The sequence below is a fragment of the Mytilus edulis genome, chromosome 4 (assembly GCF_963676685.1).
Source record: "Mytilus edulis chromosome 4, xbMytEdul2.2, whole genome shotgun sequence".
Lineage (NCBI taxonomy): Eukaryota > Metazoa > Mollusca > Bivalvia > Mytilida > Mytilidae > Mytilus > Mytilus edulis.
In genome coordinates, this window is record NC_092347.1 from 66,747,289 (window position 1) to 66,890,268 (window position 142,980).

A 142,980-nucleotide genomic window follows, 5' to 3' on the forward strand; every position below is an offset into this window, starting at 1 on the left:
TTCCATATTAAAATCAGTTAAAATACCTTCAACAAAAAGTTATTTCACCTCTCTTCTTTCATTTCCACCCCATAAAAACTAACAAATGAATGAAAAAGGCAAAGAAAAAAAATAAAGAAAAAATACACTATAATTAAGGGGAACTATATTCGTGAACAACGAAAAGCGGGGTCATTAATTGTGGTCTTGGGCCTATTAGGGGCCAAAAACTTGACCAATTCCAATAAAACTTGGCATGATTTAAGCTTAGTGTATTATAAGTCAGTTTACAAAGTTTAAAAGCCATATGATATATATTATAGAAAATGTGGCATTTTTTATATCTCAACTTTAGTTGCTGAATTGAGACGTTGAAATAGAAAAACTTCAACTTTCAAATTTTGGCTTCAAAAATTTCCCCAAAACACCAAATTGCACTTTTTTATGTCTCAATGTGTAAGATATTATATATTCAAAGTAAATGATAGCATACTTAATGTATGAGACTTATAAAAATTTGACAAAAAGTAATTTTATATGTGCCTATGCCAAAAAATAGAGGTTTTCAAATGAAGCGAGGCCTTATATGAAATGCAATATTTTCCACTAACAACAATTTTTTGAAGTTGTTAAGTTAAAACAAAACATTTAACATATCATAAATGTTCTTTTCATGTAAATATAAGTTTCAAAAAGCATAACACATGAGTTTTACATGGTATTAAGCAATGTCAAGCTTAAAATAACAAGTTGTCAATTTAGGCCGTTCCCTATATTTCCATATTTAATTGCATATAAATGATATTGGAGATGGAAATATGCTTCTTTTTGCCAAAATCCTTGCTGAGATATGATCAAATTTGAAGCCTGGATGTAACAAGACTGTTGCTTTTAATTGTATATGTAGAAAGTATGGTCTGATGCAAAGTTTTTTCAATTTACTGTTTAAAACCTGCATGGAATTTCAGTCTTAAAATGCCAATATTTTAACCACCAGCCATCCAGCAGAAGAAAATAAAGGTATTCTGTGAAACAGACAAGTTTAAACAACCTGCAATAAGTGCTTTTCATATAGATTCAGTGCAATCTGTTTAAAGAAATACAATTTTAAAGTGCATAGAACTTCATATTTCCCTTGCTTCGTACGGACCGCTAGACCTAGACTATTAAAACAGCACATTTTATACTCTTTTTATGCTTTTATCCACTTTTCCTTGTGTTCAGAGTTCACAAATGAGTAAAACACATGAAATAAATACCACAAACACAAATAGGTATCAGAAAAAAATTGTCAGAGAAAAAATAAGGATGCTGATTTTGCAAAAATGTGGAAAAAAGTGAAAAAGCTACTTTTTGGGCATATTAGCAGAAAAGTGACTTTTTTTTACAAATTTCTATCAAATAAAAGTGGAAATCATTTCTTCTCATATAGTTTGACAAATCAATACCAATAGATCATTCAGAGAAGTTGTCAAAGTATAAATTCAAAATTTGCTGAAATGCACCTCTTAGGCCACAGACCACAATTAATTCCTCTATTAGTTCTTTATAACTTTTTGTCTCATTAAAAAAAATGGACCTAATCTTTTTGTCAAATTTTTTGTGTGTGTAATGTATATTACTAGTCCAAAAACATATCCAAAATTCAGAAAGATTGCTCTGATGTAACTTACAATTTTAGCCAATACACATCCATACCCCTATGGACAAGTCAAGAGATGTTCCGAAAACTGAAAATATTACCTTTTTGCACTTGACCTAATCACTCTTTCCATATTAAAATCAGTTAAAATACCTTCAACAAAAAGTTATTTCACCTCTCTTCTTTCATTTCCACCCCATAAAAACTAACAAATGAATGAAAAAGGCAAAGAAAAAAAATAAAGAAAAAATACACTATAATTAAGGGGAACTATATTCGTGAACAACGAAAAGCGGGGTCATTAATTGTGGTCTTGGGCCTATTAGGGGCCAAAAACTTGACCAATTCCAATAAAACTTGGCATGATTTAAGCTTAGTGTATTATAAGTCAGTTTACAAAGTTTAAAAGCCATATGATATATATTATAGAAAATGTGGCATTTTTTATATCTCAACTTTAGTTGCTGAATTGAGACGTTGAAATAGAAAAACTTCAACTTTCAAATTTTGGCTTCAAAAATTTCCCCAAAACACCAAATTGCACTTTTTTATGTCTCAATGTGTAAGATATTATATATTCAAAGTAAATGATAGCATACTTAATGTATGAGACTTATAAAAATTTGACAAAAAGTAATTTTATATGTGCCTATGCCAAAAAATAGAGGTTTTCAAATGAAGCGAGGCCTTATATGAAATGCAATATTTTCCACTAACAACAATTTTTTGAAGTTGTTAAGTTAAAACAAAACATTTAACATATCATAAATGTTCTTTTCATGTAAATATAAGTTTCAAAAAGCATAACACATGAGTTTTACATGGTATTAAGCAATGTCAAGCTTAAAATAACAAGTTGTCAATTTAGGCCGTTCCCTATATTTCCATATTTAATTGCATATAAATGATATTGGAGATGGAAATATGCTTCTTTTTGCCAAAATCCTTGCTGAGATATGATCAAATTTGAAGCCTGGATGTAACAAGACTGTTGCTTTTAATTGTATATGTAGAAAGTATGGTCTGATGCAAAGTTTTTTCAATTTACTGTTTAAAACCTGCATGGAATTTCAGTCTTAAAATGCCAATATTTTAACCACCAGCCATCCAGCAGAAGAAAATAAAGGTATTCTGTGAAACAGACAAGTTTAAACAACCTGCAATAAGTGCTTTTCATATAGATTCAGTGCAATCTGTTTAAAGAAATACAATTTTAAAGTGCATAGAACTTCATATTTCCCTTGCTTCGTACGGACCGCTAGACCTAGACTATTAAAACAGCACATTTTATACTCTTTTTATGCTTTTATCCACTTTTCCTTGTGTTCAGAGTTCACAAATGAGTAAAACACATGAAATAAATACCACAAACACAAATAGGTATCAGAAAAAAATTGTCAGAGAAAAAATAAGGATGCTGATTTTGCAAAAATGTGGAAAAAAGTGAAAAAGCTACTTTTTGGGCATATTAGCAGAAAAGTGACTTTTTTTTACAAATTTCTATCAAATAAAAGTGGAAATCATTTCTTCTCATATAGTTTGACAAATCAATACCAATAGATCATTCAGAGAAGTTGTCAAAGTATAAATTCAAAATTTGCTGAAATGCACCTCTTAGGCCACAGACCACAATTAATTCCTCTATTAGTTCTTTATAACTTTTTGTCTCATTAAAAAAAATGGACCTAATCTTTTTGTCAAATTTTTTGTGTGTGTAATGTATATTACTAGTCCAAAAACATATCCAAAATTCAGAAAGATTGCTCTGATGTAACTTACAATTTTAGCCAATACACATCCATACCCCTATGGACAAGTCAAGAGATGTTCCGAAAACTGAAAATATTACCTTTTTGCACTTGACCTAATCACTCTTTCCATATTAAAATCAGTTAAAATACCTTCAACAAAAAGTTATTTCACCTCTCTTCTTTCATTTCCACCCCATAAAAACTAACAAATGAATGAAAAAGGCAAAGAAAAAAAATAAAGAAAAAATACACTATAATTAAGGGGAACTATATTCGTGAACAACGAAAAGCGGGGTCATTAATTGTGGTCTTGGGCCTATTAGGGGCCAAAAACTTGACCAATTCCAATAAAACTTGGCATGATTTAAGCTTAGTGTATTATAAGTCAGTTTACAAAGTTTAAAAGCCATATGATATATATTATAGAAAATGTGGCATTTTTTATATCTCAACTTTAGTTGCTGAATTGAGACGTTGAAATAGAAAAACTTCAACTTTCAAATTTTGGCTTCAAAAATTTCCCCAAAACACCAAATTGCACTTTTTTATGTCTCAATGTGTAAGATATTATATATTCAAAGTAAATGATAGCATACTTAATGTATGAGACTTATAAAAATTTGACAAAAAGTAATTTTATATGTGCCTATGCCAAAAAATAGAGGTTTTCAAATGAAGCGAGGCCTTATATGAAATGCAATATTTTCCACTAACAACAATTTTTTGAAGTTGTTAAGTTAAAACAAAACATTTAACATATCATAAATGTTCTTTTCATGTAAATATAAGTTTCAAAAAGCATAACACATGAGTTTTACATGGTATTAAGCAATGTCAAGCTTAAAATAACAAGTTGTCAATTTAGGCCGTTCCCTATATTTCCATATTTAATTGCATATAAATGATATTGGAGATGGAAATATGCTTCTTTTTGCCAAAATCCTTGCTGAGATATGATCAAATTTGAAGCCTGGATGTAACAAGACTGTTGCTTTTAATTGTATATGTAGAAAGTATGGTCTGATGCAAAGTTTTTTCAATTTACTGTTTAAAACCTGCATGGAATTTCAGTCTTAAAATGCCAATATTTTAACCACCAGCCATCCAGCAGAAGAAAATAAAGGTATTCTGTGAAACAGACAAGTTTAAACAACCTGCAATAAGTGCTTTTCATATAGATTCAGTGCAATCTGTTTAAAGAAATACAATTTTAAAGTGCATAGAACTTCATATTTCCCTTGCTTCGTACGGACCGCTAGACCTAGACTATTAAAACAGCACATTTTATACTCTTTTTATGCTTTTATCCACTTTTCCTTGTGTTCAGAGTTCACAAATGAGTAAAACACATGAAATAAATACCACAAACACAAATAGGTATCAGAAAAAAATTGTCAGAGAAAAAATAAGGATGCTGATTTTGCAAAAATGTGGAAAAAAGTGAAAAAGCTACTTTTTGGGCATATTAGCAGAAAAGTGACTTTTTTTTACAAATTTCTATCAAATAAAAGTGGAAATCATTTCTTCTCATATAGTTTGACAAATCAATACCAATAGATCATTCAGAGAAGTTGTCAAAGTATAAATTCAAAATTTGCTGAAATGCACCTCTTAGGCCACAGACCACAATTAATTCCTCTATTAGTTCTTTATAACTTTTTGTCTCATTAAAAAAAATGGACCTAATCTTTTTGTCAAATTTTTTGTGTGTGTAATGTATATTACTAGTCCAAAAACATATCCAAAATTCAGAAAGATTGCTCTGATGTAACTTACAATTTTAGCCAATACACATCCATACCCCTATGGACAAGTCAAGAGATGTTCCGAAAACTGAAAATATTACCTTTTTGCACTTGACCTAATCACTCTTTCCATATTAAAATCAGTTAAAATACCTTCAACAAAAAGTTATTTCACCTCTCTTCTTTCATTTCCACCCCATAAAAACTAACAAATGAATGAAAAAGGCAAAGAAAAAAAATAAAGAAAAAATACACTATAATTAAGGGGAACTATATTCGTGAACAACGAAAAGCGGGGTCATTAATTGTGGTCTTGGGCCTATTAGGGGCCAAAAACTTGACCAATTCCAATAAAACTTGGCATGATTTAAGCTTAGTGTATTATAAGTCAGTTTACAAAGTTTAAAAGCCATATGATATATATTATAGAAAATGTGGCATTTTTTATATCTCAACTTTAGTTGCTGAATTGAGACGTTGAAATAGAAAAACTTCAACTTTCAAATTTTGGCTTCAAAAATTTCCCCAAAACACCAAATTGCACTTTTTTATGTCTCAATGTGTAAGATATTATATATTCAAAGTAAATGATAGCATACTTAATGTATGAGACTTATAAAAATTTGACAAAAAGTAATTTTATATGTGCCTATGCCAAAAAATAGAGGTTTTCAAATGAAGCGAGGCCTTATATGAAATGCAATATTTTCCACTAACAACAATTTTTTGAAGTTGTTAAGTTAAAACAAAACATTTAACATATCATAAATGTTCTTTTCATGTAAATATAAGTTTCAAAAAGCATAACACATGAGTTTTACATGGTATTAAGCAATGTCAAGCTTAAAATAACAAGTTGTCAATTTAGGCCGTTCCCTATATTTCCATATTTAATTGCATATAAATGATATTGGAGATGGAAATATGCTTCTTTTTGCCAAAATCCTTGCTGAGATATGATCAAATTTGAAGCCTGGATGTAACAAGACTGTTGCTTTTAATTGTATATGTAGAAAGTATGGTCTGATGCAAAGTTTTTTCAATTTACTGTTTAAAACCTGCATGGAATTTCAGTCTTAAAATGCCAATATTTTAACCACCAGCCATCCAGCAGAAGAAAATAAAGGTATTCTGTGAAACAGACAAGTTTAAACAACCTGCAATAAGTGCTTTTCATATAGATTCAGTGCAATCTGTTTAAAGAAATACAATTTTAAAGTGCATAGAACTTCATATTTCCCTTGCTTCGTACGGACCGCTAGACCTAGACTATTAAAACAGCACATTTTATACTCTTTTTATGCTTTTATCCACTTTTCCTTGTGTTCAGAGTTCACAAATGAGTAAAACACATGAAATAAATACCACAAACACAAATAGGTATCAGAAAAAAATTGTCAGAGAAAAAATAAGGATGCTGATTTTGCAAAAATGTGGAAAAAAGTGAAAAAGCTACTTTTTGGGCATATTAGCAGAAAAGTGACTTTTTTTTACAAATTTCTATCAAATAAAAGTGGAAATCATTTCTTCTCATATAGTTTGACAAATCAATACCAATAGATCATTCAGAGAAGTTGTCAAAGTATAAATTCAAAATTTGCTGAAATGCACCTATTAGGGGCCAAAAACTTGACCAATTCCAATAAAACTTGGCATGATTTAAGCTTAGTGTATTATAAGTCAGTTTACAAAGTTTAAAAGCCATATGATATATATTATAGAAAATGTGGCATTTTTTATATCTCAACTTTAGTTGCTGAATTGAGACGTTGAAATAGAAAAACTTCAACTTTCAAATTTTGGCTTCAAAAATTTCCCCAAAACACCAAATTGCACTTTTTTATGTCTCAATGTGTAAGATATTATATATTCAAAGTAAATGATAGCATACTTAATGTATGAGACTTATAAAAATTTGACAAAAAGTAATTTTATATGTGCCTATGCCAAAAAATAGAGGTTTTCAAATGAAGCGAGGCCTTATATGAAATGCAATATTTTCCACTAACAACAATTTTTTGAAGTTGTTAAGTTAAAACAAAACATTTAACATATCATAAATGTTCTTTTCATGTAAATATAAGTTTCAAAAAGCATAACACATGAGTTTTACATGGTATTAAGCAATGTCAAGCTTAAAATAACAAGTTGTCAATTTAGGCCGTTCCCTATATTTCCATATTTAATTGCATATAAATGATATTGGAGATGGAAATATGCTTCTTTTTGCCAAAATCCTTGCTGAGATATGATCAAATTTGAAGCCTGGATGTAACAAGACTGTTGCTTTTAATTGTATATGTAGAAAGTATGGTCTGATGCAAAGTTTTTTCAATTTACTGTTTAAAACCTGCATGGAATTTCAGTCTTAAAATGCCAATATTTTAACCACCAGCCATCCAGCAGAAGAAAATAAAGGTATTCTGTGAAACAGACAAGTTTAAACAACCTGCAATAAGTGCTTTTCATATAGATTCAGTGCAATCTGTTTAAAGAAATACAATTTTAAAGTGCATAGAACTTCATATTTCCCTTGCTTCGTACGGACCGCTAGACCTAGACTATTAAAACAGCACATTTTATACTCTTTTTATGCTTTTATCCACTTTTCCTTGTGTTCAGAGTTCACAAATGAGTAAAACACATGAAATAAATACCACAAACACAAATAGGTATCAGAAAAAAATTGTCAGAGAAAAAATAAGGATGCTGATTTTGCAAAAATGTGGAAAAAAGTGAAAAAGCTACTTTTTGGGCATATTAGCAGAAAAGTGACTTTTTTTTACAAATTTCTATCAAATAAAAGTGGAAATCATTTCTTCTCATATAGTTTGACAAATCAATACCAATAGATCATTCAGAGAAGTTGTCAAAGTATAAATTCAAAATTTGCTGAAATGCACCTATTAGGGGCCAAAAACTTGACCAATTCCAATAAAACTTGGCATGATTTAAGCTTAGTGTATTATAAGTCAGTTTACAAAGTTTAAAAGCCATATGATATATATTATAGAAAATGTGGCATTTTTTATATCTCAACTTTAGTTGCTGAATTGAGACGTTGAAATAGAAAAACTTCAACTTTCAAATTTTGGCTTCAAAAATTTCCCCAAAACACCAAATTGCACTTTTTTATGTCTCAATGTGTAAGATATTATATATTCAAAGTAAATGATAGCATACTTAATGTATGAGACTTATAAAAATTTGACAAAAAGTAATTTTATATGTGCCTATGCCAAAAAATAGAGGTTTTCAAATGAAGCGAGGCCTTATATGAAATGCAATATTTTCCACTAACAACAATTTTTTGAAGTTGTTAAGTTAAAACAAAACATTTAACATATCATAAATGTTCTTTTCATGTAAATATAAGTTTCAAAAAGCATAACACATGAGTTTTACATGGTATTAAGCAATGTCAAGCTTAAAATAACAAGTTGTCAATTTAGGCCGTTCCCTATATTTCCATATTTAATTGCATATAAATGATATTGGAGATGGAAATATGCTTCTTTTTGCCAAAATCCTTGCTGAGATATGATCAAATTTGAAGCCTGGATGTAACAAGACTGTTGCTTTTAATTGTATATGTAGAAAGTATGGTCTGATGCAAAGTTTTTTCAATTTACTGTTTAAAACCTGCATGGAATTTCAGTCTTAAAATGCCAATATTTTAACCACCAGCCATCCAGCAGAAGAAAATAAAGGTATTCTGTGAAACAGACAAGTTTAAACAACCTGCAATAAGTGCTTTTCATATAGATTCAGTGCAATCTGTTTAAAGAAATACAATTTTAAAGTGCATAGAACTTCATATTTCCCTTGCTTCGTACGGACCGCTAGACCTAGACTATTAAAACAGCACATTTTATACTCTTTTTATGCTTTTATCCACTTTTCCTTGTGTTCAGAGTTCACAAATGAGTAAAACACATGAAATAAATACCACAAACACAAATAGGTATCAGAAAAAAATTGTCAGAGAAAAAATAAGGATGCTGATTTTGCAAAAATGTGGAAAAAAGTGAAAAAGCTACTTTTTGGGCATATTAGCAGAAAAGTGACTTTTTTTTACAAATTTCTATCAAATAAAAGTGGAAATCATTTCTTCTCATATAGTTTGACAAATCAATACCAATAGATCATTCAGAGAAGTTGTCAAAGTATAAATTCAAAATTTGCTGAAATGCACCTCTTAGGCCACAGACCACAATTAATTCCTCTATTAGTTCTTTATAACTTTTTGTCTCATTAAAAAAAATGGACCTAATCTTTTTGTCAAATTTTTTGTGTGTGTAATGTATATTACTAGTCCAAAAACATATCCAAAATTCAGAAAGATTGCTCTGATGTAACTTACAATTTTAGCCAATACACATCCATACCCCTATGGACAAGTCAAGAGATGTTCCGAAAACTGAAAATATTACCTTTTTGCACTTGACCTAATCACTCTTTCCATATTAAAATCAGTTAAAATACCTTCAACAAAAAGTTATTTCACCTCTCTTCTTTCATTTCCACCCCATAAAAACTAACAAATGAATGAAAAAGGCAAAGAAAAAAAATAAAGAAAAAATACACTATAATTAAGGGGAACTATATTCGTGAACAACGAAAAGCGGGGTCATTAATTGTGGTCTTGGGCCTATTAGGGGCCAAAAACTTGACCAATTCCAATAAAACTTGGCATGATTTAAGCTTAGTGTATTATAAGTCAGTTTACAAAGTTTAAAAGCCATATGATATATATTATAGAAAATGTGGCATTTTTTATATCTCAACTTTAGTTGCTGAATTGAGACGTTGAAATAGAAAAACTTCAACTTTCAAATTTTGGCTTCAAAAATTTCCCCAAAACACCAAATTGCACTTTTTTATGTCTCAATGTGTAAGATATTATATATTCAAAGTAAATGATAGCATACTTAATGTATGAGACTTATAAAAATTTGACAAAAAGTAATTTTATATGTGCCTATGCCAAAAAATAGAGGTTTTCAAATGAAGCGAGGCCTTATATGAAATGCAATATTTTCCACTAACAACAATTTTTTGAAGTTGTTAAGTTAAAACAAAACATTTAACATATCATAAATGTTCTTTTCATGTAAATATAAGTTTCAAAAAGCATAACACATGAGTTTTACATGGTATTAAGCAATGTCAAGCTTAAAATAACAAGTTGTCAATTTAGGCCGTTCCCTATATTTCCATATTTAATTGCATATAAATGATATTGGAGATGGAAATATGCTTCTTTTTGCCAAAATCCTTGCTGAGATATGATCAAATTTGAAGCCTGGATGTAACAAGACTGTTGCTTTTAATTGTATATGTAGAAAGTATGGTCTGATGCAAAGTTTTTTCAATTTACTGTTTAAAACCTGCATGGAATTTCAGTCTTAAAATGCCAATATTTTAACCACCAGCCATCCAGCAGAAGAAAATAAAGGTATTCTGTGAAACAGACAAGTTTAAACAACCTGCAATAAGTGCTTTTCATATAGATTCAGTGCAATCTGTTTAAAGAAATACAATTTTAAAGTGCATAGAACTTCATATTTCCCTTGCTTCGTACGGACCGCTAGACCTAGACTATTAAAACAGCACATTTTATACTCTTTTTATGCTTTTATCCACTTTTCCTTGTGTTCAGAGTTCACAAATGAGTAAAACACATGAAATAAATACCACAAACACAAATAGGTATCAGAAAAAAATTGTCAGAGAAAAAATAAGGATGCTGATTTTGCAAAAATGTGGAAAAAAGTGAAAAAGCTACTTTTTGGGCATATTAGCAGAAAAGTGACTTTTTTTTTACAAATTTCTATCAAATAAAAGTGGAAATCATTTCTTCTCATATAGTTTGACAAATCAATACCAATAGATCATTCAGAGAAGTTGTCAAAGTATAAATTCAAAATTTGCTGAAATGCACCTCTTAGGCCACAGACCACAATTAATTCCTCTATTAGTTCTTTATAACTTTTTGTCTCATTAAAAAAAATGGACCTAATCTTTTTGTCAAATTTTTTGTGTGTGTAATGTATATTACTAGTCCAAAAACATATCCAAAATTCAGAAAGATTGCTCTGATGTAACTTACAATTTTAGCCAATACACATCCATACCCCTATGGACAAGTCAAGAGATGTTCCGAAAACTGAAAATATTACCTTTTTGCACTTGACCTAATCACTCTTTCCATATTAAAATCAGTTAAAATACCTTCAACAAAAAGTTATTTCACCTCTCTTCTTTCATTTCCACCCCATAAAAACTAACAAATGAATGAAAAAGGCAAAGAAAAAAAATAAAGAAAAAATACACTATAATTAAGGGGAACTATATTCGTGAACAACGAAAAGCGGGGTCATTAATTGTGGTCTTGGGCCTATTAGGGGCCAAAAACTTGACCAATTCCAATAAAACTTGGCATGATTTAAGCTTAGTGTATTATAAGTCAGTTTACAAAGTTTAAAAGCCATATGATATATATTATAGAAAATGTGGCATTTTTTATATCTCAACTTTAGTTGCTGAATTGAGACGTTGAAATAGAAAAACTTCAACTTTCAAATTTTGGCTTCAAAAATTTCCCCAAAACACCAAATTGCACTTTTTTATGTCTCAATGTGTAAGATATTATATATTCAAAGTAAATGATAGCATACTTAATGTATGAGACTTATAAAAATTTGACAAAAAGTAATTTTATATGTGCCTATGCCAAAAAATAGAGGTTTTCAAATGAAGCGAGGCCTTATATGAAATGCAATATTTTCCACTAACAACAATTTTTTGAAGTTGTTAAGTTAAAACAAAACATTTAACATATCATAAATGTTCTTTTCATGTAAATATAAGTTTCAAAAAGCATAACACATGAGTTTTACATGGTATTAAGCAATGTCAAGCTTAAAATAACAAGTTGTCAATTTAGGCCGTTCCCTATATTTCCATATTTAATTGCATATAAATGATATTGGAGATGGAAATATGCTTCTTTTTGCCAAAATCCTTGCTGAGATATGATCAAATTTGAAGCCTGGATGTAACAAGACTGTTGCTTTTAATTGTATATGTAGAAAGTATGGTCTGATGCAAAGTTTTTTCAATTTACTGTTTAAAACCTGCATGGAATTTCAGTCTTAAAATGCCAATATTTTAACCACCAGCCATCCAGCAGAAGAAAATAAAGGTATTCTGTGAAACAGACAAGTTTAAACAACCTGCAATAAGTGCTTTTCATATAGATTCAGTGCAATCTGTTTAAAGAAATACAATTTTAAAGTGCATAGAACTTCATATTTCCCTTGCTTCGTACGGACCGCTAGACCTAGACTATTAAAACAGCACATTTTATACTCTTTTTATGCTTTTATCCACTTTTCCTTGTGTTCAGAGTTCACAAATGAGTAAAACACATGAAATAAATACCACAAACACAAATAGGTATCAGAAAAAAATTGTCAGAGAAAAAATAAGGATGCTGATTTTGCAAAAATGTGGAAAAAAGTGAAAAAGCTACTTTTTGGGCATATTAGCAGAAAAGTGACTTTTTTTTACAAATTTCTATCAAATAAAAGTGGAAATCATTTCTTCTCATATAGTTTGACAAATCAATACCAATAGATCATTCAGAGAAGTTGTCAAAGTATAAATTCAAAATTTGCTGAAATGCACCTCTTAGGCCACAGACCACAATTAATTCCTCTATTAGTTCTTTATAACTTTTTGTCTCATTAAAAAAAATGGACCTAATCTTTTTGTCAAATTTTTTGTGTGTGTAATGTATATTACTAGTCCAAAAACATATCCAAAATTCAGAAAGATTGCTCTGATGTAACTTACAATTTTAGCCAATACACATCCATACCCCTATGGACAAGTCAAGAGATGTTCCGAAAACTGAAAATATTACCTTTTTGCACTTGACCTAATCACTCTTTCCATATTAAAATCAGTTAAAATACCTTCAACAAAAAGTTATTTCACCTCTCTTCTTTCATTTCCACCCCATAAAAACTAACAAATGAATGAAAAAGGCAAAGAAAAAAAATAAAGAAAAAATACACTATAATTAAGGGGAACTATATTCGTGAACAACGAAAAGCGGGGTCATTAATTGTGGTCTTGGGCCTATTAGGGGCCAAAAACTTGACCAATTCCAATAAAACTTGGCATGATTTAAGCTTAGTGTATTATAAGTCAGTTTACAAAGTTTAAAAGCCATATGATATATATTATAGAAAATGTGGCATTTTTTATATCTCAACTTTAGTTGCTGAATTGAGACGTTGAAATAGAAAAACTTCAACTTTCAAATTTTGGCTTCAAAAATTTCCCCAAAACACCAAATTGCACTTTTTTATGTCTCAATGTGTAAGATATTATATATTCAAAGTAAATGATAGCATACTTAATGTATGAGACTTATAAAAATTTGACAAAAAGTAATTTTATATGTGCCTATGCCAAAAAATAGAGGTTTTCAAATGAAGCGAGGCCTTATATGAAATGCAATATTTTCCACTAACAACAATTTTTTGAAGTTGTTAAGTTAAAACAAAACATTTAACATATCATAAATGTTCTTTTCATGTAAATATAAGTTTCAAAAAGCATAACACATGAGTTTTACATGGTATTAAGCAATGTCAAGCTTAAAATAACAAGTTGTCAATTTAGGCCGTTCCCTATATTTCCATATTTAATTGCATATAAATGATATTGGAGATGGAAATATGCTTCTTTTTGCCAAAATCCTTGCTGAGATATGATCAAATTTGAAGCCTGGATGTAACAAGACTGTTGCTTTTAATTGTATATGTAGAAAGTATGGTCTGATGCAAAGTTTTTTCAATTTACTGTTTAAAACCTGCATGGAATTTCAGTCTTAAAATGCCAATATTTTAACCACCAGCCATCCAGCAGAAGAAAATAAAGGTATTCTGTGAAACAGACAAGTTTAAACAACCTGCAATAAGTGCTTTTCATATAGATTCAGTGCAATCTGTTTAAAGAAATACAATTTTAAAGTGCATAGAACTTCATATTTCCCTTGCTTCGTACGGACCGCTAGACCTAGACTATTAAAACAGCACATTTTATACTCTTTTTATGCTTTTATCCACTTTTCCTTGTGTTCAGAGTTCACAAATGAGTAAAACACATGAAATAAATACCACAAACACAAATAGGTATCAGAAAAAAATTGTCAGAGAAAAAATAAGGATGCTGATTTTGCAAAAATGTGGAAAAAAGTGAAAAAGCTACTTTTTGGGCATATTAGCAGAAAAGTGACTTTTTTTTTACAAATTTCTATCAAATAAAAGTGGAAATCATTTCTTCTCATATAGTTTGACAAATCAATACCAATAGATCATTCAGAGAAGTTGTCAAAGTATAAATTCAAAATTTGCTGAAATGCACCTCTTAGGCCACAGACCACAATTAATTCCTCTATTAGTTCTTTATAACTTTTTGTCTCATTAAAAAAAATGGACCTAATCTTTTTGTCAAATTTTTTGTGTGTGTAATGTATATTACTAGTCCAAAAACATATCCAAAATTCAGAAAGATTGCTCTGATGTAACTTACAATTTTAGCCAATACACATCCATACCCCTATGGACAAGTCAAGAGATGTTCCGAAAACTGAAAATATTACCTTTTTGCACTTGACCTAATCACTCTTTCCATATTAAAATCAGTTAAAATACCTTCAACAAAAAGTTATTTCACCTCTCTTCTTTCATTTCCACCCCATAAAAACTAACAAATGAATGAAAAAGGCAAAGAAAAAAAATAAAGAAAAAATACACTATAATTAAGGGGAACTATATTCGTGAACAACGAAAAGCGGGGTCATTAATTGTGGTCTTGGGCCTATTAGGGGCCAAAAACTTGACCAATTCCAATAAAACTTGGCATGATTTAAGCTTAGTGTATTATAAGTCAGTTTACAAAGTTTAAAAGCCATATGATATATATTATAGAAAATGTGGCATTTTTTATATCTCAACTTTAGTTGCTGAATTGAGACGTTGAAATAGAAAAACTTCAACTTTCAAATTTTGGCTTCAAAAATTTCCCCAAAACACCAAATTGCACTTTTTTATGTCTCAATGTGTAAGATATTATATATTCAAAGTAAATGATAGCATACTTAATGTATGAGACTTATAAAAATTTGACAAAAAGTAATTTTATATGTGCCTATGCCAAAAAATAGAGGTTTTCAAATGAAGCGAGGCCTTATATGAAATGCAATATTTTCCACTAACAACAATTTTTTGAAGTTGTTAAGTTAAAACAAAACATTTAACATATCATAAATGTTCTTTTCATGTAAATATAAGTTTCAAAAAGCATAACACATGAGTTTTACATGGTATTAAGCAATGTCAAGCTTAAAATAACAAGTTGTCAATTTAGGCCGTTCCCTATATTTCCATATTTAATTGCATATAAATGATATTGGAGATGGAAATATGCTTCTTTTTGCCAAAATCCTTGCTGAGATATGATCAAATTTGAAGCCTGGATGTAACAAGACTGTTGCTTTTAATTGTATATGTAGAAAGTATGGTCTGATGCAAAGTTTTTTCAATTTACTGTTTAAAACCTGCATGGAATTTCAGTCTTAAAATGCCAATATTTTAACCACCAGCCATCCAGCAGAAGAAAATAAAGGTATTCTGTGAAACAGACAAGTTTAAACAACCTGCAATAAGTGCTTTTCATATAGATTCAGTGCAATCTGTTTAAAGAAATACAATTTTAAAGTGCATAGAACTTCATATTTCCCTTGCTTCGTACGGACCGCTAGACCTAGACTATTAAAACAGCACATTTTATACTCTTTTTATGCTTTTATCCACTTTTCCTTGTGTTCAGAGTTCACAAATGAGTAAAACACATGAAATAAATACCACAAACACAAATAGGTATCAGAAAAAAATTGTCAGAGAAAAAATAAGGATGCTGATTTTGCAAAAATGTGGAAAAAAGTGAAAAAGCTACTTTTTGGGCATATTAGCAGAAAAGTGACTTTTTTTTACAAATTTCTATCAAATAAAAGTGGAAATCATTTCTTCTCATATAGTTTGACAAATCAATACCAATAGATCATTCAGAGAAGTTGTCAAAGTATAAATTCAAAATTTGCTGAAATGCACCTCTTAGGCCACAGACCACAATTAATTCCTCTATTAGTTCTTTATAACTTTTTGTCTCATTAAAAAAAATGGACCTAATCTTTTTGTCAAATTTTTTGTGTGTGTAATGTATATTACTAGTCCAAAAACATATCCAAAATTCAGAAAGATTGCTCTGATGTAACTTACAATTTTAGCCAATACACATCCATACCCCTATGGACAAGTCAAGAGATGTTCCGAAAACTGAAAATATTACCTTTTTGCACTTGACCTAATCACTCTTTCCATATTAAAATCAGTTAAAATACCTTCAACAAAAAGTTATTTCACCTCTCTTCTTTCATTTCCACCCCATAAAAACTAACAAATGAATGAAAAAGGCAAAGAAAAAAAATAAAGAAAAAATACACTATAATTAAGGGGAACTATATTCGTGAACAACGAAAAGCGGGGTCATTAATTGTGGTCTTGGGCCTATTAGGGGCCAAAAACTTGACCAATTCCAATAAAACTTGGCATGATTTAAGCTTAGTGTATTATAAGTCAGTTTACAAAGTTTAAAAGCCATATGATATATATTATAGAAAATGTGGCATTTTTTATATCTCAACTTTAGTTGCTGAATTGAGACGTTGAAATAGAAAAACTTCAACTTTCAAATTTTGGCTTCAAAAATTTCCCCAAAACACCAAATTGCACTTTTTTATGTCTCAATGTGTAAGATATTATATATTCAAAGTAAATGATAGCATACTTAATGTATGAGACTTATAAAAATTTGACAAAAAGTAATTTTATATGTGCCTATGCCAAAAAATAGAGGTTTTCAAATGAAGCGAGGCCTTATATGAAATGCAATATTTTCCACTAACAACAATTTTTTGAAGTTGTTAAGTTAAAACAAAACATTTAACATATCATAAATGTTCTTTTCATGTAAATATAAGTTTCAAAAAGCATAACACATGAGTTTTACATGGTATTAAGCAATGTCAAGCTTAAAATAACAAGTTGTCAATTTAGGCCGTTCCCTATATTTCCATATTTAATTGCATATAAATGATATTGGAGATGGAAATATGCTTCTTTTTGCCAAAATCCTTGCTGAGATATGATCAAATTTGAAGCCTGGATGTAACAAGACTGTTGCTTTTAATTGTATATGTAGAAAGTATGGTCTGATGCAAAGTTTTTTCAATTTACTGTTTAAAACCTGCATGGAATTTCAGTCTTAAAATGCCAATATTTTAACCACCAGCCATCCAGCAGAAGAAAATAAAGGTATTCTGTGAAACAGACAAGTTTAAACAACCTGCAATAAGTGCTTTTCATATAGATTCAGTGCAATCTGTTTAAAGAAATACAATTTTAAAGTGCATAGAACTTCATATTTCCCTTGCTTCGTACGGACCGCTAGACCTAGACTATTAAAACAGCACATTTTATACTCTTTTTATGCTTTTATCCACTTTTCCTTGTGTTCAGAGTTCACAAATGAGTAAAACACATGAAATAAATACCACAAACACAAATAGGTATCAGAAAAAAATTGTCAGAGAAAAAATAAGGATGCTGATTTTGCAAAAATGTGGAAAAAAGTGAAAAAGCTACTTTTTGGGCATATTAGCAGAAAAGTGACTTTTTTTTACAAATTTCTATCAAATAAAAGTGGAAATCATTTCTTCTCATATAGTTTGACAAATCAATACCAATAGATCATTCAGAGAAGTTGTCAAAGTATAAATTCAAAATTTGCTGAAATGCACCTCTTAGGCCACAGACCACAATTAATTCCTCTATTAGTTCTTTATAACTTTTTGTCTCATTAAAAAAAATGGACCTAATCTTTTTGTCAAATTTTTTGTGTGTGTAATGTATATTACTAGTCCAAAAACATATCCAAAATTCAGAAAGATTGCTCTGATGTAACTTACAATTTTAGCCAATACACATCCATACCCCTATGGACAAGTCAAGAGATGTTCCGAAAACTGAAAATATTACCTTTTTGCACTTGACCTAATCACTCTTTCCATATTAAAATCAGTTAAAATACCTTCAACAAAAAGTTATTTCACCTCTCTTCTTTCATTTCCACCCCATAAAAACTAACAAATGAATGAAAAAGGCAAAGAAAAAAAATAAAGAAAAAATACACTATAATTAAGGGGAACTATATTCGTGAACAACGAAAAGCGGGGTCATTAATTGTGGTCTTGGGCCTATTAGGGGCCAAAAACTTGACCAATTCCAATAAAACTTGGCATGATTTAAGCTTAGTGTATTATAAGTCAGTTTACAAAGTTTAAAAGCCATATGATATATATTATAGAAAATGTGGCATTTTTTATATCTCAACTTTAGTTGCTGAATTGAGACGTTGAAATAGAAAAACTTCAACTTTCAAATTTTGGCTTCAAAAATTTCCCCAAAACACCAAATTGCACTTTTTTATGTCTCAATGTGTAAGATATTATATATTCAAAGTAAATGATAGCATACTTAATGTATGAGACTTATAAAAATTTGACAAAAAGTAATTTTATATGTGCCTATGCCAAAAAATAGAGGTTTTCAAATGAAGCGAGGCCTTATATGAAATGCAATATTTTCCACTAACAACAATTTTTTGAAGTTGTTAAGTTAAAACAAAACATTTAACATATCATAAATGTTCTTTTCATGTAAATATAAGTTTCAAAAAGCATAACACATGAGTTTTACATGGTATTAAGCAATGTCAAGCTTAAAATAACAAGTTGTCAATTTAGGCCGTTCCCTATATTTCCATATTTAATTGCATATAAATGATATTGGAGATGGAAATATGCTTCTTTTTGCCAAAATCCTTGCTGAGATATGATCAAATTTGAAGCCTGGATGTAACAAGACTGTTGCTTTTAATTGTATATGTAGAAAGTATGGTCTGATGCAAAGTTTTTTCAATTTACTGTTTAAAACCTGCATGGAATTTCAGTCTTAAAATGCCAATATTTTAACCACCAGCCATCCAGCAGAAGAAAATAAAGGTATTCTGTGAAACAGACAAGTTTAAACAACCTGCAATAAGTGCTTTTCATATAGATTCAGTGCAATCTGTTTAAAGAAATACAATTTTAAAGTGCATAGAACTTCATATTTCCCTTGCTTCGTACGGACCGCTAGACCTAGACTATTAAAACAGCACATTTTATACTCTTTTTATGCTTTTATCCACTTTTCCTTGTGTTCAGAGTTCACAAATGAGTAAAACACATGAAATAAATACCACAAACACAAATAGGTATCAGAAAAAAATTGTCAGAGAAAAAATAAGGATGCTGATTTTGCAAAAATGTGGAAAAAAGTGAAAAAGCTACTTTTTGGGCATATTAGCAGAAAAGTGACTTTTTTTTACAAATTTCTATCAAATAAAAGTGGAAATCATTTCTTCTCATATAGTTTGACAAATCAATACCAATAGATCATTCAGAGAAGTTGTCAAAGTATAAATTCAAAATTTGCTGAAATGCACCTATTAGGGGCCAAAAACTTGACCAATTCCAATAAAACTTGGCATGATTTAAGCTTAGTGTATTATAAGTCAGTTTACAAAGTTTAAAAGCCATATGATATATATTATAGAAAATGTGGCATTTTTTATATCTCAACTTTAGTTGCTGAATTGAGACGTTGAAATAGAAAAACTTCAACTTTCAAATTTTGGCTTCAAAAATTTCCCCAAAACACCAAATTGCACTTTTTTATGTCTCAATGTGTAAGATATTATATATTCAAAGTAAATGATAGCATACTTAATGTATGAGACTTATAAAAATTTGACAAAAAGTAATTTTATATGTGCCTATGCCAAAAAATAGAGGTTTTCAAATGAAGCGAGGCCTTATATGAAATGCAATATTTTCCACTAACAACAATTTTTTGAAGTTGTTAAGTTAAAACAAAACATTTAACATATCATAAATGTTCTTTTCATGTAAATATAAGTTTCAAAAAGCATAACACATGAGTTTTACATGGTATTAAGCAATGTCAAGCTTAAAATAACAAGTTGTCAATTTAGGCCGTTCCCTATATTTCCATATTTAATTGCATATAAATGATATTGGAGATGGAAATATGCTTCTTTTTGCCAAAATCCTTGCTGAGATATGATCAAATTTGAAGCCTGGATGTAACAAGACTGTTGCTTTTAATTGTATATGTAGAAAGTATGGTCTGATGCAAAGTTTTTTCAATTTACTGTTTAAAACCTGCATGGAATTTCAGTCTTAAAATGCCAATATTTTAACCACCAGCCATCCAGCAGAAGAAAATAAAGGTATTCTGTGAAACAGACAAGTTTAAACAACCTGCAATAAGTGCTTTTCATATAGATTCAGTGCAATCTGTTTAAAGAAATACAATTTTAAAGTGCATAGAACTTCATATTTCCCTTGCTTCGTACGGACCGCTAGACCTAGACTATTAAAACAGCACATTTTATACTCTTTTTATGCTTTTATCCACTTTTCCTTGTGTTCAGAGTTCACAAATGAGTAAAACACATGAAATAAATACCACAAACACAAATAGGTATCAGAAAAAAATTGTCAGAGAAAAAATAAGGATGCTGATTTTGCAAAAATGTGGAAAAAAGTGAAAAAGCTACTTTTTGGGCATATTAGCAGAAAAGTGACTTTTTTTTACAAATTTCTATCAAATAAAAGTGGAAATCATTTCTTCTCATATAGTTTGACAAATCAATACCAATAGATCATTCAGAGAAGTTGTCAAAGTATAAATTCAAAATTTGCTGAAATGCACCTCTTAGGCCACAGACCACAATTAATTCCTCTATTAGTTCTTTATAACTTTTTGTCTCATTAAAAAAAATGGACCTAATCTTTTTGTCAAATTTTTTGTGTGTGTAATGTATATTACTAGTCCAAAAACATATCCAAAATTCAGAAAGATTGCTCTGATGTAACTTACAATTTTAGCCAATACACATCCATACCCCTATGGACAAGTCAAGAGATGTTCCGAAAACTGAAAATATTACCTTTTTGCACTTGACCTAATCACTCTTTCCATATTAAAATCAGTTAAAATACCTTCAACAAAAAGTTATTTCACCTCTCTTCTTTCATTTCCACCCCATAAAAACTAACAAATGAATGAAAAAGGCAAAGAAAAAAAATAAAGAAAAAATACACTATAATTAAGGGGAACTATATTCGTGAACAACGAAAAGCGGGGTCATTAATTGTGGTCTTGGGCCTATTAGGGGCCAAAAACTTGACCAATTCCAATAAAACTTGGCATGATTTAAGCTTAGTGTATTATAAGTCAGTTTACAAAGTTTAAAAGCCATATGATATATATTATAGAAAATGTGGCATTTTTTATATCTCAACTTTAGTTGCTGAATTGAGACGTTGAAATAGAAAAACTTCAACTTTCAAATTTTGGCTTCAAAAATTTCCCCAAAACACCAAATTGCACTTTTTTATGTCTCAATGTGTAAGATATTATATATTCAAAGTAAATGATAGCATACTTAATGTATGAGACTTATAAAAATTTGACAAAAAGTAATTTTATATGTGCCTATGCCAAAAAATAGAGGTTTTCAAATGAAGCGAGGCCTTATATGAAATGCAATATTTTCCACTAACAACAATTTTTTGAAGTTGTTAAGTTAAAACAAAACATTTAACATATCATAAATGTTCTTTTCATGTAAATATAAGTTTCAAAAAGCATAACACATGAGTTTTACATGGTATTAAGCAATGTCAAGCTTAAAATAACAAGTTGTCAATTTAGGCCGTTCCCTATATTTCCATATTTAATTGCATATAAATGATATTGGAGATGGAAATATGCTTCTTTTTGCCAAAATCCTTGCTGAGATATGATCAAATTTGAAGCCTGGATGTAACAAGACTGTTGCTTTTAATTGTATATGTAGAAAGTATGGTCTGATGCAAAGTTTTTTCAATTTACTGTTTAAAACCTGCATGGAATTTCAGTCTTAAAATGCCAATATTTTAACCACCAGCCATCCAGCAGAAGAAAATAAAGGTATTCTGTGAAACAGACAAGTTTAAACAACCTGCAATAAGTGCTTTTCATATAGATTCAGTGCAATCTGTTTAAAGAAATACAATTTTAAAGTGCATAGAACTTCATATTTCCCTTGCTTCGTACGGACCGCTAGACCTAGACTATTAAAACAGCACATTTTATACTCTTTTTATGCTTTTATCCACTTTTCCTTGTGTTCAGAGTTCACAAATGAGTAAAACACATGAAATAAATACCACAAACACAAATAGGTATCAGAAAAAAATTGTCAGAGAAAAAATAAGGATGCTGATTTTGCAAAAATGTGGAAAAAAGTGAAAAAGCTACTTTTTGGGCATATTAGCAGAAAAGTGACTTTTTTTTACAAATTTCTATCAAATAAAAGTGGAAATCATTTCTTCTCATATAGTTTGACAAATCAATACCAATAGATCATTCAGAGAAGTTGTCAAAGTATAAATTCAAAATTTGCTGAAATGCACCTCTTAGGCCACAGACCACAATTAATTCCTCTATTAGTTCTTTATAACTTTTTGTCTCATTAAAAAAAATGGACCTAATCTTTTTGTCAAATTTTTTGTGTGTGTAATGTATATTACTAGTCCAAAAACATATCCAAAATTCAGAAAGATTGCTCTGATGTAACTTACAATTTTAGCCAATACACATCCATACCCCTATGGACAAGTCAAGAGATGTTCCGAAAACTGAAAATATTACCTTTTTGCACTTGACCTAATCACTCTTTCCATATTAAAATCAGTTAAAATACCTTCAACAAAAAGTTATTTCACCTCTCTTCTTTCATTTCCACCCCATAAAAACTAACAAATGAATGAAAAAGGCAAAGAAAAAAAATAAAGAAAAAATACACTATAATTAAGGGGAACTATATTCGTGAACAACGAAAAGCGGGGTCATTAATTGTGGTCTTGGGCCTATTAGGGGCCAAAAACTTGACCAATTCCAATAAAACTTGGCATGATTTAAGCTTAGTGTATTATAAGTCAGTTTACAAAGTTTAAAAGCCATATGATATATATTATAGAAAATGTGGCATTTTTTATATCTCAACTTTAGTTGCTGAATTGAGACGTTGAAATAGAAAAACTTCAACTTTCAAATTTTGGCTTCAAAAATTTCCCCAAAACACCAAATTGCACTTTTTTATGTCTCAATGTGTAAGATATTATATATTCAAAGTAAATGATAGCATACTTAATGTATGAGACTTATAAAAATTTGACAAAAAGTAATTTTATATGTGCCTATGCCAAAAAATAGAGGTTTTCAAATGAAGCGAGGCCTTATATGAAATGCAATATTTTCCACTAACAACAATTTTTTGAAGTTGTTAAGTTAAAACAAAACATTTAACATATCATAAATGTTCTTTTCATGTAAATATAAGTTTCAAAAAGCATAACACATGAGTTTTACATGGTATTAAGCAATGTCAAGCTTAAAATAACAAGTTGTCAATTTAGGCCGTTCCCTATATTTCCATATTTAATTGCATATAAATGATATTGGAGATGGAAATATGCTTCTTTTTGCCAAAATCCTTGCTGAGATATGATCAAATTTGAAGCCTGGATGTAACAAGACTGTTGCTTTTAATTGTATATGTAGAAAGTATGGTCTGATGCAAAGTTTTTTCAATTTACTGTTTAAAACCTGCATGGAATTTCAGTCTTAAAATGCCAATATTTTAACCACCAGCCATCCAGCAGAAGAAAATAAAGGTATTCTGTGAAACAGACAAGTTTAAACAACCTGCAATAAGTGCTTTTCATATAGATTCAGTGCAATCTGTTTAAAGAAATACAATTTTAAAGTGCATAGAACTTCATATTTCCCTTGCTTCGTACGGACCGCTAGACCTAGACTATTAAAACAGCACATTTTATACTCTTTTTATGCTTTTATCCACTTTTCCTTGTGTTCAGAGTTCACAAATGAGTAAAACACATGAAATAAATACCACAAACACAAATAGGTATCAGAAAAAAATTGTCAGAGAAAAAATAAGGATGCTGATTTTGCAAAAATGTGGAAAAAAGTGAAAAAGCTACTTTTTGGGCATATTAGCAGAAAAGTGACTTTTTTTTACAAATTTCTATCAAATAAAAGTGGAAATCATTTCTTCTCATATAGTTTGACAAATCAATACCAATAGATCATTCAGAGAAGTTGTCAAAGTATAAATTCAAAATTTGCTGAAATGCACCTCTTAGGCCACAGACCACAATTAATTCCTCTATTAGTTCTTTATAACTTTTTGTCTCATTAAAAAAAATGGACCTAATCTTTTTGTCAAATTTTTTGTGTGTGTAATGTATATTACTAGTCCAAAAACATATCCAAAATTCAGAAAGATTGCTCTGATGTAACTTACAATTTTAGCCAATACACATCCATACCCCTATGGACAAGTCAAGAGATGTTCCGAAAACTGAAAATATTACCTTTTTGCACTTGACCTAATCACTCTTTCCATATTAAAATCAGTTAAAATACCTTCAACAAAAAGTTATTTCACCTCTCTTCTTTCATTTCCACCCCATAAAAACTAACAAATGAATGAAAAAGGCAAAGAAAAAAAATAAAGAAAAAATACACTATAATTAAGGGGAACTATATTCGTGAACAACGAAAAGCGGGGTCATTAATTGTGGTCTTGGGCCTATTAGGGGCCAAAAACTTGACCAATTCCAATAAAACTTGGCATGATTTAAGCTTAGTGTATTATAAGTCAGTTTACAAAGTTTAAAAGCCATATGATATATATTATAGAAAATGTGGCATTTTTTATATCTCAACTTTAGTTGCTGAATTGAGACGTTGAAATAGAAAAACTTCAACTTTCAAATTTTGGCTTCAAAAATTTCCCCAAAACACCAAATTGCACTTTTTTATGTCTCAATGTGTAAGATATTATATATTCAAAGTAAATGATAGCATACTTAATGTATGAGACTTATAAAAATTTGACAAAAAGTAATTTTATATGTGCCTATGCCAAAAAATAGAGGTTTTCAAATGAAGCGAGGCCTTATATGAAATGCAATATTTTCCACTAACAACAATTTTTTGAAGTTGTTAAGTTAAAACAAAACATTTAACATATCATAAATGTTCTTTTCATGTAAATATAAGTTTCAAAAAGCATAACACATGAGTTTTACATGGTATTAAGCAATGTCAAGCTTAAAATAACAAGTTGTCAATTTAGGCCGTTCCCTATATTTCCATATTTAATTGCATATAAATGATATTGGAGATGGAAATATGCTTCTTTTTGCCAAAATCCTTGCTGAGATATGATCAAATTTGAAGCCTGGATGTAACAAGACTGTTGCTTTTAATTGTATATGTAGAAAGTATGGTCTGATGCAAAGTTTTTTCAATTTACTGTTTAAAACCTGCATGGAATTTCAGTCTTAAAATGCCAATATTTTAACCACCAGCCATCCAGCAGAAGAAAATAAAGGTATTCTGTGAAACAGACAAGTTTAAACAACCTGCAATAAGTGCTTTTCATATAGATTCAGTGCAATCTGTTTAAAGAAATACAATTTTAAAGTGCATAGAACTTCATATTTCCCTTGCTTCGTACGGACCGCTAGACCTAGACTATTAAAACAGCACATTTTATACTCTTTTTATGCTTTTATCCACTTTTCCTTGTGTTCAGAGTTCACAAATGAGTAAAACACATGAAATAAATACCACAAACACAAATAGGTATCAGAAAAAAATTGTCAGAGAAAAAATAAGGATGCTGATTTTGCAAAAATGTGGAAAAAAGTGAAAAAGCTACTTTTTGGGCATATTAGCAGAAAAGTGACTTTTTTTTACAAATTTCTATCAAATAAAAGTGGAAATCATTTCTTCTCATATAGTTTGACAAATCAATACCAATAGATCATTCAGAGAAGTTGTCAAAGTATAAATTCAAAATTTGCTGAAATGCACCTCTTAGGCCACAGACCACAATTAATTCCTCTATTAGTTCTTTATAACTTTTTGTCTCATTAAAAAAAATGGACCTAATCTTTTTGTCAAATTTTTTGTGTGTGTAATGTATATTACTAGTCCAAAAACATATCCAAAATTCAGAAAGATTGCTCTGATGTAACTTACAATTTTAGCCAATACACATCCATACCCCTATGGACAAGTCAAGAGATGTTCCGAAAACTGAAAATATTACCTTTTTGCACTTGACCTAATCACTCTTTCCATATTAAAATCAGTTAAAATACCTTCAACAAAAAGTTATTTCACCTCTCTTCTTTCATTTCCACCCCATAAAAACTAACAAATGAATGAAAAAGGCAAAGAAAAAAAATAAAGAAAAAATACACTATAATTAAGGGGAACTATATTCGTGAACAACGAAAAGCGGGGTCATTAATTGTGGTCTTGGGCCTATTAGGGGCCAAAAACTTGACCAATTCCAATAAAACTTGGCATGATTTAAGCTTAGTGTATTATAAGTCAGTTTACAAAGTTTAAAAGCCATATGATATATATTATAGAAAATGTGGCATTTTTTATATCTCAACTTTAGTTGCTGAATTGAGACGTTGAAATAGAAAAACTTCAACTTTCAAATTTTGGCTTCAAAAATTTCCCCAAAACACCAAATTGCACTTTTTTATGTCTCAATGTGTAAGATATTATATATTCAAAGTAAATGATAGCATACTTAATGTATGAGACTTATAAAAATTTGACAAAAAGTAATTTTATATGTGCCTATGCCAAAAAATAGAGGTTTTCAAATGAAGCGAGGCCTTATATGAAATGCAATATTTTCCACTAACAACAATTTTTTGAAGTTGTTAAGTTAAAACAAAACATTTAACATATCATAAATGTTCTTTTCATGTAAATATAAGTTTCAAAAAGCATAACACATGAGTTTTACATGGTATTAAGCAATGTCAAGCTTAAAATAACAAGTTGTCAATTTAGGCCGTTCCCTATATTTCCATATTTAATTGCATATAAATGATATTGGAGATGGAAATATGCTTCTTTTTGCCAAAATCCTTGCTGAGATATGATCAAATTTGAAGCCTGGATGTAACAAGACTGTTGCTTTTAATTGTATATGTAGAAAGTATGGTCTGATGCAAAGTTTTTTCAATTTACTGTTTAAAACCTGCATGGAATTTCAGTCTTAAAATGCCAATATTTTAACCACCAGCCATCCAGCAGAAGAAAATAAAGGTATTCTGTGAAACAGACAAGTTTAAACAACCTGCAATAAGTGCTTTTCATATAGATTCAGTGCAATCTGTTTAAAGAAATACAATTTTAAAGTGCATAGAACTTCATATTTCCCTTGCTTCGTACGGACCGCTAGACCTAGACTATTAAAACAGCACATTTTATACTCTTTTTATGCTTTTATCCACTTTTCCTTGTGTTCAGAGTTCACAAATGAGTAAAACACATGAAATAAATACCACAAACACAAATAGGTATCAGAAAAAAATTGTCAGAGAAAAAATAAGGATGCTGATTTTGCAAAAATGTGGAAAAAAGTGAAAAAGCTACTTTTTGGGCATATTAGCAGAAAAGTGACTTTTTTTTACAAATTTCTATCAAATAAAAGTGGAAATCATTTCTTCTCATATAGTTTGACAAATCAATACCAATAGATCATTCAGAGAAGTTGTCAAAGTATAAATTCAAAATTTGCTGAAATGCACCTCTTAGGCCACAGACCACAATTAATTCCTCTATTAGTTCTTTATAACTTTTTGTCTCATTAAAAAAAATGGACCTAATCTTTTTGTCAAATTTTTTGTGTGTGTAATGTATATTACTAGTCCAAAAACATATCCAAAATTCAGAAAGATTGCTCTGATGTAACTTACAATTTTAGCCAATACACATCCATACCCCTATGGACAAGTCAAGAGATGTTCCGAAAACTGAAAATATTACCTTTTTGCACTTGACCTAATCACTCTTTCCATATTAAAATCAGTTAAAATACCTTCAACAAAAAGTTATTTCACCTCTCTTCTTTCATTTCCACCCCATAAAAACTAACAAATGAATGAAAAAGGCAAAGAAAAAAAATAAAGAAAAAATACACTATAATTAAGGGGAACTATATTCGTGAACAACGAAAAGCGGGGTCATTAATTGTGGTCTTGGGCCTATTAGGGGCCAAAAACTTGACCAATTCCAATAAAACTTGGCATGATTTAAGCTTAGTGTATTATAAGTCAGTTTACAAAGTTTAAAAGCCATATGATATATATTATAGAAAATGTGGCATTTTTTATATCTCAACTTTAGTTGCTGAATTGAGACGTTGAAATAGAAAAACTTCAACTTTCAAATTTTGGCTTCAAAAATTTCCCCAAAACACCAAATTGCACTTTTTTATGTCTCAATGTGTAAGATATTATATATTCAAAGTAAATGATAGCATACTTAATGTATGAGACTTATAAAAATTTGACAAAAAGTAATTTTATATGTGCCTATGCCAAAAAATAGAGGTTTTCAAATGAAGCGAGGCCTTATATGAAATGCAATATTTTCCACTAACAACAATTTTTTGAAGTTGTTAAGTTAAAACAAAACATTTAACATATCATAAATGTTCTTTTCATGTAAATATAAGTTTCAAAAAGCATAACACATGAGTTTTACATGGTATTAAGCAATGTCAAGCTTAAAATAACAAGTTGTCAATTTAGGCCGTTCCCTATATTTCCATATTTAATTGCATATAAATGATATTGGAGATGGAAATATGCTTCTTTTTGCCAAAATCCTTGCTGAGATATGATCAAATTTGAAGCCTGGATGTAACAAGACTGTTGCTTTTAATTGTATATGTAGAAAGTATGGTCTGATGCAAAGTTTTTTCAATTTACTGTTTAAAACCTGCATGGAATTTCAGTCTTAAAATGCCAATATTTTAACCACCAGCCATCCAGCAGAAGAAAATAAAGGTATTCTGTGAAACAGACAAGTTTAAACAACCTGCAATAAGTGCTTTTCATATAGATTCAGTGCAATCTGTTTAAAGAAATACAATTTTAAAGTGCATAGAACTTCATATTTCCCTTGCTTCGTACGGACCGCTAGACCTAGACTATTAAAACAGCACATTTTATACTCTTTTTATGCTTTTATCCACTTTTCCTTGTGTTCAGAGTTCACAAATGAGTAAAACACATGAAATAAATACCACAAACACAAATAGGTATCAGAAAAAAATTGTCAGAGAAAAAATAAGGATGCTGATTTTGCAAAAATGTGGAAAAAAGTGAAAAAGCTACTTTTTGGGCATATTAGCAGAAAAGTGACTTTTTTTTACAAATTTCTATCAAATAAAAGTGGAAATCATTTCTTCTCATATAGTTTGACAAATCAATACCAATAGATCATTCAGAGAAGTTGTCAAAGTATAAATTCAAAATTTGCTGAAATGCACCTCTTAGGCCACAGACCACAATTAATTCCTCTATTAGTTCTTTATAACTTTTTGTCTCATTAAAAAAAATGGACCTAATCTTTTTGTCAAATTTTTTGTGTGTGTAATGTATATTACTAGTCCAAAAACATATCCAAAATTCAGAAAGATTGCTCTGATGTAACTTACAATTTTAGCCAATACACATCCATACCCCTATGGACAAGTCAAGAGATGTTCCGAAAACTGAAAATATTACCTTTTTGCACTTGACCTAATCACTCTTTCCATATTAAAATCAGTTAAAATACCTTCAACAAAAAGTTATTTCACCTCTCTTCTTTCATTTCCACCCCATAAAAACTAACAAATGAATGAAAAAGGCAAAGAAAAAAAATAAAGAAAAAATACACTATAATTAAGGGGAACTATATTCGTGAACAACGAAAAGCGGGGTCATTAATTGTGGTCTTGGGCCTATTAGGGGCCAAAAACTTGACCAATTCCAATAAAACTTGGCATGATTTAAGCTTAGTGTATTATAAGTCAGTTTACAAAGTTTAAAAGCCATATGATATATATTATAGAAAATGTGGCATTTTTTATATCTCAACTTTAGTTGCTGAATTGAGACGTTGAAATAGAAAAACTTCAACTTTCAAATTTTGGCTTCAAAAATTTCCCCAAAACACCAAATTGCACTTTTTTATGTCTCAATGTGTAAGATATTATATATTCAAAGTAAATGATAGCATACTTAATGTATGAGACTTATAAAAATTTGACAAAAAGTAATTTTATATGTGCCTATGCCAAAAAATAGAGGTTTTCAAATGAAGCGAGGCCTTATATGAAATGCAATATTTTCCACTAACAACAATTTTTTGAAGTTGTTAAGTTAAAACAAAACATTTAACATATCATAAATGTTCTTTTCATGTAAATATAAGTTTCAAAAAGCATAACACATGAGTTTTACATGGTATTAAGCAATGTCAAGCTTAAAATAACAAGTTGTCAATTTAGGCCGTTCCCTATATTTCCATATTTAATTGCATATAAATGATATTGGAGATGGAAATATGCTTCTTTTTGCCAAAATCCTTGCTGAGATATGATCAAATTTGAAGCCTGGATGTAACAAGACTGTTGCTTTTAATTGTATATGTAGAAAGTATGGTCTGATGCAAAGTTTTTTCAATTTACTGTTTAAAACCTGCATGGAATTTCAGTCTTAAAATGCCAATATTTTAACCACCAGCCATCCAGCAGAAGAAAATAAAGGTATTCTGTGAAACAGACAAGTTTAAACAACCTGCAATAAGTGCTTTTCATATAGATTCAGTGCAATCTGTTTAAAGAAATACAATTTTAAAGTGCATAGAACTTCATATTTCCCTTGCTTCGTACGGACCGCTAGACCTAGACTATTAAAACAGCACATTTTATACTCTTTTTATGCTTTTATCCACTTTTCCTTGTGTTCAGAGTTCACAAATGAGTAAAACACATGAAATAAATACCACAAACACAAATAGGTATCAGAAAAAAATTGTCAGAGAAAAAATAAGGATGCTGATTTTGCAAAAATGTGGAAAAAAGTGAAAAAGCTACTTTTTGGGCATATTAGCAGAAAAGTGACTTTTTTTTACAAATTTCTATCAAATAAAAGTGGAAATCATTTCTTCTCATATAGTTTGACAAATCAATACCAATAGATCATTCAGAGAAGTTGTCAAAGTATAAATTCAAAATTTGCTGAAATGCACCTCTTAGGCCACAGACCACAATTAATTCCTCTATTAGTTCTTTATAACTTTTTGTCTCATTAAAAAAAATGGACCTAATCTTTTTGTCAAATTTTTTGTGTGTGTAATGTATATTACTAGTCCAAAAACATATCCAAAATTCAGAAAGATTGCTCTGATGTAACTTACAATTTTAGCCAATACACATCCATACCCCTATGGACAAGTCAAGAGATGTTCCGAAAACTGAAAATATTACCTTTTTGCACTTGACCTAATCACTCTTTCCATATTAAAATCAGTTAAAATACCTTCAACAAAAAGTTATTTCACCTCTCTTCTTTCATTTCCACCCCATAAAAACTAACAAATGAATGAAAAAGGCAAAGAAAAAAAATAAAGAAAAAATACACTATAATTAAGGGGAACTATATTCGTGAACAACGAAAAGCGGGGTCATTAATTGTGGTCTTGGGCCTATTAGGGGCCAAAAACTTGACCAATTCCAATAAAACTTGGCATGATTTAAGCTTAGTGTATTATAAGTCAGTTTACAAAGTTTAAAAGCCATATGATATATATTATAGAAAATGTGGCATTTTTTATATCTCAACTTTAGTTGCTGAATTGAGACGTTGAAATAGAAAAACTTCAACTTTCAAATTTTGGCTTCAAAAATTTCCCCAAAACACCAAATTGCACTTTTTTATGTCTCAATGTGTAAGATATTATATATTCAAAGTAAATGATAGCATACTTAATGTATGAGACTTATAAAAATTTGACAAAAAGTAATTTTATATGTGCCTATGCCAAAAAATAGAGGTTTTCAAATGAAGCGAGGCCTTATATGAAATGCAATATTTTCCACTAACAACAATTTTTTGAAGTTGTTAAGTTAAAACAAAACATTTAACATATCATAAATGTTCTTTTCATGTAAATATAAGTTTCAAAAAGCATAACACATGAGTTTTACATGGTATTAAGCAATGTCAAGCTTAAAATAACAAGTTGTCAATTTAGGCCGTTCCCTATATTTCCATATTTAATTGCATATAAATGATATTGGAGATGGAAATATGCTTCTTTTTGCCAAAATCCTTGCTGAGATATGATCAAATTTGAAGCCTGGATGTAACAAGACTGTTGCTTTTAATTGTATATGTAGAAAGTATGGTCTGATGCAAAGTTTTTTCAATTTACTGTTTAAAACCTGCATGGAATTTCAGTCTTAAAATGCCAATATTTTAACCACCAGCCATCCAGCAGAAGAAAATAAAGGTATTCTGTGAAACAGACAAGTTTAAACAACCTGCAATAAGTGCTTTTCATATAGATTCAGTGCAATCTGTTTAAAGAAATACAATTTTAAAGTGCATAGAACTTCATATTTCCCTTGCTTCGTACGGACCGCTAGACCTAGACTATTAAAACAGCACATTTTATACTCTTTTTATGCTTTTATCCACTTTTCCTTGTGTTCAGAGTTCACAAATGAGTAAAACACATGAAATAAATACCACAAACACAAATAGGTATCAGAAAAAAATTGTCAGAGAAAAAATAAGGATGCTGATTTTGCAAAAATGTGGAAAAAAGTGAAAAAGCTACTTTTTGGGCATATTAGCAGAAAAGTGACTTTTTTTTACAAATTTCTATCAAATAAAAGTGGAAATCATTTCTTCTCATATAGTTTGACAAATCAATACCAATAGATCATTCAGAGAAGTTGTCAAAGTATAAATTCAAAATTTGCTGAAATGCACCTCTTAGGCCACAGACCACAATTAATTCCTCTATTAGTTCTTTATAACTTTTTGTCTCATTAAAAAAAATGGACCTAATCTTTTTGTCAAATTTTTTGTGTGTGTAATGTATATTACTAGTCCAAAAACATATCCAAAATTCAGAAAGATTGCTCTGATGTAACTTACAATTTTAGCCAATACACATCCATACCCCTATGGACAAGTCAAGAGATGTTCCGAAAACTGAAAATATTACCTTTTTGCACTTGACCTAATCACTCTTTCCATATTAAAATCAGTTAAAATACCTTCAACAAAAAGTTATTTCACCTCTCTTCTTTCATTTCCACCCCATAAAAACTAACAAATGAATGAAAAAGGCAAAGAAAAAAAATAAAGAAAAAATACACTATAATTAAGGGGAACTATATTCGTGAACAACGAAAAGCGGGGTCATTAATTGTGGTCTTGGGCCTATTAGGGGCCAAAAACTTGACCAATTCCAATAAAACTTGGCATGATTTAAGCTTAGTGTATTATAAGTCAGTTTACAAAGTTTAAAAGCCATATGATATATATTATAGAAAATGTGGCATTTTTTATATCTCAACTTTAGTTGCTGAATTGAGACGTTGAAATAGAAAAACTTCAACTTTCAAATTTTGGCTTCAAAAATTTCCCCAAAACACCAAATTGCACTTTTTTATGTCTCAATGTGTAAGATATTATATATTCAAAGTAAATGATAGCATACTTAATGTATGAGACTTATAAAAATTTGACAAAAAGTAATTTTATATGTGCCTATGCCAAAAAATAGAGGTTTTCAAATGAAGCGAGGCCTTATATGAAATGCAATATTTTCCACTAACAACAATTTTTTGAAGTTGTTAAGTTAAAACAAAACATTTAACATATCATAAATGTTCTTTTCATGTAAATATAAGTTTCAAAAAGCATAACACATGAGTTTTACATGGTATTAAGCAATGTCAAGCTTAAAATAACAAGTTGTCAATTTAGGCCGTTCCCTATATTTCCATATTTAATTGCATATAAATGATATTGGAGATGGAAATATGCTTCTTTTTGCCAAAATCCTTGCTGAGATATGATCAAATTTGAAGCCTGGATGTAACAAGACTGTTGCTTTTAATTGTATATGTAGAAAGTATGGTCTGATGCAAAGTTTTTTCAATTTACTGTTTAAAACCTGCATGGAATTTCAGTCTTAAAATGCCAATATTTTAACCACCAGCCATCCAGCAGAAGAAAATAAAGGTATTCTGTGAAACAGACAAGTTTAAACAACCTGCAATAAGTGCTTTTCATATAGATTCAGTGCAATCCGTTTAAAGAAATACAATTTTAAAGTGCATAGAACTTCATATTTCCCTTGCTTCGTACGGACCGCTAGACCTAGACTATTAAAACAGCACATTTTATACTCTTTTTATGCTTTTATCCACTTTTCCTTGTGTTCAGAGTTCACAAATGAGTAAAACACATGAAATAAATACCACAAACACAAATAGGTATCAGAAAAAAATTGTCAGAGAAAAAATAAGGATGCTGATTTTGCAAAAATGTGGAAAAAAGTGAAAAAGCTACTTTTTGGGCATATTAGCAGAAAAGTGACTTTTTTTTACAAATTTCTATCAAATAAAAGTGGAAATCATTTCTTCTCATATAGTTTGACAAATCAATACCAATAGATCATTCAGAGAAGTTGTCAAAGTATAAATTCAAAATTTGCTGAAATGCACCTCTTAGGCCACAGACCACAATTAATTCCTCTATTAGTTCTTTATAACTTTTTGTCTCATTAAAAAAAATGGACCTAATCTTTTTGTCAAATTTTTTGTGTGTGTAATGTATATTACTAGTCCAAAAACATATCCAAAATTCAGAAAGATTGCTCTGATGTAACTTACAATTTTAGCCAATACACATCCATACCCCTATGGACAAGTCAAGAGATGTTCCGAAAACTGAAAATATTACCTTTTTGCACTTGACCTAATCACTCTTTCCATATTAAAATCAGTTAAAATACCTTCAACAAAAAGTTATTTCACCTCTCTTCTTTCATTTCCACCCCATAAAAACTAACAAATGAATGAAAAAGGCAAAGAAAAAAAATAAAGAAAAAATACACTATAATTAAGGGGAACTATATTCGTGAACAACGAAAAGCGGGGTCATTAATTGTGGTCTTGGGCCTATTAGGGGCCAAAAACTTGACCAATTCCAATAAAACTTGGCATGATTTAAGCTTAGTGTATTATAAGTCAGTTTACAAAGTTTAAAAGCCATATGATATATATTATAGAAAATGTGGCATTTTTTATATCTCAACTTTAGTTGCTGAATTGAGACGTTGAAATAGAAAAACTTCAACTTTCAAATTTTGGCTTCAAAAATTTCCCCAAAACACCAAATTGCACTTTTTTATGTCTCAATGTGTAAGATATTATATATTCAAAGTAAATGATAGCATACTTAATGTATGAGACTTATAAAAATTTGACAAAAAGTAATTTTATATGTGCCTATGCCAAAAAATAGAGGTTTTCAAATGAAGCGAGGCCTTATATGAAATGCAATATTTTCCACTAACAACAATTTTTTGAAGTTGTTAAGTTAAAACAAAACATTTAACATATCATAAATGTTCTTTTCATGTAAATATAAGTTTCAAAAAGCATAACACATGAGTTTTACATGGTATTAAGCAATGTCAAGCTTAAAATAACAAGTTGTCAATTTAGGCCGTTCCCTATATTTCCATATTTAATTGCATATAAATGATATTGGAGATGGAAATATGCTTCTTTTTGCCAAAATCCTTGCTGAGATATGATCAAATTTGAAGCCTGGATGTAACAAGACTGTTGCTTTTAATTGTATATGTAGAAAGTATGGTCTGATGCAAAGTTTTTTCAATTTACTGTTTAAAACCTGCATGGAATTTCAGTCTTAAAATGCCAATATTTTAACCACCAGCCATCCAGCAGAAGAAAATAAAGGTATTCTGTGAAACAGACAAGTTTAAACAACCTGCAATAAGTGCTTTTCATATAGATTCAGTGCAATCCGTTTAAAGAAATACAATTTTAAAGTGCATAGAACTTCATATTTCCCTTGCTTCGTACGGACCGCTAGACCTAGACTATTAAAACAGCACATTTTATACTCTTTTTATGCTTTTATCCACTTTTCCTTGTGTTCAGAGTTCACAAATGAGTAAAACACATGAAATAAATACCACAAACACAAATAGGTATCAGAAAAAAATTGTCAGAGAAAAAATAAGGATGCTGATTTTGCAAAAATGTGGAAAAAAGTGAAAAAGCTACTTTTTGGGCATATTAGCAGAAAAGTGACTTTTTTTTACAAATTTCTATCAAATAAAAGTGGAAATCATTTCTTCTCATATAGTTTGACAAATCAATACCAATAGATCATTCAGAGAAGTTGTCAAAGTATAAATTCAAAATTTGCTGAAATGCACCTCTTAGGCCACAGACCACAATTAATTCCTCTATTAGTTCTTTATAACTTTTTGTCTCATTAAAAAAAATGGACCTAATCTTTTTGTCAAATTTTTTGTGTGTGTAATGTATATTACTAGTCCAAAAACATATCCAAAATTCAGAAAGATTGCTCTGATGTAACTTACAATTTTAGCCAATACACATCCATACCCCTATGGACAAGTCAAGAGATGTTCCGAAAACTGAAAATATTACCTTTTTGCACTTGACCTAATCACTCTTTCCATATTAAAATCAGTTAAAATACCTTCAACAAAAAGTTATTTCACCTCTCTTCTTTCATTTCCACCCCATAAAAACTAACAAATGAATGAAAAAGGCAAAGAAAAAAAATAAAGAAAAAATACACTATAATTAAGGGGAACTATATTCGTGAACAACGAAAAGCGGGGTCATTAATTGTGGTCTTGGGCCTATTAGGGGCCAAAAACTTGACCAATTCCAATAAAACTTGGCATGATTTAAGCTTAGTGTATTATAAGTCAGTTTACAAAGTTTAAAAGCCATATGATATATATTATAGAAAATGTGGCATTTTTTATATCTCAACTTTAGTTGCTGAATTGAGACGTTGAAATAGAAAAACTTCAACTTTCAAATTTTGGCTTCAAAAATTTCCCCAAAACACCAAATTGCACTTTTTTATGTCTCAATGTGTAAGATATTATATATTCAAAGTAAATGATAGCATACTTAATGTATGAGACTTATAAAAATTTGACAAAAAGTAATTTTATATGTGCCTATGCCAAAAAATAGAGGTTTTCAAATGAAGCGAGGCCTTATATGAAATGCAATATTTTCCACTAACAACAATTTTTTGAAGTTGTTAAGTTAAAACAAAACATTTAACATATCATAAATGTTCTTTTCATGTAAATATAAGTTTCAAAAAGCATAACACATGAGTTTTACATGGTATTAAGCAATGTCAAGCTTAAAATAACAAGTTGTCAATTTAGGCCGTTCCCTATATTTCCATATTTAATTGCATATAAATGATATTGGAGATGGAAATATGCTTCTTTTTGCCAAAATCCTTGCTGAGATATGATCAAATTTGAAGCCTGGATGTAACAAGACTGTTGCTTTTAATTGTATATGTAGAAAGTATGGTCTGATGCAAAGTTTTTTCAATTTACTGTTTAAAACCTGCATGGAATTTCAGTCTTAAAATGCCAATATTTTAACCACCAGCCATCCAGCAGAAGAAAATAAAGGTATTCTGTGAAACAGACAAGTTTAAACAACCTGCAATAAGTGCTTTTCATATAGATTCAGTGCAATCTGTTTAAAGAAATACAATTTTAAAGTGCATAGAACTTCATATTTCCCTTGCTTCGTACGGACCGCTAGACCTAGACTATTAAAACAGCACATTTTATACTCTTTTTATGCTTTTATCCACTTTTCCTTGTGTTCAGAGTTCACAAATGAGTAAAACACATGAAATAAATACCACAAACACAAATAGGTATCAGAAAAAAATTGTCAGAGAAAAAATAAGGATGCTGATTTTGCAAAAATGTGGAAAAAAGTGAAAAAGCTACTTTTTGGGCATATTAGCAGAAAAGTGACTTTTTTTTACAAATTTCTATCAAATAAAAGTGGAAATCATTTCTTCTCATATAGTTTGACAAATCAATACCAATAGATCATTCAGAGAAGTTGTCAAAGTATAAATTCAAAATTTGCTGAAATGCACCTCTTAGGCCACAGACCACAATTAATTCCTCTATTAGTTCTTTATAACTTTTTGTCTCATTAAAAAAAATGGACCTAATCTTTTTGTCAAATTTTTTGTGTGTGTAATGTATATTACTAGTCCAAAAACATATCCAAAATTCAGAAAGATTGCTCTGATGTAACTTACAATTTTAGCCAATACACATCCATACCCCTATGGACAAGTCAAGAGATGTTCCGAAAACTGAAAATATTACCTTTTTGCACTTGACCTAATCACTCTTTCCATATTAAAATCAGTTAAAATACCTTCAACAAAAAGTTATTTCACCTCTCTTCTTTCATTTCCACCCCATAAAAACTAACAAATGAATGAAAAAGGCAAAGAAAAAAAATAAAGAAAAAATACACTATAATTAAGGGGAACTATATTCGTGAACAACGAAAAGCGGGGTCATTAATTGTGGTCTTGGGCCTATTAGGGGCCAAAAACTTGACCAATTCCAATAAAACTTGGCATGATTTAAGCTTAGTGTATTATAAGTCAGTTTACAAAGTTTAAAAGCCATATGATATATATTATAGAAAATGTGGCATTTTTTATATCTCAACTTTAGTTGCTGAATTGAGACGTTGAAATAGAAAAACTTCAACTTTCAAATTTTGGCTTCAAAAATTTCCCCAAAACACCAAATTGCACTTTTTTATGTCTCAATGTGTAAGATATTATATATTCAAAGTAAATGATAGCATACTTAATGTATGAGACTTATAAAAATTTGACAAAAAGTAATTTTATATGTGCCTATGCCAAAAAATAGAGGTTTTCAAATGAAGCGAGGCCTTATATGAAATGCAATATTTTCCACTAACAACAATTTTTTGAAGTTGTTAAGTTAAAACAAAACATTTAACATATCATAAATGTTCTTTTCATGTAAATATAAGTTTCAAAAAGCATAACACATGAGTTTTACATGGTATTAAGCAATGTCAAGCTTAAAATAACAAGTTGTCAATTTAGGCCGTTCCCTATATTTCCATATTTAATTGCATATAAATGATATTGGAGATGGAAATATGCTTCTTTTTGCCAAAATCCTTGCTGAGATATGATCAAATTTGAAGCCTGGATGTAACAAGACTGTTGCTTTTAATTGTATATGTAGAAAGTATGGTCTGATGCAAAGTTTTTTCAATTTACTGTTTAAAACCTGCATGGAATTTCAGTCTTAAAATGCCAATATTTTAACCACCAGCCATCCAGCAGAAGAAAATAAAGGTATTCTGTGAAACAGACAAGTTTAAACAACCTGCAATAAGTGCTTTTCATATAGATTCAGTGCAATCTGTTTAAAGAAATACAATTTTAAAGTGCATAGAACTTCATATTTCCCTTGCTTCGTACGGACCGCTAGACCTAGACTATTAAAACAGCACATTTTATACTCTTTTTATGCTTTTATCCACTTTTCCTTGTGTTCAGAGTTCACAAATGAGTAAAACACATGAAATAAATACCACAAACACAAATAGGTATCAGAAAAAAATTGTCAGAGAAAAAATAAGGATGCTGATTTTGCAAAAATGTGGAAAAAAGTGAAAAAGCTACTTTTTGGGCATATTAGCAGAAAAGTGACTTTTTTTTACAAATTTCTATCAAATAAAAGTGGAAATCATTTCTTCTCATATAGTTTGACAAATCAATACCAATAGATCATTCAGAGAAGTTGTCAAAGTATAAATTCAAAATTTGCTGAAATGCACCTCTTAGGCCACAGACCACAATTAATTCCTCTATTAGTTCTTTATAACTTTTTGTCTCATTAAAAAAAATGGACCTAATCTTTTTGTCAAATTTTTTGTGTGTGTAATGTATATTACTAGTCCAAAAACATATCCAAAATTCAGAAAGATTGCTCTGATGTAACTTACAATTTTAGCCAATACACATCCATACCCCTATGGACAAGTCAAGAGATGTTCCGAAAACTGAAAATATTACCTTTTTGCACTTGACCTAATCACTCTTTCCATATTAAAATCAGTTAAAATACCTTCAACAAAAAGTTATTTCACCTCTCTTCTTTCATTTCCACCCCATAAAAACTAACAAATGAATGAAAAAGGCAAAGAAAAAAAATAAAGAAAAAATACACTATAATTAAGGGGAACTATATTCGTGAACAACGAAAAGCGGGGTCATTAATTGTGGTCTTGGGCCTATTAGGGGCCAAAAACTTGACCAATTCCAATAAAACTTGGCATGATTTAAGCTTAGTGTATTATAAGTCAGTTTACAAAGTTTAAAAGCCATATGATATATATTATAGAAAATGTGGCATTTTTTATATCTCAACTTTAGTTGCTGAATTGAGACGTTGAAATAGAAAAACTTCAACTTTCAAATTTTGGCTTCAAAAATTTCCCCAAAACACCAAATTGCACTTTTTTATGTCTCAATGTGTAAGATATTATATATTCAAAGTAAATGATAGCATACTTAATGTATGAGACTTATAAAAATTTGACAAAAAGTAATTTTATATGTGCCTATGCCAAAAAATAGAGGTTTTCAAATGAAGCGAGGCCTTATATGAAATGCAATATTTTCCACTAACAACAATTTTTTGAAGTTGTTAAGTTAAAACAAAACATTTAACATATCATAAATGTTCTTTTCATGTAAATATAAGTTTCAAAAAGCATAACACATGAGTTTTACATGGTATTAAGCAATGTCAAGCTTAAAATAACAAGTTGTCAATTTAGGCCGTTCCCTATATTTCCATATTTAATTGCATATAAATGATATTGGAGATGGAAATATGCTTCTTTTTGCCAAAATCCTTGCTGAGATATGATCAAATTTGAAGCCTGGATGTAACAAGACTGTTGCTTTTAATTGTATATGTAGAAAGTATGGTCTGATGCAAAGTTTTTTCAATTTACTGTTTAAAACCTGCATGGAATTTCAGTCTTAAAATGCCAATATTTTAACCACCAGCCATCCAGCAGAAGAAAATAAAGGTATTCTGTGAAACAGACAAGTTTAAACAACCTGCAATAAGTGCTTTTCATATAGATTCAGTGCAATCTGTTTAAAGAAATACAATTTTAAAGTGCATAGAACTTCATATTTCCCTTGCTTCGTACGGACCGCTAGACCTAGACTATTAAAACAGCACATTTTATACTCTTTTTATGCTTTTATCCACTTTTCCTTGTGTTCAGAGTTCACAAATGAGTAAAACACATGAAATAAATACCACAAACACAAATAGGTATCAGAAAAAAATTGTCAGAGAAAAAATAAGGATGCTGATTTTGCAAAAATGTGGAAAAAAGTGAAAAAGCTACTTTTTGGGCATATTAGCAGAAAAGTGACTTTTTTTTACAAATTTCTATCAAATAAAAGTGGAAATCATTTCTTCTCATATAGTTTGACAAATCAATACCAATAGATCATTCAGAGAAGTTGTCAAAGTATAAATTCAAAATTTGCTGAAATGCACCTCTTAGGCCACAGACCACAATTAATTCCTCTATTAGTTCTTTATAACTTTTTGTCTCATTAAAAAAAATGGACCTAATCTTTTTGTCAAATTTTTTGTGTGTGTAATGTATATTACTAGTCCAAAAACATATCCAAAATTCAGAAAGATTGCTCTGATGTAACTTACAATTTTAGCCAATACACATCCATACCCCTATGGACAAGTCAAGAGATGTTCCGAAAACTGAAAATATTACCTTTTTGCACTTGACCTAATCACTCTTTCCATATTAAAATCAGTTAAAATACCTTCAACAAAAAGTTATTTCACCTCTCTTCTTTCATTTCCACCCCATAAAAACTAACAAATGAATGAAAAAGGCAAAGAAAAAAAATAAAGAAAAAATACACTATAATTAAGGGGAACTATATTCGTGAACAACGAAAAGCGGGGTCATTAATTGTGGTCTTGGGCCTATTAGGGGCCAAAAACTTGACCAATTCCAATAAAACTTGGCATGATTTAAGCTTAGTGTATTATAAGTCAGTTTACAAAGTTTAAAAGCCATATGATATATATTATAGAAAATGTGGCATTTTTTATATCTCAACTTTAGTTGCTGAATTGAGACGTTGAAATAGAAAAACTTCAACTTTCAAATTTTGGCTTCAAAAATTTCCCCAAAACACCAAATTGCACTTTTTTATGTCTCAATGTGTAAGATATTATATATTCAAAGTAAATGATAGCATACTTAATGTATGAGACTTATAAAAATTTGACAAAAAGTAATTTTATATGTGCCTATGCCAAAAAATAGAGGTTTTCAAATGAAGCGAGGCCTTATATGAAATGCAATATTTTCCACTAACAACAATTTTTTGAAGTTGTTAAGTTAAAACAAAACATTTAACATATCATAAATGTTCTTTTCATGTAAATATAAGTTTCAAAAAGCATAACACATGAGTTTTACATGGTATTAAGCAATGTCAAGCTTAAAATAACAAGTTGTCAATTTAGGCCGTTCCCTATATTTCCATATTTAATTGCATATAAATGATATTGGAGATGGAAATATGCTTCTTTTTGCCAAAATCCTTGCTGAGATATGATCAAATTTGAAGCCTGGATGTAACAAGACTGTTGCTTTTAATTGTATATGTAGAAAGTATGGTCTGATGCAAAGTTTTTTCAATTTACTGTTTAAAACCTGCATGGAATTTCAGTCTTAAAATGCCAATATTTTAACCACCAGCCATCCAGCAGAAGAAAATAAAGGTATTCTGTGAAACAGACAAGTTTAAACAACCTGCAATAAGTGCTTTTCATATAGATTCAGTGCAATCTGTTTAAAGAAATACAATTTTAAAGTGCATAGAACTTCATATTTCCCTTGCTTCGTACGGACCGCTAGACCTAGACTATTAAAACAGCACATTTTATACTCTTTTTATGCTTTTATCCACTTTTCCTTGTGTTCAGAGTTCACAAATGAGTAAAACACATGAAATAAATACCACAAACACAAATAGGTATCAGAAAAAAATTGTCAGAGAAAAAATAAGGATGCTGATTTTGCAAAAATGTGGAAAAAAGTGAAAAAGCTACTTTTTGGGCATATTAGCAGAAAAGTGACTTTTTTTTACAAATTTCTATCAAATAAAAGTGGAAATCATTTCTTCTCATATAGTTTGACAAATCAATACCAATAGATCATTCAGAGAAGTTGTCAAAGTATAAATTCAAAATTTGCTGAAATGCACCTATTAGGGGCCAAAAACTTGACCAATTCCAATAAAACTTGGCATGATTTAAGCTTAGTACAAAAGCATCTTCTTGGTAACAAAATTAAGTAGTTTAAACAAATAACCACACTATTAGGTCAAAAAGAGGTGTTGTATATACATCAGCTACTGTACATTTAAAAAGTGCAACCTATATGTATAATATATATATCTATAAATGGTCAAGTTGAAGATTTCGAATTGCAGCGAAATAAAGATAGTATTAAATGGTGTAGCTATAAGACATCCCAATAAAATTGAAAAATAAAACTTTGCGGACTTGAATTGTTATCATCAGAAAAAGTAATTCCGAGAAGATATAATACCCGAAAGCGCTTTTCTGGAGTTTGATTATTTCTATATGGTCTAAAGTTATAGATGTGGAAGTACAAATTTTGAATACTTTTAAAAGCAAGATGATTTTATTATTGATTTTTTTTTTTACCACTCAGAATGCGTTTCCTTCCTCCAACTTGACACTTAAGAGGGAGAGGAACGGTCATCAATGACCGAAGACCGTGTCTCACCAAGCTAGAGACAGTCTCGGTCAGCTTCACGCTCAGAAGAAAACGCTATTTCTCTTCATCGTGGGTTTAGGTCCAGTCAGAGTTATCTGACGTCCCGGCGATACATACTATAGAAATGATCCCTAAAAGTATGATCTTACCCGCGCAGGATCGTTACATGAGTTTTACAAATAAGATATGTTCAGTAAAATAAGGTTAATAGTATTTTTTCTTATTACATGATTACGTGTAAAAACGCACACAATACCAAGTTGCAATTGTAATTTTGAAACGTAATAAAATACAGAAGAAGAAAAGATAGCAGGATTTTCATTCAGCTTTTGAGTTTTAAACGTTACGGTATATATGTAAAACACGCACGTTCAAGGGGAAATAACCAAATTATTACTATGACTATGACAATCCTAAGTCTAGTACAAAAGCATCTTCTTGGTAACAAAATTAAGTAGTTTAAACAAATAACCACACTATTAGGTCAAAAAGAGGTGTTGTATATACATCAGCTACTGTACATTTAAAAAGTGCAACCTACATGTATAATATATATCTATAAATGGTCAAGTTGAAGATTTCGAATTGCAGCGAAATAAAGATAGTATTAAATGGTGTAGCTATAAGACATCCCAATAAAATTGAAAAATAAAACTTTGCGGACTTGAATTGTTATCATCAGAAAAAGTAATTCCGAGAAGATATAATACCCGAAAGCGCTTTTCTGGAGTTTGATTATTTCTATATGGTCTAAAGTTATAGATGTGGAAGTACAAATTTTGAATACTTTTAAAAGCAAGATGATTTTATTATTGATTTTTTTTTTTACCACTCAGAATGCGTTTCCTTCCTCCAACTCCCCACTTAAGAGGGAGAGGAACGGTCATCAATGACCGAAGACCGTGTCTCACCAAGCTAGAGACAGTCTCGGTCAGCTTCACGCTCAGAAGAAAACGCTATTTCTCTTCATCGTGGGTTTAGGTCCAGTCAGAGTTATCTGACGTCCCGGCGATACATACTATAGAAATGATCCCTAAAAGTATGATCTTACCCGCGCAGGATCGTTACATGAGTTTTACAAATAAGATATGTTCAGTAAAATAAGGTTAATAGTATTTTTTCTTATTACATGATTACGTGTAAAAACGCACACAATACCAAGTTGCAATTGTAATTTTGAAACGTAATAAAATACAGAAGAAGAAAAGATAGCAGGATTTTCATTCAGCTTTTGAGTTTTAAACGTTACGGTATATATGTAAAACACGCACGTTCAAGGGGAAATAACCAAATTATTACTATGACTATGACAATCCTAAGTCTAGTACAAAAGCATCTTCTTGGTAACAAAATTAAGTAGTTTAAACAAATAACCACACTATTAGGTCAAAAAGAGGTGTTGTATATACATCAGCTACTGTACATTTAAAAAGTGCAACCTACATGTATAATATATATATCTATAAATGGTCAAGTTGAAGATTTCGAATTGCAGCGAAATAAAGATAGTATTAAATGGTGTAGCTATAAGACATCCCAATAAAATTGAAAAATAAAACTTTGCGGACTTGAATTGTTATCATCAGAAAAAGTAATTCCGAGAAGATATAATACCCGAAAGCGCTTTTCTGGAGTTTGATTATTTCTATATGGTCTAAAGTTATAGATGTGGAAGTACAAATTTTGAATACTTTTAAAAGCAAGATGATTTTATTATTGATTTTTTTTTTTACCACTCAGAATGCGTTTCCTTCCTCCAACTCCCCACTTAAGAGGGAGAGGAACGGTCATCAATGACCGAAGACCGTGTCTCACCAAGCTAGAGACAGTCTCGGTCAGCTTCACGCTCAGAAGAAAACGCTATTTCTCTTCATCGTGGGTTTAGGTCCAGTCAGAGTTATCTGACGTCCCGGCGATACATACTATAGAAATGATCCCTAAAAGTATGATCTTACCCGCGCAGGATCGTTACATGAGTTTTACAAATAAGATATGTTCAGTAAAATAAGGTTAATAGTATTTTTTCTTATTACATGATTACGTGTAAAAACGCACACAATACCAAGTTGCAATTGTAATTTTGAAACGTAATAAAATACAGAAGAAGAAAAGATAGCAGGATTTTCATTCAGCTTTTGAGTTTTAAACGTTACGGTATATATGTAAAACACGCACGTTCAAGGGGAAATAACCAAATTATTACTATGACTATGACAATCCTAAGTCTAGTACAAAAGCATCTTCTTGGTAACAAAATTAAGTAGTTTAAACAAATAACCACACTATTAGGTCAAAAAGAGGTGTTGTATATACATCAGCTACTGTACATTTAAAAAGTGCAACCTACATGTATAATATATATATCTATAAATGGTCAAGTTGAAGATTTCGAATTGCAGCGAAATAAAGATAGTATTAAATGGTGTAGCTATAAGACATCCCAATAAAATTGAAAAATAAAACTTTGCGGACTTGAATTGTTATCATCAGAAAAAGTAATTCCGAGAAGATATAATACCCGAAAGCGCTTTTCTGGAGTTTGATTATTTCTATATGGTCTAAAGTTATAGATGTGGAAGTACAAATTTTGAATACTTTTAAAAGCAAGATGATTTTATTATTGATTTTTTTTTTTACCACTCAGAATGCGTTTCCTTCTTCAACTTCCCACTTAAGAGGGAGAGGAACGGTCATCAATGACCGAAGACCGTGTCTCACCAAGCTAGAGACAGTCTCGGTCAGCTTCACGCTCAGAAGAAAACGCTATTTCTCTTCATCGTGGGTTTAGGTCCAGTCAGAGTTATCTGACGTCCCGGCGATACATACTATAGAAATGATCCCTAAAAGTATGATCTTACCCGCGCAGGATCGTTACATGAGTTTTACAAATAAGATATGTTCAGTAAAATAAGGTTAATAGTATTTTTTCTTATTACATGATTACGTGTAAAAACGCACACAATACCAAGTTGCAATTGTAATTTTGAAACGTAATAAAATACAGAAGAAGAAAAGATAGCAGGATTTTCATTCAGCTTTTGAGTTTTAAACGTTACGGTATATATGTAAAACACGCACGTTCAAGGGGAAATAACCAAATTATTACTATGACTATGACAATCCTAAGTCTAGTACAAAAGCATCTTCTTGGTAACAAAATTAAGTAGTTTAAACAAATAACCACACTATTAGGTCAAAAAGAGGTGTTGTATATACATCAGCTACTGTACATTTAAAAAGTGCAACCTACATGTATAATATATATATCTATAAATGGTCAAGTTGAAGATTTCGAATTGCAGCGAAATAAAGATAGTATTAAATGGTGTAGCTATAAGACATCCCAATAAAATTGAAAAATAAAACTTTGCGGACTTGAATTGTTATCATCAGAAAAAGTAATTCCGAGAAGATATAATACCCGAAAGCGCTTTTCTGGAGTTTGATTATTTCTATATGGTCTAAAGTTATAGATGTGGAAGTACAAATTTTGAATACTTTTAAAAGCAAGATGATTTTATTATTGATTTTTTTTTTTACCACTCAGAATGCGTTTCCTTCTTCAACTTCCCACTTAAGAGGGAGAGGAACGGTCATCAATGACCGAAGACCGTGTCTCACCAAGCTAGAGACAGTCTCGGTCAGCTTCACGCTCAGAAGAAAACGCTATTTCTCTTCATCGTGGGTTTAGGTCCAGTCAGAGTTATCTGACGTCCCGGCGATACATACTATAGAAATGATCCCTAAAAGTATGATCTTACCCGCGCAGGATCGTTACATGAGTTTTACAAATAAGATATGTTCAGTAAAATAAGGTTAATAGTATTTTTTCTTATTACATGATTACGTGTAAAAACGCACACAATACCAAGTTGCAATTGTAATTTTGAAACGTAATAAAATACAGAAGAAGAAAAGATAGCAGGATTTTCATTCAGCTTTTGAGTTTTAAACGTTACGGTATATATGTAAAACACGCACGTTCAAGGGGAAATAACCAAATTATTACTATGACTATGACAATCCTAAGTCTAGTACAAAAGCATCTTCTTGGTAACAAAATTAAGTAGTTTAAACAAATAACCACACTATTAGGTCAAAAAGAGGTGTTGTATATACATCAGCTACTGTACATTTAAAAAGTGCAACCTACATGTATAATATATATCTATAAATGGTCAAGTTGAAGATTTCGAATTGCAGCGAAATAAAGATAGTATTAAATGGTGTAGCTATAAGACATCCCAATAAAATTGAAAAATAAAACTTTGCGGACTTGAATTGTTATCATCAGAAAAAGTAATTCCGAGAAGATATAATACCCGAAAGCGCTTTTCTGGAGTTTGATTATTTCTATATGGTCTAAAGTTATAGATGTGGAAGTACAAATTTTGAATACTTTTAAAAGCAAGATGATTTTATTATTGATTTTTTTTTTTACCACTCAGAATGCGTTTCCTTCCTCCAACTCCCCACTTAAGAGGGAGAGGAACGGTCATCAATGACCGAAGACCGTGTCTCACCAAGCTAGAGACAGTCTCGGTCAGCTTCACGCTCAGAAGAAAACGCTATTTCTCTTCATCGTGGGTTTAGGTCCAGTCAGAGTTATCTGACGTCCCGGCGATACATACTATAGAAATGATCCCTAAAAGTATGATCTTACCCGCGCAGGATCGTTACATGAGTTTTACAAATAAGATATGTTCAGTAAAATAAGGTTAATAGTATTTTTTCTTATTACATGATTACGTGTAAAAACGCACACAATACCAAGTTGCAATTGTAATTTTGAAACGTAATAAAATACAGAAGAAGAAAAGATAGCAGGATTTTCATTCAGCTTTTGAGTTTTAAACGTTACGGTATATATGTAAAACACGCACGTTCAAGGGGAAATAACCAAATTATTACTATGACTATGACAATCCTAAGTCTAGTACAAAAGCATCTTCTTGGTAACAAAATTAAGTAGTTTAAACAAATAACCACACTATTAGGTCAAAAAGAGGTGTTGTATATACATCAGCTACTGTACATTTAAAAAGTGCAACCTACATGTATAATATATATATCTATAAATGGTCAAGTTGAAGATTTCGAATTGCAGCGAAATAAAGATAGTATTAAATGGTGTAGCTATAAGACATCCCAATAAAATTGAAAAATAAAACTTTGCGGACTTGAATTGTTATCATCAGAAAAAGTAATTCCGAGAAGATATAATACCCGAAAGCGCTTTTCTGGAGTTTGATTATTTCTATATGGTCTAAAGTTATAGATGTGGAAGTACAAATTTTGAATACTTTTAAAAGCAAGATGATTTTATTATTGATTTTTTTTTTTACCACTCAGAATGCGTTTCCTTCCTCCAACTCCCCACTTAAGAGGGAGAGGAACGGTCATCAATGACCGAAGACCGTGTCTCACCAAGCTAGAGACAGTCTCGGTCAGCTTCACGCTCAGAAGAAAACGCTATTTCTCTTCATCGTGGGTTTAGGTCCAGTCAGAGTTATCTGACGTCCCGGCGATACATACTATAGAAATGATCCCTAAAAGTATGATCTTACCCGCGCAGGATCGTTACATGAGTTTTACAAATAAGATATGTTCAGTAAAATAAGGTTAATAGTATTTTTTCTTATTACATGATTACGTGTAAAAACGCACACAATACCAAGTTGCAATTGTAATTTTGAAACGTAATAAAATACAGAAGAAGAAAAGATAGCAGGATTTTCATTCAGCTTTTGAGTTTTAAACGTTACGGTATATATGTAAAACACGCACGTTCAAGGGGAAATAACCAAATTATTACTATGACTATGACAATCCTAAGTCTAGTACAAAAGCATCTTCTTGGTAACAAAATTAAGTAGTTTAAACAAATAACCACACTATTAGGTCAAAAAGAGGTGTTGTATATACATCAGCTACTGTACATTTAAAAAGTGCAACCTACATGTATAATATATATATCTATAAATGGTCAAGTTGAAGATTTCGAATTGCAGCGAAATAAAGATAGTATTAAATGGTGTAGCTATAAGACATCCCAATAAAATTGAAAAATAAAACTTTGCGGACTTGAATTGTTATCATCAGAAAAAGTAATTCCGAGAAGATATAATACCCGAAAGCGCTTTTCTGGAGTTTGATTATTTCTATATGGTCTAAAGTTATAGATGTGGAAGTACAAATTTTGAATACTTTTAAAAGCAAGATGATTTTATTATTGATTTTTTTTTTTACCACTCAGAATGCGTTTCCTTCCTCCAACTCCCCACTTAAGAGGGAGAGGAACGGTCATCAATGACCGAAGACCGTGTCTCACCAAGCTAGAGACAGTCTCGGTCAGCTTCACGCTCAGAAGAAAACGCTATTTCTCTTCATCGTGGGTTTAGGTCCAGTCAGAGTTATCTGACGTCCCGGCGATACATACTATAGAAATGATCCCTAAAAGTATGATCTTACCCGCGCAGGATCGTTACATGAGTTTTACAAATAAGATATGTTCAGTAAAATAAGGTTAATAGTATTTTTTCTTATTACATGATTACGTGTAAAAACGCACACAATACCAAGTTGCAATTGTAATTTTGAAACGTAATAAAATACAGAAGAAGAAAAGATAGCAGGATTTTCATTCAGCTTTTGAGTTTTAAACGTTACGGTATATATGTAAAACACGCACGTTCAAGGGGAAATAACCAAATTATTACTATGACTATGACAATCCTAAGTCTAGTACAAAAGCATCTTCTTGGTAACAAAATTAAGTAGTTTAAACAAATAACCACACTATTAGGTCAAAAAGAGGTGTTGTATATACATCAGCTACTGTACATTTAAAAAGTGCAACCTACATGTATAATATATATATCTATAAATGGTCAAGTTGAAGATTTCGAATTGCAGCGAAATAAAGATAGTATTAAATGGTGTAGCTATAAGACATCCCAATAAAATTGAAAAATAAAACTTTGCGGACTTGAATTGTTATCATCAGAAAAAGTAATTCCGAGAAGATATAATACCCGAAAGCGCTTTTCTGGAGTTTGATTATTTCTATATGGTCTAAAGTTATAGATGTGGAAGTACAAATTTTGAATACTTTTAAAAGCAAGATGATTTTATTATTGATTTTTTTTTTTACCACTCAGAATGCGTTTCCTTCCTCCAACTCCCCACTTAAGAGGGAGAGGAACGGTCATCAATGACCGAAGACCGTGTCTCACCAAGCTAGAGACAGTCTCGGTCAGCTTCACGCTCAGAAGAAAACGCTATTTCTCTTCATCGTGGGTTTAGGTCCAGTCAGAGTTATCTGACGTCCCGGCGATACATACTATAGAAATGATCCCTAAAAGTATGATCTTACCCGCGCAGGATCGTTACATGAGTTTTACAAATAAGATATGTTCAGTAAAATAAGGTTAATAGTATTTTTTCTTATTACATGATTACGTGTAAAAACGCACACAATACCAAGTTGCAATTGTAATTTTGAAACGTAATAAAATACAGAAGAAGAAAAGATAGCAGGATTTTCATTCAGCTTTTGAGTTTTAAACGTTACGGTATATATGTAAAACACGCACGTTCAAGGGGAAATAACCAAATTATTACTATGACTATGACAATCCTAAGTCTAGTACAAAAGCATCTTCTTGGTAACAAAATTAAGTAGTTTAAACAAATAACCACACTATTAGGTCAAAAAGAGGTGTTGTATATACATCAGCTACTGTACATTTAAAAAGTGCAACCTACATGTATAATATATATATCTATAAATGGTCAAGTTGAAGATTTCGAATTGCAGCGAAATAAAGATAGTATTAAATGGTGTAGCTATAAGACATCCCAATAAAATTGAAAAATAAAACTTTGCGGACTTGAATTGTTATCATCAGAAAAAGTAATTCCGAGAAGATATAATACCCGAAAGCGCTTTTCTGGAGTTTGATTATTTCTATATGGTCTAAAGTTATAGATGTGGAAGTACAAATTTTGAATACTTTTAAAAGCAAGATGATTTTATTATTGATTTTTTTTTTTACCACTCAGAATGCGTTTCCTTCCTCCAACTCCCCACTTAAGAGGGAGAGGAACGGTCATCAATGACCGAAGACCGTGTCTCACCAAGCTAGAGACAGTCTCGGTCAGCTTCACGCTCAGAAGAAAACGCTATTTCTCTTCATCGTGGGTTTAGGTCCAGTCAGAGTTATCTGACGTCCCGGCGATACATACTATAGAAATGATCCCTAAAAGTATGATCTTACCCGCGCAGGATCGTTACATGAGTTTTACAAATAAGATATGTTCAGTAAAATAAGGTTAATAGTATTTTTTCTTATTACATGATTACGTGTAAAAACGCACACAATACCAAGTTGCAATTGTAATTTTGAAACGTAATAAAATACAGAAGAAGAAAAGATAGCAGGATTTTCATTCAGCTTTTGAGTTTTAAACGTTACGGTATATATGTAAAACACGCACGTTCAAGGGGAAATAACCAAATTATTACTATGACTATGACAATCCTAAGTCTAGTACAAAAGCATCTTCTTGGTAACAAAATTAAGTAGTTTAAACAAATAACCACACTATTAGGTCAAAAAGAGGTGTTGTATATACATCAGCTACTGTACATTTAAAAAGTGCAACCTACATGTATAATATATATATCTATAAATGGTCAAGTTGAAGATTTCGAATTGCAGCGAAATAAAGATAGTATTAAATGGTGTAGCTATAAGACATCCCAATAAAATTGAAAAATAAAACTTTGCGGACTTGAATTGTTATCATCAGAAAAAGTAATTCCGAGAAGATATAATACCCGAAAGCGCTTTTCTGGAGTTTGATTATTTCTATATGGTCTAAAGTTATAGATGTGGAAGTACAAATTTTGAATACTTTTAAAAGCAAGATGATTTTATTATTGATTTTTTTTTTACCACTCAGAATGCGTTTCCTTCCTCCAACTCCCCACTTAAGAGGGAGAGGAACGGTCATCAATGACCGAAGACCGTGTCTCACCAAGCTAGAGACAGTCTCGGTCAGCTTCACGCTCAGAAGAAAACGCTATTTCTCTTCATCGTGGGTTTAGGTCCAGTCAGAGTTATCTGACGTCCCGGCGATACATACTATAGAAATGATCCCTAAAAGTATGATCTTACCCGCGCAGGATCGTTACATGAGTTTTACAAATAAGATATGTTCAGTAAAATAAGGTTAATAGTATTTTTTCTTATTACATGATTACGTGTAAAAACGCACACAATACCAAGTTGCAATTGTAATTTTGAAACGTAATAAAATACAGAAGAAGAAAAGATAGCAGGATTTTCATTCAGCTTTTGAGTTTTAAACGTTACGGTATATATGTAAAACACGCACGTTCAAGGGGAAATAACCAAATTATTACTATGACTATGACAATCCTAAGTCTAGTACAAAAGCATCTTCTTGGTAACAAAATTAAGTAGTTTAAACAAATAACCACACTATTAGGTCAAAAAGAGGTGTTGTATATACATCAGCTACTGTACATTTAAAAAGTGCAACCTACATGTATAATATATATATCTATAAATGGTCAAGTTGAAGATTTCGAATTGCAGCGAAATAAAGATAGTATTAAATGGTGTAGCTATAAGACATCCCAATAAAATTGAAAAATAAAACTTTGCGGACTTGAATTGTTATCATCAGAAAAAGTAATTCCGAGAAGATATAATACCCGAAAGCGCTTTTCTGGAGTTTGATTATTTCTATATGGTCTAAAGTTATAGATGTGGAAGTACAAATTTTGAATACTTTTAAAAGCAAGATGATTTTATTATTGATTTTTTTTTTTACCACTCAGAATGCGTTTCCTTCCTCCAACTCCCCACTTAAGAGGGAGAGGAACGGTCATCAATGACCGAAGACCGTGTCTCACCAAGCTAGAGACAGTCTCGGTCAGCTTCACGCTCAGAAGAAAACGCTATTTCTCTTCATCGTGGGTTTAGGTCCAGTCAGAGTTATCTGACGTCCCGGCGATACATACTATAGAAATGATCCCTAAAAGTATGATCTTACCCGCGCAGGATCGTTACATGAGTTTTACAAATAAGATATGTTCAGTAAAATAAGGTTAATAGTATTTTTTCTTATTACATGATTACGTGTAAAAACGCACACAATACCAAGTTGCAATTGTAATTTTGAAACGTAATAAAATACAGAAGAAGAAAAGATAGCAGGATTTTCATTCAGCTTTTGAGTTTTAAACGTTACGGTATATATGTAAAACACGCACGTTCAAGGGGAAATAACCAAATTATTACTATGACTATGACAATCCTAAGTCTAGTACAAAAGCATCTTCTTGGTAACAAAATTAAGTAGTTTAAACAAATAACCACACTATTAGGTCAAAAAGAGGTGTTGTATATACATCAGCTACTGTACATTTAAAAAGTGCAACCTACATGTATAATATATATATCTATAAATGGTCAAGTTGAAGATTTCGAATTGCAGCGAAATAAAGATAGTATTAAATGGTGTAGCTATAAGACATCCCAATAAAATTGAAAAATAAAACTTTGCGGACTTGAATTGTTATCATCAGAAAAAGTAATTCCGAGAAGATATAATACCCGAAAGCGCTTTTCTGGAGTTTGATTATTTCTATATGGTCTAAAGTTATAGATGTGGAAGTACAAATTTTGAATACTTTTAAAAGCAAGATGATTTTATTATTGATTTTTTTTTTTACCACTCAGAATGCGTTTCCTTCCTCCAACTCCCCACTTAAGAGGGAGAGGAACGGTCATCAATGACCGAAGACCGTGTCTCACCAAGCTAGAGACAGTCTCGGTCAGCTTCACGCTCAGAAGAAAACGCTATTTCTCTTCATCGTGGGTTTAGGTCCAGTCAGAGTTATCTGACGTCCCGGCGATACATACTATAGAAATGATCCCTAAAAGTATGATCTTACCCGCGCAGGATCGTTACATGAGTTTTACAAATAAGATATGTTCAGTAAAATAAGGTTAATAGTATTTTTTCTTATTACATGATTACGTGTAAAAACGCACACAATACCAAGTTGCAATTGTAATTTTGAAACGTAATAAAATACAGAAGAAGAAAAGATAGCAGGATTTTCATTCAGCTTTTGAGTTTTAAACGTTACGGTATATATGTAAAACACGCACGTTCAAGGGGAAATAACCAAATTATTACTATGACTATGACAATCCTAAGTCTAGTACAAAAGCATCTTCTTGGTAACAAAATTAAGTAGTTTAAACAAATAACCACACTATTAGGTCAAAAAGAGGTGTTGTATATACATCAGCTACTGTACATTTAAAAAGTGCAACCTACATGTATAATATATATATCTATAAATGGTCAAGTTGAAGATTTCGAATTGCAGCGAAATAAAGATAGTATTAAATGGTGTAGCTATAAGACATCCCAATAAAATTGAAAAATAAAACTTTGCGGACTTGAATTGTTATCATCAGAAAAAGTAATTCCGAGAAGATATAATACCCGAAAGCGCTTTTCTGGAGTTTGATTATTTCTATATGGTCTAAAGTTATAGATGTGGAAGTACAAATTTTGAATACTTTTAAAAGCAAGATGATTTTATTATTGATTTTTTTTTTTACCACTCAGAATGCGTTTCCTTCCTCCAACTCCCCACTTAAGAGGGAGAGGAACGGTCATCAATGACCGAAGACCGTGTCTCACCAAGCTAGAGACAGTCTCGGTCAGCTTCACGCTCAGAAGAAAACGCTATTTCTCTTCATCGTGGGTTTAGGTCCAGTCAGAGTTATCTGACGTCCCGGCGATACATACTATAGAAATGATCCCTAAAAGTATGATCTTACCCGCGCAGGATCGTTACATGAGTTTTACAAATAAGATATGTTCAGTAAAATAAGGTTAATAGTATTTTTTCTTATTACATGATTACGTGTAAAAACGCACACAATACCAAGTTGCAATTGTAATTTTGAAACGTAATAAAATACAGAAGAAGAAAAGATAGCAGGATTTTCATTCAGCTTTTGAGTTTTAAACGTTACGGTATATATGTAAAACACGCACGTTCAAGGGGAAATAACCAAATTATTACTATGACTATGACAATCCTAAGTCTAGTACAAAAGCATCTTCTTGGTAACAAAATTAAGTAGTTTAAACAAATAACCACACTATTAGGTCAAAAAGAGGTGTTGTATATACATCAGCTACTGTACATTTAAAAAGTGCAACCTACATGTATAATATATATATCTATAAATGGTCAAGTTGAAGATTTCGAATTGCAGCGAAATAAAGATAGTATTAAATGGTGTAGCTATAAGACATCCCAATAAAATTGAAAAATAAAACTTTGCGGACTTGAATTGTTATCATCAGAAAAAGTAATTCCGAGAAGATATAATACCCGAAAGCGCTTTTCTGGAGTTTGATTATTTCTATATGGTCTAAAGTTATAGATGTGGAAGTACAAATTTTGAATACTTTTAAAAGCAAGATGATTTTATTATTGATTTTTTTTTTTACCACTCAGAATGCGTTTCCTTCCTCCAACTCCCCACTTAAGAGGGAGAGGAACGGTCATCAATGACCGAAGACCGTGTCTCACCAAGCTAGAGACAGTCTCGGTCAGCTTCACGCTCAGAAGAAAACGCTATTTCTCTTCATCGTGGGTTTAGGTCCAGTCAGAGTTATCTGACGTCCCGGCGATACATACTATAGAAATGATCCCTAAAAGTATGATCTTACCCGCGCAGGATCGTTACATGAGTTTTACAAATAAGATATGTTCAGTAAAATAAGGTTAATAGTATTTTTTCTTATTACATGATTACGTGTAAAAACGCACACAATACCAAGTTGCAATTGTAATTTTGAAACGTAATAAAATACAGAAGAAGAAAAGATAGCAGGATTTTCATTCAGCTTTTGAGTTTTAAACGTTACGGTATATATGTAAAACACGCACGTTCAAGGGGAAATAACCAAATTATTACTATGACTATGACAATCCTAAGTCTAGTACAAAAGCATCTTCTTGGTAACAAAATTAAGTAGTTTAAACAAATAACCACACTATTAGGTCAAAAAGAGGTGTTGTATATACATCAGCTACTGTACATTTAAAAAGTGCAACCTACATGTATAATATATATATCTATAAATGGTCAAGTTGAAGATTTCGAATTGCAGCGAAATAAAGATAGTATTAAATGGTGTAGCTATAAGACATCCCAATAAAATTGAAAAATAAAACTTTGCGGACTTGAATTGTTATCATCAGAAAAAGTAATTCCGAGAAGATATAATACCCGAAAGCGCTTTTCTGGAGTTTGATTATTTCTATATGGTCTAAAGTTATAGATGTGGAAGTACAAATTTTGAATACTTTTAAAAGCAAGATGATTTTATTATTGATTTTTTTTTTTACCACTCAGAATGCGTTTCCTTCCTCCAACTCCCCACTTAAGAGGGAGAGGAACGGTCATCAATGACCGAAGACCGTGTCTCACCAAGCTAGAGACAGTCTCGGTCAGCTTCACGCTCAGAAGAAAACGCTATTTCTCTTCATCGTGGGTTTAGGTCCAGTCAGAGTTATCTGACGTCCCGGCGATACATACTATAGAAATGATCCCTAAAAGTATGATCTTACCCGCGCAGGATCGTTACATGAGTTTTACAAATAAGATATGTTCAGTAAAATAAGGTTAATAGTATTTTTTCTTATTACATGATTACGTGTAAAAACGCACACAATACCAAGTTGCAATTGTAATTTTGAAACGTAATAAAATACAGAAGAAGAAAAGATAGCAGGATTTTCATTCAGCTTTTGAGTTTTAAACGTTACGGTATATATGTAAAACACGCACGTTCAAGGGGAAATAACCAAATTATTACTATGACTATGACAATCCTAAGTCTAGTACAAAAGCATCTTCTTGGTAACAAAATTAAGTAGTTTAAACAAATAACCACACTATTAGGTCAAAAAGAGGTGTTGTATATACATCAGCTACTGTACATTTAAAAAGTGCAACCTACATGTATAATATATATATCTATAAATGGTCAAGTTGAAGATTTCGAATTGCAGCGAAATAAAGATAGTATTAAATGGTGTAGCTATAAGACATCCCAATAAAATTGAAAAATAAAACTTTGCGGACTTGAATTGTTATCATCAGAAAAAGTAATTCCGAGAAGATATAATACCCGAAAGCGCTTTTCTGGAGTTTGATTATTTCTATATGGTCTAAAGTTATAGATGTGGAAGTACAAATTTTGAATACTTTTAAAAGCAAGATGATTTTATTATTGATTTTTTTTTTTACCACTCAGAATGCGTTTCCTTCCTCCAACTCCCCACTTAAGAGGGAGAGGAACGGTCATCAATGACCGAAGACCGTGTCTCACCAAGCTAGAGACAGTCTCGGTCAGCTTCACGCTCAGAAGAAAACGCTATTTCTCTTCATCGTGGGTTTAGGTCCAGTCAGAGTTATCTGACGTCCCGGCGATACATACTATAGAAATGATCCCTAAAAGTATGATCTTACCCGCGCAGGATCGTTACATGAGTTTTACAAATAAGATATGTTCAGTAAAATAAGGTTAATAGTATTTTTTCTTATTACATGATTACGTGTAAAAACGCACACAATACCAAGTTGCAATTGTAATTTTGAAACGTAATAAAATACAGAAGAAGAAAAGATAGCAGGATTTTCATTCAGCTTTTGAGTTTTAAACGTTACGGTATATATGTAAAACACGCACGTTCAAGGGGAAATAACCAAATTATTACTATGACTATGACAATCCTAAGTCTAGTACAAAAGCATCTTCTTGGTAACAAAATTAAGTAGTTTAAACAAATAACCACACTATTAGGTCAAAAAGAGGTGTTGTATATACATCAGCTACTGTACATTTAAAAAGTGCAACCTACATGTATAATATATATATCTATAAATGGTCAAGTTGAAGATTTCGAATTGCAGCGAAATAAAGATAGTATTAAATGGTGTAGCTATAAGACATCCCAATAAAATTGAAAAATAAAACTTTGCGGACTTGAATTGTTATCATCAGAAAAAGTAATTCCGAGAAGATATAATACCCGAAAGCGCTTTTCTGGAGTTTGATTATTTCTATATGGTCTAAAGTTATAGATGTGGAAGTACAAATTTTGAATACTTTTAAAAGCAAGATGATTTTATTATTGATTTTTTTTTTTACCACTCAGAATGCGTTTCCTTCCTCCAACTCCCCACTTAAGAGGGAGAGGAACGGTCATCAATGACCGAAGACCGTGTCTCACCAAGCTAGAGACAGTCTCGGTCAGCTTCACGCTCAGAAGAAAACGCTATTTCTCTTCATCGTGGGTTTAGGTCCAGTCAGAGTTATCTGACGTCCCGGCGATACATACTATAGAAATGATCCCTAAAAGTATGATCTTACCCGCGCAGGATCGTTACATGAGTTTTACAAATAAGATATGTTCAGTAAAATAAGGTTAATAGTATTTTTTCTTATTACATGATTACGTGTAAAAACGCACACAATACCAAGTTGCAATTGTAATTTTGAAACGTAATAAAATACAGAAGAAGAAAAGATAGCAGGATTTTCATTCAGCTTTTGAGTTTTAAACGTTACGGTATATATGTAAAACACGCACGTTCAAGGGGAAATAACCAAATTATTACTATGACTATGACAATCCTAAGTCTAGTACAAAAGCATCTTCTTGGTAACAAAATTAAGTAGTTTAAACAAATAACCACACTATTAGGTCAAAAGAGGTGTTGTATATACATCAGCTACTGTACATTTAAAAAGTGCAACCTACATGTATAATATATATATCTATAAATGGTCAAGTTGAAGATTTCGAATTGCAGCGAAATAAAGATAGTATTAAATGGTGTAGCTATAAGACATCCCAATAAAATTGAAAAATAAAACTTTGCGGACTTGAATTGTTATCATCAGAAAAAGTAATTCCGAGAAGATATAATACCCGAAAGCGCTTTTCTGGAGTTTGATTATTTCTATATGGTCTAAAGTTATAGATGTGGAAGTACAAATTTTGAATACTTTTAAAAGCAAGATGATTTTATTATTGATTTTTTTTTTTACCACTCAGAATGCGTTTCCTTCCTCCAACTCCCCACTTAAGAGGGAGAGGAACGGTCATCAATGACCGAAGACCGTGTCTCACCAAGCTAGAGACAGTCTCGGTCAGCTTCACGCTCAGAAGAAAACGCTATTTCTCTTCATCGTGGGTTTAGGTCCAGTCAGAGTTATCTGACGTCCCGGCGATACATACTATAGAAATGATCCCTAAAAGTATGATCTTACCCGCGCAGGATCGTTACATGAGTTTTACAAATAAGATATGTTCAGTAAAATAAGGTTAATAGTATTTTTTCTTATTACATGATTACGTGTAAAAACGCACACAATACCAAGTTGCAATTGTAATTTTGAAACGTAATAAAATACAGAAGAAGAAAAGATAGCAGGATTTTCATTCAGCTTTTGAGTTTTAAACGTTACGGTATATATGTAAAACACGCACGTTCAAGGGGAAATAACCAAATTATTACTATGACTATGACAATCCTAAGTCTAGTACAAAAGCATCTTCTTGGTAACAAAATTAAGTAGTTTAAACAAATAACCACACTATTAGGTCAAAAAGAGGTGTTGTATATACATCAGCTACTGTACATTTAAAAAGTGCAACCTACATGTATAATATATATATCTATAAATGGTCAAGTTGAAGATTTCGAATTGCAGCGAAATAAAGATAGTATTAAATGGTGTAGCTATAAGACATCCCAATAAAATTGAAAAATAAAACTTTGCGGACTTGAATTGTTATCATCAGAAAAAGTAATTCCGAGAAGATATAATACCCGAAAGCGCTTTTCTGGAGTTTGATTATTTCTATATGGTCTAAAGTTATAGATGTGGAAGTACAAATTTTGAATACTTTTAAAAGCAAGATGATTTTATTATTGATTTTTTTTTTTACCACTCAGAATGCGTTTCCTTCCTCCAACTCCCCACTTAAGAGGGAGAGGAACGGTCATCAATGACCGAAGACCGTGTCTCACCAAGCTAGAGACAGTCTCGGTCAGCTTCACGCTCAGAAGAAAACGCTATTTCTCTTCATCGTGGGTTTAGGTCCAGTCAGAGTTATCTGACGTCCCGGCGATACATACTATAGAAATGATCCCTAAAAGTATGATCTTACCCGCGCAGGATCGTTACATGAGTTTTACAAATAAGATATGTTCAGTAAAATAAGGTTAATAGTATTTTTTCTTATTACATGATTACGTGTAAAAACGCACACAATACCAAGTTGCAATTGTAATTTTGAAACGTAATAAAATACAGAAGAAGAAAAGATAGCAGGATTTTCATTCAGCTTTTGAGTTTTAAACGTTACGGTATATATGTAAAACACGCACGTTCAAGGGGAAATAACCAAATTATTACTATGACTATGACAATCCTAAGTCTAGTACAAAAGCATCTTCTTGGTAACAAAATTAAGTAGTTTAAACAAATAACCACACTATTAGGTCAAAAAGAGGTGTTGTATATACATCAGCTACTGTACATTTAAAAAGTGCAACCTACATGTATAATATATATATCTATAAATGGTCAAGTTGAAGATTTCGAATTGCAGCGAAATAAAGATAGTATTAAATGGTGTAGCTATAAGACATCCCAATAAAATTGAAAAATAAAACTTTGCGGACTTGAATTGTTATCATCAGAAAAAGTAATTCCGAGAAGATATAATACCCGAAAGCGCTTTTCTGGAGTTTGATTATTTCTATATGGTCTAAAGTTATAGATGTGGAAGTACAAATTTTGAATACTTTTAAAAGCAAGATGATTTTATTATTGATTTTTTTTTTTACCACTCAGAATGCGTTTCCTTCCTCCAACTCCCCACTTAAGAGGGAGAGGAACGGTCATCAATGACCGAAGACCGTGTCTCACCAAGCTAGAGACAGTCTCGGTCAGCTTCACGCTCAGAAGAAAACGCTATTTCTCTTCATCGTGGGTTTAGGTCCAGTCAGAGTTATCTGACGTCCCGGCGATACATACTATAGAAATGATCCCTAAAAGTATGATCTTACCCGCGCAGGATCGTTACATGAGTTTTACAAATAAGATATGTTCAGTAAAATAAGGTTAATAGTATTTTTTCTTATTACATGATTACGTGTAAAAACGCACACAATACCAAGTTGCAATTGTAATTTTGAAACGTAATAAAATACAGAAGAAGAAAAGATAGCAGGATTTTCATTCAGCTTTTGAGTTTTAAACGTTACGGTATATATGTAAAACACGCACGTTCAAGGGGAAATAACCAAATTATTACTATGACTATGACAATCCTAAGTCTAGTACAAAAGCATCTTCTTGGTAACAAAATTAAGTAGTTTTAAACAAATAACCACACTATTAGGTCAAAAAGAGGTGTTGTATATACATCAGCTACTGTACATTTAAAAAGTGCAACCTACATGTATAATATATATATCTATAAATGGTCAAGTTGAAGATTTCGAATTGCAGCGAAATAAAGATAGTATTAAATGGTGTAGCTATAAGACATCCCAATAAAATTGAAAAATAAAACTTTGCGGACTTGAATTGTTATCATCAGAAAAAGTAATTCCGAGAAGATATAATACCCGAAAGCGCTTTTCTGGAGTTTGATTATTTCTATATGGTCTAAAGTTATAGATGTGGAAGTACAAATTTTGAATACTTTTAAAAGCAAGATGATTTTATTATTGATTTTTTTTTTTACCACTCAGAATGCGTTTCCTTCCTCCAACTCCCCACTTAAGAGGGAGAGGAACGGTCATCAATGACCGAAGACCGTGTCTCACCAAGCTAGAGACAGTCTCGGTCAGCTTCACGCTCAGAAGAAAACGCTATTTCTCTTCATCGTGGGTTTAGGTCCAGTCAGAGTTATCTGACGTCCCGGCGATACATACTATAGAAATGATCCCTAAAAGTATGATCTTACCCGCGCAGGATCGTTACATGAGTTTTACAAATAAGATATGTTCAGTAAAATAAGGTTAATAGTATTTTTTCTTATTACATGATTACGTGTAAAAACGCACACAATACCAAGTTGCAATTGTAATTTTGAAACGTAATAAAATACAGAAGAAGAAAAGATAGCAGGATTTTCATTCAGCTTTTGAGTTTTAAACGTTACGGTATATATGTAAAACACGCACGTTCAAGGGGAAATAACCAAATTATTACTATGACTATGACAATCCTAAGTCTAGTACAAAAGCATCTTCTTGGTAACAAAATTAAGTAGTTTAAACAAATAACCACACTATTAGGTCAAAAAGAGGTGTTGTATATACATCAGCTACTGTACATTTAAAAAGTGCAACCTACATGTATAATATATATCTATAAATGGTCAAGTTGAAGATTTCGAATTGCAGCGAAATAAAGATAGTATTAAATGGTGTAGCTATAAGACATCCCAATAAAATTGAAAAATAAAACTTTGCGGACTTGAATTGTTATCATCAGAAAAAGTAATTCCGAGAAGATATAATACCCGAAAGCGCTTTTCTGGAGTTTGATTATTTCTATATGGTCTAAAGTTATAGATGTGGAAGTACAAATTTTGAATACTTTTAAAAGCAAGATGATTTTATTATTGATTTTTTTTTTTACCACTCAGAATGCGTTTCCTTCCTCCAACTCCCCACTTAAGAGGGAGAGGAACGGTCATCAATGACCGAAGACCGTGTCTCACCAAGCTAGAGACAGTCTCGGTCAGCTTCACGCTCAGAAGAAAACGCTATTTCTCTTCATCGTGAGTTTAGGTCCAGTCAGAGTTATCTGACGTCCCGGCGATACATACTATAGAAATGATCCCTAAAAGTATGATCTTACCCGCGCAGGATCGTTACATGAGTTTTACAAATAAGATATGTTCAGTAAAATAAGGTTAATAGTATTTTTTCTTATTACATGATTACGTGTAAAAACGCACACAATACCAAGTTGCAATTGTAATTTTGAAACGTAATAAAATACAGAAGAAGAAAAGATAGCAGGATTTTCATTCAGCTTTTGAGTTTTAAACGTTACGGTATATATGTAAAACACGCACGTTCAAGGGGAAATAACCAAATTATTACTATGACTATGACAATCCTAAGTCTAGTACAAAAGCATCTTCTTGGTAACAAAATTAAGTAGTTTAAACAAATAACCACACTATTAGGTCAAAAAGAGGTGTTGTATATACATCAGCTACTGTACATTTAAAAAGTGCAACCTACATGTATAATATATATATCTATAAATGGTCAAGTTGAAGATTTCGAATTGCAGCGAAATAAAGATAGTATTAAATGGTGTAGCTATAAGACATCCCAATAAAATTGAAAAATAAAACTTTGCGGACTTGAATTGTTATCATCAGAAAAAGTAATTCCGAGAAGATATAATACCCGAAAGCGCTTTTCTGGAGTTTGATTATTTCTATATGGTCTAAAGTTATAGATGTGGAAGTACAAATTTTGAATACTTTTAAAAGCAAGATGATTTTATTATTGATTTTTTTTTTTACCACTCAGAATGCGTTTCCTTCCTCCAACTCCCCACTTAAGAGGGAGAGGAACGGTCATCAATGACCGAAGACCGTGTCTCACCAAGCTAGAGACAGTCTCGGTCAGCTTCACGCTCAGAAGAAAACGCTATTTCTCTTCATCGTGGGTTTAGGTCCAGTCAGAGTTATCTGACGTCCCGGCGATACATACTATAGAAATGATCCCTAAAAGTATGATCTTACCCGCGCAGGATCGTTACATGAGTTTTACAAATAAGATATGTTCAGTAAAATAAGGTTAATAGTATTTTTTCTTATTACATGATTACGTGTAAAAACGCACACAATACCAAGTTGCAATTGTAATTTTGAAACGTAATAAAATACAGAAGAAGAAAAGATAGCAGGATTTTCATTCAGCTTTTGAGTTTTAAACGTTACGGTATATATGTAAAACACGCACGTTCAAGGGGAAATAACCAAATTATTACTATGACTATGACAATCCTAAGTCTAGTACAAAAGCATCTTCTTGGTAACAAAATTAAGTAGTTTAAACAAATAACCACACTATTAGGTCAAAAAGAGGTGTTGTATATACATCAGCTACTGTACATTTAAAAAGTGCAACCTACATGTATAATATATATATCTATAAATGGTCAAGTTGAAGATTTCGAATTGCAGCGAAATAAAGATAGTATTAAATGGTGTAGCTATAAGACATCCCAATAAAATTGAAAAATAAAACTTTGCGGACTTGAATTGTTATCATCAGAAAAAGTAATTCCGAGAAGATATAATACCCGAAAGCGCTTTTCTGGAGTTTGATTATTTCTATATGGTCTAAAGTTATAGATGTGGAAGTACAAATTTTGAATACTTTTAAAAGCAAGATGATTTTATTATTGATTTTTTTTTTTACCACTCAGAATGCGTTTCCTTCCTCCAACTCCCCACTTAAGAGGGAGAGGAACGGTCATCAATGACCGAAGACCGTGTCTCACCAAGCTAGAGACAGTCTCGGTCAGCTTCACGCTCAGAAGAAAACGCTATTTCTCTTCATCGTGGGTTTAGGTCCAGTCAGAGTTATCTGACGTCCCGGCGATACATACTATAGAAATGATCCCTAAAAGTATGATCTTACCCGCGCAGGATCGTTACATGAGTTTTACAAATAAGATATGTTCAGTAAAATAAGGTTAATAGTATTTTTTCTTATTACATGATTACGTGTAAAAACGCACACAATACCAAGTTGCAATTGTAATTTTGAAACGTAATAAAATACAGAAGAAGAAAAGATAGCAGGATTTTCATTCAGCTTTTGAGTTTTAAACGTTACGGTATATATGTAAAACACGCACGTTCAAGGGGAAATAACCAAATTATTACTATGACTATGACAATCCTAAGTCTAGTACAAAAGCATCTTCTTGGTAACAAAATTAAGTAGTTTAAACAAATAACCACACTATTAGGTCAAAAAGAGGTGTTGTATATACATCAGCTACTGTACATTTAAAAAGTGCAACCTACATGTATAATATATATCTATAAATGGTCAAGTTGAAGATTTCGAATTGCAGCGAAATAAAGATAGTATTAAATGGTGTAGCTATAAGACATCCCAATAAAATTGAAAAATAAAACTTTGCGGACTTGAATTGTTATCATCAGAAAAAGTAATTCCGAGAAGATATAATACCCGAAAGCGCTTTTCTGGAGTTTGATTATTTCTATATGGTCTAAAGTTATAGATGTGGAAGTACAAATTTTGAATACTTTTAAAAGCAAGATGATTTTATTATTGATTTTTTTTTTTACCACTCAGAATGCGTTTCCTTCCTCCAACTCCCCACTTAAGAGGGAGAGGAACGGTCATCAATGACCGAAGACCGTGTCTCACCAAGCTAGAGACAGTCTCGGTCAGCTTCACGCTCAGAAGAAAACGCTATTTCTCTTCATCGTGGGTTTAGGTCCAGTCAGAGTTATCTGACGTCCCGGCGATACATACTATAGAAATGATCCCTAAAAGTATGATCTTACCCGCGCAGGATCGTTACATGAGTTTTACAAATAAGATATGTTCAGTAAAATAAGGTTAATAGTATTTTTTCTTATTACATGATTACGTGTAAAAACGCACACAATACCAAGTTGCAATTGTAATTTTGAAACGTAATAAAATACAGAAGAAGAAAAGATAGCAGGATTTTCATTCAGCTTTTGAGTTTTAAACGTTACGGTATATATGTAAAACACGCACGTTCAAGGGGAAATAACCAAATTATTACTATGACTATGACAATCCTAAGTCTAGTACAAAAGCATCTTCTTGGTAACAAAATTAAGTAGTTTAAACAAATAACCACACTATTAGGTCAAAAAGAGGTGTTGTATATACATCAGCTACTGTACATTTAAAAAGTGCAACCTACATGTATAATATATATATCTATAAATGGTCAAGTTGAAGATTTCGAATTGCAGCGAAATAAAGATAGTATTAAATGGTGTAGCTATAAGACATCCCAATAAAATTGAAAAATAAAACTTTGCGGACTTGAATTGTTATCATCAGAAAAAGTAATTCCGAGAAGATATAATACCCGAAAGCGCTTTTCTGGAGTTTGATTATTTCTATATGGTCTAAAGTTATAGATGTGGAAGTACAAATTTTGAATACTTTTAAAAGCAAGATGATTTTATTATTGATTTTTTTTTTTACCACTCAGAATGCGTTTCCTTCCTCCAACTCCCCACTTAAGAGGGAGAGGAACGGTCATCAATGACCGAAGACCGTGTCTCACCAAGCTAGAGACAGTCTCGGTCAGCTTCACGCTCAGAAGAAAACGCTATTTCTCTTCATCGTGGGTTTAGGTCCAGTCAGAGTTATCTGACGTCCCGGCGATACATACTATAGAAATGATCCCTAAAAGTATGATCTTACCCGCGCAGGATCGTTACATGAGTTTTACAAATAAGATATGTTCAGTAAAATAAGGTTAATAGTATTTTTTCTTATTACATGATTACGTGTAAAAACGCACACAATACCAAGTTGCAATTGTAATTTTGAAACGTAATAAAATACAGAAGAAGAAAAGATAGCAGGATTTTCATTCAGCTTTTGAGTTTTAAACGTTACGGTATATATGTAAAACACGCACGTTCAAGGGGAAATAACCAAATTATTACTATGACTATGACAATCCTAAGTCTAGTACAAAAGCATCTTCTTGGTAACAAAATTAAGTAGTTTAAACAAATAACCACACTATTAGGTCAAAAAGAGGTGTTGTATATACATCAGCTACTGTACATTTAAAAAGTGCAACCTACATGTATAATATATATCTATAAATGGTCAAGTTGAAGATTTCGAATTGCAGCGAAATAAAGATAGTATTAAATGGTGTAGCTATAAGACATCCCAATAAAATTGAAAAATAAAACTTTGCGGACTTGAATTGTTATCATCAGAAAAAGTAATTCCGAGAAGATATAATACCCGAAAGCGCTTTTCTGGAGTTTGATTATTTCTATATGGTCTAAAGTTATAGATGTGGAAGTACAAATTTTGAATACTTTTAAAAGCAAGATGATTTTATTATTGATTTTTTTTTTTACCACTCAGAATGCGTTTCCTTCCTCCAACTCCCCACTTAAGAGGGAGAGGAACGGTCATCAATGACCGAAGACCGTGTCTCACCAAGCTAGAGACAGTCTCGGTCAGCTTCACGCTCAGAAGAAAACGCTATTTCTCTTCATCGTGGGTTTAGGTCCAGTCAGAGTTATCTGACGTCCCGGCGATACATACTATAGAAATGATCCCTAAAAGTATGATCTTACCCGCGCAGGATCGTTACATGAGTTTTACAAATAAGATATGTTCAGTAAAATAAGGTTAATAGTATTTTTTCTTATTACATGATTACGTGTAAAAACGCACACAATACCAAGTTGCAATTGTAATTTTGAAACGTAATAAAATACAGAAGAAGAAAAGATAGCAGGATTTTCATTCAGCTTTTGAGTTTTAAACGTTACGGTATATATGTAAAACACGCACGTTCAAGGGGAAATAACCAAATTATTACTATGACTATGACAATCCTAAGTCTAGTACAAAAGCATCTTCTTGGTAACAAAATTAAGTAGTTTAAACAAATAACCACACTATTAGGTCAAAAAGAGGTGTTGTATATACATCAGCTACTGTACATTTAAAAAGTGCAACCTACATGTATAATATATATATCTATAAATGGTCAAGTTGAAGATTTCGAATTGCAGCGAAATAAAGATAGTATTAAATGGTGTAGCTATAAGACATCCCAATAAAATTGAAAAATAAAACTTTGCGGACTTGAATTGTTATCATCAGAAAAAGTAATTCCGAGAAGATATAATACCCGAAAGCGCTTTTCTGGAGTTTGATTATTTCTATATGGTCTAAAGTTATAGATGTGGAAGTACAAATTTTGAATACTTTTAAAAGCAAGATGATTTTATTATTGATTTTTTTTTTTACCACTCAGAATGCGTTTCCTTCCTCCAACTCCCCACTTAAGAGGGAGAGGAACGGTCATCAATGACCGAAGACCGTGTCTCACCAAGCTAGAGACAGTCTCGGTCAGCTTCACGCTCAGAAGAAAACGCTATTTCTCTTCATCGTGGGTTTAGGTCCAGTCAGAGTTATCTGACGTCCCGGCGATACATACTATAGAAATGATCCCTAAAAGTATGATCTTACCCGCGCAGGATCGTTACATGAGTTTTACAAATAAGATATGTTCAGTAAAATAAGGTTAATAGTATTTTTTCTTATTACATGATTACGTGTAAAAACGCACACAATACCAAGTTGCAATTGTAATTTTGAAACGTAATAAAATACAGAAGAAGAAAAGATAGCAGGATTTTCATTCAGCTTTTGAGTTTTAAACGTTACGGTATATATGTAAAACACGCACGTTCAAGGGGAAATAACCAAATTATTACTATGACTATGACAATCCTAAGTCTAGTACAAAAGCATCTTCTTGGTAACAAAATTAAGTAGTTTAAACAAATAACCACACTATTAGGTCAAAAAGAGGTGTTGTATATACATCAGCTACTGTACATTTAAAAAGTGCAACCTACATGTATAATATATATCTATAAATGGTCAAGTTGAAGATTTCGAATTGCAGCGAAATAAAGATAGTATTAAATGGTGTAGCTATAAGACATCCCAATAAAATTGAAAAATAAAACTTTGCGGACTTGAATTGTTATCATCAGAAAAAGTAATTCCGAGAAGATATAATACCCGAAAGCGCTTTTCTGGAGTTTGATTATTTCTATATGGTCTAAAGTTATAGATGTGGAAGTACAAATTTTGAATACTTTTAAAAGCAAGATGATTTTATTATTGATTTTTTTTTTTACCACTCAGAATGCGTTTCCTTCCTCCAACTCCCCACTTAAGAGGGAGAGGAACGGTCATCAATGACCGAAGACCGTGTCTCACCAAGCTAGAGACAGTCTCGGTCAGCTTCACGCTCAGAAGAAAACGCTATTTCTCTTCATCGTGGGTTTAGGTCCAGTCAGAGTTATCTGACGTCCCGGCGATACATACTATAGAAATGATCCCTAAAAGTATGATCTTACCCGCGCAGGATCGTTACATGAGTTTTACAAATAAGATATGTTCAGTAAAATAAGGTTAATAGTATTTTTTCTTATTACATGATTACGTGTAAAAACGCACACAATACCAAGTTGCAATTGTAATTTTGAAACGTAATAAAATACAGAAGAAGAAAAGATAGCAGGATTTTCATTCAGCTTTTGAGTTTTAAACGTTACGGTATATATGTAAAACACGCACGTTCAAGGGGAAATAACCAAATTATTACTATGACTATGACAATCCTAAGTCTAGTACAAAAGCATCTTCTTGGTAACAAAATTAAGTAGTTTAAACAAATAACCACACTATTAGGTCAAAAAGAGGTGTTGTATATACATCAGCTACTGTACATTTAAAAAGTGCAACCTACATGTATAATATATATATCTATAAATGGTCAAGTTGAAGATTTCGAATTGCAGCGAAATAAAGATAGTATTAAATGGTGTAGCTATAAGACATCCCAATAAAATTGAAAAATAAAACTTTGCGGACTTGAATTGTTATCATCAGAAAAAGTAATTCCGAGAAGATATAATACCCGAAAGCGCTTTTCTGGAGTTTGATTATTTCTATATGGTCTAAAGTTATAGATGTGGAAGTACAAATTTTGAATACTTTTAAAAGCAAGATGATTTTATTATTGATTTTTTTTTTTACCACTCAGAATGCGTTTCCTTCTTCAACTTCCCACTTAAGAGGGAGAGGAACGGTCATCAATGACCGAAGACCGTGTCTCACCAAGCTAGAGACAGTCTCGGTCAGCTTCACGCTCAGAAGAAAACGCTATTTCTCTTCATCGTGGGTTTAGGTCCAGTCAGAGTTATCTGACGTCCCGGCGATACATACTATAGAAATGATCCCTAAAAGTATGATCTTACCCGCGCAGGATCGTTACATGAGTTTTACAAATAAGATATGTTCAGTAAAATAAGGTTAATAGTATTTTTTCTTATTACATGATTACGTGTAAAAACGCACACAATACCAAGTTGCAATTGTAATTTTGAAACGTAATAAAATACAGAAGAAGAAAAGATAGCAGGATTTTCATTCAGCTTTTGAGTTTTAAACGTTACGGTATATATGTAAAACACGCACGTTCAAGGGGAAATAACCAAATTATTACTATGACTATGACAATCCTAAGTCTAGTACAAAAGCATCTTCTTGGTAACAAAATTAAGTAGTTTAAACAAATAACCACACTATTAGGTCAAAAAGAGGTGTTGTATATACATCAGCTACTGTACATTTAAAAAGTGCAACCTACATGTATAATATATATCTATAAATGGTCAAGTTGAAGATTTCGAATTGCAGCGAAATAAAGATAGTATTAAATGGTGTAGCTATAAGACATCCCAATAAAATTGAAAAATAAAACTTTGCGGACTTGAATTGTTATCATCAGAAAAAGTAATTCCGAGAAGATATAATACCCGAAAGCGCTTTTCTGGAGTTTGATTATTTCTATATGGTCTAAAGTTATAGATGTGGAAGTACAAATTTTGAATACTTTTAAAAGCAAGATGATTTTATTATTGATTTTTTTTTTTACCACTCAGAATGCGTTTCCTTCCTCCAACTCCCCACTTAAGAGGGAGAGGAACGGTCATCAATGACCGAAGACCGTGTCTCACCAAGCTAGAGACAGTCTCGGTCAGCTTCACGCTCAGAAGAAAACGCTATTTCTCTTCATCGTGGGTTTAGGTCCAGTCAGAGTTATCTGACGTCCCGGCGATACATACTATAGAAATGATCCCTAAAAGTATGATCTTACCCGCGCAGGATCGTTACATGAGTTTTACAAATAAGATATGTTCAGTAAAATAAGGTTAATAGTATTTTTTCTTATTACATGATTACGTGTAAAAACGCACACAATACCAAGTTGCAATTGTAATTTTGAAACGTAATAAAATACAGAAGAAGAAAAGATAGCAGGATTTTCATTCAGCTTTTGAGTTTTAAACGTTACGGTATATATGTAAAACACGCACGTTCAAGGGGAAATAACCAAATTATTACTATGACTATGACAATCCTAAGTCTAGTACAAAAGCATCTTCTTGGTAACAAAATTAAGTAGTTTAAACAAATAACCACACTATTAGGTCAAAAAGAGGTGTTGTATATACATCAGCTACTGTACATTTAAAAAGTGCAACCTACATGTATAATATATATATCTATAAATGGTCAAGTTGAAGATTTCGAATTGCAGCGAAATAAAGATAGTATTAAATGGTGTAGCTATAAGACATCCCAATAAAATTGAAAAATAAAACTTTGCGGACTTGAATTGTTATCATCAGAAAAAGTAATTCCGAGAAGATATAATACCCGAAAGCGCTTTTCTGGAGTTTGATTATTTCTATATGGTCTAAAGTTATAGATGTGGAAGTACAAATTTTGAATACTTTTAAAAGCAAGATGATTTTATTATTGATTTTTTTTTTTACCACTCAGAATGCGTTTCCTTCCTCCAACTCCCCACTTAAGAGGGAGAGGAACGGTCATCAATGACCGAAGACCGTGTCTCACCAAGCTAGAGACAGTCTCGGTCAGCTTCACGCTCAGAAGAAAACGCTATTTCTCTTCATCGTGGGTTTAGGTCCAGTCAGAGTTATCTGACGTCCCGGCGATACATACTATAGAAATGATCCCTAAAAGTATGATCTTACCCGCGCAGGATCGTTACATGAGTTTTACAAATAAGATATGTTCAGTAAAATAAGGTTAATAGTATTTTTTCTTATTACATGATTACGTGTAAAAACGCACACAATACCAAGTTGCAATTGTAATTTTGAAACGTAATAAAATACAGAAGAAGAAAAGATAGCAGGATTTTCATTCAGCTTTTGAGTTTTAAACGTTACGGTATATATGTAAAACACGCACGTTCAAGGGGAAATAACCAAATTATTACTATGACTATGACAATCCTAAGTCTAGTACAAAAGCATCTTCTTGGTAACAAAATTAAGTAGTTTAAACAAATAACCACACTATTAGGTCAAAAAGAGGTGTTGTATATACATCAGCTACTGTACATTTAAAAAGTGCAACCTACATGTATAATATATATCTATAAATGGTCAAGTTGAAGATTTCGAATTGCAGCGAAATAAAGATAGTATTAAATGGTGTAGCTATAAGACATCCCAATAAAATTGAAAAATAAAACTTTGCGGACTTGAATTGTTATCATCAGAAAAAGTAATTCCGAGAAGATATAATACCCGAAAGCGCTTTTCTGGAGTTTGATTATTTCTATATGGTCTAAAGTTATAGATGTGGAAGTACAAATTTTGAATACTTTTAAAAGCAAGATGATTTTATTATTGATTTTTTTTTTTACCACTCAGAATGCGTTTCCTTCCTCCAACTCCCCACTTAAGAGGGAGAGGAACGGTCATCAATGACCGAAGACCGTGTCTCACCAAGCTAGAGACAGTCTCGGTCAGCTTCACGCTCAGAAGAAAACGCTATTTCTCTTCATCGTGGGTTTAGGTCCAGTCAGAGTTATCTGACGTCCCGGCGATACATACTATAGAAATGATCCCTAAAAGTATGATCTTACCCGCGCAGGATCGTTACATGAGTTTTACAAATAAGATATGTTCAGTAAAATAAGGTTAATAGTATTTTTTCTTATTACATGATTACGTGTAAAAACGCACACAATACCAAGTTGCAATTGTAATTTTGAAACGTAATAAAATACAGAAGAAGAAAAGATAGCAGGATTTTCATTCAGCTTTTGAGTTTTAAACGTTACGGTATATATGTAAAACACGCACGTTCAAGGGGAAATAACCAAATTATTACTATGACTATGACAATCCTAAGTCTAGTACAAAAGCATCTTCTTGGTAACAAAATTAAGTAGTTTAAACAAATAACCACACTATTAGGTCAAAAAGAGGTGTTGTATATACATCAGCTACTGTACATTTAAAAAGTGCAACCTACATGTATAATATATATATCTATAAATGGTCAAGTTGAAGATTTCGAATTGCAGCGAAATAAAGATAGTATTAAATGGTGTAGCTATAAGACATCCCAATAAAATTGAAAAATAAAACTTTGCGGACTTGAATTGTTATCATCAGAAAAAGTAATTCCGAGAAGATATAATACCCGAAAGCGCTTTTCTGGAGTTTGATTATTTCTATATGGTCTAAAGTTATAGATGTGGAAGTACAAATTTTGAATACTTTTAAAAGCAAGATGATTTTATTATTGATTTTTTTTTTTACCACTCAGAATGCGTTTCCTTCCTCCAACTCCCCACTTAAGAGGGAGAGGAACGGTCATCAATGACCGAAGACCGTGTCTCACCAAGCTAGAGACAGTCTCGGTCAGCTTCACGCTCAGAAGAAAACGCTATTTCTCTTCATCGTGGGTTTAGGTCCAGTCAGAGTTATCTGACGTCCCGGCGATACATACTATAGAAATGATCCCTAAAAGTATGATCTTACCCGCGCAGGATCGTTACATGAGTTTTACAAATAAGATATGTTCAGTAAAATAAGGTTAATAGTATTTTTTCTTATTACATGATTACGTGTAAAAACGCACACAATACCAAGTTGCAATTGTAATTTTGAAACGTAATAAAATACAGAAGAAGAAAAGATAGCAGGATTTTCATTCAGCTTTTGAGTTTTAAACGTTACGGTATATATGTAAAACACGCACGTTCAAGGGGAAATAACCAAATTATTACTATGACTATGACAATCCTAAGTCTAGTACAAAAGCATCTTCTTGGTAACAAAATTAAGTAGTTTAAACAAATAACCACACTATTAGGTCAAAAAGAGGTGTTGTATATACATCAGCTACTGTACATTTAAAAAGTGCAACCTACATGTATAATATATATATCTATAAATGGTCAAGTTGAAGATTTCGAATTGCAGCGAAATAAAGATAGTATTAAATGGTGTAGCTATAAGACATCCCAATAAAATTGAAAAATAAAACTTTGCGGACTTGAATTGTTATCATCAGAAAAAGTAATTCCGAGAAGATATAATACCCGAAAGCGCTTTTCTGGAGTTTGATTATTTCTATATGGTCTAAAGTTATAGATGTGGAAGTACAAATTTTGAATACTTTTAAAAGCAAGATGATTTTATTATTGATTTTTTTTTTTACCACTCAGAATGCGTTTCCTTCCTCCAACTCCCCACTTAAGAGGGAGAGGAACGGTCATCAATGACCGAAGACCGTGTCTCACCAAGCTAGAGACAGTCTCGGTCAGCTTCACGCTCAGAAGAAAACGCTATTTCTCTTCATCGTGGGTTTAGGTCCAGTCAGAGTTATCTGACGTCCCGGCGATACATACTATAGAAATGATCCCTAAAAGTATGATCTTACCCGCGCAGGATCGTTACATGAGTTTTACAAATAAGATATGTTCAGTAAAATAAGGTTAATAGTATTTTTTCTTATTACATGATTACGTGTAAAAACGCACACAATACCAAGTTGCAATTGTAATTTTGAAACGTAATAAAATACAGAAGAAGAAAAGATAGCAGGATTTTCATTCAGCTTTTGAGTTTTAAACGTTACGGTATATATGTAAAACACGCACGTTCAAGGGGAAATAACCAAATTATTACTATGACTATGACAATCCTAAGTCTAGTACAAAAGCATCTTCTTGGTAACAAAATTAAGTAGTTTAAACAAATAACCACACTATTAGGTCAAAAAGAGGTGTTGTATATACATCAGCTACTGTACATTTAAAAAGTGCAACCTACATGTATAATATATATATCTATAAATGGTCAAGTTGAAGATTTCGAATTGCAGCGAAATAAAGATAGTATTAAATGGTGTAGCTATAAGACATCCCAATAAAATTGAAAAATAAAACTTTGCGGACTTGAATTGTTATCATCAGAAAAAGTAATTCCGAGAAGATATAATACCCGAAAGCGCTTTTCTGGAGTTTGATTATTTCTATATGGTCTAAAGTTATAGATGTGGAAGTACAAATTTTGAATACTTTTAAAAGCAAGATGATTTTATTATTGATTTTTTTTTTTACCACTCAGAATGCGTTTCCTTCCTCCAACTCCCCACTTAAGAGGGAGAGGAACGGTCATCAATGACCGAAGACCGTGTCTCACCAAGCTAGAGACAGTCTCGGTCAGCTTCACGCTCAGAAGAAAACGCTATTTCTCTTCATCGTGGGTTTAGGTCCAGTCAGAGTTATCTGACGTCCCGGCGATACATACTATAGAAATGATCCCTAAAAGTATGATCTTACCCGCGCAGGATCGTTACATGAGTTTTACAAATAAGATATGTTCAGTAAAATAAGGTTAATAGTATTTTTTCTTATTACATGATTACGTGTAAAAACGCACACAATACCAAGTTGCAATTGTAATTTTGAAACGTAATAAAATACAGAAGAAGAAAAGATAGCAGGATTTTCATTCAGCTTTTGAGTTTTAAACGTTACGGTATATATGTAAAACACGCACGTTCAAGGGGAAATAACCAAATTATTACTATGACTATGACAATCCTAAGTCTAGTACAAAAGCATCTTCTTGGTAACAAAATTAAGTAGTTTAAACAAATAACCACACTATTAGGTCAAAAAGAGGTGTTGTATATACATCAGCTACTGTACATTTAAAAAGTGCAACCTACATGTATAATATATATATCTATAAATGGTCAAGTTGAAGATTTCGAATTGCAGCGAAATAAAGATAGTATTAAATGGTGTAGCTATAAGACATCCCAATAAAATTGAAAAATAAAACTTTGCGGACTTGAATTGTTATCATCAGAAAAAGTAATTCCGAGAAGATATAATACCCGAAAGCGCTTTTCTGGAGTTTGATTATTTCTATATGGTCTAAAGTTATAGATGTGGAAGTACAAATTTTGAATACTTTTAAAAGCAAGATGATTTTATTATTGATTTTTTTTTTTACCACTCAGAATGCGTTTCCTTCCTCCAACTCCCCACTTAAGAGGGAGAGGAACGGTCATCAATGACCGAAGACCGTGTCTCACCAAGCTAGAGACAGTCTCGGTCAGCTTCACGCTCAGAAGAAAACGCTATTTCTCTTCATCGTGGGTTTAGGTCCAGTCAGAGTTATCTGACGTCCCGGCGATACATACTATAGAAATGATCCCTAAAAGTATGATCTTACCCGCGCAGGATCGTTACATGAGTTTTACAAATAAGATATGTTCAGTAAAATAAGGTTAATAGTATTTTTTCTTATTACATGATTACGTGTAAAAACGCACACAATACCAAGTTGCAATTGTAATTTTGAAACGTAATAAAATACAGAAGAAGAAAAGATAGCAGGATTTTCATTCAGCTTTTGAGTTTTAAACGTTACGGTATATATGTAAAACACGCACGTTCAAGGGGAAATAACCAAATTATTACTATGACTATGACAATCCTAAGTCTAGTACAAAAGCATCTTCTTGGTAACAAAATTAAGTAGTTTAAACAAATAACCACACTATTAGGTCAAAAAGAGGTGTTGTATATACATCAGCTACTGTACATTTAAAAAGTGCAACCTACATGTATAATATATATATCTATAAATGGTCAAGTTGAAGATTTCGAATTGCAGCGAAATAAAGATAGTATTAAATGGTGTAGCTATAAGACATCCCAATAAAATTGAAAAATAAAACTTTGCGGACTTGAATTGTTATCATCAGAAAAAGTAATTCCGAGAAGATATAATACCCGAAAGCGCTTTTCTGGAGTTTGATTATTTCTATATGGTCTAAAGTTATAGATGTGGAAGTACAAATTTTGAATACTTTTAAAAGCAAGATGATTTTATTATTGATTTTTTTTTTTACCACTCAGAATGCGTTTCCTTCCTCCAACTCCCCACTTAAGAGGGAGAGGAACGGTCATCAATGACCGAAGACCGTGTCTCACCAAGCTAGAGACAGTCTCGGTCAGCTTCACGCTCAGAAGAAAACGCTATTTCTCTTCATCGTGGGTTTAGGTCCAGTCAGAGTTATCTGACGTCCCGGCGATACATACTATAGAAATGATCCCTAAAAGTATGATCTTACCCGCGCAGGATCGTTACATGAGTTTTACAAATAAGATATGTTCAGTAAAATAAGGTTAATAGTATTTTTTCTTATTACATGATTACGTGTAAAAACGCACACAATACCAAGTTGCAATTGTAATTTTGAAACGTAATAAAATACAGAAGAAGAAAAGATAGCAGGATTTTCATTCAGCTTTTGAGTTTTAAACGTTACGGTATATATGTAAAACACGCACGTTCAAGGGGAAATAACCAAATTATTACTATGACTATGACAATCCTAAGTCTAGTACAAAAGCATCTTCTTGGTAACAAAATTAAGTAGTTTAAACAAATAACCACACTATTAGGTCAAAAAGAGGTGTTGTATATACATCAGCTACTGTACATTTAAAAAGTGCAACCTACATGTATAATATATATATCTATAAATGGTCAAGTTGAAGATTTCGAATTGCAGCGAAATAAAGATAGTATTAAATGGTGTAGCTATAAGACATCCCAATAAAATTGAAAAATAAAACTTTGCGGACTTGAATTGTTATCATCAGAAAAAGTAATTCCGAGAAGATATAATACCCGAAAGCGCTTTTCTGGAGTTTGATTATTTCTATATGGTCTAAAGTTATAGATGTGGAAGTACAAATTTTGAATACTTTTAAAAGCAAGATGATTTTATTATTGATTTTTTTTTTTACCACTCAGAATGCGTTTCCTTCCTCCAACTCCCCACTTAAGAGGGAGAGGAACGGTCATCAATGACCGAAGACCGTGTCTCACCAAGCTAGAGACAGTCTCGGTCAGCTTCACGCTCAGAAGAAAACGCTATTTCTCTTCATCGTGGGTTTAGGTCCAGTCAGAGTTATCTGACGTCCCGGCGATACATACTATAGAAATGATCCCTAAAAGTATGATCTTACCCGCGCAGGATCGTTACATGAGTTTTACAAATAAGATATGTTCAGTAAAATAAGGTTAATAGTATTTTTTCTTATTACATGATTACGTGTAAAAACGCACACAATACCAAGTTGCAATTGTAATTTTGAAACGTAATAAAATACAGAAGAAGAAAAGATAGCAGGATTTTCATTCAGCTTTTGAGTTTTAAACGTTACGGTATATATGTAAAACACGCACGTTCAAGGGGAAATAACCAAATTATTACTATGACTATGACAATCCTAAGTCTAGTACAAAAGCATCTTCTTGGTAACAAAATTAAGTAGTTTAAACAAATAACCACACTATTAGGTCAAAAAGAGGTGTTGTATATACATCAGCTACTGTACATTTAAAAAGTGCAACCTACATGTATAATATATATATCTATAAATGGTCAAGTTGAAGATTTCGAATTGCAGCGAAATAAAGATAGTATTAAATGGTGTAGCTATAAGACATCCCAATAAAATTGAAAAATAAAACTTTGCGGACTTGAATTGTTATCATCAGAAAAAGTAATTCCGAGAAGATATAATACCCGAAAGCGCTTTTCTGGAGTTTGATTATTTCTATATGGTCTAAAGTTATAGATGTGGAAGTACAAATTTTGAATACTTTTAAAAGCAAGATGATTTTATTATTGATTTTTTTTTTTACCACTCAGAATGCGTTTCCTTCCTCCAACTCCCCACTTAAGAGGGAGAGGAACGGTCATCAATGACCGAAGACCGTGTCTCACCAAGCTAGAGACAGTCTCGGTCAGCTTCACGCTCAGAAGAAAACGCTATTTCTCTTCATCGTGGGTTTAGGTCCAGTCAGAGTTATCTGACGTCCCGGCGATACATACTATAGAAATGATCCCTAAAAGTATGATCTTACCCGCGCAGGATCGTTACATGAGTTTTACAAATAAGATATGTTCAGTAAAATAAGGTTAATAGTATTTTTTCTTATTACATGATTACGTGTAAAAACGCACACAATACCAAGTTGCAATTGTAATTTTGAAACGTAATAAAATACAGAAGAAGAAAAGATAGCAGGATTTTCATTCAGCTTTTGAGTTTTAAACGTTACGGTATATATGTAAAACACGCACGTTCAAGGGGAAATAACCAAATTATTACTATGACTATGACAATCCTAAGTCTAGTACAAAAGCATCTTCTTGGTAACAAAATTAAGTAGTTTAAACAAATAACCACACTATTAGGTCAAAAAGAGGTGTTGTATATACATCAGCTACTGTACATTTAAAAAGTGCAACCTACATGTATAATATATATATCTATAAATGGTCAAGTTGAAGATTTCGAATTGCAGCGAAATAAAGATAGTATTAAATGGTGTAGCTATAAGACATCCCAATAAAATTGAAAAATAAAACTTTGCGGACTTGAATTGTTATCATCAGAAAAAGTAATTCCGAGAAGATATAATACCCGAAAGCGCTTTTCTGGAGTTTGATTATTTCTATATGGTCTAAAGTTATAGATGTGGAAGTACAAATTTTGAATACTTTTAAAAGCAAGATGATTTTATTATTGATTTTTTTTTTTACCACTCAGAATGCGTTTCCTTCCTCCAACTCCCCACTTAAGAGGGAGAGGAACGGTCATCAATGACCGAAGACCGTGTCTCACCAAGCTAGAGACAGTCTCGGTCAGCTTCACGCTCAGAAGAAAACGCTATTTCTCTTCATCGTGGGTTTAGGTCCAGTCAGAGTTATCTGACGTCCCGGCGATACATACTATAGAAATGATCCCTAAAAGTATGATCTTACCCGCGCAGGATCGTTACATGAGTTTTACAAATAAGATATGTTCAGTAAAATAAGGTTAATAGTATTTTTTCTTATTACATGATTACGTGTAAAAACGCACACAATACCAAGTTGCAATTGTAATTTTGAAACGTAATAAAATACAGAAGAAGAAAAGATAGCAGGATTTTCATTCAGCTTTTGAGTTTTAAACGTTACGGTATATATGTAAAACACGCACGTTCAAGGGGAAATAACCAAATTATTACTATGACTATGACAATCCTAAGTCTAGTACAAAAGCATCTTCTTGGTAACAAAATTAAGTAGTTTAAACAAATAACCACACTATTAGGTCAAAAAGAGGTGTTGTATATACATCAGCTACTGTACATTTAAAAAGTGCAACCTACATGTATAATATATATCTATAAATGGTCAAGTTGAAGATTTCGAATTGCAGCGAAATAAAGATAGTATTAAATGGTGTAGCTATAAGACATCCCAATAAAATTGAAAAATAAAACTTTGCGGACTTGAATTGTTATCATCAGAAAAAGTAATTCCGAGAAGATATAATACCCGAAAGCGCTTTTCTGGAGTTTGATTATTTCTATATGGTCTAAAGTTATAGATGTGGAAGTACAAATTTTGAATACTTTTAAAAGCAAGATGATTTTATTATTGATTTTTTTTTTTACCACTCAGAATGCGTTTCCTTCCTCCAACTCCCCACTTAAGAGGGAGAGGAACGGTCATCAATGACCGAAGACCGTGTCTCACCAAGCTAGAGACAGTCTCGGTCAGCTTCACGCTCAGAAGAAAACGCTATTTCTCTTCATCGTGAGTTTAGGTCCAGTCAGAGTTATCTGACGTCCCGGCGATACATACTATAGAAATGATCCCTAAAAGTATGATCTTACCCGCGCAGGATCGTTACATGAGTTTTACAAATAAGATATGTTCAGTAAAATAAGGTTAATAGTATTTTTTCTTATTACATGATTACGTGTAAAAACGCACACAATACCAAGTTGCAATTGTAATTTTGAAACGTAATAAAATACAGAAGAAGAAAAGATAGCAGGATTTTCATTCAGCTTTTGAGTTTTAAACGTTACGGTATATATGTAAAACACGCACGTTCAAGGGGAAATAACCAAATTATTACTATGACTATGACAATCCTAAGTCTAGTACAAAAGCATCTTCTTGGTAACAAAATTAAGTAGTTTAAACAAATAACCACACTATTAGGTCAAAAAGAGGTGTTGTATATACATCAGCTACTGTACATTTAAAAAGTGCAACCTACATGTATAATATATATATCTATAAATGGTCAAGTTGAAGATTTCGAATTGCAGCGAAATAAAGATAGTATTAAATGGTGTAGCTATAAGACATCCCAATAAAATTGAAAAATAAAACTTTGCGGACTTGAATTGTTATCATCAGAAAAAGTAATTCCGAGAAGATATAATACCCGAAAGCGCTTTTCTGGAGTTTGATTATTTCTATATGGTCTAAAGTTATAGATGTGGAAGTACAAATTTTGAATACTTTTAAAAGCAAGATGATTTTATTATTGATTTTTTTTTTTACCACTCAGAATGCGTTTCCTTCCTCCAACTCCCCACTTAAGAGGGAGAGGAACGGTCATCAATGACCGAAGACCGTGTCTCACCAAGCTAGAGACAGTCTCGGTCAGCTTCACGCTCAGAAGAAAACGCTATTTCTCTTCATCGTGGGTTTAGGTCCAGTCAGAGTTATCTGACGTCCCGGCGATACATACTATAGAAATGATCCCTAAAAGTATGATCTTACCCGCGCAGGATCGTTACATGAGTTTTACAAATAAGATATGTTCAGTAAAATAAGGTTAATAGTATTTTTTCTTATTACATGATTACGTGTAAAAACGCACACAATACCAAGTTGCAATTGTAATTTTGAAACGTAATAAAATACAGAAGAAGAAAAGATAGCAGGATTTTCATTCAGCTTTTGAGTTTTAAACGTTACGGTATATATGTAAAACACGCACGTTCAAGGGGAAATAACCAAATTATTACTATGACTATGACAATCCTAAGTCTAGTACAAAAGCATCTTCTTGGTAACAAAATTAAGTAGTTTAAACAAATAACCACACTATTAGGTCAAAAAGAGGTGTTGTATATACATCAGCTACTGTACATTTAAAAAGTGCAACCTACATGTATAATATATATATCTATAAATGGTCAAGTTGAAGATTTCGAATTGCAGCGAAATAAAGATAGTATTAAATGGTGTAGCTATAAGACATCCCAATAAAATTGAAAAATAAAACTTTGCGGACTTGAATTGTTATCATCAGAAAAAGTAATTCCGAGAAGATATAATACCCGAAAGCGCTTTTCTGGAGTTTGATTATTTCTATATGGTCTAAAGTTATAGATGTGGAAGTACAAATTTTGAATACTTTTAAAAGCAAGATGATTTTATTATTGATTTTTTTTTTTACCACTCAGAATGCGTTTCCTTCCTCCAACTCCCCACTTAAGAGGGAGAGGAACGGTCATCAATGACCGAAGACCGTGTCTCACCAAGCTAGAGACAGTCTCGGTCAGCTTCACGCTCAGAAGAAAACGCTATTTCTCTTCATCGTGGGTTTAGGTCCAGTCAGAGTTATCTGACGTCCCGGCGATACATACTATAGAAATGATCCCTAAAAGTATGATCTTACCCGCGCAGGATCGTTACATGAGTTTTACAAATAAGATATGTTCAGTAAAATAAGGTTAATAGTATTTTTTCTTATTACATGATTACGTGTAAAAACGCACACAATACCAAGTTGCAATTGTAATTTTGAAACGTAATAAAATACAGAAGAAGAAAAGATAGCAGGATTTTCATTCAGCTTTTGAGTTTTAAACGTTACGGTATATATGTAAAACACGCACGTTCAAGGGGAAATAACCAAATTATTACTATGACTATGACAATCCTAAGTCTAGTACAAAAGCATCTTCTTGGTAACAAAATTAAGTAGTTTAAACAAATAACCACACTATTAGGTCAAAAAGAGGTGTTGTATATACATCAGCTACTGTACATTTAAAAAGTGCAACCTACATGTATAATATATATCTATAAATGGTCAAGTTGAAGATTTCGAATTGCAGCGAAATAAAGATAGTATTAAATGGTGTAGCTATAAGACATCCCAATAAAATTGAAAAATAAAACTTTGCGGACTTGAATTGTTATCATCAGAAAAAGTAATTCCGAGAAGATATAATACCCGAAAGCGCTTTTCTGGAGTTTGATTATTTCTATATGGTCTAAAGTTATAGATGTGGAAGTACAAATTTTGAATACTTTTAAAAGCAAGATGATTTTATTATTGATTTTTTTTTTTACCACTCAGAATGCGTTTCCTTCCTCCAACTCCCCACTTAAGAGGGAGAGGAACGGTCATCAATGACCGAAGACCGTGTCTCACCAAGCTAGAGACAGTCTCGGTCAGCTTCACGCTCAGAAGAAAACGCTATTTCTCTTCATCGTGGGTTTAGGTCCAGTCAGAGTTATCTGACGTCCCGGCGATACATACTATAGAAATGATCCCTAAAAGTATGATCTTACCCGCGCAGGATCGTTACATGAGTTTTACAAATAAGATATGTTCAGTAAAATAAGGTTAATAGTATTTTTTCTTATTACATGATTACGTGTAAAAACGCACACAATACCAAGTTGCAATTGTAATTTTGAAACGTAATAAAATACAGAAGAAGAAAAGATAGCAGGATTTTCATTCAGCTTTTGAGTTTTAAACGTTACGGTATATATGTAAAACACGCACGTTCAAGGGGAAATAACCAAATTATTACTATGACTATGACAATCCTAAGTCTAGTACAAAAGCATCTTCTTGGTAACAAAATTAAGTAGTTTAAACAAATAACCACACTATTAGGTCAAAAAGAGGTGTTGTATATACATCAGCTACTGTACATTTAAAAAGTGCAACCTACATGTATAATATATATATCTATAAATGGTCAAGTTGAAGATTTCGAATTGCAGCGAAATAAAGATAGTATTAAATGGTGTAGCTATAAGACATCCCAATAAAATTGAAAAATAAAACTTTGCGGACTTGAATTGTTATCATCAGAAAAAGTAATTCCGAGAAGATATAATACCCGAAAGCGCTTTTCTGGAGTTTGATTATTTCTATATGGTCTAAAGTTATAGATGTGGAAGTACAAATTTTGAATACTTTTAAAAGCAAGATGATTTTATTATTGATTTTTTTTTTTACCACTCAGAATGCGTTTCCTTCCTCCAACTCCCCACTTAAGAGGGAGAGGAACGGTCATCAATGACCGAAGACCGTGTCTCACCAAGCTAGAGACAGTCTCGGTCAGCTTCACGCTCAGAAGAAAACGCTATTTCTCTTCATCGTGGGTTTAGGTCCAGTCAGAGTTATCTGACGTCCCGGCGATACATACTATAGAAATGATCCCTAAAAGTATGATCTTACCCGCGCAGGATCGTTACATGAGTTTTACAAATAAGATATGTTCAGTAAAATAAGGTTAATAGTATTTTTTCTTATTACATGATTACGTGTAAAAACGCACACAATACCAAGTTGCAATTGTAATTTTGAAACGTAATAAAATACAGAAGAAGAAAAGATAGCAGGATTTTCATTCAGCTTTTGAGTTTTAAACGTTACGGTATATATGTAAAACACGCACGTTCAAGGGGAAATAACCAAATTATTACTATGACTATGACAATCCTAAGTCTAGTACAAAAGCATCTTCTTGGTAACAAAATTAAGTAGTTTAAACAAATAACCACACTATTAGGTCAAAAAGAGGTGTTGTATATACATCAGCTACTGTACATTTAAAAAGTGCAACCTACATGTATAATATATATCTATAAATGGTCAAGTTGAAGATTTCGAATTGCAGCGAAATAAAGATAGTATTAAATGGTGTAGCTATAAGACATCCCAATAAAATTGAAAAATAAAACTTTGCGGACTTGAATTGTTATCATCAGAAAAAGTAATTCCGAGAAGATATAATACCCGAAAGCGCTTTTCTGGAGTTTGATTATTTCTATATGGTCTAAAGTTATAGATGTGGAAGTACAAATTTTGAATACTTTTAAAAGCAAGATGATTTTATTATTGATTTTTTTTTTTACCACTCAGAATGCGTTTCCTTCCTCCAACTCCCCACTTAAGAGGGAGAGGAACGGTCATCAATGACCGAAGACCGTGTCTCACCAAGCTAGAGACAGTCTCGGTCAGCTTCACGCTCAGAAGAAAACGCTATTTCTCTTCATCGTGGGTTTAGGTCCAGTCAGAGTTATCTGACGTCCCGGCGATACATACTATAGAAATGATCCCTAAAAGTATGATCTTACCCGCGCAGGATCGTTACATGAGTTTTACAAATAAGATATGTTCAGTAAAATAAGGTTAATAGTATTTTTTCTTATTACATGATTACGTGTAAAAACGCACACAATACCAAGTTGCAATTGTAATTTTGAAACGTAATAAAATACAGAAGAAGAAAAGATAGCAGGATTTTCATTCAGCTTTTGAGTTTTAAACGTTACGGTATATATGTAAAACACGCACGTTCAAGGGGAAATAACCAAATTATTACTATGACTATGACAATCCTAAGTCTAGTACAAAAGCATCTTCTTGGTAACAAAATTAAGTAGTTTAAACAAATAACCACACTATTAGGTCAAAAAGAGGTGTTGTATATACATCAGCTACTGTACATTTAAAAAGTGCAACCTACATGTATAATATATATATCTATAAATGGTCAAGTTGAAGATTTCGAATTGCAGCGAAATAAAGATAGTATTAAATGGTGTAGCTATAAGACATCCCAATAAAATTGAAAAATAAAACTTTGCGGACTTGAATTGTTATCATCAGAAAAAGTAATTCCGAGAAGATATAATACCCGAAAGCGCTTTTCTGGAGTTTGATTATTTCTATATGGTCTAAAGTTATAGATGTGGAAGTACAAATTTTGAATACTTTTAAAAGCAAGATGATTTTATTATTGATTTTTTTTTTTACCACTCAGAATGCGTTTCCTTCCTCCAACTCCCCACTTAAGAGGGAGAGGAACGGTCATCAATGACCGAAGACCGTGTCTCACCAAGCTAGAGACAGTCTCGGTCAGCTTCACGCTCAGAAGAAAACGCTATTTCTCTTCATCGTGGGTTTAGGTCCAGTCAGAGTTATCTGACGTCCCGGCGATACATACTATAGAAATGATCCCTAAAAGTATGATCTTACCCGCGCAGGATCGTTACATGAGTTTTACAAATAAGATATGTTCAGTAAAATAAGGTTAATAGTATTTTTTCTTATTACATGATTACGTGTAAAAACGCACACAATACCAAGTTGCAATTGTAATTTTGAAACGTAATAAAATACAGAAGAAGAAAAGATAGCAGGATTTTCATTCAGCTTTTGAGTTTTAAACGTTACGGTATATATGTAAAACACGCACGTTCAAGGGGAAATAACCAAATTATTACTATGACTATGACAATCCTAAGTCTAGTACAAAAGCATCTTCTTGGTAACAAAATTAAGTAGTTTAAACAAATAACCACACTATTAGGTCAAAAAGAGGTGTTGTATATACATCAGCTACTGTACATTTAAAAAGTGCAACCTACATGTATAATATATATCTATAAATGGTCAAGTTGAAGATTTCGAATTGCAGCGAAATAAAGATAGTATTAAATGGTGTAGCTATAAGACATCCCAATAAAATTGAAAAATAAAACTTTGCGGACTTGAATTGTTATCATCAGAAAAAGTAATTCTGAGAAGATATAATCAGACCCGAAAGCGCTTTTCTGGAGTTTGATTATTTCTATATGGTCTAAAGTTATAGATGTGGAAGTACAAATTTTGAATACTTTTAAAAGCAAGATGATTTTATTATTGATTTTTTTTTTTACCACTCAGAATGCGTTTCCTTCCTCCAACTCCCCACTTAAGAGGGAGAGGAACGGTCATCAATGACCGAAGACCGTGTCTCACCAAGCTAGAGACAGTCTCGGTCAGCTTCACGCTCAGAAGAAAACGCTATTTCTCTTCATCGTGGGTTTAGGTCCAGTCAGAGTTATCTGACGTCCCGGCGATACATACTATAGAAATGATCCCTAAAAGTATGATCTTACCCGCGCAGGATCGTTACATGAGTTTTACAAATAAGATATGTTCAGTAAAATAAGGTTAATAGTATTTTTTCTTATTACATGATTACGTGTAAAAACGCACACAATACCAAGTTGCAATTGTAATTTTGAAACGTAATAAAATACAGAAGAAGAAAAGATAGCAGGATTTTCATTCAGCTTTTGAGTTTTAAACGTTACGGTATATATGTAAAACACGCACGTTCAAGGGGAAATAACCAAATTATTACTATGACTATGACAATCCTAAGTCTAGTACAAAAGCATCTTCTTGGTAACAAAATTAAGTAGTTTAAACAAATAACCACACTATTAGGTCAAAAAGAGGTGTTGTATATACATCAGCTACTGTACATTTAAAAAGTGCAACCTACATGTATAATATATATCTATAAATGGTCAAGTTGAAGATTTCGAATTGCAGCGAAATAAAGATAGTATTAAATGGTGTAGCTATAAGACATCCCAATAAAATTGAAAAATAAAACTTTGCGGACTTGAATTGTTATCATCAGAAAAAGTAATTCCGAGAAGATATAATACCCGAAAGCGCTTTTCTGGAGTTTGATTATTTCTATATGGTCTAAAGTTATAGATGTGGAAGTACAAATTTTGAATACTTTTAAAAGCAAGATGATTTTATTATTGATTTTTTTTTTTACCACTCAGAATGCGTTTCCTTCCTCCAACTCCCCACTTAAGAGGGAGAGGAACGGTCATCAATGACCGAAGACCGTGTCTCACCAAGCTAGAGACAGTCTCGGTCAGCTTCACGCTCAGAAGAAAACGCTATTTCTCTTCATCGTGGGTTTAGGTCCAGTCAGAGTTATCTGACGTCCCGGCGATACATACTATAGAAATGATCCCTAAAAGTATGATCTTACCCGCGCAGGATCGTTACATGAGTTTTACAAATAAGATATGTTCAGTAAAATAAGGTTAATAGTATTTTTTCTTATTACATGATTACGTGTAAAAACGCACACAATACCAAGTTGCAATTGTAATTTTGAAACGTAATAAAATACAGAAGAAGAAAAGATAGCAGGATTTTCATTCAGCTTTTGAGTTTTAAACGTTACGGTATATATGTAAAACACGCACGTTCAAGGGGAAATAACCAAATTATTACTATGACTATGACAATCCTAAGTCTAGTACAAAAGCATCTTCTTGGTAACAAAATTAAGTAGTTTAAACAAATAACCACACTATTAGGTCAAAAAGAGGTGTTGTATATACATCAGCTACTGTACATTTAAAAAGTGCAACCTACATGTATAATATATATCTATAAATGGTCAAGTTGAAGATTTCGAATTGCAGCGAAATAAAGATAGTATTAAATGGTGTAGCTATAAGACATCCCAATAAAATTGAAAAATAAAACTTTGCGGACTTGAATTGTTATCATCAGAAAAAGTAATTCCGAGAAGATATAATACCCGAAAGCGCTTTTCTGGAGTTTGATTATTTCTATATGGTCTAAAGTTATAGATGTGGAAGTACAAATTTTGAATACTTTTAAAAGCAAGATGATTTTATTATTGATTTTTTTTTTTACCACTCAGAATGCGTTTCCTTCCTCCAACTCCCCACTTAAGAGGGAGAGGAACGGTCATCAATGACCGAAGACCGTGTCTCACCAAGCTAGAGACAGTCTCGGTCAGCTTCACGCTCAGAAGAAAACGCTATTTCTCTTCATCGTGGGTTTAGGTCCAGTCAGAGTTATCTGACGTCCCGGCGATACATACTATAGAAATGATCCCTAAAAGTATGATCTTACCCGCGCAGGATCGTTACATGAGTTTTACAAATAAGATATGTTCAGTAAAATAAGGTTAATAGTATTTTTTCTTATTACATGATTACGTGTAAAAACGCACACAATACCAAGTTGCAATTGTAATTTTGAAACGTAATAAAATACAGAAGAAGAAAAGATAGCAGGATTTTCATTCAGCTTTTGAGTTTTAAACGTTACGGTATATATGTAAAACACGCACGTTCAAGGGGAAATAACCAAATTATTACTATGACTATGACAATCCTAAGTCTAGTACAAAAGCATCTTCTTGGTAACAAAATTAAGTAGTTTAAACAAATAACCACACTATTAGGTCAAAAAGAGGTGTTGTATATACATCAGCTACTGTACATTTAAAAAGTGCAACCTACATGTATAATATATATCTATAAATGGTCAAGTTGAAGATTTCGAATTGCAGCGAAATAAAGATAGTATTAAATGGTGTAGCTATAAGACATCCCAATAAAATTGAAAAATAAAACTTTGCGGACTTGAATTGTTATCATCAGAAAAAGTAATTCCGAGAAGATATAATACCCGAAAGCGCTTTTCTGGAGTTTGATTATTTCTATATGGTCTAAAGTTATAGATGTGGAAGTACAAATTTTGAATACTTTTAAAAGCAAGATGATTTTATTATTGATTTTTTTTTTTACCACTCAGAATGCGTTTCCTTCCTCCAACTCCCCACTTAAGAGGGAGAGGAACGGTCATCAATGACCGAAGACCGTGTCTCACCAAGCTAGAGACAGTCTCGGTCAGCTTCACGCTCAGAAGAAAACGCTATTTCTCTTCATCGTGGGTTTAGGTCCAGTCAGAGTTATCTGACGTCCCGGCGATACATACTATAGAAATGATCCCTAAAAGTATGATCTTACCCGCGCAGGATCGTTACATGAGTTTTACAAATAAGATATGTTCAGTAAAATAAGGTTAATAGTATTTTTTCTTATTACATGATTACGTGTAAAAACGCACACAATACCAAGTTGCAATTGTAATTTTGAAACGTAATAAAATACAGAAGAAGAAAAGATAGCAGGATTTTCATTCAGCTTTTGAGTTTTAAACGTTACGGTATATATGTAAAACACGCACGTTCAAGGGGAAATAACCAAATTATTACTATGACTATGACAATCCTAAGTCTAGTACAAAAGCATCTTCTTGGTAACAAAATTAAGTAGTTTAAACAAATAACCACACTATTAGGTCAAAAAGAGGTGTTGTATATACATCAGCTACTGTACATTTAAAAAGTGCAACCTACATGTATAATATATATCTATAAATGGTCAAGTTGAAGATTTCGAATTGCAGCGAAATAAAGATAGTATTAAATGGTGTAGCTATAAGACATCCCAATAAAATTGAAAAATAAAACTTTGCGGACTTGAATTGTTATCATCAGAAAAAGTAATTCCGAGAAGATATAATACCCGAAAGCGCTTTTCTGGAGTTTGATTATTTCTATATGGTCTAAAGTTATAGATGTGGAAGTACAAATTTTGAATACTTTTAAAAGCAAGATGATTTTATTATTGATTTTTTTTTTTACCACTCAGAATGCGTTTCCTTCCTCCAACTCCCCACTTAAGAGGGAGAGGAACGGTCATCAATGACCGAAGACCGTGTCTCACCAAGCTAGAGACAGTCTCGGTCAGCTTCACGCTCAGAAGAAAACGCTATTTCTCTTCATCGTGGGTTTAGGTCCAGTCAGAGTTATCTGACGTCCCGGCGATACATACTATAGAAATGATCCCTAAAAGTATGATCTTACCCGCGCAGGATCGTTACATGAGTTTTACAAATAAGATATGTTCAGTAAAATAAGGTTAATAGTATTTTTTCTTATTACATGATTACGTGTAAAAACGCACACAATTGTCTGACGTCCCGGCGAGGCGATACATACATAAAAATGATCCCAATAAAATTGGGCGCATGAAAGTATAAATAATGCCCTATCTTTTACAACAATAAAAACATAGGGTTATATGGCATGTTTGGGCATTCATATGGCCTTGTTTACAAACACTGTATATTTGCACTTAATTACTTTTCAGTCCTGTATTAATAAAAATTAGTACATTCAGCATTCTTTTTTTAGTGATTTTTTTTTACTCTAGTGTTGATCCATCTATCAAAAAACATTTGTTACAAACATTATCTACTAATCAGAAGAGCACAAAACTTCAGTTTTGTACAGAAAGCTCTCCCCCAAATGGGCGGTCCTTGATGACGTACATTTATTTACTGCATGAATCCCAAAAGGCCGACCTAAATCCAGGAAATAAGAAAATAACGAATACTATTTGTTATTGAAGCAAACAGATGTCAGGGGTTCGCAAAACAATGCCTTCTCTGTATACATTAAAAGGGGCTACTTTGCTATTTATGGTAGCAAATTTTAAATAAAAAGTGACGGATGTTTAAAATATCTTATTTTCATAAAATTTACATCATTAAACAGTTAAAACCTTAAAGGAACTATATTTAACCACGCGCAGAAGAAATTCAAATGTTAACATACAGTAATACGGGTATAAAAACTATTTGCCCATACAAATATATAGTAGAAGTAATCGCTGTATATGGACAATGACTAGCGCATGCGCATTAAAGACCGAACGAATTCTTGTACATGACTACTTTTTTTCTGGACAGTTATAGCGTAACTGATTTGGGGATGACTTTTGTCCATATTTTTACACCAAAATAAATTTTAAAATTAAAAATAAAAGGTTAAAAAAAATAAGCAAAAGACAGGAACATATAATACTACTTTTTTCCTTGACGTTCATATGCCATTGGATGACTGACTCGGCGGCTGACTTTTGTCTAAAATTTTACACCAAAATAAAGGCTAACCTAAAGCCAGGAAAATGTAATACTGCTTTTTTCCTGGACGTTCATTACGTGACTGACACGTCGGCCTGCCTTTTGTCCACGTTTTTACACAAACAAATTATTGTTCAAAAAAAATTAACTGTACTGTACGACTATATCATAATATTTTCACGCGACCAGTGGTCATCCTCCTCTATAGTGCTGACATACATTACCATTGATGATGATGATAAATCAACTGTTTACAAAACTTTGCATTTTCAAAATCCTAAATTACTACTCAAGTACGTAACAGATTACCTTACATGTATATGGCTAAAACATTCGGAACTTTGAGATGTCGACGTCACTGCCGTTGAACCTCTTACTTTATTTGCTGCAGTGTATCACTTTATTAATTTTAGCGTCACTGATGAGTCATTTGGTAACGGTTAATTGGTTTTTAGCCCGGTTTCTTTTATGATGAGTTTATGTTCAATGTGTGTTTTCAAATTATACATTTTTCCGTCATAAAATGAGCTACGAAATTGAAAAGGTGAGTTTTGAAGTTGTAAATAGAAATTGTTATGCCGGTTGTACATGTTAAGTTGAATTTCGCATCGAATGTCTTCATTTTTAAGTCATAAATATGAGTTACGAATCGCAAAAACGTACATGTTAAATACGCGTAAATATGATTTATATTTTGGATTAATATCCAATATATAGACAAAATGTTATTTGCAAAACAGTAAATATGAGTTAGAAATACGAAAATGAATTACAAAATTTTGTTGATGGGAATGGATTAACAAAAATACTTTAAAAAGTTTGTTATAATGCTATAACGATATGCAAGATAGCACTTTTTTCGAACACAACTTCAGGATAACTTGACACTAGTTTGTTCGATATATAAGCAGCTAGGTAGTCATCCGTACATGTGAATGAACGCAAAGCTGTTTAGTAGTTGAACATCAAAGGGCAAATTTGGTGTCACAAAATTGTTAAGCGTTTAGAAATTCAAAAAAGAATCTTTGTCGATTTGTTTGTCCAGTGGCAGTAGTTTGATCTCTTTTATGCATAGGACAATACTATGCAAGTCAAGTATAAAAACTGGGACAATACTATATGCAAGTCAACTATAAACCCTGGGACAATACTATATGCAAGTCAACTATAAACCCTGTAGGTACGTACCTACCTGAATATTGGGTAGACCGGAAATTTCGACTGGCACGTGGGAAAAGTGTATTTGTTGAGATTTAGATAAAATGAACTTGGGTCTTCAAGGTTAGTATTGAATTTCACGAGTACGACATGGAAAAAATCCAAAATTCAAATTTACAGTTAAAAACATTGACCGGTTCATTAAATTACCAACAGTTTTGGATTGCATTAATGTTTTACCTAAACCAATAATTTTAAGTGTTTGTTGTGCATACACATTTGCCTTTTATGTCAAAACGTTCAGGTTGAAAAGAAAAAAAAAACATTTATTATTGATAAATTTTATATCAAATTTAATTTTATTGCAAAAAACGTCCAGAGAAATACGAATGGCGACCTCCTGCAACAGTTTCTTTTCTCCGTGGGTGTCTGTGCTGTACGAACACGGTATCTCCCTCTTTTAGCTGCATCAGAAGAACGCGAGTTACAGCATGCCAGTCCCGACCTCCTGCATAACCAAAATCAAATCTGTCATTATTTTTCTGTATTTGGAAGGTTACAGCAGACGTACCATACCCTTGTATAGTACATGCTATCTGGTACAATCCTGTTTTTGGTGCTGTGAACTTGCCCGTTGAAAGGTCGTAGTTGTTCCCTATGTTTATATCGACATTGTCAAATTTCAGGATGTCATCTCCACTAAAAGGAGTGTTGCGTGCTACGTATGCATGAAATGCAACGTTCTCATTGTAGCCTAAAATGCAACCACAAGTTTCCGTTATTTGTATCAGTAATTTATATGAATAAAACATAAAGTTTAGTTATAACACAATCTCTGAATTTTTACACTTCTGATTTTACGAATATGAAAAAAATCCTGTAAATCAAAGTTATATGTTTATTTTCAGTTCAGTTAATTTATGTTTATTTTCGAGTTATTCAAATCTGATACAATACAAATGATAAGGTTTTGCAAATGTTTGAAATGAGGCCCCTCATGGGGGGTCCTAGTAATCACATAATCACCATTTTTTTGTCAATATAATCACATAATCATTAAATGTTTGCTTATCTTTAGTAATCAAATAATCATAAACTAAAAATACAGTCCTAGGTAATCAAATAATCATGAAATATTTGGCTTAATAATCAAATAATCATTAAAAAAACGGCCAAGTAATCACATAATCAAAAACCCCATGAGGGCCCTCTGAAATACATCTGATTTCTCTCTCGTGCTTTGACAGAAAATGTAAAGTTTAAATATATCGCACTAAGACCAAGAGCTAGTTCTATGAATAGTGACAGTAACATTTTAGCAACAACGAGGCAAGCTTTCACTTACAATCATATGTAAAGCACTGACTGTTTATCTTTTGTTGTGGGCAAAACACTGTAACGTTGTTCTACTTTAACAATAATCTAAAATATTTTGTTGAATAATGTGTAGGAACGAGAACTGTTTTTGTAAGTCATTGTTGAAATTATGTTTGTTTAAATGTACGATGGAAACAAACTATAGTTTTCGCTTCAGTCAAACAAGTACTAAAAAAATGTATAGATATCCCCCTCCCTTAAATAAAAAGTCCTGTGTCGCTCATATGGACATGTGTTGTGTTTTGTGTACTGTTGTTTGCCCGTTTGCCGGTTTCTTTTTTAGTCATGGCTTTGTCCTTTGTTTCGACCTTTGAGTTTGAATGTCCCTTTGACATCTTTCGCCTCTCTTTTGTACCATTAGCAATGATCACTCTCAAACAGTGTAGTCTTTGCTATAGTTCCTTCATAAATTATATGTTTTGTTGATCTTGTTTTGCTTATCTTTTTAAGTGTTCAGAATTGTTCTTTATTTACCAAAGTTTTCCTCAAAAGCAAAACTGCATGGGTAAACATTAACATTAACATTAACAGGCAATTAATTAAGGCGAATCGAATTTGAATTACGTTTGAACGCAGCATAATGTTCTTAAATCGCATTGAAAAGACTTTGAACACCTTAAATAAGTAAAACTGAGTTAATATAAGTGGAAATATGGAAAAATATATTCTAATAATATAAAAACACCCAAATAAAAGAAGGGGGATCCACTCCGCAGACGCCTGTGTTTTTGGCTATGCCAAGCCAGGATTATGACAGTTGTTTCCAGTCACGGTGACGTTGGTTGATATAGTCGAGAGTGTTTGGTTTTATGAAATTTCTCTGTTTTGAATTTACCGAGGAGTTGAGTGTTTTTAGTTAAACTTTTTTTTCTTCATTTTTTTTAAAGTTACATAATTTGATAAACTCGATTAAAAAAAATATATATCATATAAATCACGCACTTTCCTCAGAATCCCCCCCCCCCTTTTATACCTTTTATATGTTTCTGAGACAAGTGCCTGTGAAATCACGCTAGTATTGAAGCACTATACTGGGTGATTGCTAATGAAGGTTGCTAACATTCGACTAGCCGCGGTATTGACCTAATACTAAGCTGGGAAGAACTCGCCTGAAATTTTATGCTAAAAATAAAGGGGGGAAATTGTACTTACCTGTTTTACATGACTTTCTTGTAGCCAGTAATGTTCGAATTAGGTCTTCGCTGATACAGGACGCCCTTACGCCTACAATAAAAGGCAAACGAATGGTAAGAAATACAACAGTGCTAAACTTTAAAACAACAACCATTTAAATTAAACAATTGAAAAACTACTTACCAATTTCAACTGATAGACAGATGATTAAAAGAACAAATCTTCTACAGAACATTTTGAATTTGCTACGGTTGTTTTCACTGTATCAGAAAATGCAGTCTGTACCACCGTTTGATATGGGAAACTACATGTAGTATTGAAATATTCCACGCATATGTAATAAGATACCACAATATGTTACACTGAATTATCATGCACCTTGTAATATTAGAACTTCTAGTTTTCCTGGAATATACTAGTATCCGCGCTAATTTCATTGGTTAATATTTGGTTACTTAATGTCCAATTGCATTTTAAGGAGATCGCGGCAAATATGAAATAACTCGACCAGTGATTTCTTAAATATTCGAGAACGGACAATATTTCACTTGATTCAATGTCATTCCTCAGAAATGGAGGAGTTCTAAGGCTTTGGTTTCACTCCTTTTTTGTCTTCAATCCCAACAACTCTGCGTAGTCCTTTTAATTCAAACTATGAAATACAAATGAAAAAAGAAGAGAGAACATATCAAGGAAGCAATAATAAATTTAACATGAGTCGAAGACAAATAGACCAATACTTGATCAGAAGAACTTGCCAAAGGCATACAAACAAAAACAAACAAAAATAAACAAAAAAATCCAAAAACATTGAACAGCACGAACACCATTGATAAACAAGAAAGTGTTCAATATTCAATGTTCCATCAGACACTTGTCAAAAACAAGAAGATCAAAGAAGCCAGATCATTTAATTTCACATTCAGATATATTGATGATGTTTTTTCCATCAACAATCAAACTTTTCCCATAATATACCCCCAGAACTAGAAATTAAAGAAACAGCATATACGGCTGCTCCTGCCTCATTTTTAAGACTTCTACCTCGAATTTGTCAATAGTAGTCATCTCAGTACCAGAATCTATAACAATCGAGACGATTTTAATTTTGAAATCATCAATTTCCGCCACTCTAGTAGCTATATACTAACTTCTGTTGGATCTGGGATATACATTTCCCATCTCATTCGGTATTCAAGAGCTTGCATTGGCATGACGTTGTTTTTTTTGTACTAGAATATTTTTATAGATTTCTTATTTGTTTTCATTTATTATTTCTTTGAAGATTACGTTGATTTAAACAAGTATAACTCTATTGGTCTGCTGGCATTATTCTACTGCACAAAGTTTCATTATTTGATTAACCTCTTAATTAATAAGGAGTAGTCGATTTCCAACCTTTAATTAGTGTTCTTGATCTAAATTTGAATTAACTTACAATGCTGCATGCTTTGTTCTCATCTATCTAATTCTATTCTACGTTTATGATGCTTCTTTAATTTCCTTCACCATCCTTACCGCTCCTTAGTAACAATAGTGATTCCTATGGAACGCCATCACTGCCTTATAAGAAGACACTACTATGACATAATGCAAATGTTGCTTACATGATGTGAATTCTCCTTTATATGATGTGAACTCTTCATTACATGATGTGAATTCTTCTTTACATGATGTGAACTCTTCTTTACATGATGTGAACTCTTCATTACATGATGTGAATTCTTCTTTACATGATGTGAACTCTTCATTACATGATGTGAATTCTTCATTACATGATGTGAATTCTTCATTACATGATGAATTCTTCATTACATGATGTGAATTCTTCATTACATGATGTGAATTCTTCTTTACGTGATGTGAACTCTTCATTACATGATGTGAATTCTTCATTACATGATGGAAACTCTTCATTACATGATGTGAAAACTTCACTACATTACATGATGTGAAAACTTCATTACATTATGTGAAAACTGCATTACATGATGTGAAAACGTCTTTACGTGATGTGGTTGTTTCATTACATGATGCAAAACTTTCCATATGTGCTGTGAAAATAAAAACCCTTGTACATGATGCGAATACTTTAGTGTATGATGTGAATATTGCAGTACGTGATGATATAACTGCATTACCTGATGTGAACGTCACCTTATAATTATACGTCATGTAAATTGTTAAATGAGACCATCCTCCCGGGACGTGTAGTTGCCAGTATTGTGTCCCTATTCGACCATCTGGACACCTTATGTCAGATTATGGCTGAACAACAGACAATTAATTAAATGAGACTATGTTTAGTCACAAATGTACAATAATTGCGGACAAACGAGAGTTAACAAACTTTTTTAAAGGAAGTTCAAAAATAGAGTAATTTCAAGTGTAAAATGAAAAATAAAGTGTTCCCAGAGTTAGTCTTTAGTAAAGTAAATTGGCTTCGCGTTGTGTTTTAAGTAGTAAAATTGCACCAAGAAGAGATGACTAACGCTAGCGAACTGCACCGAAGTGGTGACTAACTCTAAACTCAAGTGGACTACTGGGCTTTGTTCATTGTTGAAGGCCGTCAGTGACCTATAATTGTTAATGTTTGTGTCATTTTGGTCTTTTGTGGATAGTTGTCTCATTGGCAATGACACCACATCTTCTTTTTATACTACAGACCGGCGAGTTTTTTTTAGACCTGTACAAGGCCGACTCCGATTGAAAAACAATTAAAATCCTTATATTGTCATTAAACCGGATAACTTTTACATTAAAGGTACTGAAAACAAATTGAATAAACTAATATTCATTGAAACATTACAGAAACATCAAAAGTTAAATACTAAATCAGTTAAATTAACAATCCTTACTTTTATCTCACTATGGAGTTCAAATCAAATTAAACTCAAAATAAACATTTACAGCTAATTTCCAAAAGCATGTAGAGCAAGACTTTAGTTAGCTTCCTTGCTTTTTATTTTATTTTGTACAATCATTAGGATAACACCCAATCAAATTCAAATATTACATATTCAGTTTCGACTACGCCTATATATATATTGTTTAAAGATTTCAATCTTATTTACCAAGCTTGTATAAACAATCATAGGAACAAAGCAAGCAATCGAACCAAAGTTTTGCTTTACATGCATTAGGAAATTAGCTGTAATCAACAAATAATTAATCTATCCAAAAGTAAGGGGAATTAACTAGGCACATTTATTACACTATTATACGGTTCATATTTACGGGAACCTCAGTATAATTAGTTATCAAAAGTACCAGGATTATAATTTTATACGCCAGACGCGCGTTTCGTCTACATAAGACTCATCAGTGACGCTCAGATCAAAATAGTTCAAAAAGCCAAATAAATACAAAGTTGAAGAGCATTGAGGACCCAAAATTCCAAAAAGTTGTGCCAAATACGGCTAAGGTAATCTACTCCTGGGGTAAGAAAATCCTTAGTTTTTCGAAAATTCAAAGTTTTGTCAACAGAAAATTTATAAAAATGACCATATAATTGATATTCATGTCAACACCGAAGTGCTGACTACTGGGCTGGTGATACCCTCGGGGACGAAACGTCCACCAGCAGTGGCATCGACCCAGTGGTGTAAATAGTTATCAAAAGTACCAGGATTATAATTTTATACGCCAGACGCGCGTTTCGTCTACATAAGACTCATCAGTGACGCTCAGATCAAAATAGTTCAAAAAGCCAAATAAATACAAAGTTGAAGAGCATTGAGGACCCAAAATTCCAAAAAGTTGTGCCAAATACGGCTAAGGTAATCTATATACTAAACGTTTATGAGTAGTTGAAGCGGACTTTAGGTTTGCACTTTATCCGTCTGGCAGAATGTCCGTCCGGAAAACTAGCTTTCCGCATTTTTTAGTTTTAAACATATTTATTTATAATGGATTCGGTAACACGTTTTGCAACTTATTTAAATCCCTTTCCACTTTGCAAATGCGAGTTCTGATTTGTAGCGGCATTAGCCTACTCGTTTTCGAAATCTACAAGGATGTCTTTTACGTGCAAGAGATATGGCACTGTTGTTGGCCATGCTTTAAGATATTGATTTGATATTTAGTATATAATATAACTTTGACAAGTACAGATCAAGTTCTAATTTTGTTACGGTTTGAGGATTTTTTTGCAGAGTTATGGCCCTTGGACTCAGAAAATTCACTCAGATAATTGGTTTCCATAATTTTTTTTTTTTTTTTTTTAAATATATTGACTTAAAATTTGACATAAAAATTAGTAGTGAAACCATGACAAGTTACAGATCAAGTGCGAATTGTGTTTGCAAAGTTATGGTCCTCGAACTTAGAAAAATAATGCAAGAAATAAATTTTCCACTTTTTTTTTTGTCATTAACTTACAGATTTAGATTTGAAATTTGGTTTATAGTTTGACCATTACAAGTTACAGATCAAGTTTAAATTTAGTTTTGATTTGATGATATTTTGCAAATTCATCTGATCCTTAGACCTAGAAAACTCACACAATGTTCTGCACATGTTTTAATCATGCTTGTCTAACTACCGTTATATTAATTTGGTATTTGGTATCTACTTTTAACATTACAATTTACACATCAATTTCAAATTTTCTGTTTGAGAATAATGAATTTTTACTGGTAGGGGACTATGTATTGCCATGCAATAATTTCAGAATGCTGGATACTACCCATACTGGTCTTTGTCCACACTTTTTAAGTTTGTGTATCACTTCTTAGCCATTTTTTATGGATTTTTTTTTAAAGTTTAGATAAATTAATAGATTAGTTAATTTGAAAGTGAGATATGTAACAAAGTAACGTAAGTGAGACAATTGTACATGTACCGTATAGTTTCTGGATATACACGATATAGGAGAAGTATTTTCGAATAATTTTAGGAAGGGGTTTGCCAACATTGCCTCTAAAAAGTACTATTTTCATATAAAATTCATTTGAATTAGGTTCCTTAATTTATATAAATATATAAAAAAAAAAGACTTAAACTTAAAAAGAAAATTTTAAATATGACACGGCCATGCTTATATAAGCTCTAAATGTATAGCATCACTCATAACTTACATAAGTTTTATATTCAGCTCCCTTTAAATGCATTTAAGGATGCACTTAGTTGAAATTAAAAAAAATCCAGAAATTAAAATTGATACTATTAGTCGAAAGAGCATCAGCTAAGGAACAAAATAAGCTAAACAATATTGATAGGTCATGGAGCTCCTTTTTGAGATATTTCAGTTTTAAAAAATGGCGGGAAAAGGCTGACTTGGGACTTTTACCTTGCATTTGCATTGGTATTACTTGGATCTCAAAATTAGCTATTGAAGATTTTTATGAAAATAAAAATTGGTGTTATGGGGAAAAATATTTTACCCTATAGCTTTGGAAAAAATCCAAGGAGTCTGAATAATAATAATAACGTCCGAGAGGTCCCGTGTTCTTATAAAGATGTTTTGACATAATGAAGTGTTCACATAACGTCATATGAGTTTCTTACCTCGTTACCCATTTGACATTACGGGTCCGTGTAACACTTATCAATTCAAAGTTTTAAAAAGTTTTGAAATTTTAGATTTTTGGAATTTTGATCAAAGTTTTAAAATATCAAAATTCTAAATTGTGTTAAAGTTTTGAAATTTTGAAATTTTAACCAAATTATCAAAATATCAAAATTCTAAATATCGTTTATAAATTTGATATTTTAGAAACTTGATCAAACTTTTAAAATACTAAACCTAATGTGCAATTTTGATTATTTCACTTTTTGAAAGTTTAATTTTTTAAATGTTTGCTTAAAATATCGAAAGTATAAAGGGGCGACAAGAGGGGTACCTGTAATCACTGATGTAAACACGGCTCTGATAAGAACTATTCTTAGTTATAAATAAATAGCATGAAATATATCAAATCATTCTTAATAACAAAATAAATAATGAAAAGAAGAAGTCGGTTTTTTTTATGAAACATGTTAGACATCACATGGGATAACAGTATCCTGAAATTTTAAGGTTGTGCATCTATCAAAAAAAATAAAAATAATTAAACCTATTTAAACCGGAATCAACTACGTTAATTTAAATCTCTTATATAAGGTTAGCGTTTGAGATAAATAATTCAAAGCTATTTTGTGTTCCCAGTGCCCAACATTTAGAAGTATCAGTGAAAAATGACCAAGTCGCAGTAAACCATAAATTATTATTCGCCTTTTTGACGTTCCTGATGAAGGTAGATCCAGAAAAAGCGCTTCGGTAGGCTGGCATACAACTTAAAACGTTTTCCTTTCTTGTTTATCGATTGCATGATGATAATATATTGCCTTTTATGATGTATTTCAGTTCCAAGAAATGATACGGAAGGAATACTTAAATATAGCGTCGCAATAAAAGTTGTGCTAGGCGTATTTCAGCTGGCCCCTAGACAAAAAAGTGTACTGGTTCAGCCATTATAGACGTAATACTAAACTCCGAAACATAACAATGAACTAAAATCAAAATCATACAAGACTTAGAAGGACAGAGGCTCCTGGATTGGGACAGGCGCACAAATGCGGCGGGGTTTAACATGTTTCGTGAGATAACAACCCTCCCCTATACCTCTAGCCAATAAAGAATGAAAAACACACAGTAATACGAACAGTAAAACGCACTTCAATAGGAAATCCTATGTCAGAATAGGAAACAAACTAAGAAACTAATTAACATGCATGACAATGATAATAAAATAACAAAGGACTACTATACATAAGGCTAGCAGTTACTGTACTGTCATACGCCCGCTCCAAACCTCAATTAAACTAATTCAAAGGTTTTATATATGTCCTCATTATGCACACTCTCTCCCTGTTGCATTTATTGCTATTTTGTTCCGGAACATTCATGAAATATTTGTCACTGGCAACAACAAAAAATCGATAATTTGAAATAGGTTGTTTACATACAAATTACCAAGAAACGTAAGATTCAACTTCCTAGGACAAAGTAGACCTTATAGATGGATTTAAATATGTTTTAACTTCACTTTGGTCAAACACCTCTTTAATTGTTTTGTTCTTATTTTGCTTGAATTTCAAATTTCAGTTTCAGCGTTCCGTATGTGAATTCTTTACTTCAAATTCAGCGTTTAACATTGTACTGGTTTTTCGAGAGCGACATTGGTGTACGGCCAAAAATGGGGAAAATCCATCATGCAGCTGACAGTGTGGCTTCTCTTTGCACGCCCCATTCTGACTGGGTGTACATGTGAACTTTTAGTTTGCTAAAAGTCGATTGTCGTACGATAACTTCAAAATACCCAAATAACAAAATGCAAATACGGGACAGTAATATCCTTTAATACAAAAACATCTATTCCTTTTGTTTACTATAATAAAACAGTGGTTGATTTAGAACCTATAATGGAGCTACGTGTATGATAACCAGTCCAAACGTTGTCTTTAAGATAGCAACCATTTTACTTTAAAAGTGGGGTGAGGTTGTTTTGTCCAAGCGCTAATAATTTTATTAAGTTTTTCATCGCCATCAATCAACTTGTCTGGTTCAAAATTTAACACTAAAAGGCATGAATAATTTTTCTTTTGTCCTCTTCTGGCACAGAATATTATATCATCAAATTAGGGATCAGAATATTTTAATGTACCATTATCGAAGCCCCTAGTGGTAGTATCAAGTAAAAAACAGGTACTATCTAAATATTGGTTCCCCAGAAGATTACCATTTATCGCTGATAAAAACTTTTGAACACAATTTTCAACTTTCAAAATGCCGACACCTACAACTGGATAGATGGGTGCTTAATGTAGTACAGCGGCAACTATTACATAAACATGAATGCAAGTTGGGTGCTTAATGTAGTACAGCGGTAATTATTACATAAATATGAATGCTCGAGAAAATAATGTTTATGGTATACGTTTATATATGATATGAAAGATTTCAACTTTTACAAAACCAGAGCTATACGTTGGATGTAAAAGTTTACTTTATTTGGCCTTTTCAATTTTATTTGACTTTATTTGCCTTTTTAACTTAATTTGGTTCGAGTGTCAATGATAAGTCTTTTGTAAACGAAACGCGCGTCTGGCGCAAAAACCGGCAAAATTTATATTCCGGTATCCATCTATGATGAGTTTTTGTAGATACCTTGTAACAGTATCTTGGCTCCAATTTGCTGATATTGGATCCTATGACCGTCTTAATTTCAGCGTAAAAAAGATTATATTTAAAACCTCCCACACCGTGGTCTAGCACAACCTTAAACCATGCATTCAGTATCATGAAGCGCTTTTCTTGATCGACCTCCTTACGGAACGCTTAAAGCTGAATATTTAGGGCAAACAACTTACAAAGAACAGATAAAAACGTTTTAGATGATCTTTCATTCTGTACATGAAATGATATATTCTTTAGCCAACTTGATTGCAGAAAGTAAGAAGTCGTAAAGCAAAACAGAAAAAAAATGAAATCAAAAGAGATAATACATCGTGTATTGGGCCTTTTTATGGCTTAGAGTTTAGTAGAAAATATATATACATGCTCAACATAACCATACTATTTGACCTACTGCAAGTTGTTCAGTTTTTACTGTTACTCCTGTTTCTCCTAAAATATGGGTGCTAGAAAAACCAGCAGGTAAAATGGTCAATATCAGAGCCGTACGTCTGGTTTTGAAATGAATTATCTTCTTTTAAGAAATATTAATTGTGTCATCCAATTTTTCACCGCTTTCAACTGTCCGTTTTATTTCATACATAAACTTTTAAGTATCAGTATGTTTTTAATTCATATTGTTTCGTTTCGTTCCGCTTTTATTTCGTTTCGCTTTTTACAGGTATCCCTCTTATTGCCCCTTTTCTATTTTGATATTTTAAGCAAACATTTAAAAAATCAAACTTTCAAAAAGTGAAATAATCAAAATTGCGCGTTAGGTTTAGTATTTTAAAAGTTTGGTCAAATTTCTAAACTATCAAATTTATAAACGATATTTAGAATTTTGATATTTTAATAATTTGGTTAAAATTTCAAAATTTCAAACCTTTAAGACAATTTGAAATTTTGATATTTTAAAACTTTGATCAAAATTCCAAAAATCTAAAATTTCAAAACTTTTTAAAACTTTGAATTGATAAGTGTTACACGGACCATTACGATATATATATTTTTGGCATAATGTAATAGAAATAAGACATAAAGATTTTTTAACATAACGTAAAGAAATGTTCGCATCATGTAATAAAACTTTCAGATTAGGTAATGAAACAACCATATCACGTAATGAAGTTTTCACATCATGTAAAGAGGAAACCACATCATGTGATGAAGTTTTCACATCATGTAATGAAGTTTTCACATCATGTAATGAAGTTTTCACATCATGTAATGAAGTTTTCACATCATGTAAAGAGGAAAGCACATCATGTAATGAAGAATTCACATCATGTAAAGAAGATTTTACATCATGTAAAGAACAATTCACATCATGTAATGAAGAATTCACGTCATGTAAAGAAGAATTCACATCATATAAAGGAGAATTCACATCATGTAAGCAACATTTGCATCATGTCATAGTAGTTTCTTCTTAAAAGGCAGTGATGGCGTTCCATAGATTCCCATATAGATGTTGTTAATCACAAAAAATTATCAAATTAACAGATTTTTTTATACCTTTAGTATTAAACTATGTGTATGTCTCGGACAAATTCTAAAATCAGTAATGGTCAATTATTTTTAAAAGATTTATGCCCCTTGGAAATATTAGATATGTGAAAAATTGCATTGTAAGCGCTCTTACATTTACATTTCTTGCTAGATATTTTATATGAAATATATATCAAGTGTAATATATATAGGGGGTTGAATCCGCGTTTCCGGAAATACTGTTCAGTCCGTATACGATTTTGTTATATACATATATGTAATTGTAATCACAGGTACTGTCTCTTTTTCGTTTTGCAAGCGCCATTAAAGGATGTAATTTTATGAGTTCCTTATATTTTGCCTCTCGTATCCCCATACAGGATTATTACATGGCGGAGGACCCTAAATATGATTTCAAATGACTTTATTTGTGTAAAAGTGAACTGAAACCATGTGAACTGACATTTTTTTTTCCATAATTTTCACTGAAGTGGGAAAACCACGTGGGTGGTCAAATTTTTTTCTGTGCCCGATATACTGAAAATAGTTTTTCATTGACAATATTTTTATTATGATTTTCTTCAAGTTGCCTTATGTTTAATCACATGAATCCCAGTTTTCTGTATGTGAGATTCATCTCATTACAGGCATATTATTCAAACAATGCGAAAGACGAACAAACAAAAAAGTGCAAAGGGAAAAGTATTCAGTCCCCAATCCGGAAATCAACCCGATTAAAAAAGAAACCAGCTCGGTTTGAAGATGAAAGTTTCACCGATCCAGGAGACAAAACTGTTTCGAGTGATGAAAATCGTTTTTACAAAGTTAAACGAATACTTGCTAGGAAAATTATGGACGGAACAATGAGTTATTTAGTTCATTTTATTGGAGAACCGGCTCAAAATGCCCGTTGGCTAAAGGAGTCCGATTTTGACAAGAAAATCCGTGATTTGATAAAACGCCGACTACCTCCACAAATTCTATGAGTCGTTTTGTGTCCGTGAGGTTTACCTCATGATACACCGTTTTTTTATTGTTTTATTCAGTGTTTAATTTTATGGAATGCTCATATTGTACATATTAAACGAATTTTGTTGTAAAATTCAAGACAATTGCCAATTTGAACAATTTATACTTTAATGCTTGACGAGGATGTTTATTTCGAACCTTTTTGTCCTTGAGTTTGATCTCATGACAAGTTACCCGGATGTTTACAGTGATGTTTTACTGGAACTTTTTGTCTGTGAGATTTATCTCATGACAATTTATTTTAAATCAACGTAATCTTCAAAGAAATAATAAATGAAAACAAATAAGAAATCTATAAAAATACATGCCGAAGCTTTCGTTTTTGGATTCTAGTAACATAGATGCGTCTGCTAGTACGATTGTAAATGTTGTATACACTAAAAGTCATTTCCACGCATCCGACAAACAGACGCATTTGAAATTACTCACTATTATATTTCAAGGACTGTAGATGACATTTTAATTTTAAATAAAATCAACAATTCTAAACTGCCGTTTTCATTTTAAAATCTGAGGATGAAACTATAATTATAGATAAAGCAAACAGAGGACAAATAGTAGCTGTTGCTGCGATTGACATGAACAAGGATTATTTTAAACTATAATCGTCTTGAAAGACACATATTTAAGATGTTGATAATACGAATAAAAAGACCCTGAAATTATATTCTCGAACTGTAGTTAGAAAACTAGTTGAAGGTGGGTTAATAACATTTGTACTCTTGAAGGAAAAAAAAAGCTTTGGTACTTGATGTTTACAATCGATATAAATGCCGAGTCCTAGATACTTGTTGTGACGGAATTCAGAGAATCATAGAGCAACAATTGACATGCTTGGGCAGTGACAAATATTTGAAATATACACTTTCACTTTGTTAAGAATATGATGTCAAAAATATATACTAGTGAATCAGTCATGTTAACATGTTTTTTTTTAAATAAATAGTTAAACACCAAAATGCAAGCCGTTTTATAAAAATCTGCAAAGCTTTGACGTTTGATACAGAAGTAGGGTGAAATAATTGAAAAACGACGTCAACTAACGTTACCATTACTAAACCGAACACCGTGCGTAACGTCTTTGCGTCGCTGGTAAAAAATTGCCTGTATCGTTTGTTGAGGTGAAAAATATAGGGAAGGTTTGAGCGAAGATAATAATCGTGACTTTTAAGGCACGTTTGAGCGAAAAGGACAAGTTTTAAGGTAAATATATAATGCTGAAAGCCATTCAAAAGATCTACAGCTTAATGAATGTTACAAGTAAGAAAATTGGAAACTAAACAAACTAAAAATTACTTCATTAATGACGTGCTTGTATATTTTCTTAAAGCAGTGGGCTTCAAATATTCAGCAGCTCGTACCCACATGTAAACTCCGTGTTTTTACCATGTAAAAATGCTATTTATGTAAATTTGTATATGTGAATATTTCGAGGACTTAATTCCTGTGCATAATAATACATATGTTTACAAAACATCCTGCTCGAAATCACACTCCCAGTTCCTCGGTGGTAAGCAGGAGCCTGAATGTAGACTAACATAGGAGTACTCGTCAATACGCGCAAATGTAAAGCCTCGGTCACACCTTACTGGATAGCTCAAACGGACGCCTAATGGATAACTTTTTTTTCAATCCGTTCATGTCCGTTAGACGGATGTTGAACGGATGAGAAACGGACTTCTACCGGACGTATAACGGATAAAACGGATGATGAACGGATCTGAAACGGATAAATGCCAATTGAAAATTTCGCGTCAGAAATGCCAATAATTGGTATGTCAGATTTCTTAGGGTTCATGAATTCTTATTATTCATAATCGATCTTAGGGTATAGGCACGTCTTCACAATCAAGCAATTCTTATTCAGGCCAGACACTGCCCTTTGGTGGAATTTTGAAGAACAAACCAAAACCAGTTACACAGAAACATTTTGAATATTTATGCGATTTACATGTATCATTATTGTCGCTTTTGACTTTTCTGTATATCTTATTCATCCGTTTTATCCGGTACGCTTCCGTTAGATGTCCGTTTTATGCGGTACTCGTCCGTTGGATGTACGTTCGACATCCGTTCTGTCCGGTACGTGTCCGTTTCTCGTACGTTGCATATCCGGTGTGTGTTCGTTATGCATCCGTTACACGTCCGTTTTATTCGGTCAGTACATCAACGGACTCCCAACAGATACAATTTTTGTCAACGGACAACTTTTATTTTCATCCGTTAGGCGTCCGTTCGTGCTATCCGGTAAGGTATGACCGAGGAGGCTTTAAGCTCCGTTTCTAACTGTGTTGCCTTTCCCGAACGTCACCTTCTAAAATCATGACAAACTTTAATCAGTAAATTTGTCCAGTTCAGTTAGTGTAAGGTTCCGAACAAGTACAGCTGACGGCATCATTTATGCATTTATCTATTGCACAAATTATCTTGCATGTATATAACACAGGTGACAGGCAATCTAGCCAAATATACACAGTGCGTGAACTGGTGACAAAATATTATCGCCCCTGTAAACAGTGGGCTCTTCTGACTAGAGGTAATCGGTAAAGAATAGCGGAAAATGGTGTACATTGTTTACGAGCTTGAAATGAGCTAACACAGACGAACTGAGACGTGTCAACGTAATGTGAATATGATAATGCACCAGGTAAATTATTAATTGTTAAGTTTAGCACATCATCGTATCTCCATATGATAGGTAAATAAGTGAATTTTCGATTTTAAGTGTCGTCAGGGTTCAAACCTGGAATCATGCCAACCTTTCATTATTTTTTTTTAATACTAACCTATAGTCGGAACATCTTGATTTTCTCCCAATTTGTAAAGTTAATTATGCTGCTTGACATATATTTTTTTGGGGAAAAAAAATTGATATGCAGTCAAATGTGGCAGTTTTTAATATTTGTTGCTATGTGAAATAAAGGGAAGTAAATTAAAGTAAAAGAAGGCGCGCTTTTTCAAATAGTAAACAATTTAATTCAGATGCATAGTATTTTGTCAAATGATAAAGAATATCATCGTAGAAACTTGCTAGAAATTCATCTAATTTATAAAAGATATACAACATGACATACTGAAATCTGAAAAGGGGTAAAACCACCATACCTTGAACAAATTCAGTTAAAAAAAAGGGGGGGGGGGGGGGGGTAAAATGCTACGAAATTTAGATTTTATTTATTTTTTGTCGACAGCCAAAAGATGATTTGACATGTAACTAACTACTTTTTCAATTTCATTGTAAAGTAAAATTGGCTTTTTTTGGGGTCTCTGTTTATTGTGGTCTGATGTTTTCAGGTTCTCTTTGGATTGCCAAATAATATTATAATCATCTAATTGAATGTTCAAATTATTTTGCAGCGATGGTGTGTATGGAAGGAAGACTGTCATAAAACCCAACAGTTCCGGATGGCCCTTTAAATAATTGCTTAACATCAATAGCGATGTAAGATTTAAGTGTTTGATTTAGCACAAGTTTTATAGCCAGGTTTTCCTTGTAATTGTGGCAGAAAAACCACTAGACAGTGTCATGCATTGAAAGGATATCAAACGGATATTTTATGGAATGATTCTCATACATATAAAATCATATGGAGCTAGTGTCTTTCATGCAGCAATTTTTAATTTCCAATGTAAACTCTGAAAAGACAAGAGCATAGAAATGTATACCAATGAGAAACATTCTTTGTGAATAAAATCATTCCAAAACTTAAATGTGTCATTAGTGTTGCATTATTTATATCAGTAGAGATAATCAGATTCCAGTAAGATTGTCCAACTGATGGTTTTTGTTTGTAATCATTTTTGTAAATCTTAGTTGTTTTGACAATCCGGGCTGTGCATGTTGCCCGACTTCCCCTAAATAATTTCAGTGTGAGACAATATTTTGTTTATGATAAACAAAATCACTGATTCAAGACTGGAGCGGACCCCTTTTGGGCAGTTAGTGCGAATCCTTTAGGTTTAAACCATTACATGCAATACGGGGGAGGGGGAAGATTTTTTTTTACAGAGTCAAACATTTTTCCTAATAATAATACATTGAGATTTAATATATACTTTGTTATATGTAGTGTGTATATTAAAGTATTGCCAACAAAATTCATCAAATTTGGGATCATTATAATATTGTTTAAGAAAAACCCTTAAATCATAAAAGTTCATAATCTTCTGTAACACACGTGCATGGTTAATTCGGATCATATATTATCTATTCCGATGTTATAAGAATTCGAAGGTTCATATCATTTACAATATCATTCAAAAAAATTCTGGGATTTTTTTTTTAACTATCAACGTTGAACCTCGAGGTTACATTGTAGTAAAAAAAAATCCAATAAAAACGTTGAATGTAAATGATATGCACCTTTAAATCTTATATTGTAGGACTCATGTTGTTCAAACATAATGTGTTGATCAATTATGTTATGATGATTTTGATAAACTTCACATTAGGTAATCTTTCACGTAAATTGATTACATTATATCGAGTTGTCCCAACGATATACTTGTCGGTGTGCTCGATCATACGAATTTACCGACATTCATATAGACAAAATGACACAACTTTGAAAAATTCTTGTGACGAAACTACATTTCGGAACACGTTAAAAATTGGATACCCAGAAAGCTACATTATTAAGGTTTGATATATATTTTTTTCAAAAAAAAAGAAAAATATGCAGTCAAATGTGGCAGTTTTTTACACACCCCTATGTTGAACAATAGGTTGTTCAATTAACAGCATGTTTGGCAATTAAAAAATCATATATTAACACATTTAGCTTTATTATATACTTTATTTATAGTGGTTGTATAAAAGTTATATAATGGTTTTGTGTTTTAAGAGATATTCATCCCTATGCATATCGGGTTTTATGCGTAAATTGTCTCTCCTGTTTTTAGACCTTTTCTATCTCTTTCATAAGAAGAGTGACTTTTCTATTGTTCTAGTGTCACTGGAAATCCCACTGTACAGATAAGCTTGCTTTTAACACGAGGAAAGTTTGTACATGATAGATTAACTAGCATTCAAAAGAATCATGTCAATTCCTTTACTTGTTTGGACTATAGTGCTTTTTCAGTTTTATGGCGATGTAGTTACAGAAGATTCAGAGATATCTTTAAGTTATCTGAATGACAAAATGCTCCAATTCGAAAAACTCGTGATAAAGCAAAATGACCGAATATCTTATTTAGAAGAAAATCTTGGGCACCAAAAAGACGAAATACAGGCCTTGAAACAACTAATTAACAAACATGAACCAGAAATTCGATTTATTAAACATGGTTTGAATATCCTAAGAAAAATCATAATGAAGAAGCAGTTTGGGAAATCGAGATCAAATGAAAATTATCCTACAAATCCGGAAAAAGTTCATGGCACAGATAATGGTATTGTTCGACGGAAAGTAATTGCTGAAGGTATATTAGATGTATCATATTAATTTAAATAATAATCCGCAGAGAAGTATAGTTATCATATTCAATCGAATACTTAATTGTTCGTTCGTAAGAAATATCTTAAATCACCTGTTTCAATAGTTTTGCAGACTTTGTAAATAATCAGCAAAAATTATTTGAATGAACGTTAAAAGATTTAAACATCCTAAAAGAGTTAATGATGAATGGATATTCCTTATATAGATTTAAGTGCTTAAAACCGATTCTATACCATTTGAAAACAATTGTATATCAGATAACGAAAGGACCAAAATAGATCCCTAACTTGAGTAATAATTTGACCATACCGCTGTTGTTAAGGGGTGAATGATTGTTTTTTAATGCATGACAATACACAGTTACTCTATAAGGAAACTCAATTGATGCAACATATGCATAATTCGAAATAATATATTTGTCTTTTTAGCGGGACAAGTATAACAATGATTTTGAAATAATGTGAACTTTTTAAGTTTTCTACATTACTCAGTTAAATGCCTTTTATACTGCAACTAGTTATGGTTATTTCCTAAATATAGTAACACTTTCTCCACAATCAGGGGTTCATTAAGAAATGAAAATAAGTTTGACAATTGTGTTACTATTTAAAAAGCTATCAATGTATTAGTTAAGTTGCAGCATAAAAACAATATTAGGTCAATGTCATAAAAATATAAACTTTTTTGTACTCGGCGCAAAACTGTGGAAGGGCTCAGTAGAACCTCGCCCTTCCACAGTTTCTGAGTCTCATACAAAAAAGTTTATATTTTTCTTTCATTGACCTAATATTGTATAGTATGAAATTCAAAACAGTGTAGCTGTGGCCATTGATTGACCCATCAAAATCATCCATTGACTGGGACAATTTACGTGAACGTTTGTCTGTAACAACCACTGTTCATGACGTACCTACGATAGACATTTAAACTGTGGGGTCACCAAAGGTTTCTTAACGCCTTCAATTATAAAATAATTCGAAAAATTAATCAGGAATAAACTTTGTGTTTTGATTTATATAATTGATATAAATCAAAATATCGTGTTATTTCTGATTAATTTTTCGAATTACTTTATTTAGGTTTTGAGAACCTTTGGTGACCCCATAGTTTAAGTTTCTTTAAAAAGTACATAGTGAGCATTGGTCGTTACATACAAACGTTCACCTAAATTGTCCCAGTCAATGAATGATTTTAATGTGTCAATCAATGGCCACAGCTACACTGTTTTGAATTTCATACTATATCGATACACCAATTTGACATTGAAAAGACAATAATACATAGTTGTAAGTAATATTATAATTTGGTATTGCAGGCAGAAGAAATCAAAGCTAGTTCCGTTTTAGTTGAAATAAAAAAAAACATAGGAATATTATCCCTTGTCATTTGTGTAAATAGATACTCAATATCTATCAAAACGCAGTTTTGTTCCATATTTTTGTATTTACCTACATGTAGCTATAATTGAATTTTTCATATTTATTATACTAAATTCTGAGAATCTTTTTAACATGGCAAGCACTATATTCGTTCCACTTCTAGAAAAACTGTGAATACCTTGAACAGAAGCGATGAAAGATAAACTATAACACAAAAAGTTTAAATAGGACAAAACATCGTAATTGTTGCGCATCACGGTGCGAAAGTATTAGTTTCAGTCGATATACACGCCACAATTGTATTACTAGATTAAAATAAAGAAACAACTCACACCTCGACAGTATTGTTCCCTCATTTAGGGACCAATTGACGGGGTTCTTATTTTTCATTTTGATCGGTTGAATATTTTTGAAAAAGTATATACATGTATCTGTCTGTTTTTTTCTTCTCCAGAAAGGATTTCACTTTTTCGCAAGCAGGATACACAGAATCTTAGTGTGGCATTTTACGCATACCTTAGTAATGATGTTAGAGGCCCCGGAAGCAAGTACACGTTAATTTTTAACGTTATAAAAACAAATACCAAAGCTGCATATAACAATAATACAGGAGTGTTTACCGTTCCAATAAGTGGACTGTATGTGTTTACATGTTCTATCGCCATGGACGGAGAAAACGCGTTTGCTTCATATGAGATAATGAAAAACTCAGAAATCGCAGGGACATTTTTCGTGGATGCTGAGTTTCAAGACGGTTATAAATACAGCTCCCTTACTATTGTGATCCAAGTACAACAAGCTGACACCGTTTTAGTTAGAATAGGTAACTCATATTCACAAAAAGGAAATGTGTTTAGTAGATCATATGCAAGATCATCTTTCGCAGGATGGAAAATTAATTGATGTCAAAACAAATAAACTGCTTAATCTGTCTTTCCCCTCCTTTAATTAGATATAAAGAGAAGTGGTATGAGTGCCAATGAGACAACTCTCCATCTAAGTCATAATTTGTTAAAATAAACCATTATAGGTCAACGTACGGTCTTCAACACGGAGCCTTTATTAAACCCCAAATGCAGTTTTCTCATGCAATATGTTATATAATTCATATCAAACACCATACTCTGATTTATTTTTAAAACACAGGATAAACACCTTGAAAATCTACCTCTTTTTCTTACCTCTTCGGTGTCACTCGATGATTGTAGCAGGAAGTAAACACTTGTTACTAGTATGACATTTTAGAAATCATTTAAAATTGGGAATATATATCCCTTACTGCAAAGTTTTGATTACTTGTCCGGGTTTGATTATACCTTTTATCTTTTATGGTTTGAACAACTCTTCATAGTTTGTATACGTTTGCTTCGATCTCATGTGCATTAACATTTTCCCTGTAGAAACTAGGTTTCGGTAAAGAATGTCGTCTTCATTTTTTAGGAAAACATTTTACATTACTGAGATCTGTTAAAATGTTGTTTTGAGTCATCCAATTCGATAAACTAGTAATATTGTTACAACCTTATCAATGGCACACATGAAGCCTTATAACTGTCGATCAGAGGCTTTTTCGTAAAACATCATTATGGCGACATAAATTTCCTGGAAGTAAAATGTAGCTCTCTGACTTCGTTTTACTAATTAGACCCAATATGTGGATGGAAAACTCAAGTATACCAGGCTCATAATTTTAATTGCAACACATTTGTGTTTCATCCGCTCAAGACTCGTCAGTGGCGCTCGAATTTAACACTGAAAAGCCTAAACTGAAACAAAGTTAAGTACATTAAAAACACCAAAAAATCGGAAACAAATGTGCAAATTACAGCTATGGTGATCTATTTTTAGTTGTGAAGCTGTGTAAAACGGACCCTGCAATAAATAAACAAGCGTTTGATATTTGAGATATAAAGGACCACCATTTGTAAATACGATGTATTTCCATACAACCTACCAAGAATTTGTTTCAAGCTCATTAACATAATTTATAATGTTTTTGTTTTTTTTGGTAAATCAATGAATCTGACAAGAGCATAAAATATGATTTAATTTTGAAATATGGGCACAAGAAGGCTTTAGGAAAAGGAACTGAGCATGCATTTCCCGATCGATACGACCTTCCAGGGCTAGCATTTCCTATCATGGTTTGCTCGACGGATGGTTGCTACTCACTAGAAACCTATAAAAAAGAACTTCCATGTGTTGAAGTTGAAATCCTTCCATCAAAAATGTTACGGAAACTATCACGAGTTGATTGATTCTTACATGTATGGAATCTCTGTTCCACAGATAACGACGGAGATGTTCCAATTGTCTCAAAAAAAGAAAAATGGAATTACTTCAGCAGTGTCGATCGAGAGATATTGTACATGTATTTGTCTGATCCTTGTATACGCCTAAAAAAATACGAACGACCATACAGAATGTAACAATTATAAATAAAAATGCTTAAACATTATCGAAGACAAAAAAAGATACAACGACTCAATATAATTTATTCTGTTTGCAAGCTCAGTTAATAGATTGGTAGTTAAACATGATTGTTCCTTTCCGAAACATTTATTATATATTCATATGGCCTACATGAATTATCTAATCTCTCCGTTCAATCAATTCAAACGTTTTAGATCAGGAGATTAACGTGTGGAACGGGTCTTTATTTTGCTCTTTAATTGGTTCGGTTGTTCTGACCGTTTTACTTATTCGTGGATGCGAGTCTATTTCAGAGGAAAGGTTTTTGAAACTTGAGAACTCACGAATTTCTGATCTAGAAAGCTCAATTCACGAACAAGACATGCGTATCAAACGTTATAATGGGCGACTAAAATACATGGAGACTAAATTGAAGAAAAATAAACTAAAATGTCAGAACTCCGATTCATGGATCAGTAATTATAAGGCTCTTGGTTACAACAGGAGACGTGTAGTTCACCAGAATAAAGCTAGTATGAAAAACGAAAACCATAGAGTTGATCAAGCTGAACCAGTTATCCGGAATGAAAACCATGTTAATACAAGTAAGTTTTATTTTGCCAAAGAAAATGAATCTACAGAGGTACAAACGAGAACCAATGACTAAAAAAGCGAGAACCAATGACTAAGAATAAGATTGAATTCTAGACATTGGTCTATTTGCACAGATGTTTTTACCTTAGATGGATTTGACTGTTCTTTGGTTGTCCCTTATGGTCATACATATTGCTCCATACTTATAAAGTAAGATGTGGCGTGATTGCCAATGAGATAACTCTCCACATGTACATGTACTCCTCAGTGTACTTATACACCCATGGCTTTCAAATGTTGGGTTAACCTATGAAGATAATGATAAAGGAAAGTTCTTAAAACGCAATACATTAATAAAGTAACTCCTACGTCGTTTAGGTTAATAAGGCTTTTTTTCAACCGTATTACAATACAGAATTATATGGCTGTATGGATAATGCTGATGAAGTCTCTCATACATATTACGAGAAGAACAACTAGAGGCTCTCAAGAGCCTGTATCGCTCACCTGACTCTACTTGGGTTTTTAAAATCATATATAAGTCCTATGTTAAACTAATTACCCCCACTGGCGGCCATCTTGGACGTTGGATTGGCGACAAAGTAAAAACACTTGGTAAGCATATCATTAGGAACACTCATGCTAGTATGTTTGGTTTCATTCCATTCAGTGGTTCTGTAAAAGAAGAAATTTGTATGTATTTCCAATAGGGTCCTATGTTAAACAAAGTCCCCCGCTGGCGGCCATCTTGAATGATGGATCGGCTACAAAGTAACAACACTTGGGCAGCATCTCATAAGGAGCATTCATGCTATGTTTGGTTTCATTCCATTAAGTTATTCTCTAATAGAAGTCATTTGTATGCATTTCCTGTAGAGTCCTATGTTAAACAAGGTCACCCAACTGGCGGCCATCTTGGATGTTGGATCGGCGACAAAGTAACAACACTTGGTCAGCATCTCATAAGGAACATTCATGCTATGTTTGATTTCATTCCATTCAGCGGTTCTCTTAAAGAAGACATTTATATGTATTTTCCATTGGGGATAATGTTAAACTAAGTCCCCCGCTGGCGGCCATCTTGGATAATGGATCGGCTACAAAGTAACAACACTTGGTCAGAATTCATAAGGAACTTTATGCTGTGTTCGGTTTCATTCCATTCAGTGGTTCTCTAAAAGAAGTCATTAATATGCATTTCCCATAGGGTCCTATGTTAAACTAAGTCCCCCGCTGGCGGCCATCTTGGATGATGGATTGGCGACAAAGTAACAACAATTGGTCAACACCACATAAGAAACATTAATGCCATGTTTTGTTTCATTCTATTCAGTGGTTCTCTAAAAGAAGTCATTTGTATGCATTTCCCATAGGGTCCTATGTTAAACTAAGCCCCCCGCTGACGGCCACCTTGGGTGATGGATCGGCTACAAAGTAACAACACTTGGTCAGCACCTCATAAGGAGCATTCATGCCATGTTTGGTTTCATTCGATTCAGTGGTTCTCTAGAAGAAGTTCAAAATGTAAAAAGTTTACGCCGACGACGACGGACGACGGACGCCTTGAGTGCTGAGAAAGAAAGATATTATTCCAAAGGCATTTCAACGAGGATTACATCAAGACCACTGCCAAACGGGAAAACCAGGTGGAAATGGGGGAAAAGGTTCATACTTGGTATATGATTGTCATAAACATTTCAAGAATGTCGATGTTGACAGTGTTTCGGTATATATATTTGAATATCTTCGAATGTCCTTTTGGTTTCTTTCGCTTCTCTTATTTTTGTATCTACATCGCAGTCATACTCATTTAAACTTGTATCGACAATTACATCAGGCGTTATGTCAACACTTCGTACATCATTATATACTGGCATTCAAATGTAATACATACCGGTACACACATTTTAAATCGAGCAGTTTGTTATGTTCAGCAATTCCAACAATTGTGAAAAGTTTCAACTAAATCAACTAAAGTACGTTAACTCATCTTGTAGATTGATATTTTTATGATACCACAATTATTTTTCTACTAGTACACAGAAAACTTAACATGCGGTACCAAAACAAACAGCTTAAAATTATTTTATATTCTTTTAAAGACACAAAATAAGTGGTAACCCGTGGACTTGATAGGATGGTAGCATTAATTTATGCATTTCAAAGCGGAGATGTTATCAATTCGGGAGTCCATCAAATACTAGTGTTTGACGTTGTAAAAACGAACTCTGAAAACGGATACAACAGATTTTCTGGTATGTTCACATGTTCTACTAGTGGTTTATATGTATTCACCAGCAGCTTAGCTATGGACGGGTTTGGGGCATTTGCATCGTTTGAAATCGTGATAAATGCAGATGTTGAAGGCGTGTTTTTCGTAGATGCTGCGGAAACAAATAACTATGTATACATTTCTATGACAATTGTGATTTCTCTAAATCAAGGAGATGTTGTTTTTGTAAGAGTGGGAGGTGAATATATACCGAAAGGAAATTTGTTCAGCAGAAGTTATGCGCGTTCATCATTTGCTGGTTGGCAAATTTAGTAACATTACAAAGAGTATGAACGTTGAAGCATTTCTAGATTACAATGCTCGTCAGAATATATTGGTTTGCTAAATTGACTATATAGCCATGCCATACGAACTTACTGATAGATTTAGTCTAAGTTATAGTTGAGTGATTTTTGTCAGGGTTGTAACCCTTAGAAACATTTTTTTTCTTAAAAGTCTGTTTTCCGCATATGCTCCATAATGTTTCCATTCATTTTTTTTGTATTTGGTGTATGTTCTTGTCGTAAGAAGTTACAGTTTGCCTTTTCAATTTTATTCTTTGGAGATATTTTTGCTTGGAAAAAAACCATATCTTAAAATCTTTGTATTCCGCACTTTCTTCTATAATGCTTAGGCCTGAAGCAATTGACTGCACATAGGTATTTCATATACAGAGTTACATATCAGGGATTAAGAGGTGTAATTATAAATGCATTACATATAAACGTAACAGTTGGTAGGGAACATTTAAAAAAATACCATATGCAACAGCCCCAGGATGCTTGTTCTTAATTCATCTAGAACTAGTGTTACATCCCACAGACAAATTCTACTTGCTCTTGCATTTATAGTCTTCAAGTTTGGCATCATCATATTCATAAACCATGATAGATACTTGTAAGTTACTTACCTAAAACTTGAGCGTATGAACAATTATCTTTTAAATATAAGGGACGACATCAAAAGTTCAATGAAGGATAAAAAAAACTTAATTCATATAGTTTTTCACTGACACCCCTACCCCCCTATTAACTTAATTTGGGAAAAATTGATTGACCAATAAAGATATATGTAAAATCGATGTCAATTCATACAAAACTTGCAGCAATTTGACCCCCCTACCCCCAAACTATTTGAATTAAGTTTTTTTATCCTTCATTGATTTTTTGATGTCGTCCCTAAGTTGAAAGAAATCCAAAGTAATTGGAAAAGAAAGGACATTGCCAATACAACCAATAAAGCCCCCACTTTTAATGTTCTTATATTTTTAAACGGTTCAAACAACTAGTTAAAATGACACATGACGTTATGAATTGCAAATAAAAATTGCCAAGTACTAGTATATCATTTGTTTTTCATAAAAGAGGCCGATAAATAATAAGAAGAAACGACAGCTTTATGGAATATTGTTCAACTGAGCGAAATATACTCTATTGGTAGACGCTGCATGCATGTTGCTACATAGCAATGGAGAGTTCACAATTGAAAAGTTGAAGTGATCCATTTGCATTAAAGTTTTTTCTCAATCGATCTTTTTTTGTTTGCTTGTTGTTTCTTATCAAAAAGAAATAAGGAGTGGTCTATTTACAAACTTGAATAATAATTCCTGATTGGAATTTAGATTAACTTACAATTCTGCTTTGTTCTTATAGCTACTTAATTCAAATATGTTCTACTGTTAAGATGCTTTTTAATTTCCTTCACCATCCCTACTGCTCGCCAGTAAGAATATTGATTTACATAGAGATTTTATTAAATCAAAAAATCACACAAAGCAAACAAAATTATAAAATTCTGCGCAAACAGTTATGACATATTGGGTAAGAGATAAGAAACCAGAAAATGGCAATGTTACAAAATCAAGATAGAAATTTGTCAAATATTTCGATATGCAAATCAATTTATGAAAAAATATATAATAATTTATCTGAAACATGCAAGTCTCTTGCCTCGCACGCCTGTCCGATATATTGCAGTAAAAGGATCTTTGAAAACGCAATTTTAAAATTTATGATTTTTTGTTTTGAAACCAGAACAAGTTATATGTGACCATGTCCCTGCTCACTCTATCACAGTTTTATTTTCTTTAAATTCAAAAAATCTAGGTGAAAATCCTAATTTGGCGTAATTATTTTAAATGGTTCTGAATAACCTCATTATAAAATTGTGCTTTTACTTTATAGCTATATATAATGATGATGTGACCACAATTTCTTAAAAAACCACATGACCAAAACTTAACTTGATACAGGAAGTACCGGAAGACCTAATGTCCCTCGCTATAGTTTGTACGCGAAACAAAAGCAAGAAAGCTCACAAAAATCAGAATTCAGTGTACAGCATTGTTCTGGCAAAAATAATCTTTTTTCAAAATCGTTATTTTTATTTATAAGGTAATTGACAGTTAATAAACATTAAACATGAATTATAAATCATATGTATCTTGTTCGGTGCATTATGTTTGCGCGCAAAAATCATTACTTTTTAGCTCACCTGGCCCGAAGGGCCAAGTGAGCTTTTCTCATCACTTGGCGTCCGTCGTCCGTCGTCGTCCGTCGTCGTCGTCGTCCGTCGTCGTTAACTTTTACAAAAATCTTCTCCTCTGAAACTACTGGGCCAAATCAAACCAAACTTGGCCACAATCATCATTGGGGTATCTAGTTTTAAAAATGTGTGGCGTGACCCGGTCAACCAACCAAGATGGCCGCCACGGCTAAAAATAGAACATAGGGGTAAAATGCAGTTTTTGGCTTATAACTCAAAAACCAAAGCATTTAGAGCAAATCTGACATGGGGTAAAAATGTTTATCAGGTCAAGATCTATCTGCCCTGAAATTTTCAGATGAATCGGTCAATCGGTTGTTGGGTTGCTGCCCCTGAATTGGTAATTTAGAAGAAATTTTGCTGTTTTTGGTTATTATCTTGAATATTATTATAGTTAGAGATAAACTGTAAACAGCAATAATGTTCAGCAAAGTAAGATCTACAAATAAGTCAACATGACCAAAATGGTCAGTTGACCCGTTTAGGAGTTATTGCCCTTTATAGTCAATTTTTAACCATTTTTCGTTAATTTAAGTAATCTTTTACAAAAATCTTCTCCTCTGAAACTACAAATTAATCCAAACTTGGCCACAATCATCTTTGGGGTATCTAGTTTAAAAAATGTGTGGCGTGACCTGGTCAACCAACCAAGATGGCCGCCACGGCTAAAAATAGAACAAAGGGGTAAAATGCAGTTTTTGGCTTATAACTCAAAAACCAAAGCATTTTGAGGAAATCTGACAGGGGATAAAAATGTTTATCAGGTCAAGATCTATCTGCCCTAAAATTTTCAGATGAATCGGTCAATCAGTTGTTGGGTTGCTGCCCCTGAATTGGTAATTTTGAGGAAATTTTGCTGTTTTTGGTTATTATCTTGAATATTATTATAGATAGAGATAAACTGTAAACAGCAATAATGTTCAGCAAAGTAAGATCTACAAATAAGTCAACATGACCAAAATGGTCAGTTGACCCGTTTAGGAGTTATTGCCCTTTATAGTCAATTTTTAACCATTTTTCGTAAATTAAAGTAATCTTTTACAAAAATCTTCTCCTCTGAAACTACTTGGCCAAATTAATCCAAACTTGGCCACAATCATCTTTGGGGTATCTAGTTTAAAAAATGTGTGGCGTGACCTGGTCAACCAACCAAGATGGCCGCCACCGCTAAAAATAGAACATAGGGGTAAAATGCAGTTTTTGGCTTATAACTCAAAAACCAAAGCATTTTGAGGAAATCTGACAGGGGATAAAAATGTTTATCAGGTCAAGAACTATCTGCCCTGAAATTTTCAGATGAATCGGTCTATCGGTTGTTGGGTTGCTGCCCCTGAATCGGTAATTTTGAAGAAATTTTGCTGTTTTTGGTTATTATCTTGAATATTATTATAGTTAGAGATAAACTGTAAACAGCAATAATGTTCAGCAAAGTAAGATCTACAAATAAGTCAACATGACCTAAATGGTCAATTGACCCCTTAAGGAGTTATTGCCCTTTATAGTCAATTTTTAACAATTTTCATTAATTTGGTAAATTTATGTAAATTTTTACCAAATATAGTTCTCTGTTACTAATGGGCAAAGTTCATGATAGATATAATTGTAAGAAGCAAAATCGTTCAGTAAAGTAAGAACTTCAAACACATCACCATCACCAAAATACAATTTTGTCATGAATCCATTTGTGTCCTTTGTTTAATATGCACATAGACCAAGGTGAGCGACACAGGCTCTTTAGAGCCTCTAGTTTTATATTATTTTTATTTTACATAACCTGTCTTTTAATCTAAATTTACCTGTAAAATAAATGGGCAAATGTAACTAATAGATGATCGCAAACGTAGACACTTTTAATCCCCAAAATGCGCGCAAACGTAATGCACCCTTATCAATTGGGTATATAATTGTTCATTTCTTTTCATTCTTTAAATATGCAGAAACTATTTGCAACTGAACATTAACCAAACAACAACCTACCAATCAGTTTCTTCTATCAACACAAATTTTTAAGTCACCATACATTTTTATTAATGTAAGTTAGATGTTTAATATTATTTGTCGTAACATGGTCTTCAACTAATCCAATATAAACATTAAAGGTAGCTTGGGTAAAAAGGAAGAATATCTGGATCTTATTCAGTGTATACAAGGTGCGGACATTTATGTTGAACAATTTTGAGTTATCTTGCTTTGCATACTATTGGTTTTCTAATTTTCGTTTCCATTTATTATTCATATCATTTCAGGCGATCATACCAGAATAAATGACTGTGTTTAGAAATATGGTCACCTTGACATTTCCAATATTTTAGTAAATCAACTCATGCTAAAAAGAGACTTCCGTTTTGCAGTGTGGTTCGAATAATCCAGCAGGCACGTTCGATCATAATATTCGTTCATAATGTTTGATTGATTGATTAACGTCCAGGGTCCGATCAGAATAAGGATATACAAATTCATTTTTTTTTTCATTTACAGGAACATAGATTAATCAGATGAGCCCTTGCTTTATTTATGGAGGGTATTGATATTTATTCTAAATCATATATAAAACCATATTCAATTAAGTTTCATCTGATCTAAGCAAAGTATCCCTATCGACATTAACCGTCTGTAAAAGCCTTCAGTATAATATGTTATTTTACGATTGAAATTTGCCTTATGAGATCAACTCATATATAAAAACGGTAATAAAAGTAAATGTTTGAAAATATTAGATAGAGCTAAAACTATAATTACAAATTAGTGTCACAACAAAAGACGCCTCTTTTGAATTGAAATTTACTGGAATTGCTGCAATTTCTTTAAGAGAAATGTTGCATTTATGTAAAGAAATAAATGTTGCAATAAATAAAAATTGGTAATGGAAACCCGACCTTTAAATCAGTTTAAATTATAGAATGTATAAAAACACATATTATCCTGTCTAGTATCTTAGATCGAAGGTCTGATAGTATGATTTTATCAAAAATAAACGGAGGGGAATCAAATTAATTGATGATTATTAAAAATGATAAAATCACTGCCTATATTTTCATAAAGATAAAAAATATCTTCTTCAGTTTTAGTTATTTGAATCACTAGAATGCGGTTAGACACGTTCGAGGAGTCGTTAATTGCGTGTTGTAACGGTTATACCTTATTTGCAACATAATTTTCCATCCTTAAAATTTCCGCTCAACGCTCAGAATAATAATTTGTTTGTTGGTATTCATTAGGAGTATATGAATAGGCTCGTTTTCGATATATTGAGCCAGAAAAATAATTCAATTATATTTACTTTCGTTTGCAATTTAGTTTATTTGTAGAACATTGCCACGATGAACGGAAAATGTATAATGAAAACAGAATCAAAACAGAATCAAAACAGAGTCAAAACATTTAACGATGTTTGAAAAGTGCCAAATGTATGATTAATGCATGTAAATAGACATATTGAAAGGTTGATACTATTCAAACCTGCTTTCGTGGTATCAGCAAAAATCAACCTTCATATTAATTCGCCAATGCGTTTGTAAAATCAGTTAATTCTCAATTTGTGCTCTTCGTGCATTTGCATGAATAAGGATTGGTAACCAAAAAAAGTCGCGGTTATAGTTTTTCTGTGTAAGCAATAAAACAGAAAATACGTTTCAGAAGAATGTATTTCCTTATTTCTTAGCGTCATAGAATTTTAGAACACAAAGTATTTCCTTTAGAAATCTATATCCTTTCGACGGATCTCTCAAAAATGAGTTAACAGTTAACAGACATTAGTATGTATGTGTAGAAAAAGAAACACGAACAATTATGATTTGAGAGAGATAGATTCTTTCACTACACGAATAACAGACGTCTCCTGTTCGTTATAGGCAATCTGCTATCACCAAAACATTCAATTATAACTGACCTAATGATTCATATATGAGTCGAGAAAACTATCTGTTAACGGTTGCGATCTGTTCCACTTTTCACAAAAATCGCATTCTTTCTTTCACGTGTAGTTTATGTGCTGTATTCATGCATCGATAAAGTTTGGCTTCCGTTAGAAGACTTAAAACACCAAAAAGCGTGTTAGACGTAGAATGAACATCCAAAAATAAAAAAATAGTAATAATAGTATTTATAATGATATTAATAATAATAATAAAAAATGATAATAAAAAAAAAAAAAAAAAAAAAAAAAAAAATAATAATAATAAATATAATAATAATAATAATGATAATAATAAAAATAATAATCATAATAATCATAATCATAATCATAATAAAATAATAATAATTGGAGGAGGAGGAGGATAAGAAGACGAAGACGACGATGATTATGATAAAACCATGATCGCCGTCAAATTACCACCAGGAATCAGAACAAAATCTAATCAGAGCTGTATTAGAACTAATTAAAAGTACTTAAAAGGGTGTTTTGAGACTTGTACATTTTCCCATACTATTACGCTGTTTCCTTTCAAATCTTTTGGCTTCATGCCATTACAAATTTATTCAGGAAAGTGCTTGAGAACAGTAATGACGGTGTCTGTTATTTTTGTCTGCACTTTCGCTGTCCTGTTGCAATAATACGACTAATACTATCGTCAATCGATCACAGATGGCTTCTAAAAACATTATATAATCTTCTTATTTGCTTTTCTCTGCAGATTTTAAAGTATACTTTTACAGTGTTTTCCGTGATCTGTACACCAGGGAAGCCAAACGACAGATTCTATTAATAAGGATGAAACACTAAACTTGAACTTTCTCTTTTTTATATGTCACCGCAATATAAACAAGATGTGTTCAACATTTCTGAATGATAAGTTTAAAATTTCTTATAAATATATAAAAAAAAGTCATCCCTAAAATTCTGAAAAGCAATCATAATCGGAGTTGTCTTAAATTCATCCCTAGAATATTAATTTTGAAATCTTTTTTTCTGCAGTTTCGTAATTATCATCCTTCTTTCATGTATAAACATCACTATAATGTATACTTCAACTCTAATATTTATTTGTATATGTGATAATAATGCTCTCTTGTTTAAATATCAAAGTATCTTTTGGTTTGGCTGTGACAATGTATAAATGCCTTTTTCTGTTTTTGGTGAACCATACGGTTACTGGAGTTTTAAAATATTGTGATATTTGTAGAGCAAGCCGTAGTCTAGTCATCTTGTTATTATTAAAGACCCTAATTTGACATACTCTGTGTTTTTGTTTCTTTTGCTTGCTTAACGATTGTGGTGAACGCAGCATCTTCATTTATCTATCTGTCATTTTTCTTGACTGTAAATGAGCTAACGATTTATGCTTAACTGTGTTCGTGCAGATCAGCTCCTACTTCAAGTCCATCTTCAAACTACTGTTTACATATTACATTTGCTTTAATCCTTAATCATAACGCAGTGCGACATGAATCATTTTTAGGGCACCCGATGTTAAGGAACAAATAACCAATAATTCAATCATTAACCTAAATCTTGATGGAACTCCATAAATCGTTCGATGGGGTGATCATATAATCGTGATTTGGAGATAGTTTGTATACTATTGATGGGTGATATAAAGGGAATGCATGAACATTTTCCCGATTTCATCCAATGCACGTGTTTGTAGATTTCAAGTCCATCTGCCGTTAAGCAATCTTGACTTAGTATGGAGCAAACCATATCCAATGAAATCAGGTTTTACGTTACGAACTAAATTCATACAATTTTTCGGAACTAAAAGTTTGTTATCCTAGCCAGCTGGAATTAAAAGATTTTCAAATTTTGAACGAAAGACAAAAGTTGACAAACTAACTTTGTGTTTTATTAGTTATACACGCCATAATGTCGTACGTGATTCAATTGAAAACACACAATCTTAAACCTTGTCTTTTTAGTTGTAAAGTTCAATAAGATGTTCGCCGTTAAAAATAAATACTCAAAAAAGTCAATGTCCCTGTTTTAAAAACGCTTCTGTAGATTTCGAGAAAATTCAATGATGAATTAAAATAAATCTTTCGAAAAAAATATTGATAATGTCTGCAATGATAAAAGCACTATTATATGTATGTAGAACCGTTCATGTCTATTGATGACATATTTTTTCTACTGAAAAATGACACTATTGTCTTTTATATGCTTTTGATGTTGAGCTTTGTTTAAATAACATAAAATTGTAGACTTATCATTGGGAAAGATGCTTTGATTCTTGGACCACTTAATTGTTTTTTAAACTGTTCACACGATTGTTTGTTGTATTTTTCTTTTCTCTGTTATAATCGTTTGCTATATTACTTCCCGTCAGTAATATACATGAAAATACAATCTGATTGTTTCTTAATTAATCTTTTTGACATCACAATGAAGTATGCTACATTTAACTATATTTGCTTGTACTATTAACATTGTACCGTGATGAAAACAACTATTTCTAGATCTTTATTCAGAAGATTTTCTAGGTGCACAACATGATTATTCATTGTACTAAACAATTGCACAGTAAATGATTGCCAAAATAAGTGACACATTAACATTATCCCATTCATAAGTTTAACATTGGCAGCAATGACTGTTTTAAAGACCAAGATAAAAAAAAAGAAAGAAAGATAGGAGATGTTGTATGATTGTCAGGGAGGCAACTATACGTTCAAAGTTCAAATGAAGTGGATTTAAGCAATTAAAGGCAACAGCACCGCCTACAACAATGGCAAAAAACCCATACCACATGGTCAGCTTTACATTGAGAACGGTGTAGAACCTTGTGTGATACAAACATATATAAAGTATAATCCAGTGCACACACCACGTGATTCGCAATTCGCTGCAGAAACTTTGGAACGCCCAGTACATTAAACATCGAAGCGCATCAAACCTATATTAGCCTAAACAGAACAAAAGGTTCGAAAATTTGGAACGCCAAGTCACATTAAACTCCGAAGCGCATCAAAACAAAATTAGCCAAAACAGAACAAAAGGGTCGAAACTTTGGAACGCCAAGTACATAAAGTACCGAAGCGCATCAAAACAAAATTCGTCAAAACAGAACAAGGTTCGAAATTTTAGACTGTCTAATACATAAAACACCGAGGCGCATCAAAACAAAGTCCGTCAAAACAGAACAGAAGGTTCGAAATTTTGGAATGGCAAGTACATAACCAAGTAGTAGTTTTACAAACGTTTTATATACAGAATCATAGGTTGATAATATAGATCATTTTGGTTTTTATGTCGTTTTATTGCTGCCTAATTTACTAATAACTATATCTCCTTCATTCATAGCAGAAATATCGATTGCGTTGTCACTATGATGTCATAAACATATCGGAATTGATATCGATGAACTAAAATTGCGGTTTAGATTTTTTTTCTAGCATACATGTATCTACATATTATATAATGCGATTTTAATACGAGACAATGTTGGTGTATAGTTTTACAGTAAATGCGATAACTTTCGAAGGCTCTTAATCAAATATGATCAAATATTGAAGAAATTTTAAACTTCAAATTGACATTTAAGTGTCATGTGGTGTGAACATCTGAAAGTCGATATTTAAAATTTGATTTACAAAACTACTTAATTTTACAACTTAAGAAGCCGGAAGAAGTACACAAAACAGTTGTATTTTCAATTGATTCATAGCTATACATTTAACGTTTAAAACGATTTAAATTGAATTGATTGGGGTTAAGTGATTTTTTTGAGAATTCAAAAAAGGGCTCTTTCGTTTTTTCCCCTTTTCATAGCAGTATCTGTTAGCGCCATATTAGATTAAAAAGTTATCTTATTTTTGCAAGGGTAAAACTCACAGTAGTATGCTAATATTTTTCACTGCTCTTGTGCATTATAGTTATTGATCTGGTATTATTGATTGAATAAAATCAAAATATTATAACTTACTGATAGTAACTACATGTCTTTGACGTTTTATGCAGAGTAAGCAGGTGTGTATTCCACAATATTTTATTTATTCTATAGATGCAAAACATTCTTTCAATGAAACATAATTTAATAGTAGTTTTCTTTTAATTTTAATTTTTTTACAAAAGAAGTTCACTTAGAGCTCTTTGAATTTTACAAATGTTCGGGGAGATCCAATGTTAAACGGTACTCCATTTGCTGGACCCTTATTACGATTCTGATGTGCTTTCAAAGTCGATCACCGGGAATCCAAGATGATGTTTGTGAACAATCACGTTCTTTGGACGTTTAAAACATTTGCACTTACAACATTTATAACAAGATCTTCGAAGAATCCGTCTGAAAGCACAGCGGAAATCTCTAGAAAACATCCCATATATAAAAGGATTTAACATAGAATTACAATAACCTAACCAAAACATCACAGAAAAGGCCAATGAAGGAACACGTGTCCCCCAAAACGCCTCTATTAGATACATTGTAAAGAATGGAAACCAACACATTGTAAACACTCCAACAATTATGGCAACCGTTTTGGTAGCTTTTGTTTCTTTCAAAATTTTTCTTATATGAATTCTATTACTATGACGACTCTCTGGTACTGTAGCCAATGATCTCGAATTCATACTTCTCTTATTCATAGCGTATATAAATGGAGTAGATCGCCTCCTTTTCATAAATGGACTATCTTCCGGAGTTTTTGTATTATTGTTTAGTTTTATATATTCCAAAGGTTCTTTTCCAGCTTCCGGTCCTGGATCTTCAAAATATAATCGTTTCGATTGCATTCTTTCCATTTCTTTACTACTCGGAATTCCGCCGTTCGGGTTACATTCGGAATAAACACAGTGTCTATTACGAGTACACCTATCTCCCGTATTACGTAGAGCACTTCTTAAAGAACCAGTTCTCTGAGAATACCGAGACGAAGCAGATGATCTTGAAACAACTGAATTTCCTCTATGAATACGAAGGATTATCGGATCATCATTTTTAAGATCGTCGTTTTGTCTTGCGGTTAAAATTCCCGTTCGAATTGCCGATGTTGTTCGAACTGCGGCTTTATAAATCTTACAATAAAAGAAAACCATTAAACACATTGGAATATAAAATGAACCCAAAGCGGAATATATCCTGTATCCTTGGGTAGATATTAGTTCGCACTGTGGCGCTGTATTATTACAGACGACGGGCTCAATATTTACCCATGATGAGAAATTGTTATTGACGTAAGTGGTTACGTTTCTCGTTTGGGTTTCTTTGGAATATGAAGTTTTATCATTCCATCCCAATAACGGAGGGATACATATTACAAAAGATAACAGCCATACAAAAGTCACGAGTACTTTACTCCGACGTCTGGACATAGCACTAGCATACTGTATAGGCTTAGTTACAGCTAAGTATCGGTCAAAACTTATGGCTAACAAATTTAAAATGGAAGCGGTACACAGCAATACGTCTATAGCTAGCCAGATACTACACCATACTTCACCAAACGGCCAATATGTCAAAATTTCTAATGATGCTGAGAAAGGAATCACAAAAATTCCCAACAAAATATCTGAACATGCTAAAGACACTATATAAGTGTTCGTGTTTGTCCGTAACTTTCTTGTTGTTATTACTGCAATTATAACTAAACTATTTCCCGCCAAAATGACCAAGTTGATAATGGTCAGTGTTAAAGTTGTTGGAATTAAATCTATTGTGAAACGAATTTCGTTTTCGCTGATACATGTTTCTTCGTCAGCCATTCCAATTCGATTCTCTAGTTTTTATGTTATTTGCTCAAGTAAAACACAAGCTATATTGTAATAAACGAAGCAGACATGCCTTTATTCATTCACAATCAAAGCCTTCCGTAGTCAGTATGGCTGGTAATTCGTTCTGAAAGAAACGATAGAGACATTAATTAAATATCCTGAACGTAACGAGCGTAACAGTAATAGTTGAATCTCCTTACGCTCACTTCTCAATATATAATATAGCGTTACAAAATGGTCATTGCTTTCAATCGCGCTTTTATAGCCACGAGTTTTTATAAATTATTGGATTTATAGAAACTGTTGCTTTCAAGAGTATTAATTAATAGATTGCATACAATAGAAGAAAAATCAGTTATTATAAATCAAACTATAAAATAATATATTTAAATGCTCACCATCTTACAGTGTCAGCTGAAGCAATCCTTTAACATGCACAATTAAGAAAGCAAATTGATTATGAAAAGGCAGGTTTTGTTTTTGATTATTATATCATGAGGCACAAATTACTTCTTCAACAGAAAATCTATTGTTACCGAAGAATTATTACTTTGTTTCCAATTCATTTGAACACGCGCGAAAGACACTTTGGTAATAAATAAATATCAAAGCCACAACATATAGTTTACATCCAACATATAGAAAATAAAACGGTTAATTGATTCTGATTGATCTATTTTTTGATACGTTGAATAACAGAAGACGTTGCATGCATCACAAATAGACTTACTTCAAAATACAGAAAGTGTATATCCAGTAACAAATCGCTCATATAACTATGAAATGTAACTATTCATCAAATATTGACTAAAATAATGTCTGATTATTAAAACGGAGATGCACGTATAGTTTATACCACCATGGTGTTGACAATAACCACCTTTTATTGGAGAGAAAATTAGCGGAAAACCTGAATGCATCTTTGATTTGCTAGGGAGAGCGTATTATTGGATACTTATTATTTAAGGTTCAATACATAAAAACTAAGCTTCAGATAAGCTTTCTGCCAAGATTTGTCGTTTTGCAGATGTTTTATCCTGTAATGAAAACACTTTTTTACAATTTGATAAAATTATTGATATCTTATTAGCAAGCTGACATATGTTAAATAAGCAAATACCTATACTTATCTGTGATTTTCCAAATAATTATTTTTTCAAATATTAAAACAGATCTGAAATATAGTGATACGATCTTCTGATAAATGAATTACGGTAGAACTGTCAAAACTGTTAAGATTGTATCGTTGTAAATGTTAGTTTTCCATTCATTAAAAAAAAGTTACGCAATTGTTTAAATTCTTCCCAACCCCCAGTTGTGTTATATCCTTTTTGGATATTTCATGCACTATAGACTAGAAGTTAGTTGTATTAAAATAGAAAGTATCTAATCAAACACATCTCCCTTATTGACATTGTACAGCTTTCGAAACATAAATTATTGTCGATTTTTAAATACGCCTGTTTTGTAGTCTATCCAATTTGTAGGTCCATTGTTAATTCTTCAATACAAAACGGAAGATTTAGCAATTGATATTATACGTTTTAGATATACGCGTTGGGTCGACCACCGGAATGACGGGTTGGTTAATTATTTTGACGTAAACAATGAAAGGGAAAATTTTGGTTGTTGCAGACAAAAGTGAGCTTGATCATCGACTTGTGCAATGACCGGATACGCCGTCGCTATTGCGATCATACGTTGCAGAATGTCTAAAGATCCAGAACAGCCAAACTGACGATCCCCAGCATCAGTTGTATTGCTGGTCAGGAGAAGTCTTATTGACTATTGCATTCAACCTTTTGGTTTCATAAAAAGGGTATGGGAGAATCGGTAAATAACTATAGTGACCTTCCCTGTCGACCTATGCAATTATGTCAAATCTCAGAAACTCAAGGCACTAAACAATTCACTGTTTATAAAATGATAAATAGGAGACGCCCTCTTTGTGGGGGTTGGAAAGGTTATAATACGGATATACTAGTGACGAACAGGTGTTTATATTTCCGCCCATGATAATTTTATACCACTTTTTCTACCAATATCTTCTTTGAAAACTCTTTCACAGGTTTAGGTTAAGGCTTTAAATATGCACGATGTATTGAAGCTGGACGGTAAGCTTCCCAGTCATCAATGATTTTGATACATGTATGCTAACTTTAAGAAAAAAACAGATACTCGAATTCATTAGAAGGAAAATCACTTCCGCCTTTCTTTCTTATTTTTAATAAAATTTAGATAAAAATTATATTAACCTCCTTAATTTTCAAGATATCATTTTGTTATCTGTACATCGATATATTATATAAATCCAAAATGTGCTTCATTTGTAAGTCAATTCTAGCTGATCTTGCAGTATAACTAAATTTATCAATCAATTATTTTTCTAAATAAAATATAAAAAAATGATGAGTTGTGGAATTTGCAAAGAAATAATTTTGAGGTGAATGCATTATTTTTTATGTTATTTTGTGATTAAATTAGCACATTCTCCTACGCATTACGACTTGAAATATCAATTTAGAAAAAAATCTTCGGTAGAAAATTAAGACTTTCAATCAATTCCTGAAAGTAAATGTTAATTATTCCATAATTAATTATACAGCAGTATGTTCTGTCAGTGCAAATTTAGAAAGGAATTAAGACGTATTTTTATTAAGCTTCCATTAATTAAGAATTAAGTCTACCTGAACTTACAAGTGTATAACATTATAACTTTGTAAAAATGTACCGAATGATTTTTACATTTATTCACGGAAATTCCTACAAAGCAGCTTATGTACAAACATATCATTAATTTTGTAGTTTTCACAAATCTCCAGCGTTCCATCACAAACATCTTGATATTTTTGAAAGCTCATAAGAGATTCTTGCTTGGCATTAAAACCCTTTATAATATTTAGATAAGACACATATACATTTTAAAAAGCTACATATATTTGGAACGACTGTTTAAATTAAAAAAAAAAAATTGGCTCCAAAGTATTTTTGTGTTTCCATCAAACATTTTTTGGCTGGTCATATGAAAAACAATTTACATAGCATTTACAAAAAACCGCTGAAAAAATAAATTATCATGGTTATTAAAATCTGTCTAGAATAATCATTTAAATTTAAAATTTTCAACTTCACAGATAAAACATTTACATTACATTTAGAAATTCAGAAACACATGATATGTCTACTGTCTTACTTGTCATTTTAGACACCCTTCTTGGCAAAGTTTTTAACAAATTTATTTATATATTTTAATAGGTTAAAACGCTTTGTAAATATTTTATGTCCTAGAATTACTATAAATACTTAGGTTATTTATGCATTGTTGCACTTTTACACAACGATTACTTGTAATCTTATTTACATAATGTCGATTTATTATTCAGTAATGGCTTTGTTTAAGTGAATGAACTGATACCTAGACAGTCTGAATACACAAACTAGAAGTTTGATCTGATTTGTGATTTCGTATGACGTTCTTTGTTGTTATTTTATTGACGGGAAGAAATAATCGTTAAAGCCACCGAGTTAATGAAATGTGAAGGTTCGGTTTCACAAATTATTTTGATCTAATTTTCTTCAAAAAGGTATTTTCCGGTGCAAACGCTTAAAACTTTTGGTTGAAAAACTTTTGGTTGATAGAGGTTTCTAAAAGAGAAAAGAATGCTTCGTCAAACAATATATGTATGCAATAAATGAAACTATAAACCTAATTCTGATGAGATATAATGGCAAATCTTTTTTTCAGTTCAGTGTTTTTTGTTAACCGATATTTGTTCTGTAATTTGAACTATCCTTGCTTGTATAGCTCACTTGAAGATCTGTATGTTCGTCCATCGATAGTTAATGTGTCCGTCCATCGATAGACAATGTGTCCGTCCATCGATAGATAATGTGTCCGTCCATCGATAGATAATGTGTCCGCCCATCGATAGATAATGTGTTCGTCCATCGATAGATAATGTGTTCGTCCATCGATAGACAATGTGTCCGTCCATCGATAGATAATGTGTTCGTCCATCGATAGACAATGTGTCCGTCCATCGATAGATAATGTGTTCGTCCATCGATAGACAATGTGTCCGTCCATCGATAGATAATTTACATTCTGAACATCACCAGGCCAAACTGAACTGCATTGGTTAGTAAAATACAAAGTGTTTGACCTAGCAATCTTTGATTTTATTTAGACAATTTTAAAAGAATGTTGTGAAAATAAATTGCAAATGTTTATAAACTTAAGGCAATGATTAGACGACGCGTTTTTGATATATGTTGATGTTGATCGGGAAGCCGACATAATATACTATTTATCTCTCATTCAAACTATGATGACCATTGCGTTTTCATCTTATCTATTTAGGTCCCAATTGGAGTCTTTGATTCAGATTGGTCAATTTTACAGTTCTAAAAATATTTGTTCCCCGACAACAACAAGTCAAAATTTTATTGTAAATAAATTGTCGGTTAAAAACACTTTACCTTTGATTTTCGTTGCAAGATGCTTGATGGCAAACATAAGGACATAGGTGGCTAATAATTCACAGGAAAGTTTAACACTTCGGACAATCACATTATCATGTTCTTCAATACAACTTCTTTGTCAGTTTTAACCAAATTGCTCATGAATTGTAAAAAGACGACCTTCTACAAATAATCCACAGTTTTGTTATTAGCGGATGAAAATGAAGGCTACCACAAAATATCTTTCAAATAGATTCTGAATGGTCAATTTAGAAAATATTTTAAACTTTGAAACTACAAGTCCAAATATTTCAAAATCTTAGAATTATTATAAAAACAAAACTGTAGCTTAATCCATCAGAAGAAATCTTAGGCTGAATATAGTTGAGGAGTAGGTTGACAAATCGAAGATTGAAAATCCGAAGATCCACTAGACAAACTGAAAGAGATATGTGTGAAAATTAAATGCTTTATCCTGCAATTGGGTGTTCTACTATACAGATACAGCCCTACAGATATCGCTATGCTTTATCTGTATACTATACAGATATCGCTTTAAAGCTCCGCCCACTGTCGGACTGTATTGAGTATTGTATGAACCCGCGTAACCTCAGCATGTTAATTGCAATCTCATTCCAACGACGTATCAATTCCGAATTAACGATTTCTTTTATACGTTCTGTTTCTTTTCCAACATTTCTTTAGAGCAATAAGAATATACACAAATAAACAGCAGTCTTTTCTACGATGACAACTATCGATATCAAAACTTGAATGTGTATGATTGTGTAAAAAAACCAATCATGTCAATTTCAGCATGCATGTTTAGTGAATGTCGAGTCTGAAACGTAGGACAACTCGTACACTCCTGTTTCAAATTGAGCAATGTTTTGTTATTTGTTTTTACTGTTGAAATTAGTTGTTATGTTAAAATAGATAATTATTCACTTTGAGCGATGTATTATTGTTGACCATTCGAGATTCCTTTTTTGCGAACCCGTCATCAGCTGAATGTGTGATTACTGTACATCGTATTACTACACGGGCCTCAAGGAATTTCAAATAAAAAATAAATGCGAAACATGTGTTCTTGTGTCTTTCAAAACACAAATAATATACAGAATTAATTGCAGGATAAAGACAATAACTGTTTAGTGTCTTTAAATATCAGCTGTATTTGTACTCGGCTCGAAACAGGTGTAATAGCTCGCTAAAAGCTCGCATACACCTTGTTTCCTAGCCTTGTACAAATACAACTGATTTTTAAAGACACTAAACAGTTATTGTCTATTTATCACAACATGTCGATAGTCACGTAAAACATCTCGTCAGTGGTTGTCAAGTGGTTCGTTTATTTTGATGATTTAATAAAAAAAATCATGTCTCTTTTGAGTTCATTCATTACTTTCCTAGAAATGTAGACTTTGGTCCATTGTTGATATGTTTATAGGAGTGAATGCTGCAATACCAATATCTCTATTCCCATAACCAATACAGATCGATACACAATCAATTATCTTTTAATGTCTTCTCACGTTTTATTTTATTAGAAGATAATAAGCAGTTGCGTGGTACGACTGATATTTATGATGTAAAAAAAATACAAAGCATGGAAATAGATTTGTTTTCAACTTAGATTTGAAAAAGACCATTCTTGATTTTTGTTAAAGACACGTACTTCATAATAATAACAACAATAGAAATTATAAAAAATAAATGAAATATGATGCGTAATTTGCAAATGGCATGGAAATCATTTGATTTTAGTAAACAGATCTGTTTTTCAAAAAATTATGAAAAGATGTTTTATTTTGCATATTAATTCAAAACGAGGTATTATCTTCAGCTCAAGAAAATTTGAACGAGATTCCACTACACGAAATCCCGGATTTGAAGAGGTATGCAAATGTTATGTAAATGTATTCAGAGACCGACATTTACATATATTTATAAACCGCTGCATTTAGTTTATCTTGTCTTTACATGTTGTAAATATTAATATTTCTCGTGCTATACCCTCCTATGGGCGGTTATGAGAGACCGCGGTTTATAAAATATATTAACACCTAATCAAACCATTTTGCAGTTAAGAATTTACATATATTTATGACCGTCGCAAAACTTTTGCAAACTTATGTATTTGTATACCTCTGCAAATGGAAACCTTTGTCATGTATTTTTCTATGATGTAAATTTATCCGCAAATGTGTTTCTTTGTCTAGGTAGCAAAGCATCATCATTCAAATGATTTTATATGGGTTATAAAGTGTAAGGTGCATCTACATTTTCCTGGTATGTAAACCAATTCAAAACGAGAACTTTACAGGGGGTGTAAAGCATCATTTCCTTTAATCTACAGAGACCTGTCAAATGTATTGTAAAGGAATAATTTTGTTCGTCTTTATTGTCGGCTGAAATGTATGTCAAATCAGAACATATCAAAAGCCTTTGAACATATTTCGAAATGTATGGTAAATACATGGATTTGCAGACAATTTGTTTAACTGAGAAATGTGGTCAAATGATAATATCAATGACATGTGTAAATATATTGGGCATATGTAACTTTAAATACATATGCAAAGAAATGATAAAGAAAGATATTTCAGACAGCTAGAAATGTATGTGTAAATATATTGGGCATATGTAACTTTAAATACATATGCAAAGAAATGATAAAGAAAGATATTTCAGACAGCTAGAAATGTATGTGTAAATATATTGGGCATATGTAACTTTGAATACATATGCAAAGAAATGATAAAGAAAGATATTTCAGACAGCTAGAAATGTATGGTAAATAGATATATTTGCTTTTAATTTGCTACTATATTTGAAAGGTGCAGAATATATTGACAAATATTTCCATAGCTTTAGTGGTCAAGCTATGATATGACAAATATAGCTGCTTTGGGATTGGTTTTGGCATATTGGTAATATCATTTATTATACATGTATTTTAATAATTTCGTTTTAATAAAAAAAATTAAAAAAAAGTCGGTTCTACATAATCGGTTATTGATCTCTTCTCGAGCTCTGTTTGGTGTACTGCGTAAATTTCTTTATCCATCAAAATCTTGTTTCTCGGTAAGTTATGATGGTTCATTCGCATAAAACGATCGTTTCCTTCGAGTATCGCTTTGAAACTTCTGGAATTGCACGAGTCATAATTCACTCTGTTTATAAAACATATAATCATTTTTAAAGAGACATATATACTATATATATATATATATAAGTACGTCTGAAATTGCGAAAGCAAATTTACAGATCTAACATTGTTGGGTTGGTGTTTAAGACGAGTTGTACTATATGTATATATATATATATATATATATGTCTCTGGTTACTGGTAGTTATAATACATATATACAAATTAAGCCTGAACAATTTTAGATATGCGGCCTCATTTTCAATTTAAATCGGTACCATTCGGAAGGTTATCGATCGATTTATCAAGTTTTTATAAAAAGTCCAAGTTTCTGAAATAGAAATATTCCTTCATCGGTAGATTAGTTGTCACATAATATTTGACACAAAACACATCTGGAGAGAATGTTTTTTTAAGAATCGGCTAGTTTGCACACATACTTAAACGTTAAATCTATTGACGAATATTTCAGTTTTGTAATATTAGTTTTCCTTATCCGTTAAGTCCAGTCACGAGATGTTGAACTCCGTGTGCTTCATGAAGCTCTCTCTGCAAAAACTTTCTTGTGTGTGAGAATGAAAGTTAAACACTACAAACAAAGAACCAGTGAGTCACGTGTCATAATTGACACACAATTTACCAATGAAATCAAACAAAATCGATAGATAATATCATTTCATCGACGAGATGTCGCCCTTCCTCCGATCAACGGGGTTTATCAGCAGTTAAATGTGACAATTATCACCTTTTACAGAAAGATCTGGTCCGAAAAGATCAATAGAAGACCACCGCTAGTATCAATATCCATCAATATAAGGCACAAACAATTATCATTTCTTTATGATTAATAACATCATACATTGTCTTAAAACAATGCTCCCGTTGTCATTTGATTGTGTTGTTTTTAAAAACGCAAAACTAAAATAAGTTATCGAACTATCAGTCATTCGATATCTCATTTATCGCCTATTCCATCTTAAAATTTTACAGCTCCCATATGTACTTTGACAGGAATCGTATTTTTTCTGTCATGATCAAATAAGTTTTTATTTTTTTTATTTTTTATTTTTTTCTGCAATAATTACATTTAACATACTTTGCATACTTTTTAATTGAAATAACATTGAAACAAGAATCGATGTGACAAAGTCATTTTGTTTTAACATAATTCAAGAAGATTTGTAAACGACAAATACATATTACAATTACTCTTCAATCTTTTGAATCTCTCTCTGGCAAATTTCAAACAAAAGAAAAGTATATAAAACATCTTTTAGGCTTGGATCAGCATCTCAAAAACTTACAGGTCTACAGAACATAAACTGTACACACAACACAAAAAACAAATGACAGTCATAATACAAGTACATGTAACTTACTCAAACAGAAGGTACAAAAACCTATCTTACAAAAAAAAACATGGAAAACATATCTTTAAAAGATATAAGGCAATTGTACCCTGTACAACAAGACGAAGTCTAGACTTATAGTTTTAGCGGAAATGTATATGATTCGTGTTTGAACAAAGCAATATCTTGCACTTCTTTCTTAGACATATTTTACGCAAAGTCTTAAAATAACTACATGTCTTATTTGTCCTTTAACAGTGGAAACATATATCATTGTACTTGCTTTCCATACAGGCGGGAAAAAAGGAAAGAGGGGCAAAATATATAAACTATCGTTATACTTAAATCGCATTGATAAATGTTTAAAACTTTAAATAAGTTGATATATTAAAGAAAATTTTCCAATAAAAAGATAAAACAAAAAAAGTGACAAGCCTCTGTGTCTATAAATATATCAAGGCACATTTCTGATTTTCAATCTTTAACTTGCATCATGCTTTGGTACCTGGCGGATATAAGTATTCGTCCCATTGGCTATCATACAACATCTTTTTTTTTTACGTACAACTCTTCCGTTCACGATGTTGTAATACCTAGTATGCAGGTTGAACTTCAATTTAGAGGTTTATCTATTGAAGCTGTAGTTCTTTGGGTACCAAGCGTGACCTTTAGAATTTAATTACTATAATTTTTAATTAGTTAATTATGCAAGTTGCAAATCTGGCAGAATCTATCGATGCCAATGCCTATATATATTCAAATAACTATTCAAAGTGTTCATAAATTAAAAGTCACTGTAAAGAATGCTACCAAAATATAGTGTGTTCAATTGTAAAAAGAAATGTTAAAGTGAATTGCTTTTGGCAAAAGACGCACACTCATTTCACGATTGTATCTACTTATAATCAATGCACATAAGTTATGGACTAGTACTGCACCGTGTTAACTAGCATTGGGGGTCGCATGACAGTGTCCAGATAAATTTGTACTAGCAATAGTAGTTTTTTTATTGTAATTTTGTGTGTGTGTGTTTTTTGTTTTTCTTTGAGGGGGGGGGGGGGGGGGGGGGGGGGGGGGCTGTAAAATACTGCTTTCCTGTGATGCATCAGCTTGTTAAGTTTGGTGAACTTATGGTCTAGTTTGTTAGGACAACAGTTGTGCGCTCGAAAAAAAAATGCAGTTGCTATTTTCATCAACTAAGATAAATATTGGGATGCCCCTGACCACTATTACAATTTTTCAGTAAAAAAAGAATGTTGACACACATCATATGCTATGAGAATTCAAAGACGATTCAAGTAGATCAAATAAAAATTAACCGAGCTTTCCGAGAAGGATAAAGAGTACTCTAAGGGTTGAAAGCGCAACATGAGTTTAAGGACTGTCAATCCTTCTAAGATTGCTACTAGATACACTCTTAGCAGATAAGAATAATCTTTAGCACTAAGATTGTGCCAAAACTAATTTATGACAGACTGAGTGCTTCGTTTTTATCAACCAAGTTTCATTAACCATTTACACGAAAAAATAAGTTTGAATGTTAACAACACAAAGACAAAAGTACAGAAATGAAAAATGCTAGAGAAAATAATATATTCCAAATCTATTTGTTCCTATGAATTACGGCGCTTCTTTCTTTAAAGAGTCATAGGATAAAAGAGGGTCTAGAAAAGGAGGGAGGTGGGTGTTCTTTGATTCTTAATATTATTTACGCCATGTTTTCTTTATTCTATACAAATTTTGCGCGTTATTCTCTATTCTTTATATTCTAGAAGCCCACTATTCTTTATTCTTAAATTGTTAGCCTATCTTTTTCTTTTCTATTCTTTATTTTTTTCATTTTCAATGCAGTTTCGTGTTCCCCTGCAAGTGGTCAATTTTTCTTTGTATTCCACAGCTGTGTACTAATATCAAGATAACACGATACTGAATGGCATATCTCCC

At 32.0% G+C, this 142,980-nt stretch overlaps 3 protein-coding genes, 1 long non-coding RNA gene and 54 other non-coding genes across 58 annotated transcripts; 2 read left to right on the forward strand and 56 right to left on the reverse strand.

Moving 5' to 3' along the window:
• Positions 1-44,282: 44,282 nt before the first annotated feature.
• LOC139522152 (small nucleolar RNA U3) lies at positions 44,283-44,504 on the reverse strand. The gene has a single exon (XR_011664327.1). It is a non-coding gene; the product is annotated as a small nucleolar RNA U3 (small nucleolar RNA).
• Positions 44,505-45,184: 680 nt separating this feature from the next.
• LOC139522089 (small nucleolar RNA U3) lies at positions 45,185-45,406 on the reverse strand. The gene has a single exon (XR_011664267.1). It is a non-coding gene; the product is annotated as a small nucleolar RNA U3 (small nucleolar RNA).
• A 682-nt stretch (positions 45,407-46,088) lies between these two features.
• On the reverse strand, positions 46,089-46,310 carry LOC139522090 (small nucleolar RNA U3). The gene has a single exon (XR_011664268.1). It is a non-coding gene; the product is annotated as a small nucleolar RNA U3 (small nucleolar RNA).
• Positions 46,311-46,992: 682 nt separating this feature from the next.
• LOC139522145 (small nucleolar RNA U3) lies at positions 46,993-47,213 on the reverse strand. Its single transcript, XR_011664321.1, has one exon. It is a non-coding gene; the product is annotated as a small nucleolar RNA U3 (small nucleolar RNA).
• A 682-nt stretch (positions 47,214-47,895) lies between these two features.
• On the reverse strand, positions 47,896-48,116 carry LOC139522147 (small nucleolar RNA U3). Its single transcript, XR_011664322.1, has one exon. It is a non-coding gene; the product is annotated as a small nucleolar RNA U3 (small nucleolar RNA).
• Positions 48,117-48,796: 680 nt separating this feature from the next.
• Positions 48,797-49,018, reverse strand: LOC139522091 (small nucleolar RNA U3). Its single transcript, XR_011664269.1, has one exon. It is a non-coding gene; the product is annotated as a small nucleolar RNA U3 (small nucleolar RNA).
• Positions 49,019-49,700: 682 nt separating this feature from the next.
• On the reverse strand, positions 49,701-49,922 carry LOC139522093 (small nucleolar RNA U3). The gene has a single exon (XR_011664271.1). It is a non-coding gene; the product is annotated as a small nucleolar RNA U3 (small nucleolar RNA).
• A 682-nt stretch (positions 49,923-50,604) lies between these two features.
• Positions 50,605-50,826, reverse strand: LOC139522094 (small nucleolar RNA U3). The gene has a single exon (XR_011664272.1). It is a non-coding gene; the product is annotated as a small nucleolar RNA U3 (small nucleolar RNA).
• Positions 50,827-51,508: 682 nt separating this feature from the next.
• LOC139522095 (small nucleolar RNA U3) lies at positions 51,509-51,730 on the reverse strand. Its single transcript, XR_011664273.1, has one exon. It is a non-coding gene; the product is annotated as a small nucleolar RNA U3 (small nucleolar RNA).
• Positions 51,731-52,412: 682 nt separating this feature from the next.
• Positions 52,413-52,634, reverse strand: LOC139522096 (small nucleolar RNA U3). The gene has a single exon (XR_011664274.1). It is a non-coding gene; the product is annotated as a small nucleolar RNA U3 (small nucleolar RNA).
• Positions 52,635-53,315: 681 nt separating this feature from the next.
• LOC139522097 (small nucleolar RNA U3) lies at positions 53,316-53,537 on the reverse strand. Its single transcript, XR_011664275.1, has one exon. It is a non-coding gene; the product is annotated as a small nucleolar RNA U3 (small nucleolar RNA).
• A 682-nt stretch (positions 53,538-54,219) lies between these two features.
• LOC139522098 (small nucleolar RNA U3) lies at positions 54,220-54,441 on the reverse strand. Its single transcript, XR_011664276.1, has one exon. It is a non-coding gene; the product is annotated as a small nucleolar RNA U3 (small nucleolar RNA).
• Positions 54,442-55,123: 682 nt separating this feature from the next.
• LOC139522099 (small nucleolar RNA U3) lies at positions 55,124-55,345 on the reverse strand. Its single transcript, XR_011664277.1, has one exon. It is a non-coding gene; the product is annotated as a small nucleolar RNA U3 (small nucleolar RNA).
• Positions 55,346-56,027: 682 nt separating this feature from the next.
• On the reverse strand, positions 56,028-56,249 carry LOC139522100 (small nucleolar RNA U3). The gene has a single exon (XR_011664278.1). It is a non-coding gene; the product is annotated as a small nucleolar RNA U3 (small nucleolar RNA).
• A 682-nt stretch (positions 56,250-56,931) lies between these two features.
• On the reverse strand, positions 56,932-57,153 carry LOC139522101 (small nucleolar RNA U3). The gene has a single exon (XR_011664279.1). It is a non-coding gene; the product is annotated as a small nucleolar RNA U3 (small nucleolar RNA).
• A 682-nt stretch (positions 57,154-57,835) lies between these two features.
• On the reverse strand, positions 57,836-58,057 carry LOC139522102 (small nucleolar RNA U3). Its single transcript, XR_011664280.1, has one exon. It is a non-coding gene; the product is annotated as a small nucleolar RNA U3 (small nucleolar RNA).
• A 682-nt stretch (positions 58,058-58,739) lies between these two features.
• Positions 58,740-58,961, reverse strand: LOC139522105 (small nucleolar RNA U3). Its single transcript, XR_011664282.1, has one exon. It is a non-coding gene; the product is annotated as a small nucleolar RNA U3 (small nucleolar RNA).
• Positions 58,962-59,643: 682 nt separating this feature from the next.
• LOC139522106 (small nucleolar RNA U3) lies at positions 59,644-59,865 on the reverse strand. Its single transcript, XR_011664283.1, has one exon. It is a non-coding gene; the product is annotated as a small nucleolar RNA U3 (small nucleolar RNA).
• A 681-nt stretch (positions 59,866-60,546) lies between these two features.
• LOC139522107 (small nucleolar RNA U3) lies at positions 60,547-60,768 on the reverse strand. The gene has a single exon (XR_011664284.1). It is a non-coding gene; the product is annotated as a small nucleolar RNA U3 (small nucleolar RNA).
• A 682-nt stretch (positions 60,769-61,450) lies between these two features.
• Positions 61,451-61,672, reverse strand: LOC139522108 (small nucleolar RNA U3). Its single transcript, XR_011664285.1, has one exon. It is a non-coding gene; the product is annotated as a small nucleolar RNA U3 (small nucleolar RNA).
• A 682-nt stretch (positions 61,673-62,354) lies between these two features.
• On the reverse strand, positions 62,355-62,576 carry LOC139522109 (small nucleolar RNA U3). Its single transcript, XR_011664286.1, has one exon. It is a non-coding gene; the product is annotated as a small nucleolar RNA U3 (small nucleolar RNA).
• Positions 62,577-63,259: 683 nt separating this feature from the next.
• On the reverse strand, positions 63,260-63,481 carry LOC139522110 (small nucleolar RNA U3). The gene has a single exon (XR_011664287.1). It is a non-coding gene; the product is annotated as a small nucleolar RNA U3 (small nucleolar RNA).
• A 680-nt stretch (positions 63,482-64,161) lies between these two features.
• LOC139522149 (small nucleolar RNA U3) lies at positions 64,162-64,383 on the reverse strand. The gene has a single exon (XR_011664324.1). It is a non-coding gene; the product is annotated as a small nucleolar RNA U3 (small nucleolar RNA).
• A 682-nt stretch (positions 64,384-65,065) lies between these two features.
• LOC139522111 (small nucleolar RNA U3) lies at positions 65,066-65,287 on the reverse strand. Its single transcript, XR_011664288.1, has one exon. It is a non-coding gene; the product is annotated as a small nucleolar RNA U3 (small nucleolar RNA).
• A 682-nt stretch (positions 65,288-65,969) lies between these two features.
• On the reverse strand, positions 65,970-66,191 carry LOC139522112 (small nucleolar RNA U3). The gene has a single exon (XR_011664289.1). It is a non-coding gene; the product is annotated as a small nucleolar RNA U3 (small nucleolar RNA).
• A 680-nt stretch (positions 66,192-66,871) lies between these two features.
• Positions 66,872-67,093, reverse strand: LOC139522113 (small nucleolar RNA U3). Its single transcript, XR_011664290.1, has one exon. It is a non-coding gene; the product is annotated as a small nucleolar RNA U3 (small nucleolar RNA).
• A 682-nt stretch (positions 67,094-67,775) lies between these two features.
• LOC139522114 (small nucleolar RNA U3) lies at positions 67,776-67,997 on the reverse strand. Its single transcript, XR_011664291.1, has one exon. It is a non-coding gene; the product is annotated as a small nucleolar RNA U3 (small nucleolar RNA).
• A 680-nt stretch (positions 67,998-68,677) lies between these two features.
• Positions 68,678-68,899, reverse strand: LOC139522116 (small nucleolar RNA U3). The gene has a single exon (XR_011664293.1). It is a non-coding gene; the product is annotated as a small nucleolar RNA U3 (small nucleolar RNA).
• Positions 68,900-69,581: 682 nt separating this feature from the next.
• On the reverse strand, positions 69,582-69,803 carry LOC139522117 (small nucleolar RNA U3). The gene has a single exon (XR_011664294.1). It is a non-coding gene; the product is annotated as a small nucleolar RNA U3 (small nucleolar RNA).
• A 680-nt stretch (positions 69,804-70,483) lies between these two features.
• Positions 70,484-70,705, reverse strand: LOC139522118 (small nucleolar RNA U3). The gene has a single exon (XR_011664295.1). It is a non-coding gene; the product is annotated as a small nucleolar RNA U3 (small nucleolar RNA).
• A 682-nt stretch (positions 70,706-71,387) lies between these two features.
• On the reverse strand, positions 71,388-71,608 carry LOC139522148 (small nucleolar RNA U3). The gene has a single exon (XR_011664323.1). It is a non-coding gene; the product is annotated as a small nucleolar RNA U3 (small nucleolar RNA).
• Positions 71,609-72,288: 680 nt separating this feature from the next.
• LOC139522119 (small nucleolar RNA U3) lies at positions 72,289-72,510 on the reverse strand. The gene has a single exon (XR_011664296.1). It is a non-coding gene; the product is annotated as a small nucleolar RNA U3 (small nucleolar RNA).
• Positions 72,511-73,192: 682 nt separating this feature from the next.
• On the reverse strand, positions 73,193-73,414 carry LOC139522120 (small nucleolar RNA U3). Its single transcript, XR_011664297.1, has one exon. It is a non-coding gene; the product is annotated as a small nucleolar RNA U3 (small nucleolar RNA).
• Positions 73,415-74,094: 680 nt separating this feature from the next.
• LOC139522121 (small nucleolar RNA U3) lies at positions 74,095-74,316 on the reverse strand. Its single transcript, XR_011664298.1, has one exon. It is a non-coding gene; the product is annotated as a small nucleolar RNA U3 (small nucleolar RNA).
• Positions 74,317-74,998: 682 nt separating this feature from the next.
• Positions 74,999-75,220, reverse strand: LOC139522122 (small nucleolar RNA U3). Its single transcript, XR_011664299.1, has one exon. It is a non-coding gene; the product is annotated as a small nucleolar RNA U3 (small nucleolar RNA).
• A 682-nt stretch (positions 75,221-75,902) lies between these two features.
• On the reverse strand, positions 75,903-76,124 carry LOC139522123 (small nucleolar RNA U3). The gene has a single exon (XR_011664300.1). It is a non-coding gene; the product is annotated as a small nucleolar RNA U3 (small nucleolar RNA).
• A 682-nt stretch (positions 76,125-76,806) lies between these two features.
• On the reverse strand, positions 76,807-77,028 carry LOC139522124 (small nucleolar RNA U3). The gene has a single exon (XR_011664301.1). It is a non-coding gene; the product is annotated as a small nucleolar RNA U3 (small nucleolar RNA).
• Positions 77,029-77,710: 682 nt separating this feature from the next.
• Positions 77,711-77,932, reverse strand: LOC139522125 (small nucleolar RNA U3). Its single transcript, XR_011664302.1, has one exon. It is a non-coding gene; the product is annotated as a small nucleolar RNA U3 (small nucleolar RNA).
• Positions 77,933-78,614: 682 nt separating this feature from the next.
• LOC139522127 (small nucleolar RNA U3) lies at positions 78,615-78,836 on the reverse strand. The gene has a single exon (XR_011664304.1). It is a non-coding gene; the product is annotated as a small nucleolar RNA U3 (small nucleolar RNA).
• A 682-nt stretch (positions 78,837-79,518) lies between these two features.
• Positions 79,519-79,740, reverse strand: LOC139522128 (small nucleolar RNA U3). Its single transcript, XR_011664305.1, has one exon. It is a non-coding gene; the product is annotated as a small nucleolar RNA U3 (small nucleolar RNA).
• A 682-nt stretch (positions 79,741-80,422) lies between these two features.
• Positions 80,423-80,644, reverse strand: LOC139522129 (small nucleolar RNA U3). The gene has a single exon (XR_011664306.1). It is a non-coding gene; the product is annotated as a small nucleolar RNA U3 (small nucleolar RNA).
• A 682-nt stretch (positions 80,645-81,326) lies between these two features.
• On the reverse strand, positions 81,327-81,548 carry LOC139522131 (small nucleolar RNA U3). The gene has a single exon (XR_011664307.1). It is a non-coding gene; the product is annotated as a small nucleolar RNA U3 (small nucleolar RNA).
• A 680-nt stretch (positions 81,549-82,228) lies between these two features.
• On the reverse strand, positions 82,229-82,450 carry LOC139522151 (small nucleolar RNA U3). The gene has a single exon (XR_011664326.1). It is a non-coding gene; the product is annotated as a small nucleolar RNA U3 (small nucleolar RNA).
• Positions 82,451-83,132: 682 nt separating this feature from the next.
• On the reverse strand, positions 83,133-83,354 carry LOC139522132 (small nucleolar RNA U3). The gene has a single exon (XR_011664308.1). It is a non-coding gene; the product is annotated as a small nucleolar RNA U3 (small nucleolar RNA).
• A 682-nt stretch (positions 83,355-84,036) lies between these two features.
• On the reverse strand, positions 84,037-84,258 carry LOC139522133 (small nucleolar RNA U3). Its single transcript, XR_011664309.1, has one exon. It is a non-coding gene; the product is annotated as a small nucleolar RNA U3 (small nucleolar RNA).
• A 680-nt stretch (positions 84,259-84,938) lies between these two features.
• LOC139522134 (small nucleolar RNA U3) lies at positions 84,939-85,160 on the reverse strand. Its single transcript, XR_011664310.1, has one exon. It is a non-coding gene; the product is annotated as a small nucleolar RNA U3 (small nucleolar RNA).
• A 682-nt stretch (positions 85,161-85,842) lies between these two features.
• LOC139522135 (small nucleolar RNA U3) lies at positions 85,843-86,064 on the reverse strand. Its single transcript, XR_011664311.1, has one exon. It is a non-coding gene; the product is annotated as a small nucleolar RNA U3 (small nucleolar RNA).
• Positions 86,065-86,744: 680 nt separating this feature from the next.
• On the reverse strand, positions 86,745-86,966 carry LOC139522136 (small nucleolar RNA U3). The gene has a single exon (XR_011664312.1). It is a non-coding gene; the product is annotated as a small nucleolar RNA U3 (small nucleolar RNA).
• Positions 86,967-87,648: 682 nt separating this feature from the next.
• On the reverse strand, positions 87,649-87,870 carry LOC139522137 (small nucleolar RNA U3). Its single transcript, XR_011664313.1, has one exon. It is a non-coding gene; the product is annotated as a small nucleolar RNA U3 (small nucleolar RNA).
• Positions 87,871-88,553: 683 nt separating this feature from the next.
• LOC139522139 (small nucleolar RNA U3) lies at positions 88,554-88,775 on the reverse strand. Its single transcript, XR_011664315.1, has one exon. It is a non-coding gene; the product is annotated as a small nucleolar RNA U3 (small nucleolar RNA).
• Positions 88,776-89,455: 680 nt separating this feature from the next.
• Positions 89,456-89,677, reverse strand: LOC139522140 (small nucleolar RNA U3). Its single transcript, XR_011664316.1, has one exon. It is a non-coding gene; the product is annotated as a small nucleolar RNA U3 (small nucleolar RNA).
• A 680-nt stretch (positions 89,678-90,357) lies between these two features.
• LOC139522141 (small nucleolar RNA U3) lies at positions 90,358-90,579 on the reverse strand. Its single transcript, XR_011664317.1, has one exon. It is a non-coding gene; the product is annotated as a small nucleolar RNA U3 (small nucleolar RNA).
• Positions 90,580-91,259: 680 nt separating this feature from the next.
• Positions 91,260-91,481, reverse strand: LOC139522142 (small nucleolar RNA U3). Its single transcript, XR_011664318.1, has one exon. It is a non-coding gene; the product is annotated as a small nucleolar RNA U3 (small nucleolar RNA).
• A 680-nt stretch (positions 91,482-92,161) lies between these two features.
• On the reverse strand, positions 92,162-92,383 carry LOC139522143 (small nucleolar RNA U3). Its single transcript, XR_011664319.1, has one exon. It is a non-coding gene; the product is annotated as a small nucleolar RNA U3 (small nucleolar RNA).
• A 2,546-nt stretch (positions 92,384-94,929) lies between these two features.
• On the reverse strand, positions 94,930-97,456 carry LOC139518507 (complement C1q-like protein 4). The gene is made up of 3 exons (XM_071310015.1): positions 97,299-97,456; positions 97,134-97,205; positions 94,930-95,358 (listed from the first exon to the last, which is right to left on the reverse strand). The coding sequence occupies exons 1-3, from the start codon at positions 97,348-97,350 to the stop codon at positions 94,964-94,966; spliced, it is 519 nt and encodes a 172-aa protein (XP_071166116.1). The 5' UTR covers positions 97,351-97,456; the 3' UTR covers positions 94,930-94,963.
• An 8,881-nt stretch (positions 97,457-106,337) lies between these two features.
• LOC139521488 (uncharacterized) lies at positions 106,338-106,706 on the forward strand. The gene has a single exon (XM_071314962.1). It carries the CDS (start codon positions 106,338-106,340, stop codon positions 106,704-106,706), a length of 369 nt encoding a protein of 122 aa, XP_071171063.1.
• A 6,053-nt stretch (positions 106,707-112,759) lies between these two features.
• On the forward strand, positions 112,760-115,540 carry LOC139518508 (uncharacterized). The gene is made up of 2 exons (XR_011663385.1): positions 112,760-113,211; positions 115,062-115,540. It is a non-coding gene; the product is annotated as an uncharacterized lncRNA (long non-coding RNA).
• A 14,799-nt stretch (positions 115,541-130,339) lies between these two features.
• Positions 130,340-132,609, reverse strand: LOC139520281 (probable G-protein coupled receptor No9). Its single transcript, XM_071312795.1, has 2 exons — positions 132,474-132,609; positions 130,340-132,199 (listed from the first exon to the last, which is right to left on the reverse strand). Exon 2 carries the CDS (start codon positions 132,064-132,066, stop codon positions 130,519-130,521), a length of 1,548 nt encoding a protein of 515 aa, XP_071168896.1. The 5' UTR covers positions 132,067-132,199; positions 132,474-132,609; the 3' UTR covers positions 130,340-130,518.
• Between the last annotated feature and the right edge of the window lie 10,371 nt (positions 132,610-142,980).

Coding starts and splice junctions, on each gene's coding strand:
- LOC139520281 (XM_071312795.1), bottom strand. CDS start 132,066: ATGGCTGACGAAGAAACATGTATCAGCGAAAACGAAATTCGTTTCACA.
- LOC139521488 (XM_071314962.1), top strand. CDS start 106,338: ATGTTCGCATCATGTAATAAAACTTTCAGATTAGGTAATGAAACAACC.
- LOC139518507 (XM_071310015.1), bottom strand. CDS start 97,350: ATGTTCTGTAGAAGATTTGTTCTTTTAATCATCTGTCTATCAGTTGAA. Junction 97,206..97,298: donor CTGTCTATCAGTTGAAATTG/GTAAGTAGTTTT, acceptor CTTTTATTGTAG/GCGTAAGGGCGTCCTGTATC. Junction 95,359..97,133: donor AAGAAAGTCATGTAAAACAG/GTAAGTACAATT, acceptor GTTGCATTTTAG/GCTACAATGAGAACGTTGCA.